General features: G+C 44.6%; 1 protein-coding gene and 1 long non-coding RNA gene across 2 annotated transcripts; one reads left to right on the top strand and one right to left on the bottom strand.

Annotated features, from left to right (window-relative positions):
- Positions 1-14,229: 14,229 nt before the first annotated feature.
- LOC122942521 lies at positions 14,230-18,817 on the bottom strand. Its single transcript, XR_006390570.1, has 4 exons — positions 18,759-18,817; positions 18,124-18,194; positions 15,863-15,907; positions 14,230-14,289 (listed from the first exon to the last, which is right to left on the bottom strand). It is a non-coding gene; the product is annotated as an uncharacterized LOC122942521 (long non-coding RNA).
- A 33,966-nt stretch (positions 18,818-52,783) lies between these two features.
- On the top strand, positions 52,784-132,765 carry LOC122941912 (zinc finger protein OZF-like). The gene is made up of 4 exons (XM_044299410.1): positions 52,784-52,846; positions 57,741-57,806; positions 110,562-110,700; positions 131,214-132,765. The coding sequence occupies exons 1-4, from the start codon at positions 52,784-52,786 to the stop codon at positions 132,623-132,625; spliced, it is 1,680 nt and encodes a 559-aa protein (XP_044155345.1). The 3' UTR covers positions 132,626-132,765.
- The last annotated feature ends 11,414 nt before the right edge of the window (positions 132,766-144,179 follow it).

Raw genomic sequence — 144,179 nt, 5'->3', positions numbered from 1 at the left:
TATAAACATATCACATGACCTAACCCCTCAGATTAACAGCGTAAAAAAAACTGTGCTAAATAAACCATTTTTTGTCACCTTACATCACAAAAAGTACAACAGCAAGCGATCAAAAAGGCTTTTGACCACCAAAATAGTACCAATCTAACCGTCACCTCATCCCGCAAAAAATGAGCCCCTAACTGAGACTATCGCCCAAAAAAAAAAAAAACTATGGCTCAGAATATGGAGACACTAAAACTTATTTTTTTTTGTTTTAAAAAAGCTGTTATTGTGTAAAACTTACATAAATAAAAAGTATACATATTTGGTATCGCCATGTTCGTATTGACCAGCTCTATAAAAATATCACATGATCTAACCCCTCAGATGAACACCGTAAAAAATAAAAACTGTGCTAAATAAACAATTTTTGTCACCTTACATAACAAAAAGTGTAATAGCAAGCGATTAAAAAGTCATATGCACCCCAATATAGTGCCAATCAAACCGTCATCTCATCCTGCAAAAAATGAGACCCTAACTAAGATAATCGCCAAAGAACTTAAAAAACTATGGCTCTCAGAATATGGCGACACTACAACATGATTTTTTTTTTTGTGTTTCAAAAATGATATTATTGTGTAAAACTTACATAAATAAAAAAAAGTATACGTATTAGGTAGCGCCGCGTCCGTATCGACCGGCTCTATAAAAATATCACATGACCTAACCCCTCAAATGAACATCGTAAAAATTTTAAAATAAAAACTGTTCTAAATAAACAATTTTTTGTCACTTTACATCACAAAAAGTGTAATAGCAAGCGTTTAAAAAGTCACACGCACCCCAAAATAGTGCCAATAAAACCGTCATCTCATCCCACAAAAATCACACCCTACCCAAGGTAATTCACCTGTTACGACCAGAGGATGTGGATCCTCTGTGTCAGCTGATAGAGGACTGGGAATTAGTCCAATATTGCTGACTGCTGACTCTCAGAGACAGGACCCTGGTGTCTGCACCTGTTACCTTGAATGCAGCTACCTGCAGTAGTGTGAACAGAGTCCAACAAAGGCAGAATAAAGGAACAGATGGTCTTTACTGGCAGACAGTATTCAAAAGTCACTTGACAGATACAGGCAACACAAAGTTCAGTGCAATATAGCATGCAGATATAAGCAGCCTCATAGGCAGCGCAGGGTCTGGATCCAGGCAGACTTACAGGAGGAGATGTATAGTCAGGCAGTGCAGATATAAGCGGTCTCGTTGTCAGGCAGTGCAGAGGTCTATAATCCAGGTGATCCAATAAACAGACAGCAGGCAGATGCGTAGTCAAATGAAGCTGAGGTCAGAATCCAGGAAATCCAATAAACAGACACAGTGGAATGCTTCAGCGGGAGTCAAGAGGTACAACAACCACGCTTGGGCACTTCATGATGAGTGAAGCTGCCTTAAATACAAAATAGTCCCGCCTCCGGGTGGGGATGGTAATCAGGAACCAGCTGCCTACTCCTATAAGAAAGGGAGAGGTGCGCGTGCGCGTGCTATAGCTCATCAGATGACACCTGGCAAAGAGGACGGATGCGGCAGTATGCTGGCGGGCACCTGCGTCTCCTACAAGGTAAGCCAGTACTGGGACCCATAGTGCTGCAATGTGTAGACAGCGATCTGCCACCCTGCCGTGGAGACGCAGATCCCATACTGACAGTACCCCCCTCTTACGCCCCCTCCTCCACACGGCTGACCTGGAGAGAAATTTCTTCAGCAACAGAGGGGCATGAATATTCTCTGCAGATTCCCATGACCTTTCTTCAGGCCTGTAGCCCTTCCAGTCCACCAAATAGAAGGTCTTACCTCTGATAATCCTCCTGTCTAGAATGTCCTTAACTTCAAACTCATCATCCATAGTGACAGGAGGAGGGTTCTGTGAAGTGCCTTTGCAAAACCTGTTAAAGACAGCTGGCTTAAGTAACGAAACATGAAATGAGTTGGGAATCCGCAAGGTAGCAGGTAGTTTGAGCTTGTAGGCAACAGGATTAATTTTCTTGATCACAGAAAAAGGACCCAAGAATCGCAGAGCCAGTTTGTAAGAGGGAAGTCTGAGGCAGATATTCTTAGAAGAAAGCCATACCTTGTCTCCAATGGCAAACTGAGGAGGAGGTCGACGCCTCTTATCTGCAGACCTTTTCATCTGGTCTGCTGTTCTCCGAAGCGATACTTTAGTGTCAGACCAGACCCGAGACAGCTGCTCCACACAGGAATCTGCCGCAGGAACTCCAGAAGAAGGCCGCACGGGAAGAGGAACACTTGGATGTCGTCCATAGACCACAAAAAATGGAGATTTACCTGTGGCTTGGTTTACTCTATTGTTATGCGCAAATTCCGCCCAGGGAAGATGCTTCACCCAGTCATCCTGATGGGCATTGGTGAAATGTCGCAGGAAGCTGACCAATATTTGGTTCATGCGTTCCACCTGGCCGTTAGACTGTGGATGATAGGCAGAAGAAAAGTCCAAAGAGACATTCAGAGACTTACATAAAGATCTCCAGAACCGGGAGGTGAATTGTACTCCTCTATCCGAGACGATATGGAGGGGAAATCCATGAAGGCGGAAGATATGTAAAATGAATAGCTCAGCAAGACGGGGAGCAGATGGCAGACCTGGAAGCGGAATAAAGTGCGACATCTTAGAAAAACGGTCAACGACAACCCAAATTACTGTACCGCCCTCTGAGACAGGTAAATCGGTTATGAAGTCCATACCAATATGCTGCCAGGGGACCTCAGGCACTGGAAGAGGCAATAATAAACCCGCAGGTTTCAGTCTGGGAGACTTATTCTGGGCACACAAGGTACAGGAAGCCACAAAGTCTACAATATCCGCGGTTATGGATGGCCACCAGTAATGTCTGGAGATGAGATTCAAGGTCCCCCGTTGACCTGGATGGCCAGCAATCTTAGATGCATGCCCCCATCGTAAAACCTTCCTTCGTTTAGATTCCGGAACAAAGATCTTACCTGGGGGGACCTTGGACGGGTTAACTGGAGCCACTGGGACTACTTTAGTTGGTTCAATGATAAACTGGGGTTCGTCTTCTGAATCTGTGGTTTCAAAGGACCTGGAGAGAACGTCCGCTTTGATATTTTTGTCAGAGGACCGAAAATGCAATTGAAAATTAAATCGGGCAAAGAAGAGAGACCAACGGGCCTGACGAGGATTAAGTCGTTGAGCTGTCTGCAAATAGGTGAGGTTCTTATGATCGGTGTAAATTATGACCGGTAGGCTAGAACCTTCCAGAAGATATCTCCATTCCTCTAGAGCCAACTTAATTGCTAGGAGTTCCCTGTCCCCAATAGAATAATTTTTTTCGGCAGTGGAAAATAACTTAGAAAAAAAACCACAAGGAGACATACGACCTGAGGCATTCTTCTGTGACAGGACCGCCCCGGCTCCCACGGAGGATGCGTCCACCTCCAAGAAGAACTGTTTGTTGGGTTCTGGGCGTCTAAGGACTGGAGCTGAAGAAAAGGCTTGCTTGAGGGAGGAAAATGCCGTCTCTGCTTCAGGGGACCATAGTTTGGGATTGGCACCCTTCTTGGTCAGAGCAGAAATAGGAGCTGTCAGGGTAGAAAAATTACGGATGAATTGACGATAATAATTGGCAAAACCCAGGAACCTTTGTATTGCCTTCAGGCCGGAGTGACGGGGCCAGTCGAGCACTGCTGCCACCTTTCCAGGATCCATTTTGAGACCATGATCCGAGATGATGTACCCCAGGAAGGGCAGGGACAACTTTTCAAAGACACACTTTTCCAATTTAGCGTACAGACGATTCTCTCGTAAGCGTTGTAAGACCATCTGCACATGCCTGCGATGAGTTCTGAGGTCTCTGGAAAAAATAAGAATATCATCCAAATAGACAACAACACAAGAATAGAGCAGATCTCGAAAAATGTCATTGACAAACTCCTGGAAGACAGCAGGGGCATTACTGAGCCCGAAGGGCATCACAAGGTATTCATAGTGACCATCCCTGGTATTAAAAGCTGTCTTCCATTCGTCACCCTCACGAATCCGTATTAAATTATATGCCCCCCACAAGTCCAGCTTAGAGAAGATCCGAGCCCCACGGAGTCTATCAAATAATTCAGAAATTAACGGTAAAGAGTATTTATTCTTGATGGTGATCTTATTCAGACCACGGTAGTCTATACAGGGGTGAAGAGACCCATCTTTCTTTTTCACAAAAAAGAATCCTGCCCCTGCAGGTGAGGAAGACTTCCTGATGAAACCCCTCTCAAGGTTCTCCTTAATGTAATCTGCTGTTGCCTGCGATTCAGCAGGAGACAGAGGATAAACACGACCCCGAGGAGGAGAAGTCCCAGGTAGTAAATCAATTGGGCAGTCATAGGGGCGATGGGGAGGTAGTGTCTCAGCCTCTTTTTTATCAAACACATCCGCAAAGGAATGATAGACCACCGGCAAGGCCTCCAGGTTTTTAGGGAGGGATATAGAGACCCTTCGTTGAATAGAACATAAGCACTTGCCTTGGCACAGCTGTCCCCATTGAAGAACCTCTCCAGAGCTCCACTCGATTACTGGATTGTGCATCCTAAGCCAGGGCAACCCCAGCAAAAGAGAATGGGACAGTTCAGGGAGCACATATAGAGAAATCTTTTCAACATGTAACCACCCTACCAGCAGTTCCAACGGCTCAGTGATGAACCGGACTGGATCCGTCAGTACTTGTCCACTGACGGCAGTCACCAGCAGGGGATTTTTAAGCAGGCGTACAGGAATGTGGTATTGACTCACCATAGCTTGGTGTATGAAGTTCCCCGCAGACCTGGAATCCAAGGAAGCAGATATGGAGACCTTGATGCCCCCAAGAACCAGAGTCACAGGAATTTGGAGAGTGGAACAGTTTTCGCCTAGGACCGCCTCTCCCAAAGACCCTAAGCATTGGAGTTTCCCAACTTCTGGGGACAGTTGCGGACATGGTGACCCGGACCACCACAGTAGAGGCAGAGTCCAGAAGACATGCGAAGACGACGTTCCTCATCCGAGAGCCGAGTGGAATTCACCTGCATGGGTTCAGGATCTGAAAAGGAGGTGCGTAATGGAGGTTGAGACATATTAGACTTAAACAGTTGTTGTGGAAGTCTTTTTTTCTCGACGGGCCTCCCGAGCTCGCTCCGAAAACCGTATGTTGATTTTAATAGCCAGAGAGATCAGAGCCTCAAGGGAGGTAGGCACATCACGACCTGCAAGTTCATCCTTAATACGTCCAGACAAACCTTCCCAAAAGGCCGCCACCAAAGCCTCCTCATTCCACGAAACTTCAGACGCTAAGGTGCGGAACTGAATTGCATATTGGCCCACCGAACAGCTTCCTTGACGGACGTGCAGCAGAGAGGAGGCCGCAGAAGAAGCTCGACCTGGCTCCTCAAACACCCTCTTAAAAGAGCCCATAAATAGTGCCACATTATTGGTGATAGGACCAGATCTCTCCCATATTGGATTCGCCCAGGCCAGAGCCTCACCCTCGAGATGAGAGATAATGAACGCCACTTTAGCGCGGTCTGATTGAAAGTGATGAGGAAGCAGTTCAAAGTGAATTGTACACTGGTTAAGAAACCCACGACTGGCTTTCGGGTTGCCGCTGTAACGGGGCGGAGCAGATAATCGTGGTCCGGAAACGCTTGGCAGTGCTGCAGCCGCAACAGGGACAGTAGGAGCAGTAGGAGCCTGTGCAGACTGTGCTGTAGAAAGGGAGTCTAGGCGAGCAGCTACATGCTGCAAGTAATTTATCACTTGTTTCTGGGTGGTACGCTGTTGTTCAAGTTCATGTAGTACTTCAGACATTCCTGGTTTAGAGCCAGCGGTATCCATGGCCCAAGCGTACTGTTACGACCAGAGGATGTGGATCCTCTGTGTCAGCTGATAGAGGACTGGGAATTAGTCCAATACTGCTGACTGCTGACTCTCAGAGACAGGACCCTGGTGTCTGCACCTGTTACCTTGAATGCAGCTACCTGCAGTAGTGTGAACAGAGTCCAACAAAGGCAGAATAAAGGAACAGATGGTCTTTACTGGCAGACAGTATTCAAAAGTCACTTGACAGATACAGGCAACACAAAGTTCAGTGCAATATAGCATGCAGATATAAGCAGTCTCATAGGCAGCGCAGGGTCTGGATCCAGGCAGACTTACAGGAGGAGATGTATAGTCAGGCAGTGCAGATATAAGCGGTCTCGTTGTCAGGCAGTGCAGAGGTCTATAATCCAGGTGATCCAATAAACAGACAGCAGGCAGATGCGTAGTCAAATGAAGCTGAGGTCAGAATCCAGGAAATCCAATAAACAGACACAGTGGAATGCTTCAGCGGGAGTCAAGAGGTACAACAACCACGCTTGGGCACTTCATGATGAGTGAAGCTGCCTTAAATACAAAATAGTCCCGCCTCCGGGTGGGGATGGTAATCAGGAACCAGCTGCCTACTCCTATAAGAAAGGGAGAGGTGCGCGTGCGCGTGCTATAGCTCATCAGATGACACCTGGCAAAGAGGACGGATGCGGCGGTATTCTGGCGGGCACCTGCGTCTCCTACAAGGTATGCCAGTACTGGGACCCATAGTGCTGCAATGTGTAGACAGCGATCTGCCACCCTGCCGTGGAGACGCAGATCCCATACTGACATCGCCCAAAAACTTAAAAAATTATGGCTCTCAGACTATGGAAACACTAAAACTTTTTGCTTCAAAAAAGAAATCATTGTGTAAAACTTACATAAATAAAAAAAAAAAGTATACATATTAGTTATCACCACATCCGTGACAACCTGGTCTATAAAAATATCACATGATCTAACCTGTCAGATGAATGTTGTAAATAACAAAAAATAACCTGGTTACATCAACCCATGCACCAGCACTTTGGTAGTAGGAGAGGGGTCCAGTATCAGGGGTCCTCTTCCTTTTCTACTGTTAGTCTGTCCACTCGAATCTACATCAGGATCGTGGACATACTTTATTTCTGTTTAGGGGACACGGCTGATATCTTTGTCAGTGTACCCGGTTCAGTTCAATAGTCCAAGCTCCCTTGTTTCCCCTTATGAGCTTTATACTCATCTTTATAGCGAAACATGTGTGTAGGGACTAGGCAGGAGAGGGCTTTATAGGGCGCACTAATTCCAGGGTTAGGTTCCTGACTGTGCCCGGTCACGGGGATCTGTGATCAGGTCACTTAGGCCAGTGTAGGTCCCTAGGGCATCACTAGGGCCAGTTAGCCTAGCATCCCTAACTCTGCGTTTGACAACTGCCTCCAGCAACGGTGTACGTACAGTATTCAACACCGGTGAGGCATTCATTGTACCAAGGAGCATCTCATCAGAACGGTAGGACCACCTGGTTACTTTTTCGGTGCCGCCGAGCACTTCTTGTTACTTGTGGGGTGACCTTCCGTATTGCTTCCTTCTTTTTTTGTATTTTCTATATTGTTATCTATTTATCTTCGGGCCAATTTTCTATGTTTAGATTATTAAATGTTAAGTTTTAAATAATTGATTTTTAAATACTTAATTTTCTGTATGACTCGGGTCGTCTAGAATTGTTATCTATACTGTTGTATACACATCTTAATGTCTCACAGCAGCCAGAGAAAAACATCCAATTGTATATGTGGAATCCACACTTCATTTCTATCAGGAGCTTTCTCCAGCAACACTCGCAAAGAGGAGAACTCTGAGACCACTTCTGGAGATCCTGAGGACCAAAAATATTCAGTATTCATGGCTCTTTCCTTTCGGGCTAGCAGTTTGGCATAAAGGCAGAAGATTGACGGTCAACTCTCCGCCTGACCTAGAAAAACTGTGGGCAGCTCTGGAAATACTGCCCGTACAGATACAATCATGGATGCTGGTACTTCTGGACCAAGACCTTCCCCCTCTCCCAACAGTGGTTGCTTGAAAAACTGCCTCCAGGTACATGGGTCCAAAAGAGAAAAGAAGATTCTCCAAGGCCATGTTACCAACTACCTGACTCTCACAACCACCCGAGTTGATTTTACCGCATCCATGAAGGGAGTACTACCCACATCTTCTACTAAACCTCAGGTTTGGGGTCGATGACCCGATTAGTTAAGCATATTTACCTTTTGCTTTAGCCCCACACTCTCGCAAGTGCAATAGTTTATTTTTATTTATATATATCACGACCGCAACCTGATGAGAGGACTATCCACATCTTCTACTAATCCGTAGGTTTGGGGTAAACAACCCTACAGTCATTAGCCTTTTGCTATAGACCCACACGCACACTAGTGCAATGGTTTAGTGTTATTTGCTTTTTCAGACGTTAGCTCTTTACAGTTGTTGAGTATTTCTTGTTGTGCAAGAAATACCCCTTTTTTTTCCCAGTACAATAAGCTGTAGAGGGAGACCTCTACTGTCCAGGCCATTTGTTGTTAAAGCGCAGGTCATGTTCTACACGACAAAGATAGTCCTGAATCGACCAAATCATTTTGGGTGGGGACTTAAACCTGGTACTAAACCCCCTGCTAGATTCCTCCTCACGACGTTCCAGTATCTTGCAAAAGGCAATTGGCAAACTTCATGCCAAACTAAGAGATGTAGGCTTAACTGATATATGGAGGCAATTCCAACCCCAGACAAAACACTACATCTTCAAATCTTCGGTACACAACTCTTTCCAGAGATTACTGTAGATCACCTTCTGGCCACCAAACCAATTTTGTTACAGACCAGCTCAGCCTCCATTGGTAGTATCACTATCTCGGACCACGCCCCGTGCTCTTTCATAATGACTATGAAGCAATTACCTAAAAAAGAATGGTCATGGAGATTAAATGAATCCCTTCTTAGTGACGAAATATCCCGTCAGGAAATAGACTACTCAGGGAGTACTTTGATTTAAATTCAGTGGAAAAGACAAAACTCCCGATGGTCTGGGAGGTGCACAAAGTTTACATAAGAAGTATGTCTATTGCTCTTAGTTCCAAACAAAAAAAAAAGATAAACAGAAAGAAATTGATAGCATTCTACAACAGATTGCGGCAGTGAAAAAAATCCCAAAACACTCTAAAGCATTTTCCAGGAGGATCTGGTGACCCTGAGAGTAAAACTCAAATCCTACCTTTTAGCGCGGGCATCTAAACGGTTCCTATACTTCAAACATCTCATATATGCACATGGGGATAAGGAGGGAAGGTTAATGAGCTCTCATTAAAAAGGCTAGAGCCAAAGCTTTTATCCACAAAATCAAGGATGGCTCGGGTAAAACAGTGACTTCCATGGAAGAGATTGCAAAAGCTTTCCATCACTTTTATTTTAAATTGTACAACTTAAACGGGAAAAATAAATGTTTTCTTTATTAGAAGTGTCTCCATTACAGCTCTTGCAACTACACCTACCAGACACAGACTTACTTCAATAGTGTTCACTGGGTATCCAATTTGTAAGCCAGCGAAATAAAAATAGCAGTATGTAGACCACATACCCCACATCCCCTGACGAAGCCACCGAGCGTGGCGAAACATGTCGGGAGGGGTGGTATGACGTCCTGTATTTTAAACAGTGCCTGAAATGTTAGGGACTAGTAATAAAAGAGTACGCTGCAGAGACAGCACCAGACATTGAGGAGTGGAATTGAGCATGCCACATGAGCGGTTTAGCGCGAACAGTGACTTCTATGGATGAAATAGAGCAGTCAGTAGCACAAAAGTGTAGAGTGTAGCCTAGAGACAAGTGAATTGAGCAGACTAGTGGCAGCTTCAAAAGTACACATAAACCTAGCAACATTGTTTCACTGTTGTCCAGCCTGAATTTAAAGGCCGAACGATAAAAGGATCTTAATAGGAGCGCCCAATCTGCCATCACATTGTATGAATGCACAAACAAAGTATTAGCAGAGGCTTGTAAGTGCAGCTATACCCCATATAAATGAATGGGAGGCACTGCACTCCATAGTGGCTACATGTGACAAAGGCAAATACATTCATACACTCCAATTGTACCCTCCATCAGACACTGATAATTTTAATAGTTTTCTATAGTTGTTTGGTTCATTTATTTTAAAATAATAACTAATAAAGAAATATTTTTATTTTCAGTTAGGGACCCCTACAGGGAATTTAGGGTCTGAATAGACCATAGATGTGTTATTGCCATCACTTTAATGCCATTAGCCATATTTTCTACTGGCATTACAGTGATTAGCTGTCCGGAACACGTCATCGGTGCTATATAGCACCCGGTCACGCAGGTTTGGCTCATTGCGAGTCAGGGAGAGGTGCTGTTAGGAAGGGACAGACAGTGTAGGGAGATTGTGATTGCAAATTACTCTTTCTAAAGACGTTTCAAAGACCCAAAGGTCCTTTTAAGGACTACTGTGTGTGTTGGCAGCAATTTAAAGTGCAAACTTTTTTTTTTTTTTACAAAAAAAAATCGCTTCATTGGTTATCTTAATAGAAGGTGTCTGCAGTGACTTCTGACATCTGTGCAATACCTTTTGTGTATCAGGGGCATAGATAGGAAGAATATCCGTGAAAAACATTTTTTTTTGTCCCAGGATCTGACCACATTTTTGCTGTCAGCTGTTTAACCCATTAATCTCAGTGCTCTGCATTAGAATACCGTCTGTGCACTTCAGGGCCATATATTGGGATATAGTGAAAATCAATATATATAAAAATTTCACTGAATCAGCAATTTTCTTGTCAGTGGCTGAAACCGTCTATCGCAGTGCATAGCATTTATATACCGTCTGTGCACTTCAGGGCCATATATTGGAATATAGTGAAAATCCATATGTATATACAAATTTCACTGAATCTGCACAAAGTTTTGTTGTCTGCGTTAGAAACCGTTTATTGCAGCGCAATGTACACTCATCTAAAGAATTATTAGGAACACCATACTAATACGGTGTTGGACCCCCTTTGCCTTCAGAACTGCCTTAATTCTACGTGGCATTGGTTCAACAAGGTGCTGATAGCATTCTTTAGAAATGTTGGCCCATATTGATAGGATAGCATCTTGCAGTTGATGGAGATTTGAGGGATGCACATCCAGGGCACGAAGCTCCCGTTCCACCACATCCCAAAGATGCTCTATTGGGTTGAGATCTGGTGACTGTGGGGGCCATTTTAGTACAGTGAACTCATTGTCATGTTCAAGAAACCAATTTGAAATGATTAGAGCTTTGTGACATGGTGCATTATCTTGCTGGAAGTAGCCATCAGAGGATGGGTACATGGTGGTCATGAAGGGATGGACATGGTCAGAAACAATGCTCAGGTAGCCCATGGCATTTAAACGATGGCCAATTGGCACTAAGGGGCCTAAAGTGTGCCCAGAAAACAGCCCCCACACCATTACACCACCACCACCAGCCTGCACAGTGGTAACAAGGCATGATGGATACATGTTCTCATTCTGTTTACGCCAAATTCGGACTCTACCATTTGAATGTCTCAACAGAAATCGAGACTCCTCAGACCAGGCAACATTTTTCCAGTCTTCAACAGTCCAATTTTGGGTGAGCTTGTGCAAATTGTAGCCTCTTTTTCCTATTTGCAGTGGAGATGAGTGGTACCGGGTGGGGTCTTCTGCTGTTGTAGCCCACCTTTCTTTCCCATTCTGACATTCAGTTTGGAGTTCAGGAGATTGTCTTGACCAGGACCACAACCCTACATGCATTGAAGCAACTGCCATGTGATTGGTTGACTAGATAATCGCATTAATGAGAAATAGAACAGGTGTTCCTAATAATTCTTTAGGTGAGTGTATTTCTATACCGTCTGAGTGCTGCAATCCCATATATTGGGAAAAAGTGAAAATCAAAATATATATATGTATGTATGTATATATATATACATTTCACTGAATTTGCACCCAGTTTTCTTGCCTGCGGCAGAAACCGTTTATCGCAGCGCATTGCATTTCTATACCATGTGAGTAGAGTTGAGCGAACACCTGGATGTTCGGGTTCGAGAAGTTCGGCCGAACATCCCGGAAATGTTCGGGTTCGGGATCCGAACCCGATCCGAACTTCGTCCCGAACCCGAACCCCATTGAAGTCAATGGGGACCCGAACTTTTCGGCACTAAAAAGGCTGTAAAACAGCCCAGGAAAGAGCTAGAGGGCTGCAAAAGGCAGCAACATGTAGGTAAATCCCCTGCAAACAAATGTGGATAGGGAAATTAATTAAAATAAAAATTAAATAAATAAAAATTAACCAAAATCAATTGGAGAGAGGTTCCATAGCAGAGAATCTGGCTTCCCGTCACCCACCACTGGAACAGTCCATTCTCAGATATTTAGGCCCCGGCACCCAGGCAGAGGAGAGAGGTCCCGTAACAGAGAATCTGTCTTCATGTCAGCAGAGAATTAGTCTGCATGTCATAGCAGAGAATGAGGCTTCACGTCAGCCACCACTGCAACAGTCCATTGGCATATATTTAGGCCCAGCACACACACAGGCAGAGGAGAGAGGTCCCGTAACAGACAATCTGGCTTCATGTCAGCAGAGAATTAGTCTGCATGTCATAGCAGAGAATCAGGCTTCACGTCACCCACCACTGCAACAGTCCATTGGCATATATTTAGGCCCAGCACCCAGGCAGAGGAGGGAGGTCCCGTAACAGAGAATCTGTCTTCATGTCAGCAGAGAATTAGTCTGCATGTCATAGCAGAGAATGAGGCTTCACGTCAGCCACCACTGCAACAGTCCATTGGCATATATTTAGGCCCAGCACACACACAGGCAGAGGAGAGAGGTCCCGTAACAGAGAATCTGGCTTCATGTCAGCAGAGAATCAGTCTGCATGTCATAGCAGAGAATCAGGCTTCACGTCAGCCACCACTGCAACAGTCCATTGTCATAAATTTAGGCCCAGCACCCAGGCAGAGGAGAGAGGTCCCGTAACAGAGAATCTGGCTTCATGTCAGCAGAGAATCAGTCTTCATATCATAGCAGAGAATCATGCTTCACGTCACCCACCACTGTAAGAGTCAATTTTCATAAATTTAGGCCCAGAACCCAGGCAGAGGAGAAAGGTCCCGTAACAGACAATCTGGCTTCATGTCAGCAGAGAATCAGTCTTCATATCATAGCAGAGAATCAGGCTTCACGTCACCCACCACTGTAAGAGTCAATTTTCATAAATTTAGGCCCAGAACCCAGGCAGAGGAGAAAGGTCCCGTAACAGACAATCTGGCTTCATGTCAGCAGAGAATCAGTCTTCATATCATAGCAGAGAATCAGGCTTCACGTCACCCACCACTGTAAGAGTCAATTTTCATAAATTTAGGCCCAGAACCCAGGCAGAGGAGAAAGGTCCCGTAACAGACAATCTGGCTTCATGTCAGCAGAGAATCAGTCTTCATATCATAGCAGAGAATCAGGCTTCACGTCACCCACCACTGTAAGAGTCAATTTTCATAAATTTAGGCCCAGAACCCAGGCAGAGGAGAAAGGTCCCGTAACAGACAATCTGGCTTCATGTCAGCAGAGAATCAGTCTTCATATCATAGCAGAGAATCAGGCTTCACGTCACCCACCACTGTAAGAGTCAATTTTCATAAATTTAGGCCCAGAACCCAGGCAGAGGAGAAAGGTCCCGTAACAGACAATCTGGCTTCATGTCAGCAGAGAATCAGTCTTCATATCATAGCAGAGAATCAGGCTTCACGTCACCCACCACTGTAAGAGTCAATTTTCATAAATTTAGGCCCAGAACCCAGGTAGAGGAGAAAGGTCCCGTAACAGACAATCTGGCTTCATGACAGCAGAGAATCAGTCTGCATGTCATAGCAGAGAATCAGGCTTCACGTCAGCCACCACTGCAACAGTCCATTGTCATAAATTTAGGCCCAGCACCCAGGCAGAGGAGAGAGGTCCCGTAAAAGAGGATCTGGCTTCATGTCAGCAGAGAATCAGTCTGCATGTCATAGCAGAGAATCAGGCTTCACGTCAGCCACCACTGCAACAGTCCATTGTCATAAATTTAGGCCCAGCACCCAGGCAGAGGAGAGAGGTCCCGTAACAGAGGATCTGGCTTCATGTCAGCAGAGAATCAGTCTGCATGTCATAGCAGAGAATGGAGCGAACCATACTGATAAATTCAGTGTGGTGAGCCATGATGACATGGCACCTAACATTACAGTTAATATGTTGATTATATTATTTACTTACCTATGTGAAGAATGGGTTAACCCAGATGCTGTGGGTGCTTGCGCTGATATCTTCAAATTTGATTGGAGATCACTTTAACTGCCAGTTTGAGAACCTATAAAAGAACAGAAAATAACGATTTTGGCTCATTCACGTAAGTATTTTTCAAGAGACAGACCTGCGTTCATCTGTGTCATGGAAGATCTGTTGAAACAACTTATTTTCAGAGCAGAAAGCAAAGGGGGAGAAGAATGGCTGAGGAAGTGCTTACAGCAAGGACCGGACCAGCAAGAAGAGCTTCTTTTATCTTCTAATCCCGTCTGCTGCGCAGTACCTGGCGCGAGCGCCGAACTGATCGATCCTCCCTGCGATAATTTTTTGCGCATGCGCGAAAAACCTGAGACCCGCTCGCCGATTAAAAAACGTCAGCGGAGAGACAAGAGGGCATATTCCCCTTCACAATATGCGCCTCCTTCTAAGACCAAGAAAACCAACTTATCTTCAAGCCGAGCCAGCAGGAAAATTCAACGGCGTCATTTTCAACAGCATTCAACTGTCACTCAGGAGCCATCACCTGCTTCAACAGTTGATCATCCTCCTACATCATCTGCTTCTGGTGAGCTGAATTATAACTTTTTAAGTGACTGCAAACCGCAGGGCACTATTAATCAAGAGATTAATTCACTTGACATTGATTCTTCTAAATTGAAGATTCAGTTGTTTGATGAATTTTTACTTTACCTATCTAAAAAGGATGAGTCACCAAAAAATGTTTGGTCTGGATTAGCAGATGTCAGTCAAGTTAATACCCTTAATAGTCTGACTGCTGCTAATTCAACCATTCAACCGTTCACTAATGTACCTAAAATGTCCAATATTAACCCTGAAATGGCAGTAATTCCTGAGCTTGAATTTAACTCAGGTATAAAAGAGACATCTGTTAAAGAAGTTCTGGCGTGTCAAATTTCTCCATTAGGGTTTCATTTACCCTTGAGCGTGAAAGAAAAAATTTGGAGAAAAGAATATGTTGAAATTTTTTCTCTTCTTCCTTCATCTAGTGAGAATTTAAAAAGTGAATTATTGAAAGACAAAAAATCAGATTCTGAAGAAAATAGAAAATTACACCAGAAATCCTTTTTTAACTGACTGCAAGCATTTAATATATACGCAGCAGTTTTGGGTGAAAAATTTCCTAGTCTTTGTACTGGTTTAATTTACCATGTAGATACTATTTTGGAGGCATATAGAAATTTTGGCGGAATGGGTTGGTGTCTGTATGACGAATCCTTTCGTCAGAAACTTGCAGTATATCCGAATCTAAATTGGGGTAGTAAAGATGTCGGGCTTTGGTTGAATTTAATGCTCCCTAACAAAAACAATCTTTTTCGTCAACCCAATTTCATTAACGTCAAAAAAGGTATCTGTTTCGCATTTAACGAGTCGCATTGCAGATGGCAACATAATTGCAAATACCGACACGAGTGTTCTTTCTGTGCCGGTTCTCATTCAGCCTCAAAATGTTTTAAAAAACAAGGTATTCACTTCCCAATTTCTAACAAGGAAATTCAATCGTTTAAACAAGGTGACTCCGCTGAATTTGCCAATAATAATTCAGTGGCTAGGTCATTACCCAAACATTCAGATGGCTAATTTATTAATTGACAGTTTTACCAATGGGTTTTTCATACCTGAATTTGTGGGTCCAGGTTGCATTCTAGTTGAAAATGCGTTATCTGTAAAACAAAATATTGACATTGTTAAAGAAAAAATTGAATCTGAAATTTTGGCAGGTAGGATTGCTGGTCCCTTTGATTCTCCCCCCTTCTTGAATTTTCGTATATCTCCTTTAGCTTTAGTTCCTAAAAAAGAACCAAATTCTTTTCGTCTTATTCACAATTTATCTTATCCTAAATTCAGTTCCTTAACGATGAGATGGAAAAAAATAAAGCCAGTGTGAAATACTCCTCATTTGATCAAGCTTTGTCTTTTTTACAAAAAGCAGGCCGCAATTCTCTTCTTGCCAAAGCTGACATTAAATCTGCTTTCAGACTACTACCTATAAACCCCATCGGTTATAATTCTTTGGGTTTTTATTTTCTCGATAAATTCTTTTATGATATGGCCCTTCCCATGGGATTCACCCTATCTTGCTTTTATTTTGAGGCGTTTTCAACTTTTCTACACTGGGTTATGGATATTCACTCAGGTAGTGGATTTTTACTACATTATCTCGATGACTTTTTATTTATAGGTCGTGTAGATTCGGATGATTGTATGAATCTTCTGAATAGATTCATTGGTATAGCTAAATATTTCTGCATTCCATTAGCTGTAGATAAAACTGTCTATCCTACTACGAATCTCAAGTTTTTGGGCATAGATATAAATACAGTAACAATGGAATTTAGCATACCAATGGAAAAAATCCAGAATACTGTTCAACAATTAACTCGCATATCCGGAAAAGAAAAAATTACGCTTAAACAACTTCAGTCTCTTTTAGGTTCTCTTAATTTTATTTCTCGTGTGATTCCCATGGGAAGGGTCTTTTCTAAAAGATTGTATGCTGCCACATCAGGTAAGTCCTCACCTCGATCCCATATTCGCATCACCAAACAACTAAAGGATGACATTTCAGTTTGGTTGCAATTTTATGTGAATTTAACGGTCACACCATTTGGCAGGAAGAGTTTGTTGGCTCAGACACCTTGTCTCTTTATACAGATGCGTCTGGTGCTATTGGATATGGTGCTTATTTTGACAACTTTTGGTCTGCCGAACGTTGGCCTTTAAATTGGATTACTAATAACAAGTACTCAAAAAATTTGGTTTTTCTAGAATTATTTCCAGTTCTAGTTTCTCTAACAATTTGGTCCTCAGTGTTTCAGAATAAGAGAATTCTGCTAAGGTCGGACAATATGGGAGTAGTTTTTTCCATAAACTGTTTAACTTCAAAGTCTCCGTTAGTTTCTTCATTATTGCGTAAGATAGTTTTTCAATGTCTAAAATTTAACATTTGGATAAAAGCTAGATTTATTTCTGGGAAAACTAATTATATTGCTGATTATTTGTCCCGACAGCGCTTCAAGGAATTCTTCTTAATGACACCTCGAGCTTCCCGAATGGGAATTCCTTGTCCAACTCATCTTTGGGAGATATCAGAGGATTAACTAATGAACTTAATTTTGGTTCATTAGCCAAGAATACATGGGCAGCATATTCTGCCGCATGGTTGGATTGGAAGCTTTTCTGCATATCTCAAAAAATTTCTTACATTGATTTTAATTTAGGGAATTTTATCAAATTTATTATATATCTTTACAACAACGGTTTACAAGCCGATTCTATTTCTAAAAAATTATCGGGCATTTCTTTTTTCTTTAAATTAAAAGGCGAAAGCTCTATTCTGAATAATTTTATCATTAAACTAATGATTAAAGGTATCAAAAGAAAGTCAGTCCACAATGTTAAGACCAGCCCTTTATCTATTGAATTGTTACAAAAGGTCATATGTAATTTAGTATTAGTTTGTTCTTCGGAATATGAAACCAATTTATTTTCTGCAGCATTTTCTATAGCTTTCTTTGCTGCTCTAAGATTAAGCGAGATTGCTGCAGACAATAAAATCTCAAATCCCCCATTATTGATATAGGACCTTCAAAAGTTGTATGGATTTTTGGTGATGAACTGATTCAATTGGCTGAGAGAAGATCTGCTTTTAGACATTCTACTGTTAATTTAGGTTATTCAGCAGAATTTTCCATAAACTGGTTTTCCTTTGCTGACCTTAAAATTTCTGATATCTTCAAGAATGTCAGCCTTATATATTCAAAAATGTCGAAACCTGACCTGTTTATTTTACATATTGGCTCGTTTGATTTGGGAAAAATCAAAACGCATTTGTTAATTTATGAATTAAAAGAATTGTTATGTAAAATATGCTACTTACTTGATGGTGTTGTACTCGTATTTTCTGACATCATCCCAAAATTTTCTTGGTTCAATTCTGAGTTATCCTTTCTGGAAACAATTAGGAAAAGAATTAATAAAAAAAATGGAGATTTATTTGAAGGAAATTGGTCATGGCAATTACAGACATGTTGAATTAGAAGGATTCGTTAGAGGACTTTACCAAGAAAAGGATGATCAGCTTTCTGATATTGGATGTGATATATTCATTTCAGATTTGCAGAACATAATTGATAATGGTTTTTATTAAAGGCTTGCAATGTTTATTGGGCCACTTGTTTTTATGTGGCGTTGTGGGGTTAAGTCACTCTCTGAGTGGACTGAGTGTTATATGGTTTATTGGTTTAAATATTTACTTATTTATATTTGAGAATAAATTGGATTAACCAGATTATAATTAATTGGTTAAGTAATAAGCATTGCGGCCTTTAATTACCCAACTAAATAAATAAAGATATTTGCTTAAATTCTATTTTGAGTGATGATTTATTCTATTTTGTGAATTGGAGCGTATGACATCATGGAGCGAACCATACTGATAAATTCAGTGTGGTGAGCCATGATGACATGGCACCTAACATTACAGTTAATATGTTGATTATATTATTTACTTACCTATGTGAAGAATGGGTTAACCCAGATGCTGTGGGTGCTTGCGCTGATATCTTCAAATTTGATTGGAGATCACTTTAACTGCCAGTTTGAGAACCTATAAAAGAACAGAAAATAACGATTTTGGCTCATTCACGTAAGTATTTTTCAAGTTCCCTCCCTCCCTTCCCTATTTATTTTGTCGCTTTGCTTATTGACGGGGGTTAAGTCACTCTCTGAGTGGACTGAGTGTTATATGGTTTATTGGTTTAAATATTTACTTATTTATATTTGAGAATAAATTGGATTAACCAGATTATAATTAATTGGTTAAGTAATAAGCATTGCGGCCTTTAATTACCCAACTAAATAAATAAAGATATTTGCTTAAATTCTATTTTGAGTGATGATTTATTCTATTTTGTGAATTGGAGCGTATGACATCATCAGGCTTCACGTCAGCCACCACTGCAACAGTCCATTGTCATAAATTTAGGCCCAGCACCCAGGCAGAGGAGAGAGGTCCCGTAACAGACAATCTGGCTTCATGTCAGCAGAGAATTAGTCTGCATGTCATAGCAGAGAATCAGGCTTCATGTCAGCCACCACTGCAACAGTCCATTGGCATATATTTAGGCCTAGCACACAGGCAGAGGAGAGGTTCATTCAACTTTGGGTAGCATCGCAATATAATGGTAAAATGAAAATAAAAATAGGATTGAATGAGGAAGTGCCCTGGAGTCCAATAATATATGGTTATGGGGAGGTAGTTAATGTCTAATCTGGACAAGGGATGGACAGGTCCTGTGGGATCCATGCCTGGTTCATTTTTATGAACGTCAGCTTGTCCACATTGGCTGTAGACAGGCGGCTGCGTTTGTCTGTAATGACGCCCCCTGCCGTGCTGAATACACGTTCAGACAAAACGCTGGCTGCCGGGCAGGCCAGCACCTCCAAGGCATAAAAGGCTAGCTCTGGCCACGTGGACAATTTAGAGACCCAGAAGTTGAATGGGGCCGAACCATCAGTCAGTACGTGGAGGGGTGTGCACACGTACTGTTCCACCATGTTAGTGAAATGTTGCCTCCTGCTAACACGTTGCGTATCAGGTGGTGGTGCAGTTAGCTGTGGCGTGTTGACAAAAGTTTTCCACATCTCTGCCATGCTAACCCTGCCCTCAGAGGAGCTGGCCGTGACACAGCTGCCTTGGCGACCTCTTGCTCCTCCTCTGCCTTGGCCTTGGGCTTCCACTTGTTCCCCTGTGACATTTGGGAATGCTCTCAGTAGCGCGTCTACCAACGTGCGCTTGTACTCGCGCATCTTCCTATCACGCTCCAGTGCAGGAAGTAAGGTGGGCACATTGTCTTTGTAGCGTGGATCCAGCAGGGTGGCAACCCAGTAGTCCGCACAGGTTAAAATGTGGGCAACTCTGCTGTCGTTGCGCAGGCACTGCAGCATGTAGTCGCTCATGTGTGCCAGGCTGCCCAGGGGTAAGGACAAGCTGTCCTCTGTGGGAGGCGTATCGTCATCGTCCTGCCTTTCCCCCCAGCCACGCACCAGTGATGGACCCGAGCTGCGTTGGGTGCCACCCCGCTGTGACCATGCTTCATCCTCATCCTCCTCCACCTCCTCCTCATCCTCGTCCTCCTCGTCCTCCAGTAGTGGGCCCTGGCTGGCCACATTTGTACCTGGCCTCTGCTGTTGCAAAAAACCTCCCTCTGAGTCACTTCGAAGAGACTGGCCTGAAAGTGCTAAAAATGACCCCTCTTCCTCATCCTCCTCCTCCTCCTCCTGGGCCACCTCCTGTTCCATCATCGCCCTAAGTGTTTTCTCAAGGAGACATAGAAGTGGTATTGTAACGCTGATAACGGTGTCATCGCCACTGGCCATGTTGGTGGAGTACTCGAAACAGCGCAACAGGGCACACAGGTCTCGCATGGAGGCCCAGTCATTGGTGGTGAAGTGGTGCTGTTCTGTAGTGCGACTGACCCGTGCGTGCTGCAGCTGAAACTCCACTATGGCCTGCTGCTGCTCGCACAGTCTGTCCAGCATGTGCAAGGTGGAGTTCCACCTGGTGGGCACGTCGCATATGAGGCGGTGAGCGGGAAGGCCGAAGTTACGCTGTAGCGCAGACAGGCGAGCAGCGGCAGGATGTGAACGCCGGAAGCGCGAACAGACGGCCCGCACTTTATGCAGCAGCTCTGACATGTCGGGGTAGTTGTGAATGAACTTCTGCACCACCAAATTCAGCACATGCGCCAAGCAAGGGATGTGCGTCAAATTGGCTAGTCCCAGAGCTGCAACGAGATTTCGCCCATTATCACACACCACCAGGCCGGGCTTGAGGCTCACCGGCAGCAACCACTCGTCGGTCTGTTGTTCAATACCCCGCCACAACTCCTGTGCGGTGTGGGGCCTGTCCCCCAAACATATGAGTTTCAGAATGGCCTGCTGACGTTTACCCCGGGCTGTGCTGAAGTTGGTGGTGAAGGTGTGTGGCTGACTGGATGAGCAGGTGGAAGAAGAGGAGGAGGAAGCCGAGAAGGAGGAGGTGGCAACAGGAGGCAAAGAATGTTGCCCTGCGATCCTTGGCGGCGGCAGGACGTGCGCCAAACAGCTCTCCGCCTGGGGCCCAGCTGCCACTACATTTACCCAGTGTGCAGTTAGGGAGATATAGCGTCCCTGGCCGTGCTTACTGGTCCACGTATCTGTGGTTAGGTGGACCTTGCTACAGATGGCGTTGCGCAGTGCACACTTGATTTTATCGGATACTTGGTTGTGCAGGGAAGGCACGGCTCTCTTGGAGAAGTAGTGCCGGCTGGGAACAACATACTGTGGGACAGCAAGCGACATGAGCTGTTTGAAGCTGTCTGTGTCCACCAGCCTAAATGACAGCATTTCATAGGCCAGTAGTTTAGAAATGCTGGCATTCAGGGCCAGGGATCGAGGGTGGCTAGGTGGGAATTTACGCTTTCTATCAAATGTTTGTGAGATGGAGAGCTGAACGCTGGCGTGTGACATGGTTGAGACGCTTGGTGACGGAGGTGGTGGTGGTGGTGTTGGTGGTACATCCCCTGTTTGCTGGGCGGCAGGTGCCAACGTTCCTCCAGAGGCGGAGGAAGAGGCCGAGGCGGCAGCAGCAGAATAGGCCGAGGCGGCAGCAGCAGAAGAGGTAGCAGGGGGAGCCTGAGTGACTTCCTTGGTTTTAAGGTGTTTACTCCACTGCAGTTCATGCTTTGCATGCAGGTGCCTGGTCATGCAGGTTGTGCTCAGGTTCAGAACGTTAATGCCTCGCTTCAGGCTCTGATGGCACAGCGTGCAAACCACTCGGGTCTTGTCGTCAGCACATTGTTTGAAGAAGTGCCATGCCAGGGAACTCCTTGAAGCTGCCTTTGGGGTGCTCGGTCCCAGATGGCGGCGGTCAGTAGCAGGCGGAGTCTCTTGGCGGCGGGTGTTCTGCTTTTGCCCACTGCTCCCTCTTTTGCTACGCTGTTGGCTCGGTCTCACCACTGCCTCTTCCTCCGAACTGTGAAAGTCAGTGGCACGACCTTCATTCCATGTGGGGTCTAGGACCTCATCGTCCCCTGCATCGTCTTCCACCCAGTCTTGATCCCTGACCTCCTGTTCAGTCTGCACACTGCAGAAAGACGCAGCAGTTGGCACCTGTGTTTCGTCATCATCAGAGACATGCTGAGGTGGTATTCCCATGTCCTCATCATCAGGAAACATAAGTGGTTGTGCGTCAGTGCATTCTATGTCTTTCACCGCTGGGGAAGGGCTAGGTGGATGCCCTTGGGAAACCCTGCCAGCGGAGTCTTCAAACAGCATAAGAGACTGCTGCATAACTTGAGGCTGAGACAGTTTCCCTGGTATGCATGGGGGTGATGTGACAGACTGATGGGGTTGGTTTTCAGGCGCCATCTGTGCGCTTTCTGCAGAAGACTGGGTGGGAGATAATGTGAACGTGCTGGATCCACTGTCGGCCACCCAATTGACTAATGCCTGTACCTGCTCAGGCCTTACCATCCTTAGAACGGCATTGGGCCCCACCATATATCGCTGTAAATTCTGGCGGCTACTGGGACCTGAGGTAGTTGGTACACTAGGACGTGTGGATGTGGCAGAACGGCCACGTCCTCTCCCAGCACCAGAGGGTCCACTAACACCACCACGACCATGTCCACGTCCGCGTCCCTTACTAGATGTTTTTCTCATTGTTATGGTTCACCACAACAACAAATATATTATTTGGCCCAATGTATTGTATTCAAATTCAGCGGGATATAAATTTGAGGCCTAGTATTTAGGCGCTGGGTGACCGGTATGGATTTAGTGACAGAATTAGACTTGGAAATGCACAGAAGCGTGTGTGTGAAGTTATTCTGAATGACCCAATGTGCACCTTGAATATTATATACCCTTTTTGGGATAGATTTCAAATAGCTCTGATATAGCAGGAACCACTAAATTATGAAATTGCTAAATTGGGAATTGTACTTCAACCCAGAACAAAAAATGTGCTTTGACGGGCACTAAATAACTTTCCCAGCTACAACAGTACAGCGGTAACGAGAGATTTAGAGGGATTTAAATTTGAGGCCTAGTATTTAGGCGCTGGGTGACAGGTATGGGTTTAGTGACAGAATTAGACTTGGAAATACACAGTAGCGGGTGTGTGTGAAGTTATTCTGAATGACCCAATGTGCACCTTCAATATTATATACCCTTTTAGGGATAGATTTCAAATAGCTCTGATATAGCAGGAACCACTAAATTATGAAATTGCTAAATTGGGAATTGTACTTCAACCCAGAACAAAAAATGTGCTTTGACGGACACTAAATATCTTGCCCAGCAACAACAGTACAGCGGTGGGTAACGAGAGATTTAGAGGGATTTAAATTTGAGGCCTAGTATTTAGGCGCTGGGTCACCGGTATGGATTTAGTGACAGAATTAGACTTGGAAATGCACAGAAGCGTGTGTGTGAAGTTATTCTGAATGACCCTATGTGCACCTTCAATATTATATACCCTTTTAGGGATAGATTTCAAATAGCTCTGATATAGCAGAAACCACTAAATTATGAAATTGCTAAATTGGGAATTGTACTTCAACCCAGAACAAAAAATGTGCTTTGACGGACACTAAATATCTTGCCCAGCAACAACAGTACAGCGGTGGGTAACGAGAGATTTAGAGGGATTTAAATTTGAGGCCTAGTATTTAGGCGCTGGGTCACCGGTATGGATTTAGTGACAGAATTAGACTTGGAAATGCACAGAAGCGTGTGTGTGAAGTTATTCTGAATGACCCTATGTGCACCTTCAATATTATATACCCTTTTAGGGATAGATTTCAAATAGCTCTGATATAGCAGAAACCACTAAATTATGAAATTGCTAAATTGGGAATTGTACTTCAACCCAGAACAAAAAATGTGCTTTGACGGACACTAAATATCTTGCCCAGCAACAACAGTACAGCGGTGGGTAACGAGAGATTTAGAGGGATTTAAATTTGAGGCCTAGTATTTAGGCGCTGGGTCACCGGTATGGATTTAGTGACAGAATTAGACTTGGAAATGCACAGAAGCGTGTGTGTGAAGTTATTCTGAATGACCCTATGTGCACCTTCAATATTATATACCCTTTTAGGGATAGATTTCAAATAGCTCTGATATAGCAGAAACCACTAAATTATGAAATTGCTAAATTGGGAATTGTACTTCAACCCAGAACAAAAAATGTGCTTTGACGGACACTAAATATCTTGCCCAGCAACAACAGTACAGCGGTGGGTAACGAGAGATTTAGAGGGATTTAAATTTGAGGCCTAGTATTTAGGCGCTGGGTGACAGGTATGGGTTTAGTGACAGAATTAGACTTGGAAATACACAGTAGCGGGTGTGTGTGAAGTTATTCTGAATGACCCAATGTGCACCTTCAATATTATATACCCTTTTAGGGATAGATTTCAAATAGCTCTGATATAGCAGGAACCACTAAATTATGAAATTGCTAAATTGGGAATTGTACTTCAACCCAGAACAAAAAATGTGCTTTGACGGACACTAAATATCTTGCCCAGCAACAACAGTACAGCGGTGGGTAACGAGAGATTTAGAGGGATTTAAATTTGAGGCCTAGTATTTAGGCGCTGGGTCACCGGTATGGATTTAGTGACAGAATTAGACTTGGAAATGCACAGAAGCGTGTGTGTGAAGTTATTCTGAATGACCCTATGTGCACCTTCAATATTATATACCCTTTTAGGGATAGATTTCAAATAGCTCTGATATAGCAGAAACCACTAAATTATGAAATTGCTAAATTGGGAATTGTACTTCAACCCAGAACAAAAATGTGCTTTGACGGACACTAAATATCTTGCCCAGCAACAACAGTACAGCGGTGGGTAACGAGAGATTTAGAGGGATTTAAATTTGAGGCCTAGTATTTAGGCGCTGGGTCACCGGTATGGATTTAGTGACAGAATTAGACTTGGAAATGCACAGAAGCGTGTGTGTGAAGTTATTCTGAATGACCCTATGTGCACCTTCAATATTATATACCCTTTTAGGGATAGATTTCAAATAGCTCTGATATAGCAGAAACCACTAAATTATGAAATTGCTAAATTGGGAATTGTACTTCAACCCAGAACAAAAAATGTGCTTTGACGGACACTAAATATCTTGCCCAGCAACAACAGTACAGCGGTGGGTAACGAGAGATTTAGAGGGATTTAAATTTGAGGCCTAGTATTTAGGCGCTGGGTCACCGGTATGGATTTAGTGACAGAATTAGACTTGGAAATGCACAGAAGCGTGTGTGTGAAGTTATTCTGAATGACCCTATGTGCACCTTCAATATTATATACCCTTTTAGGGATAGATTTCAAATAGCTCTGATATAGCAGAAACCACTAAATTATGAAATTGCTAAATTGGGAATTGTACTTCAACCCAGAACAAAAAATGTGCTTTGACGGACACTAAATATCTTGCCCAGCAACAACAGTACAGCGGTGGGTAACGAGAGATTTAGAGGGATTTAAATTTGAGGCCTAGTATTTAGGCGCTGGGTCACCGGTATGGATTTAGTGACAGAATTAGACTTGGAAATGCACAGAAGCGTGTGTGTGAAGTTATTCTGAATGACCCTATGTGCACCTTCAATATTATATACCCTTTTAGGGATAGATTTCAAATAGCTCTGATATAGCAGAAACCACTAAATTATGAAATTGCTAAATTGGGAATTGTACTTCAACCCAGAACAAAAAATGTGCTTTGACGGACACTAAATATCTTGCCCAGCAACAACAGTACAGCGGTGGGTAACGAGAGATTTAGAGGGATTTAAATTTGAGGCCTAGTATTTAGGCGCTGGGTCACCGGTATGGATTTAGTGACAGAATTAGACTTGGAAATGCACAGAAGCGTGTGTGTGAAGTTATTCTGAATGACCCTATGTGCACCTTCAATATTATATACCCTTTTAGGGATAGATTTCAAATAGCTCTGATATAGCAGAAACCACTAAATTATGAAATTGCTAAATTGGGAATTGTACTTCAACCCAGAACAAAAAATGTGCTTTGACGGACACTAAATATCTTGCCCAGCAACAACAGTACAGCGGTGGGTAACGAGAGATTTAGAGGGATTTAAATTTGAGGCCTAGTATTTAGGCGCTGGGTCACCGGTATGGATTTAGTGACAGAATTAGACTTGGAAATGCACAGAAGCGTGTGTGTGAAGTTATTCTGAATGACCCTATGTGCACCTTCAATATTATATACCCTTTTAGGGATAGATTTCAAATAGCTCTGATATAGCAGAAACCACTAAATTATGAAATTGCTAAATTGGGAATTGTACTTCAACCCAGAACAAAAAATGTGCTTTGACGGACACTAAATATCTTGCCCAGCAACAACAGTACAGCGGTGGGTAACGAGAGATTTAGAGGGATTTAAATTTGAGGCCTAGTATTTAGGCGCTGGGTCACCGGTATGGATTTAGTGACAGAATTAGACTTGGAAATGCACAGAAGCGTGTGTGTGAAGTTATTCTGAATGACCCTATGTGCACCTTCAATATTATATACCCTTTTAGGGATAGATTTCAAATAGCTCTGATATAGCAGAAACCACTAAATTATGAAATTGCTAAATTGGGAATTGTACTTCAACCCAGAACAAAAATGTGCTTTGACGGACACTAAATATCTTGCCCAGCAACAACAGTACAGCGGTAACGAGAGATTTAGAGGGATTTAAATTTGAGGCCTAGTATTTAGGCGCTGGGTGACAGGTATGGGTTTAGTGACAGAATTAGACTTGGAAATACACAGTAGCGGGTGTGTGTGAAGTTATTCTGAATGACCCTATGTGCACCTTCAATATTATATACCCTTTTTGGGATAGATTTCAAATAGCTCTGATATAGCAGGAACCACTAAATTATGAAATTGCTAAATTGGGAATTGTACTTCAACCCAGAACAAAAAATGTGCTTTGACGGACACTAAATATCTTGCCCAGCAACAACAGTACAGCGGTAACGAGAGATTTAGAGGGATTTAAATTTGAGGCCTAGTATTTAGGCGCTGGGTGACAGGTATGGGTTTAGTGACAGAATTAGACTTGGAAATACACAGTAGCGGGTGTGTGTGAAGTTATTCTGAATGACCCAATGTGCACCTTCAATATTATATACCCTTTTTGGGATAGATTTCAAATAGCTCTGATATAGCAGGAACCACTAAATTATGAAATTGCTAAATTGGGAATTGTATTTCAACCCAGAACAAGAAATGTGCTTGAACGGACACTAAATAACTCGCCCAGCTACAGCACTAGGGACAGATTTAGCTGGATATAAATTTGAGGCCTAGTATTTAGGCGCTGGGTGACCGGTATGGATTTAGTGACAGAATTAGACTGGGATATGGCCAAAAAATAAACAGACTATTGCTGGTTAAATGCACTTGGTGTGACAGCTTCACCCTGATGTAGGCTTTAGCCAAAAAACAACCACACCATTGAGGGTTAAATGCACTTGGTGACAGGCGCAGCTTGCCCCTGATTTTGTATATGGCCAAAAAATGAACAGACTATTGCTGGTTAAATGCACTTGGTGTGACAGCTTCACCCTGATGTAGGCTTTAGCCAAAAAACAACCACACCATTGAGGGTTAAATGCACTTGGTGACAGGCGCAGCTTGCCCCTGATTTTGTATATGGCCAAAAAATGAACAGACTATTGCTGGTTAAATGCACTTGGTGTCACAGCTTCACCCTGATGTAGGCTTTAGCCAAAAAACAACCACACCATTGAGGGTTAAATGCACTTGGTCGCAGCTTGTGCTGGCGCACCACAAGACACAAAATGGCCGCCGATCACCCCAGAAAAATGAGACTGACAAACGGTCTGTGCAGCCTAAAAACAGTGAGCAATTGAGGATCAGCAGCTCAATGATCCACAGCTGCAGATCGATCAGTTAATCAAGTCCTTTGGAGGAGTTAATCTGCCTAATCTCGCCCTACTGTCGCAGCCGCAACCTCTCCCTACGCTAATCAGAGCAGAGTGACGGGCGGCGCTATGTGACTCCAGCTTAAATAGAGGCTGGGTCACATGGTGCTCTGGCCAATCACAGCCATGCCAATAGTAGGCATGGCTGTGATGGCCTCTTGGGGCAAGTAGTATGACGCTTGTTGATTGGCTGCTTTGCAGCCTTTCAAAAAGCGCCAAGAAAGCGTCACAAAAGCGCCAAGAAAGCGACGAACACCGAACCCGAACCCGGACTTTTACGAAAATGTCCGGGTTCGGGTCCGTGTCACGGACACCCCAAAATTCGGTACGAACCCGAACTATACAGTTCGAGTTCGCTCATCCCTACATGTGAGTGCTTTAATCCCATATATTGGGAAAAAGTGAAAATAAGAATATATACAAATTTTACTGAATCTGAACACAGTTTTCTTGTCTGCGCTAGAAACCGTTTATTGCAGCGCATTGCATTTCTATACCATCTGAGTGCTTCAATCCCATATATTGGGAAAAAGTGAAAATCAATATTTATACAAATTTCACTTAATCTGCATAGTTTTCTTATCTGCGGCAGAAACCGTTTATCACAGCGCATTGTATTTCTATACCGTCTCAGTGCTTCAATCCCATATATTGGGAAAAAGTGAAAATCAATATATATACAAATTTCACAGAATCAGCACACAGTTTTCTTGTCTGCGGTTTAAAACGTTAATCGCAGTGCATTGCATTTCTGTACCGTCTGTGCGCTTCAGGCCAAAATATTGGGAATAATATAGTCATAAATATAAACAACATCATAAAACAGTGTCTGTACTGCAGATTACAATAATCTATGGCTAAAATACTGTCCAAAATCTGTGCTGTTCTGTGTCATATACTGCCTGTGTATCTGAAAACTGTCTTTTGTGGACAGTAAAAAAAAAAAAAAACAGCATCACAACCAGTAAAAAATCAATAAATATGAAGAAGGCCAGCACTAAGGGACGGGGAAGTGGGGTTTATGCTGATGGTTCAGGCAGAGGTCATGGCACTGGGCACAATAAAACTGTGCCTGCTGCCAGTTCAAAACCGTACCCAGCTTCATGTCGAACTTAGCCAGGCGGCGCACGACAACACTGTCCAAGTCAGACCAGTGCGAACAGTTGGTCGGTTGGCTTGCTGACGATAAGTCCAGTCTCTGTAGCCAAGAGTTTGGTCAGCCAACTCCTCGCTCAGATCATCCTTCCTGCCACCATGGAGAGGCCTGCCAAACGAGTGATCCCACACTCGGATATTCCCAGGAGCTCTTTTCAGCTCCACTATTAGATTTGGCCCTTGCGGCCAGCATGTTTGAAGAGGGACCTGAGATATTGTGCCCGGATTACCAACCTCTTGAGCCTTCACAGTCTCAAGAAGATAATGGTGATGAATGTCAATCATTAGTTCACAAGTTGGATGACGATGAGACACAGTTGTCAATCACTGAGGCTGTGGTTAGGTCAAGACAGGAGGATGATCAGAGTGAGGAAGTGGAAGAGGAGGTGTTGGACGATGAGGTCATTGACCCAACATGGGAAGGTGAAAAGCCGAGCAAGGACAGCAGTACAGAGGGGGAGGGATCCACAGCACCGGAACAGGCTGGATGAGGCAGTGGGGTTGCAAAAGGGAGAAGTCGGCCCACACCAAACAGGCCCGCAACCGTTACACCAATCGACCCCATGCGTAAATCAACCTTAGCAAGGGGTGGGTGTTCCGCAGTATGGTGCTTTTTTGAGGAAAGTACAGAGGACAAAAGAGTGGTAGTTTTCAACCTGTGCGGTACTAAAATGAGCCGAGGCATGAACACTAGCAACCTAACCACCACCAGCATGATCTGCCACATGGCATCCAAGCACCCTACTAAGTGGGCCGAACGCCTGGGTCCACAATCTGGGTCTGCGGGTCACATCACTGCCTCCTCTTCGCCTGTGTTATGTGCTGTCCAATCCCCTGTCCAAAACGCTGGCCCGGATGCCTCTCGCCCTGCACCTGGACCTTCGAATGAACCAGCAGCCACTTCCCTGTCCCAGTGCTGTGTCCAAATGTCCATACCACAATCATTTGAACGCAAGCGCAAATACCCACCCACAGGCCATAGCACTTAATTGCCAACTTTCAAAATTACTGGCCCTTGAAATGTTGCCATATAGGCTTGTGGACACTGAGGCCTTCAGCAGCCTGATGTCGGCTGCGGTCCCTCGGTACGCAGTCCCCAGCCGCCACTATTTTTCTTGGTGTGCCGTGCCCGCCTTACACCAGCATGTGTTGCAGAACATCACCCGTGCCCTGACCAATGCAGTTACTGGGAAGGTTCACTTAACGATCGACACATGGAAAAGTGCTGGTGGCCAGCGACGCACACTGGGTGAATGTGGTGGAGGCCGGGATTGAGTCGTACCCTGGGATGGCACAGGTGCTACCCACGCCCAGGATTGCGGGCCCTACGTCCATCAGGGTCTCCGCAAGCAGCTATGTTACTGGCTCCAACCCCCATTTCTCCTCCTCTTTTGCCTCATCCTCCTCCACTTCCACCTCCAGCAGCCATCAGTCACTAGCTGGAAGCAGTTTAACACTGCTGTGGGTAAGCGTCAACAGGCCGTACTGAAGCTGATCTGCTTAGGGGACAAACAGCACACTGTCGCAGAGCTTTGGCAGGGTATAAGGGACCAGACCGAGCTGTGGCTCTCTCCACTCAACCTACAACCAGGCATGGGTGTGTCTGACAATGGCCGTAACTTGGTGGCGGCTTTGGAGCTCAGCAACCTGACACACATCCTATGCCTAACCCACGTCTTAAACTTAGTGGTTCAGAGGTTTATCAAAACATACCCCAATTTGCCAGAGCTACTAGTGATGGCGCGCCGCAGTAGCACTTGCGGCTTCCAGCTCACCGACTGTTGTGCGACGTGTGCATGCGCTGGAACTCAACGTTCTATATGTTGGCCAGGCTTTGTGAGCAGCAGAGGGCAGTTATGGAATACCAGCTGCAACATGGTCGTCGCCTTTCAAGTCAACTGCCACTATTCACAAGCGAGGAGTGGGCATTGATGTCAGACCTCTGTGAGGTTTTAAAAAACTTTAAAGAATCCACACAGATGGTTAGTGGCGATAACGCTATTATCAGCGTAACCATCCCACTGCTGTGTCTACTCAAACGATCGCTGCTCACAATTAAGGACGACGGTCTGAATGTGCCAGACGAGGAACGGGGGGAGGACATCTCACAGGGTGATACCCAGACCACCCACAGTTCGTCTTTTCAGCGCGAATTGGACCGTGAAGAGGAGGAGGAGGAGGAGATGGAGACTGTTGCCTCTGCTACTGAGGCTAGTACCATGGAACTTTAATTCCATCTGTTCGGCATGGATGGGCCGAAGAAGAGGAGGAGGAGGAAGAGGAGATGGAGAGTCATCCTGATGTCTGGCACATACGGCTGAATTCATGTTAGGCTGCCTTACCCGTAACCCTCGCGTTATACGCATTTTAGATAACACGGATTACATCTCGACCCCCGCTACAAAGAAATCTTTTCATCTCTCATTCCTGTGGTGGAGAGGACGAGTAAAATGGTGCAATACCAGAAGGTACTTGTTGAGAGATTGCTCCGGAATTTTCCATCTGACAACACTGGTGGCAAAGTCCTTACTTCCTTAGGCAACCGGGGAAGGGAGGCAATGGGCACACACAGCAGTTCCAACAAAGGCAGGGCAACATTTTCCAAGGCATGGGACACTTTCATGACACCCCGCCAGCAACCTCACCCTGAAGCACGGCCTAGTGGTACAAGGAGGGAAAAGTTTAGGAAAATGGTGAAGGAATACATAGCAGACCGTGTCAGTGTCCAAAATGATCTCTCAGTGCCTTACAACTACTGGGGGTCCAAGCTGGACACGTGGCACTGACTTGCGCTCTACGCCTTGGAGGTGTTGGCCTGCCCTGCCGCCAGCGTTTTGTCTGAGCGTGTATTTAGTGCTGCTGGTGGCATCATAACAGTTAAGCGTATCCGCTTGTCCACTGGCAATGCTGACAGGTTGACTCAGATCAAAATGAACAAGGCCTGAATTGCCCTTGACTTCTCCATTTCACCAGAGGAATGCTGAGCTAACAAGGAACAAACACGCAATTTAAATGTATGCTTTACAGAGTACTCAATCAACAAGATTCAGATGCACCCTTTTCACCTCCAAAAAGGGTATAAGTTTGGATCTTGTTTACTCATCCTCCTCCTCCTGTTCCATACAGTATATATTCCCTCAGTACAATGTTTCATACGGTCTGCTCACCTGTAGGCCCTCACTCCAATGTTTCATACGGTCTGCTCACCTATAGGCCCTCACTCCATTGTTTCATACGGTCTGCTCACCTGTAGGCCCTCACCTCCAATGTTTCATACGGTCTGCTCACCTGTAGGCCATCACTACAATGTTTAATGGGGTTCGCTCACCTGTCGGCCTTCACCTCCAATGTTTCATACGGTCTGCTCAGCTGTAGGCCCTCACCTCCAATGCTTCATAAGGTCTGCTCACCTGTAGACCATCACTACAATGTTTTATGGGGTTCGTTCACCTTCAGGCCCTCATGTCCAATGTTTCATACGGTCTGCTCAGCTGTAGGCCCTCATGTCCAATGTTTCATACAGTCTGCTCAGCTGTAGGCCCTCACTACAATGTTTTATGGGGTTTGCTCACCTTCAGGCCTTCACCTTCAATGTTTCATACAGTCTGCTCACCTATAGGCCCTCACTCCAATGTTTCATACCGTCTGCTGACCTGTAGGCCCTCACCTCCAATGTTTCATATGGTCTGCTCTCCTGTAGGCCCTCACTACAATGTTTTATAGGGTTCGCTCACCTTCAGGTCCATATCTCCAATGTTTCATACGGTCTGCTCAGCTGTAGGCCCTCACTACAATGTTTTATGGGGTTTGCTAACCTTCAGGCCCTCACCTCCAATGTTTCATACGGTCTGCTCAGCTGTGGGCTCTCACTACAATGTTTTATGGGGTTTGCTCACCTGTCGGCCTTTACCTCCAATATTTCATACGGTCTGCTCAGCTGTAGACCCTCACCTTCCAATGTTTCATAAGGTCTGCTCACCTGTAGACCCTTACTACAATGTTTTATGGGGTTCGTTCACCTTCAGGCCCTCATGTCCAATGTTTCATACGGTCTGCTCAGCTGTAGGCCCTCATGTCCAATGTTTCATAAGGTCTGCTCAGCTGTAGGCCCTCACTACAATGTTTTATGGGGTTTGCTCACCTTCAGGCCTTCACCTTCAATGTTTCATACAGTCTGCTCACCTATAGGCCCTCACTCCAATGTTTCATACCGTCTTCTCACCTGTAGGCCCTCACCTCCAATGTTTCATATGGTCTGCTCTCCTGTAGGCCCTCACTACAATGTTTTATGGGGTTTGCTAACCTTCAGGCCCTCACCTCCAATGTTTCATATGGTCTGCTCAGCTGTGGGCTCTCACTACAATGTTTTATGGGGTTTGCTCACCTTCAGGCCCTTATCTCCAATGTTTCATATGGTCTGCTCAGCTGTAGTCCCTCACTACAATGTTTTATGGGGTTTGCTAACCTTCAGGCCCTCACCTCCAATGTTTCATATGGTCTGCTCAGCTGTGGGCTCTCACTACAATGTTTTATGGGGTTCGCTCACCTTCAGGCCCTCACCTCCAAAGTTTTCCAGGGTCAGCTCACAAGCAGGCCCTCAACCATAATATTTAAGAGGGTCAGCTGAGCAGCAGGCCCTCACCCATAATGTTTTAGGCTGAGTTCACACAGGCGTGACGGATTTGTTCAGGATGCGTCCCGGGTGTACTCCGGCAAACCCGTGCTAGTAGGTACCCAATTGCAGTCAGTTTTTATCGCGCGGGTGCAATGCGTTTTGCATACGCGTAATAAAAACCTGAATGTGGTACCCAGACCCGAACTTCTTCACTGAAGTTCAGGTATGGGTTTGGTGGTGTGTAGATGTAATTATTTTCCCTTATAACATGGTTATAAGGGAAAATAAGAGCATTCTTTAATACAGAATGCTCAGTAGAAGGTCAATTGAGGGTTAAAAAAAAAAATTAACTCACCTCCTCCTCTTGATCGCGTAGCTGCCGCTCTCCTGTTCTTTCTTCGGGACCTGTCAAAGGACCTGTGGTGACGTCACTGAGATCATCACATGGTCCAATCACATGGTCCATCACCACAGTGATGGACCATGTGATTGGACCATGTGATGTAAAGTCACCACAGGTCCTTTAGCCGGCAGCTCATGATTAAAGAATTAAGAAGAGATTGGCAACTACGTGATCAAGAGGAGGAGGCGAGTTAATTATTATTTTTTTAACCCTCAATTGACCTTCTACTAAGCATTCTGTATTAAAGAATGCTATTATTTTCCCTTATAACCATGTTATAAGGGAAAATAATACAGTGAATAATACATCTTAGCAACCATGCATGAAAATCGCTACGTATCCGCACTTGCTTGCGGATGCTTGCGATTTTCACTCAGCCCCATTCAAATCTATGGGGCCTGCGTTGCGTGATAAAACGCACCATATAGAGCATGCTGCGATTTTCACGCAACGCATAAGTGATGCGTCAAAATCACAGCTCATGTGCACAGCCCCATAGAAATGAATGGGTCAGGATTCAGTGCGGGTGCAATGCGTTCACCTCCCGCATTGCATCCACGCGAAAATCTCGCCCATGTGAACTCAGCCTTAGAGGGTAACCAGCAGGCCCTTGCTCCTAATGTTTTTTGAGGGTCAGCAGCAGGCTATTATTAATAATTTTTAAAGGGTGTGTATGATGCCCTCCTTTATGTGTAATAAAAGGTGCATTGGAGTGCCTGTTCCTTGTAATTTTTGGCAGGACTTTTACTTAGTGCATAGGCTGTATGAGTGTAGGAGTCCCACTACCTGAACAATTGTGAATGAGGCCCTCCTTTATGTGATATACAGGCTGTATCTCTTTTTCCTTGTAATTTTTGGCAGCACTTACACTGTATATACAATTGAATCTACAGGAAAGAATGTTTCCTAACAATTTTTCCTCTAAAAATGTATTTTTTTTTGTAGGGGCAGGGTTTTGGGTGTTTTTTTTGGTCAGTCTGTAAAAGTGGCGTACAACTCGGACAACATGGTTCCCAGCAGCGACATTGGTGTCCAAGATGCATCCAGACATGGTCCCCCTACTGTTCATGATAGATTTCAGAGGTGTTTCCATCACTTTCAGACCTTTTCCTATGAACCAGGCACCCTCCCCTCATCCGAGCAGGGGGTGCCTGGTCGCCTTCCATTATCCTCGGGTGCTCAGGCGAGCGCACGAATATCGCGATGTGTTGGGACTGAACACTTTGGTGCTCGCTCATCACTAAATCTGACACAATAGAAAACTGATCCGTCCTCCATTGACTTTCAATGGAGTTCATGACGGATTTGTCTTGGTAATGTTAAAGATAATACAACGGATGCAGATGGTTATATTATCAGTTACGGAAGCGTTTTTGCTGAACCCTGCCGAATCCAGCGAAAATGCTAGTGTGAAAGTAGCCTAATATAAAGGCTACTTTCACACTCGTGTTTTGTGCGGATCCGTCATGGACGGATCCGTTCAGATAGTACGACCATCTGCATCCATTCAGAATGGATCTGTTTGTATTATCTTTAACATAGCCAAGACGGATCTGTCTTGAACACCATTGAACGGAGGACGGATCCGTTTTCTATTGTGCCAGATTGTGTCAGTGAAAACGGATCCGTCCTAACACACAATGTAAGTCAATGGAGACAGATCCGTTTGGCTCAGTTTCATCAGACGGACACCAAAACGCTGCAAGCAGCATTTTGGTGTCCGTCTCCAAAGTGGAACAAAGGCAAACTGATGCATTCTGAGTGGATCCTTTTCCATTCAGAATGCATTAGGGCAAAACTAGGATTGGAGTATCAAATAATAGGTCGCACTACTGTGTGGGGTGACCGGGGTGGGTGCTCTCAGCCCACAGATTCACCCAATCTATAATGCAACAATATTTCAAAGAAAGGGCTGGGCACTCTCTATATCTGGTGTCTGTGGTACTTTATTCAATAAAATATTATATTACAAGTAACAATATACATAATTACATGCACAGGTCTGGCCAGACTAAAATAGTACCTACAAGCAATTGCTAAAAACCACAATGTAACTGAAACACAATGGTTATCAAAATGATCCAATATATAAATTTTGTATAAATATCGAATGATTTCGAATAAATAGTCGCAAGGAGAGAATAACTGATGATTTCCAAATATTCGATCCAATGTCCGGACTCTTATATATAATCGTAGCCTATCCAGTTATAGCTATAGGCTTAGTTAGTCTTTTTAAACAGCTCGATGTAACATCAATATCTTCCAATAGGACTAAATGTCGATTAGATTTTTCATCGCAAGTGCTTATTCCATCTACAATTGTTTTGTCTACTCACGTAGTGGGTGTACGTAGGCGGCTCCGATCAACAGTCCGCCGCATCCCGCGTGGTAATCAGAATATAATCCTCCGCTATTGCTTACAGACGAGAGAATCGACTTCAACGTGGAATAGTATGCAATATATCCAGAAGAATTTTTCAAAGAAATTTCGACAGAATGTCCTTTAGTTGAACACTTTAGGTTTTTCACTTACTGGCGTCAGTAGTTTCTTTATAGTCCACGACTCTGCAGATGCATACGATGTACCCTCAATATATTTTCTCCGAGAAGGATCGAAGCTGCAAAGGTTGGTGGTCCTTAAGTTGAATCGGGGTGTCCAGTACCAGACGCGTTTCGGGGCTCTTAGTGGCCCCTTCCTTCCACTGAGGAAGGGGCCACCAAGAGCCCCGAAACGCGTCTGGTACTGGACACCCCTGATTCAACTTAAGGACCACCAACCTTTGCAGCTTCGATCCTTCTCGGAGAGAATATATTGAGGGTACATTGTATGCATCTGCAGAGTACATTACAACAATTTTACATATTTAACCCTTTATAACCTGGCCGATTTTTGTGTTTCCATTTGCTACCCTCTTCAACTTTATCTGTTTTGCTGTCCGCAAAGTGCCGAACCATAAGATATGTATGTGAAACATGGACGGTATCCGTATTTTGCGGGCCTTCGATTTCCTAACCGCAAAATATATATGGTCATGAGCATGAGGCCTTAGAAGGAGGTTCTCCTTCTGGTGTCGTGAATATAGCCTGTTCAGTGTGGAGCAGGCTAGAATGGTGTTGGCAAAAGAAGATATGAATAATTTGCCCTGTGCAGTGGTTAGGCGATCCAGCAGTTATTAGTATGAAGTCCTCCTTCTGGATTCTACAATCTAGTCTGTATAGTGTAGAGCAGGCTGGAATGGAGTGGGCAAAAGGAGTTATGAGTAATCTACCTTGTTCAGTGGCTAGAATGAGGTCCTCTTTCTGGAGGCTTTAATATTTCCTGTGCAGTTGTTAGAATGAGGTCCTCCTTCTGTAGTCTGTAATATACCCTATGCAATTGTTAGACTGAGGTCCTCCTTCTGGAGTCCGTAATATACCCTGTGCAGTTGGTAGAATGAGGTCCTCCTTATGGAGTCCGTAATATACCCTGTGCAGTTGATAGAATGAGGTTCTTCTTCTGGAGTCTGTAATATACCCTGTGCAGTTGGTTTAATAAGGTCCTCCTTATGGAGTCCGTAATATACCCTGTGCAGTTGGTAGAATGAGGTCCTCCTTCTGGAGTCCGCAATATACCCTGTGCAGTTGGTAGAATGAGGTCCTCCTTCTGGACTCCGTAATATACACTGTGCAGTTGGTAGAATGAGGTCCTCCTTATGGAGTCTGTAATATACCCTGTGCAGTTGGTAGAATGAGGTCCTCCTTCTGGAGTCCGTAATATACCCTGTGCAGTTGGTAGAATGAGGTTCTTCTTCTGGAATCCATAATATAACCTGAGCTGGCTAGAATAGAATGTGTCCTATTTTTGAGGTGAAATCTTACACTCAAGACATTCTTAGGTAAACTATTAGGCCTCATGCACACAGCTGTTGTTTTGGTCCGCATCCGAGCTGCCGTGTTGGCTGCTCAGATGCGGACTTAATTACTTCAATGGGGCCGCAAAAGATGCGGACAGCACTCCGTTTGCTGTCTGCATCCGTTGCCCCGCTAAAAAATATAACATGTTCTATTCTTGTCCGCACTTTGCGGACAAGAATAGGCATTTATATTGAAGGCTGTCCGTGCCGTTCCGCAAATTGCAGAACGCGCACGGACGCCATCCGTGTTTTGCGGTCCGCAAAACACACCACAGTCGTGTGCATGCAGCTTTACATGTATAAATTAAAATTGAGTGCCAGTATTGAAGGCTTAAACCTGGCACAGTTAAATAGATTTTACAGTGAGACGGGTACAACACTGCAACTCTCGTTATGTTTTGTAAATGGCAAATGTATTCATAGAACTGTAACTCCCACTGCAGAGTTCTAAGGAGGATGTGGAATAGTGTAGGATATGCTTTAGGTTTATACACAGTTAAGTGCAGACACACCATAGGCCCTTTTGAAGATTCCTGGTGGGATGACTCCTTGGGGGCCACCCAAGCTCTTATCATGGCAGAGGGACAGGTACACAATGACCTAACCCTTCCAGCATTTAAAGGGTTGTCTCATCTCAGACAATGGGGGCATATTGCTAGGATTTGCCCCCATTGTCTTATAGGTGCGGGTGCCACCGCTAGGACCCGCACCTATATCGGGAACGGAGCCCCACAAGGTGGTGGCTGGAGGACTCCGGTCCAGCCACTACAAAGCCGACTCCTGATAGAAGTGAAGAGGGGCACACCGCGCATGACCGGCCACCGCTCCCATTCGCTTCTATGGGCTCGACGGAAATAGCCGGCCCCATAGAAAATGAATGGTGGGCGGCTGCGCATGCGCGGTGCACACTCCTTCACTTTCGGGGCTCCGGTCTCTATATAGGTGTGGGTCCCTATAAGACAATGGGGGCATATCCTAGCGATATGCCCCAATTGTCTATGATGAGACAACCCCTTTAACACTGGGAGCATCAGGTACTTATGTGCCCGGCCAGAGGCCACAGCTACCCCCCTGAATTCAACTGTATCACTGCCCTTAGGACGGAAATAGAGTTGGATAATGTTAATAAGACCACTATTCAGACCCCCAATATTTATAAGACCCTTCCTACTGCGCGGTGCTGTGACCCGACGTCACACAGCGTGCGATGGTGTTCTCACACTGTGCGCAGGTCAGGGAGTGATGAGTAGAGAGCTCACACAGGGAGCGCTGTATTCACCGCTCTCCAGTCCTCCTGTTCTAATGAGTGCTTAGACACACCGATATCCCCCACCTTGGTCTTATAAAGCGATAAGTACAGTATTTGAGGGCATTGGTCAGTGTAGAGGGCACATGATTGGAAAGAGGATTGAAAAGTGAGAACTCTAAGTTGTCTTTGTGGCAAACTCTGCAGAGCTGGGACATAGCTGAAAGAAGTTGTCAAGAGGGTCTTGACTGACCTGGAATAGAGGCGAAGAAGCAGAATGTTTACATCAGAGAAGACGTCACAGGATGCAATAGGTAAGTAGTGCTGTATTCTCCATTATATCTGATGGGGCTGAACAAGGTAGCACGATGAAGGCAGGACCGGCTCAGGGTTGTGGCTTGTTTCTCAGAGGCAGCTTCTGGAGGGGATTTTGTGCTGCAGCAGAACCAAAAATCCAGTGGTATCTGTTACTGCTTGCAGGTATTTTGCGCTGAATAATGGTATTGCTGACCCCGACGTGGGCCACTTATTATTTTTTTGTCCAGGGCCAGTAACATCCTAGTCCACCCCTGTATGTTTTGTGTATATACCTAGATTTTATTACATTGCAGCCTTACGGTGACAAATGCCCAGATTTCCCAAAATGCAATTTGTTACAGTCCTTATACTGACAAATCTCCCCCCTTCTTTACAATCTTTTCTGCGTGGAGTTATCAAAACTGGTGTAAAGTAGAACTAGGTTAGTTGCCAATAGCAACCAATCAGATTCCATCTTTCATTTTTCACAGCTCCTTTGGAAAATAAAGGTGGAATGGGCCACTAAGCCAGTTCTACTTTACACCAGTTTGATAAATCTCCCCTACTATTCCTATAGTGCATTGTATTTTAAGGTCAGTGCTATACAGAGAGGCGCAGCCTGCTATGGAACACTCAAGATTGGCTTGGGGGTGAGGGAGGCGGGATCACGATCTCCCGCCCGCCTCCTCTTGAATATTCATTGGCGTCCAGTGGGTATACCAGAGTGTCAGCACATTGCTGACATCTGTGCTGTGATGTCAGCCGTTTAACCCTTTCCATACCGCGGTCCGTACGGACCGCTGTATGGAAAAGTTTAACAGTCAGGGAGCTCCTTCCCTCTCCCATCGGGGGGCTGCTGTGCCTTTGCAGCCTCCAGACAGGATGGGGTCGCAGAAGAAGGGAGCCCCCCTCCTTCCCCGTCTGCTCAGTTGTGGCAGACGGGGAAGGTTCCCATGGCAACAGGACACCTTCTCAGGCATCCTGCTGTCCATGGTGCTGAACAGATCTGTGCTAAAGGCATAGATCTGTTCAGACAAAGTGTAAGTAAAATACAGTACAATACACTATATAGTGTACTGTACTGTATTATACAGACATCAAGAACCAAGTGGGTCTGGGTAAAAAAAAGTAAAGATAAAAAAAACATTTATCACTGAATAAAAAATAAATAAATAAAAAAACACATATTAGGTATCGCCACGTCCATAACGACCTGATCTATAAAACGGTCATGTTACTTTCCCCGCACGGTGAATGCCATAAAAATTAAAAACTATGAGGAAATTGAAATTTTGCCCACCTTGCTTCCCCAAAAAGGTAATAAAAGTGATAAAAAAAGTTGCATGTACGCCATAATAGTACCAATCAAACCGTCACCTCATCCCGCAAAAAATGAGCCCCTACATGAGACAATGGCCCAAAAAATAAAAAAAACTATGGGTCTCAGACTATGGAGACACTATAACATGATTATTTTTTTGTTTCAAAAATGATATTATTGTGTAAAACTTACATAAACAAAAAGTACACATATTAGGTATCGCCGCGTCTGTATCGACCAGCTCTCTAATAATATCACATGACCTAACCCCTCAGATGAACACCGTAAAAAATAAAAACTGTGCTAAATAAACAATTTTTTGTCACCTTAAATCACAAAAAGTGTAATAGCAAGCGATCAAAAAGTCATATGCACCCCAAAATAGCGCCAATCAAACCGTCATCTCATCCCACAAAAATCATACCCTACCCAAGATAATCGCCCAAAAACGGAAAAAACTATGGCTCTCAGACTATGGAGACACTAAAACATGATTTTTTTGCTTCAAAAATAAAATAATTGTTTAAAACTTACATAAATACAAAAATTGCATACATATTAGATATCGCCGTGTCTGTGACAACCTGCTCTATAAAAAAAATACCACATGATCTAACCTGTCAGATGAATTTTGTAAATAACAAAAAACGGTGCCAAAAAAGCGATTTCTTGTTACCTTGCCTCACAAAAAGTGTAATATAGAGCAACCAAAAATCATATGTACCCTAAACTAGTACAAACAAAACTTCCACCCTATCCCGTAGTTTCTAAAATGGGGTCACTTTGTTGGAGTTTCTACTCTAGGGGTGCATCAGGGGGGCTTCAAATGGGACATGGTGTCCAAAAAAACAGTCTAGCAAAATCTGCCTCCCAAAAACCGTATGGCATTTCTTTCTTTCTGCGCCCTACCGTGTGCCCGTACAGCAGTTTACGACCACATATGGGGTGTTTCTGTAAACGACAGAATCGGGGCCATAAATAATTCGATTTGTTTGGCTGTTAACCCTTGCTTTGTAACTGGAAGAAAAAATTAAAATAGAAAATCTGACAAAAAAGTGAAATTTTGAAATTCTAACTATTTTCCATTAATTCTTGTGGAACACCTAAAGGGTTAACAACATTTGTAAAATCAGTTTTGAATACCTTGAGGGGGTGTAGTTTCTAGAATGGGTCATTTTTGGGTGGTTTCTATCATGCAAGTTTCACAAAGTGACTTCAGACCTGAACTGGTCCTTAAAAAGTTGTTTTTGGAAAATTTCTGAGAAATTTCACGATTTACTTCTAAAACTTCTAAGCCTTGTAACATCCCCTAAAAATTAAATGTAATTCCCAAAATGATCCTAGCATGAAGAAGACATATGGGAAATGTAAAGTAATAACTATTTTTGTAGGTATTAATATGTATTATAGAAGTAGAGAAATTAAAACTTGGAAATTTGCCAATTTTTCCCAAATATTTGGCAAATTTTGTATTTTTTTTATAAATAAAAAAAAATATATTTTGACTCCATTTTACCAGTGTCATGAAGTACAATATGCAACGAAAAAACAATCTTAGAATGGCCTGGATAAGTCAAAGCGTTTGAAAGTTATCACCACATAAAGTGACACTGGTCAGATTTGCAAAAAATGGCCTGGTCCTGAAGGTGAAAATGAGCCCGGTCCTTAAGGGGTTAAACTGAACTCTCCCTCTTCCATACAAATAAAGACAATACACCAATGTTTTGGGTTAAGTGGGATTGGCCACAGCTTTATTAAATTAAACCATCCTTAAGTCCATTCCCTTTAATCTAAACACCGAATACCAATAATGTTCTGTATCCCATTCAGCAAGCAGGAGGACCTCCCTTTCTTTCTTCAGGCACAGACTACCACCACCAGCTGGGACGATTACCTATAGTAAATGGAGAACTCAGCCCTGGCGGATCTACCAGGCGACAATTGAAAGAAATCAATAGACTTAAAAATATATTAAATATTACCTAATGCCGCTTTCAGCGATGCGATGCAGGCCTCTTCAGGCCTGTGTCCCACTCTGTACGGCTCAGGCGGCACAATGACATCATTGCACCGCCTGCACAGGCCTCTATCAGAGGAACGGGGAAGTGAGACACCCCTTCCCCTGCCCTTCAGCACAGCCATCCATACAGATGAGTATAGAGATGAACGCTTCCACAATGGAAGAGCTCATCTCCCTGTGCCCTGCCGCCCCCCACTTCACCAGGGCCGCGCCACCTGAGGCGCCTCACCTCGTCTAATTGGCAGTGCGGCCCTGGACAAACCGATGCTCAAAATAAAATGGCTCTGTTTTTTCTGATTTAGAAGAGCTGAAAGCTCAATGAAAGTGTGAACCCAGCCTTACATTGTCTCTATTAGGCCTCATGCACACGACCGTTGTTGTGTTCCGTTCCGCAAAATGGGGTTCCGTGATCCGTGTGTCTTCCTTTATTTTTGGAGGATCACCAGACATTAAGGAAAGTAAAAAAAAGTCAAGTTTGGCATGCAAATGATAGAAAAAAAACGACAATCTTGTGTGCCTCCGCGTTTTTTCACGGTCCCGTTGACTTGAATTGGTCAGCGAACCGTTTTCCATGAAAAAAAATAGGACAGGTTATATTTTTTTGACAGACTGGAACCACGAATCATGGACGCGGATGACAAACTGTGCATTAGCCGACTTTTCAACGGACCCATTGAAAGTTAATGGGTCCGCAGAAAATCACGAAAAACTGAACAACGGACACGGAATGAAACAACAGTCGTGTGCATGAGGCCTAAACAAGACCCAATGGGGCGCGTTAACCAAGACCTGCATTTTACGCCATTCTTAGTGTCCCCCTTGCTCTGCTGTAATATTAGTCCAATTTATGACGAGGCGTGAGCCTCATCATAATCTAGGCGCATGTATGGCAATCCTCGTGCAATAGAACTAAGCCAGTCCTGGCCCTGTCCCTGACATACCTGCAATCCGCCCCAACTGGCGAACACAGCGTAAAACTGTAGAGCTGGTTAAAAAAGGGGACCTAAGACGATTTATAGACATAGCTTGCTGTGCTATGCTGTTTCTGCAGCTCCCACATGTCGCAATAGGAGCTACTGAAACAGCGAGCGCCAACGGGCTCCACTGTTTCCGGTTGACAGTTGGAACTGTGTCATTTGTAGCTATTGGGACACTGCAGTGGAAGGTACCCGGCCAAAGTTTCTTTGCACAAAAGGCAATCCCCAACCTGTACTCGATTGTGCAAAAGGAAGTCATGGCATGTCTGGCACACAGTGTTGGGGCAAGGGTCCATCTGACCACTGATACCTGGTCTGCAAAGCACGGTCAGGGCAGGTATATTACCTACACTGCGCATTAGGTAAACCTGCTCACGGCTGCCAAGCATGGAATGCGTGGTTCTGCACAGGAGTTGGTGACACCGCCACAACTTGCAAGCAGGCCTACTGCCACCTCCTCTACTCCTCCTACTCCATTCTCTTCCATAACCTCCTCGGCTGAGTCCTCTTCTGCTGCTGCGTCTTGCTCCACATCAACTGCACCCCCTCAGCTCCCCAGGGGCTATTCCACATCCCGTATACGACAGTGTCACGCCATCTTGGGGTTGACTTGCCTGAAAGCAGAGAGTCACACCGGACCAGCACTCCTGTCCGCCCTGAACGCACAGGTGGATCAGTGGCTGACTCTGCACCAACTGGAGATCGGCAAAGTGGTGTGTGACAACGGAAGCAATTTGTCAGTGGCATTGAATTTGGGCAAGTTGTCACATGTGCTGTGCATGGCACATGTGTGTAATCTGATCGTACAATGCTTTGTGCATAAGTACCCAGGCTTACAGGATATCCTCAAGCAGTCCAGGAAGGTGTGTGGCCATTTCAGGTGTTCCTACACGGCCATGGTGCACTTTTCAGACATTCAGCGCCGAAACAACATGCCAGTGAGGCGCTTGATTTGCGACAGCCCGACGCGTTGGAATTCAACACTCCTAATGTTCGACCGCCTGCTCCAACAAGAAAAAGTCGTCAACTAGTATTTCTATGACCGGGGTGCTAGGACAGCCTCAGCCGAGGGAATGCCTGTAGGCTCATGCGTCCTTTTGAAGAGGTGACAAACCTAGTCAGTCGCACTGAAGGCACCATCAGCGACATCATCCCATTTGTTTTCTTCCTGGAGTGTGCCCTGCGAAGAGTGCTGGATCAGGCCGTAGATGAGCGTGAAGAGGAAGAGTTGTGGAAGTGTCCTGTCAGAAAAGACCTTCAGTGCAGCAGGAGGTATTGTCACTGAGAAGAGAAGTCGCCTAGGTCAAAAAAGTCTAGATTACCTCACCTTTATTAAGATGAATGAGGGATGGATCCCGAAGGGACTGACAGTGGGCGATACATTCTACTAAAAAAGGCCTGACAAGATGAGCTGCCTTGGGCTAAAAATGGTCCACACACTGCTGTATTTTATCTCTGCATGCCGGATGACTTGCGTGACTTATCCACTACCAACTAGGGTTCAAGACGCAATGTTTTAGGGCACTTTCTGCCTGGAAAACATAAATTTTTCTGGCCGCTGCTACACTGTGGCTTCAAAAAAAAAGGCACATACATGTGTCAATTCCCCTTTGTGATCGTTACCTTGTTGTGGTGAAGGGGCTTGCGTATCACAATGAAGCAACCACCTCTATGAGTGTGTTGGCAATGGCAATCTTGGCACACCCCAGATGATAAGGTCGTTGCTTCATTGTTAACAGACCAAAAGCGATCGGCTGGATAATTTTGCATAGAAAAAAAAGGTGATCATTAAAGCCTACTAGGCCAACAATGGGCCCACACTGCAGAATCATTGTTTTCTGGGTCACTTAACTGTCACTGAACTACCTCAGCACGACCATAGGCTTTGAAAAAAAACCATTGCCTGCAATCTCCCAAACATGCGCACGAGCAGTCATTACTACACCAAGATTGACGCATAGAGGTATAAAATTTATGTCATGAGTGTGTCAACTATTGACAACTCTTTGTGGTTGTCTAAAATCTATTCCATACGCGTCCCCTGATAAGGGACGTAACAGGGATAAACTGATAGGAATAGTATACTTAACACACCACTCATATCTGGTGGCATATTGCATTGCACGCGCAGTGCCCCAAATTGGAAGTAGGAGGACCGACCAAGCATCTTTTTCCATCTCCTGGTTCCTAAAATCGATTCCATATACACGTCCCCTGATAGGGGACGTAACAGGGATTAAACTGATAGGAGTAGTACTACTTAACACACCTTATAATAACGCAGAGAAAGGCAACGCAGAGAGAGGAGTCTGAAGAAGAAGGTGGAAGACCAAATACAGCAGGCGTCCCAGGGGGCTTGTTGTCACCTTTCGGGGACCCTTGGTGTTAGCCAGAAAGAGTCCCTGTGGTTTTTAAATTCGCCTGCCTATTGAAGTCTATGGCGGTTCGCCCGTTCGCGAGCATTTGCAGAAACTTGCGTTCGCGAACGGAAAATTTTATGTTCGCGACATCTCTACTTATGGGGTGCAAAACCACAAACATGTTACCACAGCCACATAAGTAGAACATTTAAGATGAGGCATTAAACTCCAAACCACCACATGAAGCCCACACCCAGGAGCCACATTCCAGACCCACATGCCGTACAATTCCCTGTAACTGCCTTGAGCTAATTCACAGCAACACCCCCTACTCCAGACGGTGTAGTTCCTATACCCAATAAACATACTACAACTGACGGCCCTCTGACTTTAGAGACTACACCAAAAAGTCCTAGGACCACTCCTCATGCCACCCCACTCTAGCAGGCAGCAGGATAAGTACTTCTGCAAGGGTCACATATACCCACACATACCCCACTGACCCCCACATTGCCAGAGCCACTCGTCATGTCACCCCTCTCCCACAGACAGCAGCACGAGGACCCCTTGTTTGATCTGCATGGGTCCCACACATCACATGCTCCCTCCACAGATTTACACCCCATCAAGTCCCCCCCCCCCACAGATTTGCACCCTCAGAATACACCACATGCCCCCTCCTCACATATTTACACCCCATAAAGCTGCCCCTCACAGATTTACACTCCATAAAGCTCCCCCAGATCGGCACTCTTATGTCTCCAGAATACTCCACATTCCCCCCTCACAAATTTAGACCCCATAAAGACTCCCTTACACATATACAGCCCATAAAGCCCCCCTCACAGATCTGCACTCACACAAGTACACCCCATAAAGCACCCTACAGAGATCTGCACCCTCATGTCCCCAGAATACATCACATGCTCCCCCACCTCACAGATTTACATCCCATAAAGCCCCCCTCACAGATCTGCACCCTCCTGGCCCCCAGAATACTCCACATGCCCCACCCCCACAGATTTACACCCCATAAAGCCCCTAACTCACAGATTTACACGCCAAAAAGCCCCCAACTCACAGATTTACACGCCATAAAGCCCCCAACTCACAGATTTACATGCCGTAAAGCCCCCAACTCACAGATTTACACGCACACGCCCCCCTCACAAATGTACACCCCAGAAAGCACCCCCTCACAGATCTGCACCCTCATGTGCCACCGAATACACCACATAAAGCCGCCCTCACAGATTTACACCCCATAAAGCCCCCCTCACAAATGTACACCCCATAAAGCTCCCCCTCACAAATGTACACCCCATAAAGCTCCCCCTCACAAATGTACACCCCATAAAGCTCCCCCTCACAAATGTACACCCCATAAAGCTCCCCCTCACAAATGTACACCCCATAAAGCCCTCCCTCACAGATTTACACCCCATAAAGCTCCCCCAGATCGGCACCCTTATGTCTCCAGAATACACCACATGCCCCCCAAACAAATTTAGACCCCATAAAGACTCCCTTACACATATACAGCCCATAAAGCCCCCCTCACAGATCTGCACCCACACGCTCCCCCCACTCACAAAAGTACACCCCATAAAGCACCCTACAGAGATCTGCACCCTCATGTCCCCAGAATACATCACATGCTCCCCCCTCACAGATTTACGCCCTATAAAGCTCCCCCCTCACAGATTTACGCCCTAAAGCCCCCACTCACAGATTTACACCCCATAAAGCCCCCTCTCACAGATTTACACCCCATAAAGCCCCCCTCTCACAGATTTACACCCCATAAAGCCCCCCTCTCACAGATTTACACCCCATAAAGCCCCCCTCTCACAGATTTACACCCTATAAAGCCCCCCTCTCACAGATTTACACTCTATAAAGCCCCCCTCTCACAGATTTACACTCTATAAAGCCCCCCTCTCACAGATTTACACTCTATAAAGCCCCCCTCTCACAGATTTACACTCTATAAAGCCCCCCTCTCACAGATTTACACTCTATAAAGCCCCCCTCTCACAGATTTACACTCTATAAAGCCCCCCTCTCACAGATTTACACTCTATAAAGCCCCCCTCTCACAGATTTACACTCTATAAAGCCCCCCTCTCACAGATTTACACTCCATAAAGCCCCCCTCTCACAGATTTACACTCCATAAAGCCGCCCTCTCACAGATTTACACCCCATAAAGCCCCCTCTCACAGATTTACACCCCATAAAGCCCCCCCTCACAAATTTACACTCTATAAAGCCCCCCTCACAGATTTACACTCTATAAAGCCCCCCTCACAGATTTACACTCTATAAAGCCCCCCTCACAGATTTACACCCCATAAAGCCAGAATACACCACTTCCCCCCTCCCCGATACACCTGCACTAGAGATGAGCGAACTTCTGTTTTAAGTTCGGCGTCTAAAGTTCGGGGGCGGGTTAGCGGAGAATCCCGATCTGGAACCGGATATGGATTCCGACTTCCGTTGTGGTCCGTGGTAGCGGAATCAATAATCGGCCATTATTGATTCCGCTACCACGGACCACAACGGAAGTCGGAATCCATATCCGGTTCCAGATCGGGATTCTCCGCTAACCCGCCCCCGAACTTTAGACGCCGAACTTAAAACAGAAGTTCGCTCATCTCTAACCTGCACTCCATTAACCCTCCTGCCCCCTCATCCTCCCTCACACTGCTGCTCGCAGGCACACAGCCCCTCCTCCTTCCACAAGCTGCTGCAGTCCGGGTTTGCCAACACTTCCCACATTTGGTCATGTGACCATGAAGGCGCATGTGACCAATGACGTCACAGACTTCTTTCCAACAACTCCACTCTAGCATCTATCATGTGTCGGCAGATAAGAGCCATTTGGCCCATCTAGTCTGCCCAATATACTGAATACTATAAATAGTCCCTGGCCCTATCTTATATGAAGGATTATCCCATGCATGCTTAACCTCCTCCACTGTATTTGCAGCTGCCACTTCTGCAGGAAGGCTATTTACTTCTTCATACAGCACAGCCTGGAGCCTGACTCCTCCCACACATGATCACATGGTCGTGATATCACCACAGGTCCTTTACTTCCTCCTGTAGCACAGCCTGGAGCCTGACTCCTCCCACACATGATCACATGGTCGTGATATCACCACAGGTCCTTTACTTCCTCCTGTAGCACAGCCTGGAGTCTGACTCCTCCCACACATGATCACAAGGTCATTACATCACCACAGTTCCTTTACTTCCTCCTGTAGCACAGCCTGGAGCCTTACTCCTCCTACACATGATCACATGGTCGTGATATCACCACAGGTCCTTTACTTCCTCCTGTAGCACAGCCTGGAGCCTGACTCCTCCCACACATGATCACATGGTCATGACATCACCACAGGTCCTTTACTTCCTCCTGTAGCACAGCCTGGAGCCTGACTCCTCCCACACATGATCACATGGTCGTGACATCACCACAGGTCCTTTACTTCCTCCTACAGCACAGCCTGGACCCTGACTCCCCCTGTACATGATCACCTGGTCTTGGTACCCTCGGATCTTTGAGTCCTCTTACAGGGCAACCTGAAGCCTGACTCCTCCCACACACGATCACATGGTCATGACATCATCTCAGGTCCTTTACTTCCTCCTGCAGCACAGCCTAGAGCCTGACTCCTCCCACACATGATCACATGGTCATGACATCATCTCAGGTACTTTTCGTCCACCTGCCCCACAGCCGGGAGCCTGACTCCTGTAGATGCTGAAAGGAATAAAAATACAGGACCCTCCATGGTGCAGGATTGTCCAGGTAAGAGGAGCGCTCCCAGCGCCGCACCTGTAAGGCCTGTTCACACCTGCGTTATAGATGCAGCACGGAGCAGCCTTCAGGACCTTTACACCTTCCCATACCTCCCAACGGTGTAACCAACAAAGAGGGACAGGTTGTGTGCACCAGGCCACGCCTCTAACTCCGCCCAAAACATACCTGTACACCGAATCCCAACCAGTCCCCTTAATGCCCACATAGTAATTATTCCCCCTTCATGCCACCGCACAGTATTTATGCCCACATTGTGCCCCCAGTAATGTGCCCGCATTGTGTCCCCCCAGTAGTGTGCCCGCATTGTGTCCCCCCAGTAGTGTGCCCGCATTGTGCCCCCCAGTAGTGTGCCCGCATTGTGCCCCCCAGTAGTGTGCCCGCATTGTGCCCCCCAGTAGTGTGCCCGCATTGTGCCCCCCAGTAGTGTGCCCGCATTGTGCCCCCCAGTAGTGTGCCCGCATTGTGCCCCCCAGTAGTGTGCCCGCATTGTGCCCCCCAGTAGTGTGCCCGCATTGTGCCCCCCAGTAGTGTGCCCGCATTGTGCCCCCCAGTAGTGTGCCCGCATTGTGCCCCCCAGTAGTGTGCCCGCATTGTGCCCCCCAGTAGTGTGCCCGCATTGTGCCCCCCAGTAGTGTGCCCGCATTGTGCCCCCAGTAGTGTGCCCGCATTGTGCCCCCCAGTAGTGTGCCCGCATTGTGCCCCCCAGTAGTGTGCCCGCATTGTGCCCCCCAGTAGTGTGCCCGCATTGTGCCCCCCAGTAGTGTGCCCGCATTGTGCCCCCCAGTAGTGTGCCCGCATTGTGCCCCCCAGTAGTGTGCCCGCATTGTGCCCCCCAGTAGTGTGCCCGCATTGTGCCCCCCAGTAGTGTGCCCGCATTGTGCCCCCCAGTAGTGTGCCCGCATTGTGCCCCCCAGTAGTGTGCCCGCATTGTGCCCCCCCAGTAGTGTGCCCGCATTGTGCCCCCCAGTAGTGTGCCCGCATTGTGCCCCCCAGTAGTGTGCCCGCATTGTGCCCCCCCGTAGTGTGCCCGCATTGTGCCCCCCCGTAGTGTGCCCGCATTGTGCCCCCCCGTAGTGTGCCCGCATTGTGCCCCCCGTAGTGTTCCCGCATTGTGCCCCCCCGTAGTGTGCCCGCATTGTGCCCCCCCGTAGTGTGCCCGCATTGTGCCCCCCCGTAGTGTGCCCGCATTGTGCCCCCCAGTAGTGTGCCCGCATTGTGCCCCCCCAGTAGTGTGCCCGCATTGTGCCCCCAGTAGTGTGCCCGCATAGTGCCCCCCAGTAGTGTGCCCGCATAGTGCCCCCCCGTAGTGTGCCCGCATAGTGCCCCCCAGTAGTGTGCCCGCATAGTGCCCCCCAGTAGTGTGCCCGCATTGTGCCCCCCCCGTAGTGTGCCCGCATTGTGCCCCCCGTAGTGTGCCCGCATTGTGCCCCCCCGTAGTGTGCCCGCATTGTGCCCCCCCGTAGTGTGCCCGCATTGTGCCCCCCCGTAGTGTGCCCGCATTGTGCCCCCCCAGTAGTGTGCCCGCATTGTGCCCCCCAGTAGTGTGCCCGCATTGTGCCCCCCAGTAGTGTGCCCGCATTGTGCCCCCCAGTAGTGTGCCCGCATTGTGCCCCCCAGTAGTGTGCCCGCATTGTGCCCCCCCAGTAGTGTGCCCGCATTGTGCCCCCCCAGTAGTGTGCCCGCATTGTGCCCCCCCAGTAGTGTGCCCGCATTGTGCCCCCCAGTAGTGTGCCCGCATTGTGCCCCCCAGTAGTGTGCCCGCATTGTGCCCCCCAGTAGTGTGCCCGCATTGTGCCCCCCCAGTAGTGTGCCCGCATTGTGCCCCCCCAGTAGTGTGCCCGCATTGTGCCCCCCAGTAGTGTGCCCACATTGTGCCCCCCCAGTAGTGTGCCCACATTTTGCCCCCCAGTAATATGCCCACATTGTGCCCCTCACAGAATGTAAAAAAAAACACCACATACTTACCTTTTTCCTAGCAGCAGCAGGACATCGGCTGCTCTAGTCTGTGATGGAGGCGGAGCCAAGGCTAATGGCCAGACCCGCCACCGCACAGACCAGAGGTGTGGAGAGCCGGCAGGGGGGAGGGATGATGATGATTAAAGCAGGGAGCCGTTGCCGGCAATGGCTCTCTGCTTCATCATAATACACAGGCAACTGTCTCTGTTTCCTATGGAAGCAGATGCAGCTTCTAGAAAGTGGGACATAGCTCCCCGTAACAGGACAGCCACTGAAATCCGGGACTGTCCCGCCGGATCCGGGATGGATGGGAGTTATGCGGCATTGACGTTCAGCCCCATTCACTATAAATGGGACTTGCGGCGATCCTGCCGCAACCCAGCAAGTATGGGGAGAAGTAAATGCTAGTGTGAAACTAGCCTAAGGTTCCGCACATGGAAAGATCCGCTGCTTCACCCACCGGGAGTAAACAGATTCCCGAGAAGATGAACCAGGAAGTAAGCGCGCCGGCTTCTGGGGCAGGACACCAGCTTAAAGATATTATAATAAAAAACAATTGACAAAAGTTCACTTCTAACGTAAAACACGTTTTCGAGGACCGGTCTTCCCCTCCTTCAGGTACAACAAAAGCCTGGAGCAGGGGGCGTTATATAGAAGACATATCCAGAAGATCTCAGAGACGTGGACTGGAGCAGGGACGTTATATAGAAGACATATCCAGGAGATCTCAGAGATGTGGACTGGAGCAGGGGGCGTTATATAGAAGACATATCCAGGAGATCTCAGAGACGTGGACTGGAGGAGGGGGCGTTATATAGAAGACATATCCAGGAGATCTCAGAGACGTGGACTGGAGGAGGGGGCGTTATATAGAAGACATATCCAGGAGATCTCAGAGACGTGGACTGGAGCAGGGGGCATTATATAGAAGACATATCCAGGAGATCTCAGAGACGTGGACTGGAGGAGGGGGCGTTATATAGAAGATATATCCAGGAGATCTCAGAGATGTGGACTGGAGCAGGGGATGTTATATAGAAGACATATCCAGGAGATCTCATAGACGTGGACTGGAGGAGGAGGGGGTGTTATATAGATGACATATCCAGAAGATCTCGGAGACGTGGACTGGAGCAGGGACGTTATATGGAAGACATATCCAGGAGATCTAAGAGACATGGACTGGAGGAGGGGGCGTTATATAGAAGACATATCCAGGAGATCTCAGAGACGTGGACTGGAGGAGGGGGCGTTATATAGAAGACATATCCAGGAGATCTCAGAGATGTGGACTGGACCAGGGGACGTTATATAGAAGACAGATCCAGGAGATCTCAGAGATGTGGACTGGAGCAGGGGCCGTGATATAGAAGACATGTCCAGGAGATCTCAGAGATGTGGACTGGAACAGGGTAAAACATACAATAAAAACGTATTCAGGGGAAATGTCGCACCAAAATGAGAAGGGGATCCAAGCAGAGGTGCACCCACTAACAGACAGCACCCAGTCTGATAGAGATAAATAGATAAAAAATGGAAGTGGGGCACTCACTTAGAAGTATAGGGGTCTAATTTTTATTGAGGTGATTAAGATAGTGACAATGGATATCACTATAACACAGTAAAATAGCATATAATGTATTACATCAGATATCAAAATAATCATAAAAGTGGAGCAGGATAAAATTATGGCACTATCGACAATAAACAGTACATGTAGCTAAGTACAATAATAAAACCGTTAAAAATACTGAAAATGGTAAGATATATGGTTAAATATGGATCCCAATAAATACAATTATAAGTTCATGTATCGACCGTAGGGACATTCACTAACTGAATCCTGAGGGATAATTCCGTATGGGGCAATTCGTTCCGGTAACCAGTCTTTCAAAGGTGATCTCAAAGAAATATGACAAAGTCCCCAGCGTATGCAGCTAATGAGATATTACTGTAGATCAGTTTAGCTGCTACTACGCACAGCGGCGTCCCGCTGTAATTGCGATCGCTTATGAGTGGAATATAAGTCCTTACCCGAGGCTCCTGGATAGCGGTTCCTCGACACGGTGCGTTGATGTACTGCTCCGGTCTCAAGGATAAATGTCCTGTTTTGAAATTCGCGCCGATGGAAATGTTTGTTGCACGAGGTGTATGTGACCTGCGTGGTGTAGCACCGATAGTTGCGGTGATAACTTTGGCGCACAGGCAATAGTTTTCAGGTTTCTCGGGCTAGTGGACCCACTCGTCCTGGAGAGGGGGGGATACCAAACGCGTTTCGGGGATTTACAAGACAGACCCCTTCTTCAGTGGTTGACGACCCCCTGTTCCTGTTTCGTTTTTATAGGGCATGAGAGGAAGGAAAGATCTGGTTCGGGATCCGGATTTTTAAGGATTAGAGTCATTTGAAAATGGTTGTTTCCTTATGTTCGGCTTATCTATGTCCGGTTGTTATTTTATTTTCAACTTATCATCCGATATATCATTCCCATAATCGGGTAAGTAATGTTAGTATCTCATATAAGTAAGGATTATTAAAATAAAGTAACAATATAAATATAAATATAGATCCATATAGACATATATTCAATTGAGGGATTCTCATCTATAAAAACTTACATGTCTTATTAAAATGTCTGCTATGACAATTTATTTAAAACACAATGAATAAAATCAAATCAAAACAGTGTCAATCTTGCAAATAAGTCTATGCGGTTCTGTTGCGTTTTACTCTGCTACGGGTGTTCTATAGGGAAATAAAATAATCTTTTTAATGTGTATTGCTTATTTGGATACATTCAATATTGATTTAGTTGAAGGAGAAAGCTATACCTAAATAAGACAGTTTCAAATTGCAGAGGTTACATTATATGATAGTAAGATTCTAATCAGGGACACATGTGGTTATCCGGGGACCATGTGGGATGTATATAAAAGACAGCAGAATGATTATAAACATGTCTCCATAAATATGTAGAGCTGTCATGTATGATTCCAAAATAGATTTTACAAAGAGGCGCACCAGTCATTGCAGGTGTTTCTATGCGTCTATGGTGCGTTTTTTAATATGGCCTATTTTATTTTTATTTTTATTTTTATTTTGATTTATTGTGAGGAATTTTTATATATACAAAAAGGATTTTTTGTATATATAAAGTTTCTCAGAATCGGTCTCTTATTTCTCACTAATATGCCGACTGTGTTCAGGCTGTCTTCAAAGCAGTTTAAACTGCTTTGAAGACAGCCTGAACACAGTCGGCATATTAGTGAGAAATAAGAGACCGATTCTGAGAAACTTTATATATACAAAAAATCCTTTTTGTATATATAAAAATTCCTCACAATAAATCAAATAAAAATAAAAATAAAAATAAAATAGGCCATATTAAAAAACGCACCATAGACGCATAGAAACACCTGCAATGACTGGTGCGCCTCTTTGTAAAATCTATTTTGGAATCATACATGACAGCTCTACATATTTATGGAGACTGTTTATAATCATTCTGCTGTCTCTTTATATACATCCCACATGGTCCCCGGATAACCACATGTGTCCCTGATTAGAATCTTACTATCATATAATGTAACCTCTGCAATTTGAAACTGTCTTATTTAGGTATAGCTTTCTCCTTCAACTAAATCAATATTGAATGTATCCAAATAAGCAATACACATTAAAAAGATTATTTTATTTCCCTATAGAACACCCGTAGCAGAGTAAAACGCAACAGAACCGCATAGACTTATTTGCAAGATTGACACTGTTTTGATTTGATTTTATTCATTGTGTTTTAAATAAATTGTCATAGCAGACATTTTAATAAGACATGTAAGTTTTTATAGATGAGAATCCCTCAATTGAATATATGTCTATATGGATCTATATTTATATTTATATTGTTACTTTATTTTAATAATCCTTACTTATATGAGATACTAACATTACTTACCCGATTATGGGAATGATATATCGGATGATAAGTTGAAAATAAAATAACAACCGGACATAGATAAGCCGAACATAAGGAAACAACCATTTTCAAATGACTCTAATCCTTAAAAATCCGGATCCCGAACCAGATCTTTCCTTCCTCTCATGCCCTATAAAAACGAAACAGGAACAGGGGGTCGTCAACCACTGAAGAAGGGGTCTGTCTTGTAAATCCCCGAAACGCGTTTGGTATCCCCCCCTCTCCAGGACGAGTGGGTCCACTAGCCCGAGAAACCTGAAAACTATTGCCTGTGCGCCAAAGTTATCACCGCAACTATCGGTGCTACACCACGCAGGTCACATACACCTCGTGCAACAAACATTTCCATCGGCGCGAATTTCAAAACAGGACATTTATCCTTGAGACCGGAGCAGTACATCAACGCACCGTGTCGAGGAACCGCTATCCAGGAGCCTCGGGTAAGGACTTATATTCCACTCATAAGCGATCGCAATTACAGCGGGACGCCGCTGTGCGTAGTAGCAGCTAAACTGATCTACAGTAATATCTCATTAGCTGCATACGCTGGGGACTTTGTCATATTTCTTTGAGATCACCTTTGAAAGACTGGTTACCGGAACGAATTGCCCCATACGGAATTATCCCTCAGGATTCAGTTAGTGAATGTCCCTACGGTCGATACATGAACTTATAATTGTATTTATTGGGATCCATATTTAACCATATATCTTACCATTTTCAGTATTTTTAACGGTTTTATTATTGTACTTAGCTACATGTACTGTTTATTGTCGATAGTGCCATAATTTTATCCTGCTCCACTTTTATGATTATTTTGATATCTGATGTAATACATTATATGCTATTTTACTGTGTTATAGTGATATCCATTGTCACTATCTTAATCACCTCAATAAAAATTAGACCCCTATACTTCTAAGTGAGTGCCCCACTTCCATTTTTTATACAATAAAAACGGTTCATAAAAATTTACTATAAAGATGTATAATACTCGTCACCTATTTATGTGGCGCATGTATGTACAGGAAGGAAACATTGCTAACATTCAATCCTCCGGGGGGACCGCCCACTCGATCCTGTCGTTAGATGCCACGAAGGCCTTCGACAGAGTTGAGTGGAGTTTCCTCTGGAGGGTAATGGGAAGTATGGGATTTGGTCCAAGGTTTATAGCCATGGTCTGTCTGCTTTACCGATCCCCCCTGGCTAAACTTAGCATTAATGGTACCCTGACTAGGTCCTTGATGTTGAAGAGAGGCACCGTCAAGGATGTCCTCTATCGCCACTTCTATTTAACATTTATATTGAGCCTTTGGCCATAAAAATCAGACAGGACTCTGGGGTTCTTGGATTTTGGATTGCAGGAGACTATGATCGGATTTCTTTGTATGCAGATGATATTCTTTTTTTTATGCAACAGACCAATATTACCCTGCCAAAAGTTATGGAGATTGTAGAACTGTACTCCAGGCTCTCGGGCCTGCAGGTAAATTGGTCTAAAACTACAGGACTCCATGAAGTACTTGGGGATAAACGTCTCCGCTAAGGTTCAGGACTATGTTCCACTTAATTTACTCCCGGCCATTATGAAGATTAGATCTAAAATTAAAATACGGCATCGGTTCACCCTTTCGAGAGGAGATAGGGTCTCCCTGGTGAAAATGATAGTTCTTCCCCAACTGCTTTATGTTCTCCAAAATTCTCCAGTTTGGATAGATGACAAATTCCTTAAAGTGATAGAGAAGATGATCAATGATTTGCTATGGGGGAGGAAGCGGGTAAGGCTGAAACTGGATTATTTTTCAATGCCTCTGGAACAGAGGGGCTTGAACCTTCCGAGCTTCAGGGGATACTTTATTGCGTCTCAGCTATGTTTTTTTTTATGAGTGGGAGACCAGCCCCTTATGCAAAAAATTAGTGGACCAATTTGGTTTTCTTGACTTTTTTACCCTATTAGAGTCAGGATGCCTAATGAGTTGGAGGCAGGAGTTTGGAGGTTTCGTTAAGCTTGTCACCAGGGCCTGGAAACTGACCAGGAGCTGGCTTTCTATCACATCCTCACTGGTTTGCACTCCACTTTGGCAAAATCAAAGACTTCCAGCCCTGGGTGGGCTTGATTGCCAGCAGTACTGGAGGTCTAAGAATATTCACTACATAGCGCAAGTAGTTGGTGATGGTCGGATCCTCTCTCTTAAGGAGATCATGCAGAAGGAAAACACAGGAGAAATAGTTTGGTTTAGATATTTTCAGTTACGATTGGCACTTTGTAGTATCGTGGCTAGAACTTTACTAAGTATAAACACGTCAGGTTTTTTGCACAGCTTAAAGGGACACTGACAGGCCGAATAAGCATAATTAGCTGTATATATGTATGCACAGGTCTTCTACTGTGTATTCAAAACATATAAGTCTAACCCCTGTCCACCTTATGAAGACTGTAAAATGATGTTTTATAACCTGATAGAATTGCTCGTCTTTCTGCCCAAGGGGTGGCGTTTTAGCTTTACTTCTGCCCAGGCAGCCACCCCCCCCAAGCACCGTTTTGAAGCGCCGCCCAGCTCATCAATATTCACTTCACTGGGCGGCTTCTGCGCTGCTCAGAAAAGTGTCCGGCCCAGGCGCAGAACGCAGAGGCTGAAGCGGCCTCAAAGAAGCAGAGGGGACGCAGGCGCGATGTGATCCCGGCCAGTGAGGGTGCCGGGCACATGCGCTGAAGCTCAAATGGAGTCCGATGCCCATAGCTTTGTATTGAGCATGCGCCGGATCTCGGAACATCGGGGACAGCAGAAGCTGCCCAGCGAAGTGAATATTGATGAGCTGGGCGGCGCTTCAGAACGGCAGTTGGGGGGAGGCTACCTGGGCAGAAGTAAAGCTGAAACGCCGCCCCTTGGGCAGAAAGACAAGCAATTCTATCAGGTTATAAAACATCATTTTACAGTCTTCATAAGGTGGACAGGGGTTAGACTTATATGTTTTGAATACACAGTAGAAGACCTGTGCATACATACATACAGCTAATTATGCTTATTCGGCCTGTCAGTGTCCCTTTAAGGAAAAATAATTATGTTAAGGCTAAAATAGCTTATTGTTACAAACACTTATTTAGGGCTAGCTTTTTGGATTGTCTTTTGCCTGGACAAAAGTCGTGGAGACTAACTTATCTTGGGAAAGTGTATTGAAGAATATGGGTTTGGTTTATTTTAGTTCTTAACCACATAGTTGTTCAGTTTAATATTATGCGCAGGATATATGTAACCCCGCTGTGGCTCCAGAGGCGTGGATTACGAGATAACTCCAACTGCATGCGTTGTGGGAGCACGAATTCGGACTATCTTCATCTGTTTTGGAATTGCCCCCTTTTAGATGGTTATTGGGGAGCAATACAAGAATTTCTTGTGCGGCGACTGCAGGTGGAGCTCCCTCGCCACCCTCAGCTATGGATCCTTGGGGATCTTTCTGTTCTAAATTGCCAGAAGCGAGAGCAGTGCCTTTTGACCAGGGCGATGTTTGTGGCCTGTCTCCTGATCTCCAGGTCCTGGTTCGCAGCTACCCCGCCTCACGTTAACCAGTGGCTGAAATTAGTCAATAAAATCAGAGACTACGAAGCCATTTTGTATAGGCAGAGAGGTTCATATGATAAATGGCTCAGGGTTTGGGCAGCATGGAATGGGTGAAAGAAGAAGGGAAAAGCCTCATGTTCATTTATTTTTTATATATATTTTTTTTTTTTCTCCCCGGATATGATGGCACTCTGGGGGGAGGGAAGTGGGTGGTCGGGAATGTATGTATCCTGTTTTTCTTAATCTTGTAAGTGTTTTATGAGATTAATAAAGAAAAAGTATAAAAAATAAAATAAAAAAAAAGGAAACCCCATCATGCAGGAAAGTGGGACAGGAAGCGGTAGCCATGCTTGTACACTGTAGGAAAAAGCTCCGTCCAGTGCCTTATTTATTGCTAATATATTCCTCAGCGTTTTACAATTACCCAGATAACAACACCCCTTTAGTCTGTTTACATCACTGCAGCGACAATATTGGTCGGAGCTCTGATGGCGGTATGTATATCACCTGACTATTAACGCTTAGGATGGTCTATAGCGGTCGTGTGCTGTTCATACTGGCATCACTGATGACGTAGTTTATCATCTGTATGGTCATGTGAAGACGTGACATACCATGAAACTGCCTGGACTTACCAAATGAAGGAAAAGTTTTGACAAGCTATTCAACTTATTTCGTTCCCTATAATAGGAGAGAACACAACAGCTACACTTCATTGTCTCTTCCCATGTCTTCTCTTATCTCCAGTTATTGTATTTTACATTAGATTTTGTAGGAATTTCCACCGTCTCATCTTCTCTCCATTCAGGTTCCTACAATATAGGATCCGCTCAGTGGATATCTTCTATATAAGATTCTTCTCCTGATTGACCCATCAAGAATGGACAGGGACAAGATGGCGGAGAGTATAATAAATCTCACCCTAGAGATCCTCTTCCGGCTTACTGGAGAGGTGAGAGATGCTGATGATGTCACATTACATCATCTTATCTATGTTACTAACAGATGGACATGACTGGAGAGGTGAGGGACTCTGGAGATGTATAGAGTGATATTTATTACTGTGCCTCTCCATAACCAGGACTACACAGTAGTGAAGAAGACCTGTAGTGAGTGCTGTCAGGCCCCTGTGTCTGAAGATTGGGGAAGAACCCTGAGCCCAATCACGTGGCCTCTACCTCACCCCCTGATACATGAGGAAATCAATAGAGAGAAGATCCTAGAACTCATCAACAAGATGATTGAGCTGCTGACTGGAGAGGTAACACTGCTGGGAATGCTGGGACATTATACAGGAACGCTATGAAGGGATCGGGGTGATGACTGTGTCATTGTGTTGTCAGGTTCCTATAAGGTGTCAGGATGTCACCGTCTATTTCTCCATGGAAGAATGGGAGTATTTAGAAAGACACAAAGATCAGTACAAGGACATCATGATGGAGGATCACCAGCCCCTCACATTACCAGGTAATAGACATGGACTAAATACACACGTCCTCTCATTATCTGTATGTAAGGAATGAATTCAGTGATTGGATGTGTTTCCTACAGTTAAGGAAGAGATAAGAACACCAGAGAGATGTCTCAGTCCTCTTCTTCCACAGGATGGTTCAGAAGAACATCACAATGTCCCACAGGATGATCAGGTAGATGGAGATAAGATCTCATGAAATGTCCCCTATGGTCTGTAGTAGACTGTGAAGATCTTGTGTTCAGTCTTGTTTTATCCACCAGTTTTATATGTTTTATCCTTGTGTAATGAGAAAGATGGAGATGACAGGATTACAGCTGACCATAGACATTACATGTTGTCTGGAGCTTCTCACAATTTTCTGTCTATGGAGACTCTTATGATAGGTTCCTCTGTGAACTGCTGAAGACCTTTGGCGTTCACAGAAGAGTGACTCAACAATTCTTGGAGAAGTCCACAGCTGAGACCATACGATACTAGTACAGATGAGCGAATTTCTCAAGAAGATTTGATTCGATCCAAATTTATTTGTGGCGAATCAAATAAAAAAAAACTGCTATTTCCTGGCTGCAGAGAGCCTTTATAGTGGTGTAGAACACTGTGCCTTGCAGTAACATGCATAGGGAGTCTGCTGTGGTAGTGAAATAATACTGTGAGTCAGTATGACATGCAGATGACAGACGTCACTCTTAGAATCACTGCACACTTCAATTATTTGGTCAGTGACTGGGCCAAAACCGACTAAATAACTGAAGTGTGAACTCAACCTTACAGGTCTACTGTATGTTAGCACCAGGTATAAATAAGCAATATGGTCAGTAATCCATCAGTATTGCTATAGCCCCCAAAAAAGTGGATCCAAAACAGAGATGACACGTGAATGGAATATTTGCATGTCTTCTGTGTTTTTTACCCACTCCTGCTTTTGGCTTCCAAATCATAAGCAAATCATCATGCAAAATAGTGACCATGTCATACAGGCCTTACAGCTGCTACTTAGACAAAATTTGTTGTGCTTCTAATTTTTCCTTCCTTCTGAGAGATCAGAAGAAGGGTCAAATAAATGATGATGTCAACCAGGCCAAAAAGGCAAAATAGTGGCCCAGGCATTGAGTGGGAAGGGTGGGAACAGCATGGGAATTCCACAGAGTGGATCAGTGGCAAAGTGTTGAGGTGGCAGCAGCATGAGGAGACCATAGAGTAGCCTAGTGACATAGTGGTGAGTTGGCAGCAGAATCAGGAGACCACAGAGTGCCCATTGACACAGTGGTGAGGTGCAGCAGCATGAGGAGACCACAGAGTGGCCCAGTGACATAGGGGTGAGTTGGCAGCAGAATCAGGAGACCACAGAGTGGCCCATTGACATAGTGGTGAGGTGGCAGCAGCATGAGGAGACCACAGAGTGGCCCAGTGACAGAGTGGGGAGGTGGTGAGTGGCAGTAGGAACACCTGGCAGCAGGTGTGTGTGGCACCAGGTGGGTGGCAGCATCAGAATAGTAGCTCAAGCAGGTAGCCAGAAGAAACAGGTCTCTTTTGACAAATTTTAGGTGTGGCACCATGGATGATCTAGTCTGATGCATTACGCACTGGTGTGTGGAAATCCTGGCTGATCCAGGCCTGATTCATCTTCACAAAGGTCAGTTTCTCCACATTTTGGGTGGACAGGCAGGGGTAACTATGGCCCCCACTGCACTAAACACCCTCTCTGATTCTACACTGCTGGCCGGGCAGGAAAGCTTGTCCAGGGCAAACTCAGCCAGTTGCGGCCACAAATCAAGTTTGGCTGCCCAGTAGTCCAGGGGATCTTTGATATGGGGTGGCAGGGTGCACTCCAAGTATTCCACAACCTGCTGGTCCAGGTTCTGCTCCATGTCTAGCTGCTGCTGCTGCTGGTGAGTAGGCAGCGGCCAACTGACTACACGGGATGTCTCGATAGTAGTTCAGTTTGTCTTTCCTCTCAGTGAGTGTAAAAAAAAGGCCCCCATTTTCGACCGGTAACGAAGGTCTAACATGGTGGAAAGCCATCCCTCTGCCGAATGGTGACAATTCGGCTTTCACTACGCAAGCATGTATCTGGCCATTTGCACAAGTGACTCGGAGGGAATCCCTGCCTCCATCTTCACTGCATACTGTGTCTGTGTAATCTGACTTGTATTATCGCCCTGTAGCTCCTCCGGCTTCTCCTGCTCATCCTCTCCTGTCACCTGTGTAGAAAAACCTCCCATTTCTCTATGCATTGCTTTTGCTCGAATGTCCTCCTGCACTAGTTCAGCCCCCACAGGGCTCATGTGGCCATGAGATATAGTCATCACGTCTCCTGTCCAGCCAGATTTAGCAGCATCTTTTCCATGTCCCCTCGTCACAGTCACAGTTCTGGGGATAATAGATGATGGGAGAGATCTCTGTACTGACCCCTGATAGATTTATACATAGTATAGGAAGGTGCTAGGGATCGTCGTTGACGGAAGGTATGTGTCACTGAGGTTCCTGGCCTCGGTTGAGTAAAAGCCAGTTTTGATGTGTCAGCAGTAGTTGCTGTTTGACACCTTGTTATTTAGTATAGCTGTAATAGCTGATCCAGGACGGCTCTTACTGGGAGTAGTCAAAGTGCTGAGAGGTGTTCCAGGCCGGGTCTTGACTGGCCTATAAAAAAAAAAAAAAAAACAGGCAGCAGTGTTAGCTGGTGGTAATTACCTCTCTTTCTGACAGAGGAGCTCTGGCAATCGCTGGATTGGGATCTGAGCCGGTGCTAGGCTGGAGGCCTATCCAGATCCTACTGTAGCAGTATACTGTCCTCTTCCATGTCAATTTACACAGTTTAGTGTCATCTGCAAAACTTGATATTTTACTATGCAAGCCTTCTACAAGATCATTAATTAATATATTGAAGAAAATAGGGCCCAATTGTGACCCCTGTGGTACCCCACCAGTGACAGTGACCGTGACCCAATCTGAGTTTGTACCATTAATAACTACCGTATTTTTCGCCATATAAGACGCACCGGCGTATAAGACGCACCTAGGTTTTTGGGGAGGAAAATAAGAAAAAAAATATTTTTAACCAAAAGGTGTGCTGTGGGTTTGGTGGGTTTGGAACTAGGTGGTCTGTGGATGGCACTATTACTGGGGATCTGTGGATGACGGACACTGTTATGGGGAGATCTGTGGATGACGGACACTGTTATGGGGGGATCTGTGGATGACGGACACTGTTATGGGGGGATCTGTGGATGACGGACACTGTTATGGGGGGATCTGTAGATGACGGACACTGTTATGGGGGGATCTGTGGATGACTGACACTGTTATGGGGGGATCTGTGGATGACTGACACTGTTATGGGGGGATCTGTGGATGACGGACACTGTTATGGGGGGAACTGTGGATGACGGACACTGTTATGGGGGAACTGTGGATGACGGACACTGTTATGGGGGGATCTGTGGCTTTCACTGTTACAGGGGGATCTGTGGCTGGCACTGTTACAGGGGGGGGATCTGTGGATGGCACTGTTATACATGTGTCATCCACAGACCCTCCCAGCCCATAACTGTGCCATCCACAGATCCCCCGCCGCTCCAGTATACTAATATAATATGTCTTATTCAATTAATAGTTATTAAATATGCCTCTTTATTGCTAAAAGTACCTTAAATCCTAAGCGCTTCAGTACAATGCCGGCAGGCCGGGCAGCCGGCGCGTCACTCACTGACGCCACTTGCCTGCGCCGCCTGCTTCATTCATAAAGTAGGCGGCGCAGGCACGAGACATCAGGGAATTACGCTGCCGCCCGCCCGGCCTGCATTGTACGGATGCGCTTAGGATTTAAGGTACTATTAGGCATAAAGGGGAATATTTAATAACCATTAATTGAATATGACATATTTTATTAGTACACCGGCGGGGCGGGCCTTTAGTACAGTGACTGCACCGCCCCGCCGCTATTGCCGGCCCCAGCTCCTCCTCCCAGTCCCTCCCCGAGTCCTCGCTCGCTTTACATCGCTGCCAGCGATGTAAAACTGACTGCATTCGCCGTATAAGACGCAGGGGCATTTCTCCCCCATTTTGGGGGAAGAAAAAGTGCGTCTTATACGGCGAAAAATACGGTACCCTCTGTTTTCTATCACTGAGCCAGTTACTTACCCACATACAGACATTTTCTCCAAGTCCGAGCATTCTCATTTTATATACTACCCTTTTATGCGGTACAGTGTTAAATGCTTTGGAGAAGTCCAGATATACAACATTCATTGATTCACCGCTGTCAAGTCTAGAACTTACCTCCTCAAAGAAAGTGATTAAATTAGTTTGACATGACCAATCCCTCATAAAGCCATGCTGATACGGTGTTATTTGCTTATTTTTATTGAGGTACTCCAAGATAGCATCTCTTAGAAAACCTTCAAACAGTTTACCCACGATGAATGTTAACTTACCCGCCTATAGTTTCCGGGTTTTTGGACCCTTTTTTAATATTGGCACCACATTTGCATTGCTCCAATCCTGTGGAACACTTCCTGTCAGAATAGAGTCCATAAGTATTAGAAATAAGGGTCTGGCTATGACATTACTTAATTCTCTTAGGATACAGGGGTAGGGCTGAAACGATTATTCGAATAACTCGATTAAATCGAGTCAAAAAATTCATCGATGCAGTTTCCCTGCATCGAGGAATCGTTCAGATCACGTGATCACGGAGCGGGAGTGAAATTAAGCGTCTCACTCACCGCTTCCGTGTCCTCCGGAGCCAGAGAGGCAGGACTGAGCGGCCGGCACAGCGGAGGAAGGAGGAGGAGGGAGTCTCTCCCTCCCCACTGTGCGCGGCTGCCGCTGAAGACCAAGTAGGAGGAGGAGGGGAGGGGAGGGACTGTGGCCACTGCGCCACCAATGAATGTGTCGGCCATATCCCACAGGGTCCCCCTCCTCCCCCCCATCATTGGTGGCAGTGTCAGTTCCGATCGGAGCCCCAGCAGTGTAATGCTGGGGCTCCGATCGGTTACCATGGGAGCCAGGACGCTGCTTAAGTCCTGGCTGCCATGGTATGTTAGTAGTGAGCAGAGAGCAGCGCATTATACTCACGTGCGCTGTGGCCGCCGGTCGCTCCTTCTTCTGTCTGTGCGGCGGATTGCTAATGCTTACAGCATTAGCAATGCGCCGCACAGACCTATGAGAAGGAGCAACCGGCGGCCACAGCGCACGTGAGTATAATGCGCTGCTCTCTGCTCACTACTAACATACCATGGCAGCCAGGACTTAAGCAGCGTCCTGGCTCCCATGGTAACCGATCGGAGCCCCAGCATTACACTGCTGGGGCTCCGATCGGAACTGACACTGCCACCAATGATGGGGGGGAGGAGGGGGACCCTGTGGCCACTGCCACCAATGATTAATACTGGGGAGGGAGGGAGGGAGGGGGGGGGTTGCGTTACCAGAGGGGGCATATCAGAGGCTGGGGGAGGCAGATCAGAGGCTGGGGGGAGGGAGGGGAGGCAGATCAGAGGCTGGGGGGAGGGGGGGAGGCAGATCAGAAGCTGGGGGGAGGGGGGGAGGCAGATCAGAAGCTGGGGGGAGGGGGGGATGCAGATCAGAGGCTGGGGGGAGGGGGGGAGGGAGATCAGAGGCTGGGGGGAGGCAGATCAGAGGCTGGGGGGGAGGCAGATCAGAGGCTGGGGGGGGGAGGCAGATCAGAGGCTGGGGGGGGGAGCCAGATCAGAGGCTGGGGGGGGGGTCCAGATCAGAGGCTGGGGGGGGGGGCCAGATCAGAGGCTGGGGGGGGAGCCAGATCAGAGGCGGGGGCAAGCAGATCAGAGGCTGGGGGGAGGCAGATGGAGAGATAGTGGTTAATGGAGGCTGCAAGCACCACCTTGGCATGTATAAAGTTATTGGTTTAGAGAGGGGTTAATGAAGGCACCTCCAAGGTGCTTTCATTAACCTCTTCAGACCAATAACTTTATACATGCCTAATGCCAAGGTGCTTCCATTAACCCCTCCAAACCCAATGGGCATGTATAAAGTTATTGGTTTGGAGGGGTTAATGGAAGCACCTTGGCATTAGGCATGTATAAAGTTATTAACCCCTTCAAACCAATAACTTTATACATACCTAATTACGTACGTTATTTTAAGTAGCTTTTTCTTATTAGATTACTCGATGAATCGAGAAATATAATCGATAGAATACTCGATTACAAAAATATTAGTTTACTGCAGCCCTATACAGGGGTGTATGCCATCTGGTCCTGGCGATTTGTCTATTTTAATCTTTTTAAGATGCTGCTGTACTTCTTCCTGGGTCAGACAGGTCACTTTTAATGGGGGATTTACTGTTACATTCTGCATTTCATCTGACAGTTTATTTTCTTCAGTGAATACAGTGGAGAAGAAAATATTTAATAGCTTTGCTTTCTCCTCATCACTCTCTGCAACTCCCCCCTCATTACTCTGTAAAGGGCCGACACTTTCAGATTTATACTTTTTACCATTTATATAATTTAAGAACATTTTAGTGTTAGTATTAATCTCTTTGGCAATCACTGTATTTTTTGCCCCATAAGACGCAGTGGCAGTGAGTCTTATTGGGCGAATGCTGCCATTTTTACATCGCTAACACTGATACATCGCCGGCTGCGATGCTGCACAACGCGGTGATGTATCGGGGAGGGAGGAGGGGCTGGAGGCCGGCAACTGCTTGAATTGTGGCGATGCCCGGTACAGTCACTGTACTCTTACACCGAGCCCCGCTGCTTACAGCAGTATTCATATGTAAACTGTAATCCTTAACCTCTTCTTAACTTTAGTTACAGTAGCGCTATCCCATGTACTACTACTTACTATCAAGCTCCCGTACCGTAGCAGGCAGAGCGGCCGGCAGCTGTAACGTCACTCACTCACGTCACGTGCCTGCTCCACCTGCTTCATTAATGAAGCGGGCGGAGCAGGCGGGTGACGTGAGTGAGTGACGTTACGCTGCCGGTATTCTGCCATATTCCTATACCTTGGCAGAATGCTATACCCGGAAGTGACGCAGCCGCACCGTCTGCTGTGTGGTGAGGCTGAACTGCTCCAAATGATGTGTCCGCGTGTGCGCACTCAGGGGTAGGGATATCTGATGGAACATTTTGCACTGAAAAATCTACCTACTCCTGAGTGCGAACGCACGGTGTACGGTTTCATGCATGCAAATGAAGTAGGTGCTTCTCCCGCGGTGGTGCATTTATTTTTAAGAATCCAGTGGATCTACGCTTGCGCAGATCCACACACACATCCTCCTCCAGCTGATTCCGGTGCGGCCGCGTCACTTCCGGGTATAGCATTCTGCCAGGTATAGGAATCTGACAGAACAACGGCCGCTCTGCCTGCTACAGTACGGGAGCTTGATAATAAGTAGTAGTACACAGAATAGCGCTACTTTAACTAAAGTTCAGAAGAGGTTAAGGATTACAGTTTGCATATGAATACTGCTGTGAGAGGAAGGGACCGGTGTATTGGGGGACACTGTTATGGGGGGATCTGTGATGACACATATATAGCATAAGATGCTATATATGTGTCATCCACAGATCCCCCCCCCCCCCAATAACAGTGCCATCCACAGATTCGAACGTCGCTGTCACTATGCTGCTGATTTGAAATAAACCAATTTGTATTTTGCACAAATGGAAGAGTGCTGCGGATCTTTACGTATTTCTGGTACATGCCGGGACCCTCAGCTAGGATCTCCATCTGCGAGCACCACCTCACCTATCAAGGGTAGATATATTTTTTCCAATTGCTGGACTCTGTAGTGCTGCTTATCTTTTGTTATATTTCCCATAAGTGTGTCATCCACGGATCCCCCATAAGTGTGTCATCCACGGATCCCCCATAACAGGGTGTCATCCACGGATCCCCCATAACAGGGTGTCATCCACGGATCCCCCATAACAGGGTGTCATCCACGGATCCCCCATAACAGGGTGTCATCCACGGATCCCCCATAACAGGGTGTCATCCACGGATCCCCCATAACAGGGTGTCATCCACGGATCCCCCATAACAGGGTGTCATCCACGGATCCCCCATAACAGGGTGTCATCCACGGATCCCCCATAACAGGGTGTCATCCACAGACCAACATTAGTTAAAAACCCACCAAATGCACACCCTTTGGTTCAAATTTTTTTTTTCTTTCTTACCTCCTCAAAAACCTAGGTGCGTCTTATGGGGCGAAAAATACATTAATCTCTCGGTCTCTAGTCTGGCTGCTTTTATTTGCTTTTTACATATTCCGTTTTTTTTCCTTTTAGTTTTTCAGTGCTTCCTCGCTACCCCCCTGTTTTAGTGATTTAAATGCTTTCTTTTTGTCATTTATTGCTTTCTTTACATTTCTACAGGGTGGACCATTCATATGGGTACACCTTAATAAAATGGAAATGGTTGGTGAAATTAACTTCCTGTTTGTGGCACATTAGTATATGTGAGGGGGGAAACTTTTCAAGATGGGTGGTGACCATGGCGGCCATTTTGAAGTCGGCCATTTTTAATCCAACTTTTGTTTTTTCAATAGGAAGCGGGTCATGTGACACATCAAACTTATTTGGAATTTCACAAGAAAAACAATGCTGTGCTTGGTTTTAACGTAACTTTATTCTTTCATGAGTTATTTACAAGTTTCTGACCACTTATAAAATGTGTTCAATGTATCTTCACAGCATACGAGATGTGCAGCACCTGAAACTACGGATACTGGAAGCCTGTGCTAGCATTTCTCCTGCGGTGTTGCTATCAGTGTGGGAGAAGAGGGTTGCATTGACAATCCAACACAATGGGCAGCACATTAAACACATTTTATAAGTGTTCAGAAACTTGTAAATAACTCATGAAAGAATAAAGTTACCATAAAACCAAGCACACTATTGTTTTTCTTGTGAAATTCCCAATAAGTTTGATGTGTCACATGACCCTCTTCCTATTGAAAAAACAAAAGTTGGATTCAAAATGGCCGACTTCAAAATGGCCACCAAGGTCACCACCCATCTTGAAAAGTTTCCCCCCTCACATATACTAATGTGCCACAAAAAGTTAATATCACCAACCATTTCCATTTTTATTAAGGTGTATCCATATAAATGGCCCACCCTGTATTTATCCACATTGGTTTCTTTTTGTTCCTTAACCTTTTATTCCCATACGGTATGTACCTCTCACAATTATATTTTAGGATGCTTTTAAAAATATCCCATTTTGTGGCTGTATTTTTATTTTTGAGGACTTTGTCCCAGTTAGTTTGGCCTATGGCCTCTCTTAGTTGGCTAAATTTAGCTTTTTTGAAGTTTGGTATTTTTGTTCCTCCCTGTAGAAACGCTCTTTTGAATGATAATTGGAAGGTTATTACTTTGTGGTCACTATTTCCCAGGTGTCCCCCGACCTGCACGTCTGTTGTTCTGTCAGGCCTATTGGTTAATACTAGGTCCAGTATGGCCGTCCCTCTAGTCGGGTCCTGAACCAGTTGGGAGAGGTAATTGTCTTTGGTTATTGCCAAGAACCTGTTTCCCTTATGAGATATACAAGTTTCAGTTTCCCAGTCTATATCTGGGTAGATTTTCTGTGGACTCAGGTGTATTAGGTGGTTTATAGTAAACTCCTATTAGTAATTTATTATAGTTTATTTTTATTTTTTATTTTTATTTTTTTTCTCATGTATTTCTACCCATAGTGACTCACATGTTCATGTCCCTTACTTATATCTTCACGGACTGTGGGCTTCAGACAGGACTTTACATAAAGGCAGACCCCTCCCCCTCTCCAGTTTTGACGATCCTTTCTAAACAGACTGTAACCCTGTACATTAACTGCCCAGTCATAGCTATCATCCAGCCATGTCTCAGTTATTCCCACTGTCATAGCTATCATCCAGCCATGTCTCAGTTATTCCCACTGTCATAGCTATCATCCAGCCATGTCTCAGTTATTCCCACTGTCATAGCTATCATCCAGCCATGTCTCAGTTATTCCCACTATGTCTTAGTCCTCCTCACACATCACTAATTCCAGTTCACCAGTTTTATTAGTCAGGCTTCTGGCATTAGTATACATACATTTGAGAGGTTTATGTATATTTTTTACCCTACACCTTTCCTTGTGAACTGTTCTAGTCCCTCCTTCCATTCCTCCCCCAGTCCCACTACCTTGCCCCCGGTCTCTATCTGCACTATCTTTCCCTTCTACAATGTAATTTCCCTCCCCCCAGTCCCTAGTTTAAACACTCCTCCAACCTTTTTTTTTTTTTTTTTTAAATCAAAATCGTTTTTATGAACATGAAAGCATCATAGTACAGAATAGAAAGACAGATACATGTCATTATAAGGATACAGGACATTGCAGAATTAATGTTAGATTATTGTAAAACATTTAACCAACCCCTCCCCCCCTCCCCCTTTACTTGATCCAACAGAGAGACAGTTGCAGTACCTTTATTTCTCTATTAATTACGTCTCAGGAACGCCATTTCAATGAGAGCTGAGATTAAAGCTATCTAACGACGTCCCCCATTCAACAGCATGTGCTAAGATATTTGACCCAATAGGGAAAACTGCCCTCGTATGCAATCTCTTGATAGGGCCGCAGAAACCAAACTCCCGTTCTCCACCCAGCCCCTCCATATCGGCAGGAATTTGTTGTGACATTTTCTCTTGACATAGACTCCCCTTTCAAGGTGTAAAACTGTATTCAGCCTATGTATATATTCCTGTTTGTTGGGCGGATTACTTATCCAGTGTTTAGCAAGTAAAACCCTCGCCTGGAACAGCATTCTATGAATGCACAATGACAGTTTATCGTCTATTTCTGAAGATTCTAGAATACCCAATACACAGACCCTTGGATAATTAGGCAATCGTATCTGGGTCGTAACGGTTGTGATTTCACGTATATCTTCCTAAAATCTCTTCAATTTTTGGCAGTTACAAACCATATGAAGCAATGTTGCTTCTGTTTCTCCACAGCGAGGGCATTAGGAGTCCGGTCGAGTGCCTATTTTGAATATAAATTTTGGGGTTCTATACACTCTGTGTATTATATATAGCCGGGACAGCCTCTGGGATTCATTCAATGTAAGACTAGTTGTTAAAGCCAGAACGTCAGTCCATTGTTCTTGAGATATTGTTCCTACATCCTCTTCCCATTTTCCTTTTACCACCAAGGAAGTTGAGGAGGCATTGGCATCAAGTATAAATTTATATAGTCGTGATATCAGACCTTTTGTGGACCTGCCCTCCAGTAGCTGTTTCACCACAGGAGGGAGGGTGGCAACCACCATCCCCTTCGGAAATTGTGTATGACAAGCATGTCTCAATTGTAGAAATTGAAAAAATGCCATCTTGGGTAGGCCAAATTCTTCCTGAAGCTGAGTAAAAGATTTGAACAGTCCTTGAGATTGAATTTGTTTCACAGCTTTTGGTGTGCGCTGTGACACTTATGCTACGCTTGCTGTTGCCTGTGGCAACGTGTTGCTGTTTCAGCATGCAGGGGCAGTGTCATGGCCTTTGTGGTGTGTACCGTGACATGGTTGCCTTGCATGTTGCCTGCGGCAACGTGTAGCTTTTTATTCTGGTGTGTGCACTTCCCCTTTCAGTTGTTTCCTCCTCTGTCTGGTGATGGAGGGGTTAACCACCTTGTTGGGCGTGGTCACTAGGTGCTTCATCTTACCTGTGGCTAGAGGCCAGGAGTCAGTGGTTCTCCAGCCATGGTGTGTGTTGGAGTTATGCTCCTGGTCCTCATGTTTCATCTCTCAGAGTGAGGTCCTCCTAGTGGGACATCGAGGTCTCCAGCGATGTCTTCTCTCCCTTACATGTGTTGTATGTTTAGTGTGGGGTTATGATTTGATGTGTTGTCATGTCTAGCCTGGTGTTCCTTGTCTGGTATGTTTGGTGATATCTTCCAGCATGGTTGCTAGACTTCCTAGTCTGTATGCAGTGCCACCTGGGGCTGCCATGCACCTTGAGGCATGGAGGTCCTGGCGGAGTCTGGTGTGCTGGATACCTGTGTGAGTTGCTGGTACGGTGTCCTGTTTGGTGTTAGGGCTCCGGTACATATTCACGGGTTCCAGTCGTGGTGGCAGCGGCAGGTAAGCGTGTCGTCTTGTTTTCTTACCTGCCGATTCTCTTGCTGCATATTGTCTTTTCCTTTCCCTGCTTCTAGGGCTTTTGCGACTCCTGTTCTTCCGTGTCCAGGAAAAACAGGGCGCCTACCCTCCTTTGTGAGGGATTCTCATGGCGACTCAGGGCCTTAGGTATTCAGGGTATGAGCCGTCCTACCATCCAGGTCCGCTCATACGGTGAGGAGTTAGGGCTAGGTATAGGGATGTATTAGGAGGTGACCTGCTCCCTTATCCTTGTGTTCAGGCCTAGTTGCTTTCCTTATCCCCCAGTCATCGTACGGTGGGGGGTTTTCCCCACTCTCCGCCGTGACAATTTGGCCCAGAAATAATATGCCCCTCTCCTCCCATGAGGAAAAGCCTTCTAGTCTGAATAACTCTGGCAATTCTCGCTAAGACTTGTTAAGTTTGCCAGTTCCTTGAATTTTGACCATACTTTGGTTATAAGGGAAATTGTGGGAAGTTTCCTGCCTAGAGGGTGCTGCCCGTTCACTTCAATCAAAGCAATAGGTGCTTTCTGCTTCATACTATGAGCAACTATCTCAGCCGAGGAGTCTTGTTCTAATCCAACCTCTAACCTGTTGCAATTGTGCAGCCATAAAGTAGGTCCACGGGTTCAGGAAGGACAAACCGCCTTCTTCCTTAAATTTTGTTGAGTCTCTCTATGCGGATTCTCGGTTGCTTTTTTCCCCCCAAATCAGTGATCTAAAAATCCCCTGAATTTTGTAGAATATTCTCTGTGGGACCCATACGGGGAGTTATGTAATATATATAATAATTGTGGCATGAATATCATTATAATTAGATTACATCAGCCAAATACCGTAAGGGGCAGCTTACACCAAACATTAGTTTTGACTACAAATTTAGCGATAAGTGGCTCTAAATTCAGTTTTATGTATTCGGCTGGTACTGGTGATATCATTACGCCTAAATATTTGAAGTTGTGGTCAGTTGCAGGGGTATACGGGCGAGATCCAGTTGTGTTGGGGTGGGATCTAAGGGGAGAATTGTGGACTTGTCCCAGTTTATTTTAAGCCCAGAAAATGTCCCAAAATCACCAATCTTCTTCATTATTGGATCAATGGACTTCTGCAGGTCTTCCACATATAATAATAGATAATCTGCGTATAACGAGACTCTTTCTTCCCGGGGCCGATTGGAAATCTCTTCCAATGTGGAGAATTTCGTAGGAGGCAGGCCAGGGGCTCGATTGCTATCGCAAATAGGAGGGGGGACAAGGGGCAACCCTGCAGTGTGCCTCTATGTAAAGGAAAATGTTTGGAGAGTAGCCCGTTCGCTCTAATCCTTGCTAATGGGGAGTTATACAGTAATTTGACCCAGGAGATAAAACCCTGCCCAAATCCCATAGACACCAAGACTTCCCACAGGTATTCCCATTCCACGCTAAAGCCTTGGCTGCGTCTAAGGATATTATTGCGCGGCATCCCCCCGTATTTAACGGTCTCTGTAGATTCAAAAACAGTCGACGGAGATTATTGGCCGTGCTTCTTTTTGGCATAAATCCAGCCTGATCCTTGTGTATTAAAGGAGTAATTACCTTATTAAGCCGGTTGGCCAGTAATTTAGCTAGAAATTTTACATCAGTAGGTAGAGAGAAATAGGTCTGTACGAGTCAGGTTTAACTGGGTCCTTATTGGGCTTTGGAATAACCACCACTATCGCCTCTCTTATAGAAGCAGGAAGCTTTCCGATTCGTAGCACATCATTAAAGGTCTCCAGGAGGTGTGGAAGGAGACAGTCCCTGTATTGTTTAAAGAATTCCCCTGGTAATCCGTCCGACCCCGGGGCCTTTTTATTAGGAAGAGAGCTTAAAGCTATTTCAAGTTCCTCCAGTGTAATGGGCTCATCCAGATATGTGGCCGATTCTAGGGATAATTTAGGGATAGATATTTGAATAAGATAATCTTTAATATCATCTCTTTCCATAAGCAATTTGGAGGAGTATAAATCCTTATAAAAGTTGTGAAATGTATCCAGGATTACTGAACTTTCCACAGAAAGTTCTCCATCTGCGGTTCTGATTGCTGCTACTCTGGATGAACCCTCCTGTGGCCGGACCACCCTAGCCAGCAGACTACCTGTACTCTCTCCTGCCTCAAAGTATTTTTGTTTGGTGAAGAACAGTTATTGTCCGATATATGTAACAAATGGTCAGTAAGTTTGGATTGTGCTCCTTTCCATACTGCCTCAGACTGCTGGGAGGGTATACTATATATACTTGTTCACTCCTTACCACTTCCTGCTGTAGCTTTAGTGAGTTCCCTAGTTTTAATTTTACGCCTGTAATTTTATGTAAATAGAGACATCTCACATATGCTTCATGGCGTCCCATACTGTCCCTATGGGTGCTGACCCTATGTTAAAATTGAAGAATTCCCTTATGTAGTCTATAAGGGGGTCTTTCTCACCTAACAAACATCCAAAATGATTAAGTTTCCAGAGCGCTGAACCACAACGCCCCCTGTCTTTTTCAAACCTCAATTCTATGTGTAGGGTGAGTGATCCGAGAGGCACCGTGGTAATATTCAATAACAGAGGTATATGGCAATGCTCTAGAGATCCAATGGGTAAATCTATTTCTGGACAAGGAATTATGGGACGCAGAGAAGCAGGAGTATTGCGTTCCTGAGGGAATCTAATTCTCCACAGGTCGTGTAGGTCCAGTTCTCCGAGTAACTTTGCCAATGAGGTCTCCCCAGCATATGTTAAGTTCCCGCCACCTCATAACCCATCCAAAGAAGGGTCCAGATATTTGTTAAAGTCACCCATCATCAGTACCGGCGATTGTGGACCCTGTGCTATCCATGTAATAACCTCTTTTATTGCACCGGTGGAGTATGGCGGTGGAATGTATATGGCAATTAGAAGAAATTGTACCCCAAAAATACAACGGGGCAGACAGACATATCGGCCCTCAGAATCAATTTAGCTAGAGTGACACTCAAAGGGAATAGCTTATGAACTAGGACACTAACCACCCTAGCGCGTGTAGAGAAGGTGGAATGAAAGGCCTGTGAGATCCATGGTTTATGAAGAAGCCTATGGGATTGTTTAGACAAGTGAGTCTCAGTGAGGCACATTATGGCTGGCTGATACTTCTAAACAGTCATAAAAACCGCCTGACATTAAGTATGATCTCCCAGGCCTCTAACATTCCATACCAAATTGTGAGTTTTATCCGCCATCACTCCGTAGAAAGGATAAGAGAAAGGGCAGTCCAGGCACCCATATAAAGCAGTCACCGTATGGCATAAGAGTAATAACATATATTATCTCTCTGTGGATCATAACCCCCAATAAACCGTTACCATAATAATTCCTATAAAGGAACAAACTTTTGATGGTCCCCAAACAGGACCTGAGGCAGAAGAAAGGTTCCTTTAACCTGTAACATAGGAAGCGGTAACACATCTGCATTTACGAACCAGATCTCAATAGTAGAGACCCAGGCAGCAATAAAAGAGGGCTGCAAGTAGCATAGTGACCTAGTTAACTCTTGGCCTGTCAACAAAACAATTAACAATAGTACAGGTTATGAACATTAAAGTCAGTATTATTCGATAGCACCAAATTACTACTCCGGGGCACGGTATTAAGAACAGGCTCATAAAAAGCATTAAACATTATACTTATCCGCCCGTCCCCAGAGTCTTCCATGAGGTCTCTGGAATAGTCCCATGCATGGCATTTCCCACTCTATCAGTCGTTCTCATATCTTTCAGAAGACAAGGATTCCATTTGTTTAACCCAGTGGCTGGCTTCCTCCGGGGGATTCGAAAAAATGTGTCTTTCCTTTAAACATTATCCACAGCTTTGAGGGGTATAGCATGGAATATTGTATATTTTGTGAGCGTTGATGCTTTTTAACATCCAGGAATCGTGCTCGCCGTTTCTGCACCTCCGCTGAGAAGTCAGGGAATATGGAGACTCTTTGTCCATCTATAAATAGATTCTGGTGTTCCCTTGCTTTGCGGAGAATGTCATCTCTATCTTGAAAGTGTAGAATCCTCATTAGCATTGGTCTAGGAGGACCTCCCGGTGGTGGTGGGCGAGACGGCACTCTGTGTGCCCTCTCTATAGCAAAGAGCAGGAAAGAGAGTCCTTTCCAAATATCTTACTGAACCAGTCCTCAAAGAAATGGACAGAATTGTATCCTTCAGATTTTTCCGGGACTCCCACTATGCGAAGGTTGTTTCGGCGTGATCTATTTTTCCAAGTCCTCCGTTTTATTTATTAGAGGGGTGATATTATGGATTACTTTAGCGAAATCACGATTCATAGGGGGGACCTGGTCTTCCAGGCGGGATACGCATCCCTCTGCTTCCGCAATTCTCTCATTAACTTTCCTGATGTCCTGTCTAATAAGGGACACATTCTCTTGGAGGGACCCAATGGATGTATTAAGGGTCATCAAGGCTGCACTACATTGGTGCACGGCTGTATAAATGTCCTTGGTGGTAGGATCAGACAGCAGTGGAAGCATGGGGGCAGGGGGCTGGATTTGGGCCCTACATAGTGAATTATATTCGGTAGGGGGCCCCCGTCACTTGCCTTCAGCTCCTCCACATGGGATCCGCCATCTTGGGAGCAGGAGTCTCCCTCTGCATCATGAGCGGCCGAAGTCGCCGCTTGTGCCGCCAGGACTCCGGGCAAACTGTCCTCCGGTATGGTGGGACATGAGCATACTGTTCCAGGCGCGCCGCCACCTTAAGCGAAGCGGTCGCGCCATGTTGCTTCGCTGGGGTCGGTCCCGCCGCCTCCTTATCCTTCCTGCCCAAATGAGTCATGCTGGCCATGGATAGTGGGGAGATCTTCCTCGGTATTGTGGTGGTGCTCAGCTGTTTAAATCACTGCAGCCACAGGATTAGGTCGGATTTAAGCTGGCGCTGCCCGGGAGCTCAAGTGCGCACGTCTTACTACATGGCCGGCCAGGCCACGCCCCCTCCTTCTCCAACCTTCTAGCCATCTTCTCCTCCAACACAGCTGCCCCTTCCCCATTGAGGGGCAGCCCATCCCTACGATAGAGCCTGTAGCCGACAGAGAAGTCGGCCCAGTACTCTAGGAACCCAAACCCCTCCTTCCTACACCAGTTCTGGAGCCACTTGTTAATCTCCCTAATCTCCTGCTGCCTTTCTTGTGTGGCTCGTGATACATGCAGTATTTTGGAAAACACTACTTGCCAACCTTGCAAACTTGTTGGGGTGTGTCAGATCAGGGCTAGCCTCCCTGGCACTCTTCCCTCTACCCCGCTTTGTAACTGTTATCCAGCTAGCTACGTCACATTCCTCAGCATCCTCGCTAGCACCCTCCCTTTCAACTACCCCATAGAGTACTTGCTCAGTGAGCAGCAAACACTTTTCCAAATTGTTAACGCCTCTCAGTGTTGAAACTCACCTGGTTAGATACACGATGTGTGATTCCAAATGGGCAATTTGCTCACATTTTGAACTAAGATATGCACCTCAAATGGTTGTTCCAGGACTGCATACATCAGGCAAGATGTGCACTGGACTGCGTTGTCAATAATGGAACTCATACTAAATGGGGATTGCACAAAAAAAGAGAAAAAGTACAATATGGTGCAGTGATAAGAATCTAACTTACTGTAGTCCCCTCCTAAAGTCCCTGAATCTGAAGTCACGTAATCTAAAGTCAAACACTTAATACAAACACACACTGGAAATCAAACACGCGAACGCTCACAAACTCGCGTTTTTTGTCTTCTTGTAAAGGTGCAGCTCTCAAACCAGACAGCTTTTTTTTTTTTTCCTCTGTAAACCCTATCCAGGTATATGAGTCACAATCTTTGTTATGAATAAAGATTGTACTTTTTAGTGTCTCTTTCTTCTGCAACTAATTAATCACTGAGGCGTATACTCGCCTAGACTTTTTTGATCAGTGATATAAGTACAATGTAACTTCACCGCAGAACGGCAATTAAGACGTATTCTTTTTCCTATTAATACACCCCCAAAAAAGAAATATATAACAATCACAATTCACGACAGAACGGCTAAAAGTGGGGGGAAAATGGCAGTGCGTCTTATGGGGCGAATGCTGCCATTTAAAACTGATACATCACCGGCCGCAATGCTGCACAGCGCGGCCGGCGATGTATCAGTGACGAGGGGGAGGGGCTGGAGGGTCGGCAACTAATATTAGAATGGCAGCGGGGCCCGGTGCAGTCACTGTATTCTATTACACCGGGCCCCACTCACTGTAGTATTCTTATGTAACGTGTGGGCATGGGAGCTTTGTTAAACTATAGAAATCCTCTGCAGCAGTAGCTAAATCCACGTAGTACTCACTTGAAACTCCCGTAGCAGGCAGGCGGGGTGGCAGAATAACATCACTCACTACATCACGCGCTTGCTCCGCCTGCTTCATTCATAAAGTGGGAGGAGCAGGCGCGTGACGTAGTAAGTGATGTTATGCTGCCACCCGGCCTGTCTGCTAAGGGAGTTTCAAATGAGTACTATGTGGATTTCGCTACTGCTGCAGAGGAATTCTATAGTTTAACAAAGCTCCCATGCCCACACGTTACATATAAATACTACAGTGAGCTGGGCCTGGTGTAATAGAATACAGTGACTGCACCGGGCCCGCTGCCATTCCAACACCCGTTGTCGGCCCCCACCCCCTGTATTGGGGGGTCATTCACTATTTACATGGACACTGTTATAGGGCGGGATTTGTCCATGACCCCCATATAGCATAAGATGCTATATATGTGTCATCCACAGATTCCCCCCCATAGCAGTGTCATCCACAGATTCCCCCCCATGGCGGTGTCATCCACAGATTCCCCCCCATGGCGGTGTCATCCACAGATTCCCCCCCCATAGCAATGTCATCCACAGATTCCCCCCCATAGCAGTGTCATCCACAGATTCCCCCCCATGGCGGTGTCATCCACAGATTCCCCCCCATGGCGGTGTCATCCACAGATTCCCCCCCCATGGCGGTGTCATCCACAGATTCCCCCCCCATGGCGGTGTCATCCACAGATTCCCCCCCCATGGCGGTGTCATCCACAGATTCCCCCCCCATGGCGGTGTCATCCACAGATTCCCCCCCCATGGCGGTGTCATCCACAGATTCCCCCCCCCCCCCATAGCAGTGTCATCCACAGATTTCCCCCCCCATAGCAGTGTCATCCACAGATTTCCCCCCATGGCAGTGTCATCCACAGATTTCCCCCCCCATAGCAGTGTCATCCACAGATTCCCCCCCCCCATAGCAGTGTCATCCACAGATTCCCCCCCCCCCATAGCAGTGTCATCCACAGATTCCCCCCCCCCATAGCAGTGTCATCCACAGATTCCCCCCCCCATAGCAGTGTCATCCACAGATTCCCCCCCCCATAGCAATGTCATCCACAGATTCCCCCCCCCATGGCAATGTCATCCACAGATTCCCCCCCCCATGGCAATGTCATCCACAGATTTCCCCCCCCCATAGCAGTGTCATCCACAGATTCCCCCCCCCCCATAGCAGTGTCATCCACAGATTCCCCCCCCATAGCAATGTCATCCACAGATTTCCCCCCCATAGCAATGTCATCCACAGATTTCCCCCCCCCATAGCAGTGTCATCCACAGATTTCCCCCCCCCCATAGCAGTGTCATCCACAGATTCCCCCCCCCCCATAGCAGTGTCATCCACAGATTCCCCCCCCCCATAGCAGTGTCATCCACAGATTTCCCCCCCCCCATAGCAGTGTCATCCACAGATTCCCCCCCCCATAGCAGTGTCATCCACAGATTCCCCCCCCCATAGGCAGTGTCATCCACAGATTCCCCCCCCCCATAGCAGTGTCATCCACAGATTCCCCCCCCCCATAGCAAGTGTCATCCACAGAGTTCCCCCCCATAGCAGTGTCATCCACAGAGTTCCCCCCCCTAGCAGTGTCACCACGATTCCCCCCCCCATAGCAGTGTCATCCACAGATTCCCCCCCCCCATAGCAGTGTCATCCACAGATTTCCCCCCCCATAGCAGTGTCATCCACAGATTTCCCCCCCCATAGCAGTGTCATCCCACAGATTCCCCCCCCATAGCAGTGTCATCCACAGATTCCCCCCCATAGCAGTGTCATCCACAGATTCCCCCCCCCATAGCAGTGTCATCCACAGATTCCCCCCCCATAGCAGTGTCATCCACAGATTCCCCCCCCATAGCAGTGTCATCCACAGATTCCCCCCCCCATAGCAGTGTCATCCACAGATTTCCCCCCCCATAGCAGTGTCATCCACAGATTTCCCCCCCATGGCAGTGTCATCCACAGATTCCCCCCCATAGCAGTGTCATCCACAGATTCCCCCCCCCCATAGCAGTGTCATCCACAGATTCCCCCCCCATAGCAGTGTCATCACAGATTCCCCCCCCCCCATAGCAGTGTCATCCACAGATTCCCCCCCCCATAGCAGTGTCATCCACAGATTCCCCCCCCCATAGCAGTGTCATCCACAGATTCCCCCCCCCATAGCAGTGTCATCCACAGATTCCCCCCCCCATAGCAGTGTCATCCACAGATTCCCCCCCCATAGCAGTGTCATCCACAGATTCCCAAGCAGTGTCCCAGCTCCCCCCCCATAGCAGTGTCATCCACAGATTCCCCCCCCATAGCAGTGTCATCCACAGATTTCCCCCCCATAGCAGTGTCATCCACAGATTCCCCCCCCCCATAGCAGTGTCATCCACAGATTCCCCCCCCCATAGCAGTGTCATCCACAGATTCCCCCCCCCATAGCAGTGTCATCCACAGATTCCCCCCCCCCATAGCAGTGTCATCCACAGATTCCCCCCCCCATAGCAGTGTCATCCACAGATTCCCCCCCCCATAGCAGTGTCATCCACAGATTCCCCCCCATAGCAGTGTCATCCACAGATTCCCCCCCCCATAGCAGTGTCATCCACAGATTCCCCCCCCCATAGCAGTGTCATCCACAGATTCCCCCCCCATAGCAGTGTCATCCACAGATTCCCCCCCCATAGCAGTGTCATCCACAGATTCCCCCCCCCCATAGCAGTGTCATCCACAGATTCCCCCCCCATAGCAGTGTCATCCACAGATTCCCCCCCCATAGCAGTGTCATCCACAGATTCCCCCCCCATAGCAGTGTCATCCACAGATTCCCCCCCCATAGCAGTGTCATCCACAGATTCCCCCCCCCATAGCAGTGTCATCCACAGATTCCCCCCCCATAGCAGTGTCATCCACAGATTCCCCCCCCATAGCAGTGTCATCCACAGATTCCCCCCCCCATAGCAGTGTCATCCACAGATTCCCCCCCCCATAGCAGTGTCATCCACAGATTCCCCCCCCCATAGCAGTGTCATCCACAGATTCCCCCCCCCATAGCAGTGTCATCCACAGATTCCCCCCCATAGCAGTGTCATCCACAGATTCCCCCCCCATAGCAGTGTCATCCACAGATTCCCCCCCCATAGCAGTGTCATCCACAGATTCCCCCCCCCCCATAGCAGTGTCATCCACAGATTCCCCCCCCATAGCAGTGTCATCCACAGATTCCCCCCCCATAGCAGTGTCATCCACAGATTCCCCCCCCATAGCAGTGTCATCCACAGATTCCCCCCCCATAGCAGTGTCATCCACAGATTCCCCCCCATAGCAGTGTCATCCACAGATTCCCCCCCCATAGCAGTGTCATCCACAGATTCCCACCCCATAGCAGTGTCATCCACAGATTCCCCCCCCCATAGCAGTGTCATCCACAGATTCCCCCCCATAGCAGTGTCACCACAGATTCCCCCCATAGCAGTGTCATCCACAGATTCCCCCCCCCCATAGCAGTGGTCATCCACAGATTCCCCCCCCCATAGCAGTGTCATCCACAGATTTTTCCCACCCCCCATAGCAGTGTCATCCACAGATTCCACCCCCCCCCATAGCAGTGTCATCCACCGAGTTCCCCCCACATAGCAGCTGTCATCCACAGATTCCCCCCCCCCATAGCAGTGTCATCCCACAGATTCCCCCCCTCCCATAGCCCCCCCGTGCATCATCCACAGATTCCCCCCCCTCCATTAGCAGCTGTCATCCACAGCGTTCCCCCCCATAGACCAGGCTACATCCACAGATTTCACCCACCACCCATAGCAGTGTCATCCACCAGATCTCCCCCCCATAGCAGTGTCATCCACAGATTCCCCCCCATAGCAGTGTCATCCACAGATTCCCCCCCCCCAATACGCAGTGTCATCCACAGCTTCCCCCCCATAGCAGTGTCATCCACAGGATTCCCCCCCCCCATTCAGCAGTGTCATCCACAGATTCCCCCCCCCCATAGCAAGTGTCATCACAGATTCCCCCCCCCCATAGCGTGTCATCCACAGATTCCCCCCCCCAATAGCAGTGTCATCCACAGATTCCCCCCCCATTAGCAGTGTCATCCACAGATTCCCCCCCCCATAGCAGTGTCATCCACAGATTCCCCCCCCCATAGCAGTGTCATCCACAGATTCCCCCCCCATAGCAGTGTCATCCACAGATTCCCCCCCCATAGCAGTGTCATCCACAGATTCCCCCCCATAGCAGTGTCATCCACAGATTCCCCCCCCATAGCAGTGTCATCCACAGATTCCCCCCCCATAGCAGTGTCATCCACAGATTCCCCCCCCCATAGCAGTGTCATCCACAGATTCCCCCCCCCATAGCAGTGTCATCCACAGATTCCCCCCCCATAGCAGTGTCATCCACAGATTCCCCCCCATAGCATGTCATCCAATCCCCCCCCATAGCAGTGTCATCCACAGATTCCCCCCCATAGCAGTGTCATCCACAGATTCCCCCCCATAGCAGTGTCATCCACAGATTCCCCCCCCATAGCAGTGTCATCCACAGATTCCCCCCCCATAGCAGTGTCATCCACAGATTCCCCCCCCATAGCAGTGTCATCCCACAGATTCCCCCCCCATAGCAGTGTCATCCACAGATTCCCCCCCCATTAGCAGTGTCATCCACAGATTCCCCCCCCCATAGCAGTGTCATCCACAGATTCCCCCCCCATAGCAGTGTCATCCACAGATTCCCCCCCCCATAGCAGTGTCATCCACAGATTCCCCCCCCCATAGCAGTGTCATCCACAGATTCCCCCCCCCATAGCAGTGCATCCACAGATTCCCCCCCATAGCAGTGTCATCCACAGATTCCCCCCCATAGCAGTGTCATCCACAGATTCCCCCCCCCCATAGCAGTGTCATCCACAGATTCCCCCCCCCTAGCAGTGTCATCCACAGATTTCCCCCCCCCCATAGCAGTGTCATCCACAGATTCCCCCCCCATAGCAGTGTCATCCACAGATTCCCCCCCCATAGCAGTGTCATCCACAGATTCCCCCCCCCATAGCAGTGTCATCCACAGATTCCCCCCCCATAGCAGTGTCATCCACAGATTCCCCCCCCCCCATAGCAGTGTCATCCACAGATTCCCCCCCCCATAGCAGTGTCATCCACAGATTCCCCCCCCCCATAGCAGTGTCATCCACAGATTCCCCCCCCATAGCAGTGGTCATCCACAGATTCCCCCCCATAGCAGTGTCCATCCACAGATTCCCCCCCCCATAGCAGTGTCATCCACAGATTCCCCCCCCCCATAGCCAGTGTCATCCACAGATTCCCACCCCCCCCCATAGCAGTGTCATCCACAGATTCCCCCCCCCCCATACGCAGTGTCCATCCACAGATTCCCTCCCAAAACCAGTGCCATCCACAGATTCCCCCCCAACCAGTGCCATCCACAGATTCCCCCCCAAACCAGTGCCATCCACAGATTCCCCCCCAAACCAGTGCCATCCACAGATTCCCCCCCAACCCAGTGCCATCCACAGATTCCCCCCCAAACCAGTGCCATCCACAGATTCCCCCCCAAACCAGTGCCATCCACAGATTCCCCCCCAAACCAGTGCCATCCACAGATTCCCCCCCAAACCAGTGCCATCCACAGATTCCCCCCCAAACCAGTGCCATCCACAGATTCCCCCCCAAACCAGTGCCATCCACAGATCCCCCAAACCAGTGCCATCCACGGACCACCATTAGTTCAAAACCCACCAAAAGCACACCTTTTGTTTCAAAATATTTATTTCTTATTTTCCTCCTCAAAAAGCTAGGTTCGTCTTATGGGCCGGTGCGTCTTATAGGGCAAAAATACGGTAACTTCACCTCTGAACAGCAATTATGACATCTTTCCTTTTTTTTTTTTCTATGAATACTGCACCCCCTCCCTCTCCCCCCAAAAAGTAAAACAATGTAAAATCACCACAGGATGGCTAATAGGACGTACGTATATTTCCTATTAATACACCCGATAAATGGTTGTAGTACAATATAACTTCACTGCAAAACCGCAATTAAGACATATTTTTTCCTATTAATAAACCCCCCAAAAATAATAGAACAATCACAATTCACCGCAGAACGGCTAATAATACGTACGTATATTTCCTATTTCTACACCCCATAAATGATTGTATCACACAACACTTGCACCCTAATACATCAGTAATTCCAGCAAGGTTCGCTGGAATTATTGAGCTATCATATAGTGCAAACCTAAAAGCAGTAGTATAACGGTAAGGTGTAATAGCATCGCTCCTATTACCCAGGCTGTACCCTGTTCTCCTTTTATAGTGTAGATGATGCCTCCTTATACTTTCCCTACACCTTGAATAATCTTTACCTGAACGTCTAAATCGTTTTTTCAGCACAATAAAGTCTTCCTTAGCACTGTGCCTTGCACCTGTCACATCTCTCCCTGTACTAAGTACTAGGGATCCACCGATATTGATTTTTTTAGAGCCAATATCGATAATCTGTGAAATTTCAGGCGGATAGCCGATAATTTTATACCGATATTTTATATCTCATAATATATATTATATTAGTTGGTAGTCACTGAAGTGGTGGAAATTGGCATTTGGCACTAGTATATTATAAATGTAAATTATGAATTAATAGTTGGTAGTCAATTTATAATTTACATTTATAATATACTAGCAGAAGGACCTGGCTTCACATGGGTATATTTCATCTATTTAATTTTATGTTTTCGTGTGTAAAAAGATATTGACAGTTTTCCCCATAACAGTGACCTCTACAGTACCCACCCCTTTAACAATGACCTCCACAGTGGCCGCCCCTTTAACATTGACCTCCACAGTGCCGCCCCTTTAACAATGACCTTCACAGTGACCGCCCCTTTAGCTTTGACCACCCCTTTAACAGTGAGTTTCACAGTGACCGCCCATTTAACAGTGAGTTTCACAGTGACCGCCCCTTTAACTGTGACTTTGACAGTGAGTGCCCCTTTGACAGTGACTTTGACAGTGACCGCCCCTTTGACAGTGACTTTCACAGTGATCGACCCTTTAACAGGGACCTTCATAGCATCTGCGCCTTTAATAACAGTGACCTCCACAGTGCCCATTTAATAACAGTGACCTCCACAGTGCCCGCCCCTTTAAGCAGTAAAGACAAATGGCTGGGTTGTTATGGAAACCTGGAGTAAAACTGTGTTTATGGCAGTTGGGATTTGAAGAGAAAGACTTGAAGGCTTGAATTGGCTAATGTGGGTTATTTTTGGGGAATATCTCAGGAACGGTACGTCCTAGAGAGCTGAAAACCTTTCCGGACACCTGATGTACCTGTGTGCCAAATTTGGTGAAGTCGTTTGGTCGCGCATAAAGTACAGACAGACAGACAGAAACTAATTTATATACAGTCAGGTCCATAAATATTGGGAAATGGACACAATTCTAACATTTTTGGCTCTATACACCACCACAATGGATTTGAAATGAAACGAACAAGATGTGCTTTAACTGCAGACTGACAGCTTTAATCTGAGGGTATTTACATAAAAATCAGGTGAACGGTGTAGGAATTACAACAGTTTGCATATGTGCCTCCCACTTGTTAAGGGACCAAAAGTAATGGGACAGAATAATCATCATAAATCAAACTTTCACTTTTTAATACTTGGATGCAAATCCTTTGCAGTCAATTACAGCCTGAAGTCTGGAACGCATAGACATCACCAGATGCTGGGTTTCATCCCTGGTGATTCTCTGCCAGGCCTTTACTGCAGCTGTCTTCAGTTCCTGCTTGTTCTTGGGGCATTTTCCCTTCAGTTTTGTCTTCAGCAAGTGAAATGCATGCTCAATCGGATTCAGGTCAGGTGAGTGACTTGGCCATTGCATAACATTCCACTTCTTTCCCTTAAAAAAACCTCTTTGGTTGCTTTTGCAGTATGCTTTGGGTAATTGTCCATCTGCACTGTGAAGCGCCGTCCAATGAGTTCTGCAGCATTTGGCTGAATATGAGCAGATAATGATGCCCGAAACACTTCAGAATTTATCACATCATCAATAAATACAAGAGAACCAGTTCCATTGGCAGCCATACATGCCCACACCATGACACTACCACCACCATGCTTCACTGATGAGGTGGTATGCTTAGGATCATGAGCAATTCCTTTCCTTCTCCATACTCTTCTCTTCCCATCACTCTGGTACAAGTTGATCTTGGTCTCATCTGTCCATAGGATGTTGTTCCAGAACTGTGAAGGCTTTTTTAGATGTCGTTTGGCAAACTCTAATCTGGCCTTTCTGTTTTTGAGGCTCACCAATGGTTTACATCTTGTGGTGAACCCCGTGTATTCACTCTGGTGAAGTTTTCTCTTGATTGTTGATTTTGACACACATACACTTACCTCCTGGAGAGTGTTCTTGATCTGGCCAACTGTTGTGAAGGGTGTTTTCTTCACCAGGGAAAGAATTCTTCGGTCATCTACCACAGTTGTTTTCCATGGTCTTCCGGGTATTTTAGTGTTGCTGAGCTCACCGGTGTGTTCCTTCTTTTTAAGAATGTTTCAAACAGTTGTTTTGGCCACGCCTGATGTTTTTGCTATCTCTCTGATGGGTTTGTTTTGTTTTTTAAGCCTAATGATGGCTTGCTTCACTGATAGTGACAGCTCTTTGGATCTCATCCTGAGAGTTGGCAGCAACAGATTCTAAATGCAAATAGCACACTTAAAATGAACTCTAGACCTTTTATCTGCTCATTGTAATTGGAATAATGAGGGAATAACACACACCTGGCCATGGAACAGCTGAGAAGCCGATTTGTCCCATTACTTTTGGTTCCTTAACAAGTGGGAGGCACATATGCAAACTGTTGTAATTCCTACACCATACACCTGATTTGGATGTAAATACCCTCAAATTAAAGCTGACAGTCTGCAGTCTTGTTTGTTTCATTTCAAATCCATTGTGGTGGTGTATAGAGCCAAAATTGTTAGAATTGTGTAGATGTCCCAATATTTATGGACCTGACTGTATAAGGCTTATGTCGTCTAGGGTGCAGTCTCTGTCTCCAACCATCTCAGCTGCCTAATATGAATGAGGCTTCATCCTGGTGCCTCCTTATGTCAGAATGGCAATACCAAGGTCATACTACCGATTCCATTATAGCACATCTACATACAGTACATTACTCGAAAAAAGTTAGGGCTATTTAGCTTGTGGGTGAAATTTCTGGATGAACCTAAAATGCACTCTAACCTTTACAGGTAACCTTAGTGTGACCTTCTGTAAACTTTTGAATGCACATGTCCAACTGTTCAAAGTTTCAGTACTTTTTGCACAACTTGCTGTTCTCTAACAAGTAACTTAATGGCAAAGTTCACAACAGGTGTTTGATCCATGAATTGTATTTAAAAAGTCCTCCTCATCATGCTGTTCACATTTTGACTTCAAGAGTCACAGAAATACATAGAAGTGGACGTACTTTGGTCACATCCCACAACTCCAGGCACATTTAAGGGAGGTGAGAGGCAATCAAGTGTCATGTCAAACCATTCAAAACCATTTACATCAGCGTAGTCTGCGTGCTAGACGACCTGCAAGGCTACCTGCATGGGCCAGGGAGCATCTACGCCGGATGAGGTACTAGTGGGCCTCAGTGCTGTTCACTGATGAAAGTCGATTCAAGCTGAGCAGAAATGATGACCACCAACGACGTTGGAGATGTCAAGGAGAACGCTATGCATCATCCACTGTTGGATCCAGACGAGCCTTTGGTGGTGGTGGTGGAGTTACAGTGAGGGCAGGTGTGTCTAGTGAATAAAGAACTGCCCTACAGCTTGTGAATGGTACAGTGACAAGCCCATACTACTTAAATAACATCAATCCAGTCATTGTGCTTCTGCATGAAAAACACAGACCTAATTTCATTTTCATGGATGACAATGTGCCAGCTCATCAAGGTTGCATCATTAGGGAATGACTGGAGACTGGGGTACCTCAAATGGAGTGGCCTGCACTTTCTCCTGACCTGAATCCTATTAAAAACCTATGGGGGCAGCTGAGTCACAGTGTAGATGCTATTAACTTCCAGAACCTCAATGACCTGAGGGCCACCCTTCAAGAAAAGTGAGATGCCATGCCTCAGCAGACAATAAGTCAACTTGTGAACAGCATGAAACATTGTTATTAAGCTGTAATTGCTGCTGAAGGCCACATGACACGTTTCTGAGACATTGACATTTTTTGTGGGGGTGTACCCACCACACTTGGCTTTTGTTTCAATAAATAGTTTGAGATGAAGAAATCACCATTGCTGCTTCTACTGAAATGCCGTGCTCTTATGATATAATATCACTGTAGTTGGAAATTTTTACATTTTCCATAAATTTCACCCGAACACCATAGATCCCTAACTTTTTGTGAGTTGTGTATAAGGACCCTTCTTACTTACATACAGTTAATATAATATTGGCAGATGATTACCAGCAACTCGCCAGCAATTTTCTAGATGTTGGGATGCAGCCATACATTTCAAACCTTTTGAGTATGGATACTGTCACAGTACGGTGTGGGGGAAATCAACACCGAAAACAGGGATTACAACTAGGCCTAGACGCCCAAGATAAGGAGCAAGGCACCTCCTAGAGCATGCCTAATCCTCACCCTGACTCCTAACCGTATGAGCAAACCCAGATGGTACGAGGGCTCATACACAGGAACCTTGGACTCTCAGTCGCCCTAGTAATCCCTGGAGTAGAGACAGGGGTAAGATGACCAGTTCTTCTAAGACACGGATGAACAAGATATACAAATTTTTATGGCTTTGATTCGTAACAAATTCATTCAGGTCCGCACCAAACTTTTTGCTGAATCAGATACAAAGTGAATTTTAAGAAGTTTGCTCATCTCTGCTTCAGAGTTATGAAACTTTCCTGATTCACGCTAACTGTCCATACTATCTGAGTGTACTGAATCTCCAGTGTAGTTTTATAAGATGCAGCTTCACACTGCTCTCCCACCAGACTGTAAGAGCTTTCAGAAAGAAACACCTCACAAGCAGGAGACAGGAAACACAGGCTGAAGCTGCATCACATAGGAATATACTAAGACTCTGCAGTTTGAGTTAGGAGACATAAATTCTAACACTTTCTGCTCTTAGGTAAGTGTAGTGTGATGTCATTCTGTTCACTTCATCTTTGCAGAGGCATCATGGAAAATTTAGGCTGCATTAGAAGAACCATATCAGAACCATGCCATAAATCATGTGCTAACTGAAACATATATGTACAAATGTAACGTGAATTCAAAAGATTTGAGAAGGAATAAGCTTACGCAGACTAAGTGAATAAATATATTTACTAAGTGTGATTTAAAAATAAGATAACAGAGGAAAATCACATACTGAATAAAAAGTAAATGCATACATAAACTAGCCTAAATGGAGTGAGACTCCATTGTTCATGCTATAACACATGGCTATCTAGCACATTATAACACATGACCAACACCCAAGGGTGTACAAGACGTAGGGCAAATCAATACTTACATCCTACCTAGGATGAACTTTCAGGTGGAGTCCCCCGAATGTATGTGTGTCAAATAGTTTAAACCTTTTAGCCCCTCCTCCAGTGTACAGCACGCATGTCTCTCAGATCACACAGGAATGTGGTCTTATCAATACAATGGGGGATGGGTGCTAGATTTACAAGTTATATCATTACACAGAATGGTAATAAAAAAAAGGAACGGAATTAAAGTAACAGAACCAATTAGTACTTAAAAATAGCCTTACATTACAGCAAGGCATACACAGTGGTCTCGACACTTTAATAATGATCTACACTGCACTGTACTGTCAAAACATATTGCTGGAGTGCTTCTTTAACTTGTAACATCTGGAATAACAACCGCATCTTTACATTGCCGTACACAGACAACATGTGAACCTTTATTTTATGCAAGGGGACTGACATCTATCAGTGGGCTTACCACTGTCTTTGCTAAGCAAAGCAGCCAACTCACTCTGCAGGACTTGGATGAACACTTCTTTCACTAGGCCTTAGGGCAGCAGTCTCCTACAACCCGCTGGTCACTAATTTTTGGCTCAGGGCTGGCACTTCCACAGCCCAATCTGACCCAGCAATTGCTCCTGAAATGTAACAGGTTCAGTCTTGCCATTCTCTTCTTTCTTTCTCTCTGCCATCTTTCCCACTCAGGCCTGTTTGTGAGACCCCCCTCAAGATGTTTGGAACCTCTGGTCTTGGTCCTCTGGCCAACCGGCAGTCTCATTGAGCTTTACTGGAGCACACTGCACCCACTACTCCAGGCTTCCAATGTATTGTCTTTGTTTACAGCCTACTGGCGCACTATGTATTGGCTTTGTTCAGGTCTGCTACACTCGCACACTCTGAGATTGCACCTCAGGTGGTCTAACCTCACACACTACCATTTTCACTTCACCTGGCTTGTCCTATACAATATTGTGGCACAACCCTCTGTGCCATAATGCTCATTACCACATCATCGCCAGGTTCTACATCCTCTTGAGCTGTCTTCCGGCACTCCCTGTAGTATTGCCATGGTCTGCCACTCCCTCTGTGGATATACAGTGGCCAGCAAGAGCAACAGGTACACAAACTATGTACTGTTAAATGCACCCAATGTAATAATATGGATGGAACATAAGGGCTACTTTCCCTGCATTACAAACTTCTAGTTAGAATAAAGAAGCTTGGATTCAGATTGGATTTATACAGGAGACCTGCAGCTATTTGGGTCAGATAACTCCTGCTGTCCGGTCATTTTTTGGTCTTCATTCTAATTACTGATCTTTTTCAGTCATATGACACATTTCCCATGACTTCTCCATCACTCTGATGACTTCTACAATATTTGTTTCACAGTTCGTGAATCCAGGTGAAGATCTGAACAATATTAATCCTACAGAGACATATGCGAGGGGTGATGAGCAGAGTACAGAGGACATTCCTACAGATAACCGCCCGGGTGAGTAGTGACCACTAAGTAAAGCAGAGAAGACTCACAGATTCTACTCCTTCGCTGGATACTATTTTATGTTGAATTTTTGCATACTATCTTCTGTCCGTTTTTTTTCCAGCATTATATTTACTGATTCAGCTAAAATTCCAATTAAATATGGAAATGTAATGGCGTTATTGGTGATATATATTTTATGTATATGATATGTGTAGCCTATGCTCAGAAGAGGTCATTAATATCATATCAGCGAGGGATTTGACTCCCATCACCCTCGCCGGTCAACTGAAGAGACCACAGTGCTTAAGCCTCTTCCTGGCCGTGCAATGTGACGTTCATCGGTCATATGGCCTAGGCACAATTTAGCCCCATTTGAGTGAATGGGCCTGAGCTGCAATGCCAAGCACAGCTACTATCCATTAGACGGCGCTGTGCTTGGTGGTAAGCTGTAAGGAAGACTTGTGTTAACTGGAGCTGCAGGGCAGCTGATTGGCAGGGTTGCAGGGAGTCGGACCCACACTGATTTCATGTTGATGACCTATGCTGAGGAAAATCTTGGAGAATGATTTGCAAATGATAAAACAATGGAAACAAAATATTCAAAACATCTTGCTTTATTCAGTATCGAGTATGAGAACCACGTGCATAAAAATTCCCACATCTTGGCAGGCTATTATTGAGATTGTTAATGATTGTCTGAGGAATGTTTAGCCATGTTGAATAGATTTGGGTAGAGATGAGCTAAGTTTTCAAAAATTTCTCCCAAAAAATTGCTTCATTATGAATTAATTTGCAAATGCAATAAATCAGGTCTATCTCAGCCTGCAGATAAACTTTAGGGAGAATGTATCTCGGTGTACATCACCTTTCTGGTAACAAAACCGGCAGGTCATATATGGACGTATGCATCATCGTGCAGGCCAGCAACAGTCCTAGCTAGCCCCTAGCTAAACTAAAAGAAAAGCATACAGCATCCTACATGGATTTCTTTTAAGCCATGTTGTGGAAGTGCAAACATGCATTTGATTCCCTTCTGTTAGCTGTAGAATGACTGTGCAGCACTATTAGGCTTAGTTCACATTTCACTTATTTGATCAGTTAATCTCATTAGTTATTGTCAGCCAAAAGCAGGTGCGGGTCAAAACCACAGAACAGGTGCACATATTTCATGATAACTAATCCAAATGTAAGCTTGGCTCTTGAATTTGGATGACAAAAACTGATGGAAATAACTTACCAAATAACTTAAGGTCAATGTTGGCCTCAGGTCTAATTTAACCAAAGCTCTTTTTATTGAGAGTGCAAAAGGTCTGATCAAAAATACGTGTCATTATATAGCCAATTGAATAGGTACATATAATCTTACAGACCTTATCATATCCACTAACATAGTGAGTATGAACATATTTAGCAACAAATAAAGAAAGAAAAAGACAAAGACAAGGGTGGAAAATAAGGGGGAAGGAATGGGGTGGGGAGAGGGGAGGAGGGAGTTCTTTCAATTCACTCGGGGTTGCAGTACTTCTCCCAAGGGCGCCACAATTTGAGAAATTTGGAGCGCGTACGAGTTTCCCAGTGGGCTAATTCCTCAAATCTAAACAGTTGGTCAGTTTTCTCGGTCCACATTAACATAGAAGGCGGTGAGTCATTCTTCCAGAGGATGGGTATCAACAAACGAGCTGCGGTAAGAAGCATAGTCGGGTGGTCAGTCTTGGCGGTTGGCGGGGGTAAGGGAGTCATTGGCCAATTTTTCATCCAGACGCACCTTAGAGGCGCAAATCTGGTTAATTGTGGTCTCTATTTGAGACCAAAAAGGGCGAATTTTACTGCAGAACCACCAAAGGTGTGACAAGGAGCCAACTTCGGTTCCACACCTCCAGCACTGCTCCGGCAAGTCCGAATTTGAGCCTGTGCAGGAATTCTGACGTTTTGTACCAGTGAGTCAGTGATTTGTACGAATTCTCTTGGATTTTGATGCATCGGTTGAAACCATGCGAGTGAGATAAGATAAGATATCCCTATCTTCACCCCTCTAGCCCTCTAGCTCTGACATGAGCATCAGAGCATTTCATGCTCCTATGCTCTCCCTTGCCCTGTGCTGTATTGTGCAGGGCAAGGTTTTTTTGGCACACTGCTAGGTGGAGGCTTCTGCCCAGCAGTGCTCCCGGGGACGTCACCAGCTCTGATGGGCCGGCTTTAGCGCTGTTCTAGCCATTTTACAGGCTAGGGCAGCGCTAAAGCCCGCCCATTAATGCTGTTGACATCACCGGGCTCACTGCTGGGCTGAAGACTGGCTAGGAGTTGTTATGGAGAGCCCGGTATGTCACTGGATATACTTAAAATGCCTTTGTCCTGCTCGATTCAGCGCAGTGCAAAGGAGAGCATCAGAGCATGAAATGCTCCGATGCTCATATGAGGGAGCCGGAGGAGTGAAGATGGGGATATGTCCTGGTTCAGGTCTGAACCCGGACAACCCCTTTAAGTTGCTTGTACTGCTCCTGCCCCCACCCACCAGCAGTGATGGCAGTGAGACCTACAAAGTGATGGCAGTGAGACCCAACTACAAAGGATGGCTCAATAGTAGTTGAGTTTTCCATCCCTTTCAGAAGGTGTAAAAAAGGCCATGACACGCTCCCGGTTTGAGGCCATCCGGAAATGTCTGCATTATTCCGATAATGCAGCATGTCCCCCCTGAGGTGATCCTGCCTATGACCGTCTGTATAAGATACGGCCGGTCATCAATCACTTTGGGGCCAAATTCATGGAGGCCTATGTACCTGGAAGGGAGGTCGCAGTTGATGAGTCTCTCATTGCGTTCAAGGGGATGTGCCGCCAGTATGTGCCCTCCAAGCAGTCGAGGTATGGCGTGAAGCTATACAAAATTTGTGAGAGTACCTCAGGGTACACTTACAAATTTTGTGTATACGAGGGGTGAGATTCCCGGATTCAACCCCCAGAATGTCCCCCCACTCTGGGTGTTACCAGGAAACTTGTGTGGGACCTTATGTACCAACTGCTGGATAAGGGTTACCACCTTTACGTGGATAACTTTTATACAAGTATCCCCTTGTTCCAGTCCCTTGCCGCCAGATCCACGTCCGCTTGTGAGACCGTGCGGAAAAATCAACACGGCCTCCCTGCCCACCCCCTCCAGGTACCTATCCCCAGGGGTGAGACCCGTGCCCTTACCACTGGAAACCTGTTGCTGGTAAGGTATAAGGACTAGAAGGATGTCCGTAGGCTGGCCACAATTCATGGTAACGGCATCACCCCTGTCCCTGTGCGAGGTACCGCGGCAACGGTCCTCAAGCCCGATTGTATCGTCGACTACAATCGGTATATGGGAGGAGTTGATCTCTCGGATCAAGTCCTCAAGCCATATAACGCCATGCGCAAAACCCGGGCATGGTACAAAAAAGTTGCGGTCTACTTGGTACATGTTGCCATGTACAACTCTTTTGTACTATCCCGAAGTGCTGGCAGCACAGGGACATTCCTCCAGGTCTATGAGGCAGTCCTCAAGGCCCTGATCTTTTCGGACCGGGAAAGAGCAGGCCGGAGTACCTCGGGAACTGTAAGCGCCCGGATCGTCCCTGGCCAACACTTTCCAGGTGTGGTCCCCCATACCGGAAAGAAGGGACGAACCTCAAAAAAGTGCAGAGTGTGTCGCAGGAGGGGGATACGGAAGGACACCACTACTCAGTGCGACACGTGCCCCGATCATTCGGGCCTCTGCATTGACGGTTGCTTCAGGGAGTATCACACTTCCATGGAGACTTGAGACACCCAAAAAAAACTAAAATAATTTATTAAAAGTAGACTTATTAGGTATCGCTGCGTCGGTAATAATCTCCTCTATAAAACTACCCCATGACCTAACCCCCCAGATTAACACGGTCCAGGAAAAAAAAAAAAAAGGTGCACCTAAGGTGTCACCTTACATGATAAAAGGTTTAATAGCAAGCGATCAAAAAGTCATGTAGCCCCCAAAATGGTGCCAATAAAACCATCGTCTCATCCCGCAAAAAATGAGCCCCCACATAAGATAATCGGATAAAAATAAAAAATAAATGACACTTAGACTTTAGCGATACAAAATTATTATTTTTTTATCAAAAAGGATAGTATAGTCAAAAAACTAAATAATTGTAAAAAAGTTGACTTATTAGGTATCGCCACGTCCGTAAGAATCTCCTCTATAAAAATACCCCATGACCCAACCCCCCAGATTAACACGGTCCAAAAAAATAAAAAAACGGTGCCAAAACCGCTATTTTTGGCACTTTTCCATTTCAATCCATTTTTTCCGGTAACAAAACAAGGGTTAACAACCAAACAAAAGTTTAAATTTATTACCCTGATACTGCAGTTTACAGAAACGCCACATTTGTGGTCTTAAACGGCTGTATCAGTAAAAGGGGGGCCGCAAAAGGAAAGGACCGTCATGGTTTCTGGAAGGCCGATTTTGATAGCCTTTTTTATTGACACCATGTCCCTTTTGAAGCCCCCCTGATGCCCCCCTAGAGTAAAAACTCCCTAAAAGTGATCCCATCTAAGAAACTACACCCCTCAAGGTATTCAAAACTGATTATACAAACTTCATTAACCCTTTAGGTGTTCCTCAACAGTTAATGGCAAATGGAGATGTAATTTCAGAATTTCAATTTTTGGTAACCTTGCCTCACAAAAATGGAATATGGAGCAACCAAAAATCATATTTACCCTAAAAATAGTCCCCCCAAAAATGCCACCTTATCCCGTAGTTTCCAAAATGGGGTCACTTTTAGGGAGTTTCTACTCCAGGGGTGCATCAGGGGGGTTGAAACAGAACACGGAGTAAATAAACCGGTCCATAAAAATCAGCCCTCCAAAAACCAAACGGCGCATCTTTCACTCTACGCCCTGCTGTGTGGTCGTACAGTAGTTTATGGCCACATATTGGGTGTTTCTGTAAACGGCAGAGTCAGGGCAATAAAGATACAGTCTTGTTTGGCTGTTAACCCTTACTTTGTTTGGTTAAAATGAAAAATTAGACAAAAAAATGATTCTCAAATTTCATCCCCATTTGCCAATAACTCTTGTGCAACACCTAAAGGGTTAACAACGTATGTAAAATCAGTTTTGAATACCTTGAGGGGTGTAGTTTCTTAGATGGGGTCATTTTTGGGTGGTTTCTATTATGTAAGCCTCGCAAAGTGACTTCAGACCTGAACTGGTCCCTAAAAATTGAGTTTTTGTAAATTTCTGAAAAATTTCAAGATTTGCTATCTAAACTTCTAAGCCTTGTAACATCCCCAAAAAATAAAATATCATTCCCAAAATAATTCAAACATGAAGTAGACATATGGGGAATGTAAAGTCAGCACAATTTTTGGGGGTATTACTATGTATTACAGAAGTAGAGAAACTGAAACTTTGAAATTTGAAAATTCTTCTAAATATTTGGTAAATTAGGTAATTTTTTGTGCAAAAAAATTATTTTTTTTAACTTCATTTTACCAGTGTCATGAAGTACAATATGTTACGAAAAAACAATCTCAGAATGGCCTGGATAAGTCAAAGCGTTTTAAAGTTATCAGCACTTAAAGTGACACTGGTCAGATTTGCAAAAAATGGCCTGGTCCTTAAGGTGAAATAAGGCTGTGTCCCTAAGGGATTAAAGGGTCCAAACTTGTTTGATCGTTGATATTATCAACTGTAAATGGACGACTGTTAATAATAGACATTACTTCATAGAATAGAGTCCTAAGTGAAGCATCATCTATTCTTCCGGCGTTCTTTTTCAACACTGAACTTAACACATTTCTCACAGTTCTGATTTGTCTTTCCCAAACTCCTCCTGTATGGCTTGCATGTGGAGCATTCATGTGAAAATCACACTGTTTCTCTAACAAATACTCAGTTACTTTTTCTTTATCGATCTCTTTTAGAGCTTTCTTCAATTCATTCTTTGCGCCGACAAAATTAGATCCTTGGTCAGATCTAAATTCTCTGACGGTACCTCTAATGGCTATGAAACATCCCAAGGCGTTGATGAATGCGTCAGTTGACATATCCTCTAACATTTCCAAGTGAATTGCTCTAGAACTCAGACATGTAAATATTAGTCCATATCTCTTGTACTCCTTGCGGTTCTGTTTGGTGATGAACTGGCCAAAACAGTCCATTCCGCTATAAAGAAATGGTGGTGATGGGTTTACACAATCTGACGGTAAATCTGCCATTCTTTGTTCTTCTGTAGGTCTACATGCCTTTCTGCAGACTACACATTTACTTATATAGTTTGCTATAGCTTTGCTTCCTTTCACAATCCAGTAACCACCTTCTCTCAAACAGCTTTGGGTAAAGCTTCTTCCTTGATGCAAGGATATGTTGTGGTAGTGATCAATAATTCATCTTGTGAAGGTAGAGATTTTAGGTAGAATTGCTAGATGCTTAATTCTGCTATGTAACGATGCATTTTCCAGTCTCGCTCCCATCTTCAGTATACCATCCTGCAGAACAAGATTAAGCTTGTACAATGGGTGGTTGTTTGGAAGCCTTTTAGGTTCTTGACTAAGTCTCTTTAAAAAACTTAAATAGGCGGCTCACCTCCAATCCGAATGGGATCAGGTGCTCATGTAAATGTTTACCCCAATAAACGAACAGGAAGTAAAAATGTATGTAGGAAACGGCACTCAAGTCATAGGGTGTTGCAAAAAGGTTTATATAAACATATCATCATAACATTAAAATTAACATTTAAAACATATAACTTAAAAGCAATATTCTATCATTTTCGATTAATTTTCTATTATAAATCGATATTATAGTCGACTCTGATGATATAAATCGATATTATAATCGACTCTTTAGACTGATAATAGAACAGTCAGTTGGAATGTTCAAAAGAATCGATCTCAAAAAGGCATCGACTATTTGTAAGAAGCCACAAGAAATGCTGGAGAAAAAAGGGAAGAAAAAGCTCTAAATGATTGTAAGGAGATCTTCCAAGTATTGTTCCCAGTATTGTCATATAAAACCACCTATGCTTTCTTTGTTAGCAAATTAATGAACATATGGAGAAAGGTAAGCAGTCTTTGTTGTGTCTTCACCACTTCCAGTGGTTTTTGTTCGACAAAATAGACCTGCACGCTTAATCATTGATAGTTTCTTTTTCCACTAGTTCGACATGGGTATAGGCTTCAGTAGTATGTTAAGATTCAAACAAAACTTTCGAGGTAGTGATCGAGAATTTTTCAAATGGTGATCACGTACCTGGTGGCGTCCCACGTGGTTTCTGTACGTCACCTCTTTACAGATTGCAGCGCGCTGTTTCTTTCAGGTTATCTGTAATTACTGTAGTCGAATTGTCAGAATTGCCATACGCGTTTCGAGGTTCACACACCTCTTCTTCAGTGGCTGTTGTCAGTCTGTGTGTGTAACAGTCCATATTTTATATGGTTTTAGTAGGGTGTCTTTCAAACATCCATTGGTCCTGATTTACCTCGGAGGAGTGGTTTCCAACAGTCTCAACTGCTCTATAATGTGGCTTTTCCCATCTCATTAGTCGACATTTTAAAACATAGATGTTAAAAATACATTGGTTTAAAAATAATGGTGATGATAATAGTTCAAAATATCCAAAGATTATTAAGGAGATAGATATAATCATAAAATTAGCAAAAAAATATAATTTATATATGTAAATGTATTGTGCAAAATAGCAAATAAATCGCACAAAAGATATGTCTGGTATCTGTGCGATTAGTATATCACTTAATTTTAAGGCCAATACAATCTAATAGTTCACAACACATGTGGAAAACCTCTTCTCAGATCTTTTCTCACAAGTTTTTTCCTAAAGTTGTTTTAAGGTGTTACAGGGTATTCCACCAGATCCTCCACGTCTTCAGTATGTTATTAGAGGGTGTAGTGGAACATCCAGCAGAGGTTTCCATCTCAATTAGGATTGAAAATGGCGTAAATCGCATGAAAAACGCACTAAAACCGCAATTGTGATATTCAAATAATTTGTATAGATTGTTTTAAAAAAAACTCGTATAGATTATTTCAAAAAAAAAATTGTATAGAATATTTCTAAAAAAAAGGGACAGTGTGATCGATTCTCCACAGGAAATCTTGTTGGAGCAATAGCTATTTGGAGAATTCCTTCGAAAGAACACCCCCGAAAGAATAAATTCGAGAAAAAAATCCTCTCAAAGGAATCTGCTTTTAAAGTATCTATTTCTAAAAATCCTCTTGAAAGTTTCTCCAGGCTCTCAAAATTTTATAAAAATTTCCTGAAGCAAACTTTGAATTTTCTATCGGACAATCCATACTCCACAGATTTTGGAATTCAGTGAGATGCGGAATATATTTCCAACAGAAACAATCATGGGTTAACTGTGTACAAAGGGGCCTGGGACCCGAGGGGGCATGGAGGTGCTGATAAACAGCCAGACACTCCATGCCACATCGGGAGGAGGGAACCAAGCCCATACTCACAGGAAACCAAAGATTTCAAGTTCCGCGTTCAGACCCTTCGGAACAAGCGAGTCAAATTCATAAATTATTTTGGACTCGAGTCTAGACATAGCGGAGATATGGTCTCCTCCGCGCCATGTTTTTTTCACCTTTTCAATGGCTGTAAAGATTAAACCTGATGGGTCTTGGTTATGTTTATCTTTAAAGTGTCGAGAAAGGCAATGTTGTTCATACCCCTTCCTGATATTGTTAATATGTTAAGACACTCTTTTTTTTCAAAGTACGTTTCGTTCGCCCTATATCTAACTTAGTCTCTTTAACTCTTCAGTGTTGAATCTCTGTTAAATAAGCCTTATGACTGTTTGTTTCTTCAGCTTTTATTCTTTCTTCTTCATTCAACAATTCCTTATTTCTTATTCCCTTTGCCACATGTTGAATTCGAGCTACTACGTTTATGACTGTATTTCATTTTGAACATCTGGCTAGTCTTTCAAGTATGTTATCTTGACACTTGGCAGCAGTGCTAAATGTTTGTTCAACTCTTACTTCTGGATGACCCATAGACAATTCTGTGTAACCTTTACCAGTCGTGATTTCCTTTTCCCAAAGGAACTCTGGACCGGTGAACCAATTAGAATTTTTCAATTCTGTTACATTCAGGCCTCTTGAAGCATGATCTGCTGGGTTATGTTTTGTGTCAATGTGATGCCAATGTTCCGGATTTGTTATTTCTTGAATTTTCTCAACTCTGTTGGTGACAAAGATATGGAATCTTTGAGCTTCGTAGTTTATGTATCATAGGACAACTTGTGAGTCTGTCCAAAAATATTCTTCATCTATTTTCAATTCCAATTCTTCTCTCAGAAACTTGCTTACTGATGCTGAAACTATGGCTGCTGTCAGTTCAAGTCTTGGTATTGTCTGAATACCGGTAGGTGCAACTCTGGCCTTCCCCATAACCAGGGCATAGTGTATCTTTTCTTCTCCTATCACTCTGATGTAGGAGCACTGACCATAACCATAACTACTGGCATCTGAAAAGTGATGAAGTTCTATTTTCTTATACTTTCCAAAATCTTTAGGTACAAAACATCTGGGTATTCGAACTTCTCTCAAGTTTTGCAAGTCTCTTATCCAACTCTCCCACCTTGGCCTCAAATTTTCAGGTATGGGCTCGTCCCATCCCAACTTCTGTCTGCATAATTCTTGCAGTATTTCCTTTGCTCTGAGGATTACTGGGGCCAGGAATCTCAACGGATCAAATATAGAAGCCACTGCGGAAAGAATGGTTTGTCTACTTGTAACTTTGTCTTCAATAGATCCTTCAAAGAAGAACTTGTCATTCTCTACATTCCATCCCAATCCAAGTACGTTCTGAACTGGAAGATGATCATAATTGAGATCTACATTCTTCATTGTTGCTGCACATTCAGAGTCACTGATGGATTCCAGTACCTCTTTGTTGTTTGAGATGAATTTGTGAAGGTGCAGGTTTCCTCTTGCACATAACTCTAGGCTTTATCTCACTAGTTTGATTGCAGATTCTGTGGACATTAGACTTATGAGACCACCATCTACATAAATGTTTTTCTTCAGAAAATTTGCTGCTGATGAACAATCCTTTTCATTCTAATTGGCCAGGTACTTCATACCATAATTGGCGCAACATGGAGACGATGCTGCTCCAAACTAGTGTACTTTCATTCTGCTGGCTCTGTATCTGTATCTCCATCCTCCCACCATAGAAACCTCAGGAAGTCTCTTATCTTCATTTTTCACATGAAACTAGTGAAACATCTTTTCAACATCACACATGACTTCTACTGGATACTTTCTGAATCTACAAGTACTCCAGGCAGAGTGTTTGTAAGATCTGTTCCTTTTAGTAAATGGTCATTCAATGCAACACCATTGTACTTGGCTGAACAATCAAATACTATAATCTTATCTGTTTTCTTTGAGTCGTAGAAATCCTGATGTGGGATGTACCACACTTCTCCTTCTTTAGGTTTGTTATTAACTTTCTCTGCATGTCCTTCTTCAAGGATGCCTTCCATGAATTTCAAATAATCCTGCTTGAATTTCGGATCTCTTCCCATCTTTTTCTTCAAACATTTCAATCTTGCTAGGGCAAGATTTCTGTTATTTGGCAGATGAGGTTGCTCTCTAAAAGGTAAGGGCATTTCAAGATGACCTTGTTGATTTCTGCTGAATACTTTCTTCTAGACTGTGTATGAACTTTGTCTTCTTGAGATAGACTTTTTTCTTTAGAACTTATTTATGCAAAGTCGGATTCAAGGATCTTGATTACTTTCGCTGGACTTACAGTTGGTAACTCTTCGACAGATATTCGATGACACAATCCTGTCACCTGTCTTGAGTTTGGGATTTGCTGTTTTCCTCCAACAATACCCCATCCTAGATCAGTTTGAACAGCATAGGGTTCACCCTTTCCTCCTGTGATTACCTTTCGTGGTACCAAGGCTTCGGGACAATCGTAGCTTATCGATAGTCCAACACCAAACTCCTTCAGCGGGGACATTTCAGGAGATATGACAGATAGGTGCTCCCATTCTTTGGCTGTTTCACAGGTAGGTATGTGATCTTGATCTAGAGGTATGTCGTCTTTTGTATAAGCTGGAGGTAGATCTAATGTGCAGTTTGAATGAAGTCCTCTCTCAGTCCTTTGACTGTTCACTAATGTGTCTCTTCCCGTCATTGTGGTGAGTTTGAGCTTCACTGGTTCTGTAGCCACTAGTAATTTCTTGCAGATTTCTTGATCAATGAAGGTGACATCACTCTGGGCATCCAGTAGCGCATAGGTGTATACCTTCTTGTTCCTCCTTTTAGGATTTAATATGCACACTGGTACAACCATTGATGTGCCATTGCTTTCTCCTTCCCTCACTCTGCAAGAGAATACCAATACTTTCTTTCCTAGTATCTTTAGGTATTGAGGATTTATGTTTCTTTGGACTTTCTTCATGTAGTAGTGTAGGATGGCATCCTTTGCAAACGCTGCATGTGGCCTTTTTCTTACACTCCTTAGTAGCATGGCCTTTTTTTAGGCATCCGAAACACAGTTGGTTATCCATCCCCAAAAAAATATTTTCTTCTTGGGACTTCTCCTTCAATTGTTGGCACTTATGTATGGAGTAGTTCTCTCCACAGAATATACACTTGAAGGTAGTCTGAAGATTTGTCGGTTCTGTCTCTCTACTGATCCCAGTAGTGATTTTGGACTTGCTCTCGTAGGTATCTGGACATTTAGCTGCTGTGTTGCTTGCAAAGCTACTTGCTCTTGTGCGTCTTATATCTCTCAGGCCTTTCTTCTAAGGATTTTAATATGTAAAATGCTGTTACTGGATTACATGCTAGCCATGCTTCCTTATTGATGAACTCGGAGAACTCTTTAAAACTTGGGAAGTCCTTACCTAGATCTAACTGTTCAGTCACATAGCGATTCCATCTAGAAGCCACTTCTTCAGGTAGCTTAGCATCCTGGGGTTGTCTAGATAGTCGTTCAGTACTTGCAGTCCTTGAACATATGTAATGGCATTGCTGCATGCTTGCAGGAAGTCACCATACTTTTAGAGTTTGAAGTGTTCATTAGGATCTATCTTAGGCCAGTTATTCAGTTTCTCTCTAAAGGCTCTTTGTACTAAGAAAGGATGACCATATTGTCCTTTAAATTTTTCCCAAGATTGTTTGTAGGCTTCTTCGTATTTCCTATAGAAGTTACTTTTAAGAACTTCCTTGGCTTCTCCACCAACATAGCTCTGAAGGTAGAATAACTTGTCAACTGGACTGAAGCAATGATGCTCTATGATCATTTCAAAACTTGCCTTCCACTCTATGAACTTCAGTATGTCCCCTGAAAATACAGTAGGTTCCGGAATGGTTAGTCTAGATAGGACTGTTCTCTGTTGTCTTGCTGGGACAAAGGTTGTAACACTCTCCTGAGCATTGCCGTGGCATCTAGGAATAGAATCATCCGGTTCTATTTTCTCACTTAGTTTTGAATTAGGTGAGTCCTTTTCTTCATCTTTTCTGGTAGAGATAGAGGGTAAATTCACACACCTTTTTCCCAACACTGGACTAGGCCTCTTTGTTATTAGGGATGGAAGGATAATAACTTATTTCTTCACTACATGCTGGAGATTTCCTTCCATTCTCCTGGGCATATGAAGGAAAGTAGGAGTCTTTTTCTTCACTTAGTACAGATTTGAACCTATGACTACTCTGACTCATATCCTCCTCATGTACTCTGAGTCTGGCTTCTATGATCTTAACTTCTTTTTGCCGTTCCAGACTTTTCAATTCAGCTTCCATTTGATGGTGCTTTGCCTCCATTTCAGCTTCCATTTGATGGTGCTGTGCCTCCATCTCAGCTTCCTTTTCAGCCATCAGTTGGCGCTGCTCCTCAATGGCAGCCTCCATCTCAATTTCGGCTCTCATGACACCAAGTTGTTCAGCTAATTCCTTTCTTTTGGCTGAAGTATTCGAGGAATCTAATATGTGGATGGCACTTCTGATAGCAAAGGAAGTCACACATGAGATTGTGGTACCACCTAAGGACCTAGCATAGTCTCTCGTAAAAAGCTAATTCATTCTACTTCTTGCTTTAACTTCATCATAGTTTGCTGCAGATGATAGTTCTCTCATGAGCTTTACTAAATCTTTAGTGACCACAGTACATGTGTCCATGTTCCTTACAATATCCTGGGAAGGTGTCATAAGTGACCGCAGGTTGACATATGCTGCCATGAGCTCTGATTCAGAATCTTCTACCGTCTCTACCATATCGCTCAAAGAGGGTCGAGGGAGGTGGAAGGAAGTAGTGAAGAGATGGGGAGTAGGTAGAGGGAGGTAAGGGGAATGGTAGGCATGGAAAAGGGGGGGTGTTCATTACTCAATTACCTCAAAATACTCTAAAGGAATAACTCAGCTTGACATAGTTCATCAGCTTCGTGCTTCAATAGTCAGAGCCTTGTGTGGGTAACTCCTTTGCAGGATGAATTGTTAAACAGTAAAAAAGTGATTTCAACATTATCTAGGTCTGCAATGAAGGGCTTCTATCAGTGGGAGATCCCATATTCTTCTTCTTCTTCCAAGGTTCCCAAATCATAGTGAATTCATGATGACTTCTAAGTTCCCAATGTGAGTTCCTCCAGTCTGGCTATATCATTAACTTTATTAACCCACTGGGACTTAGAGGGTAAATCCTCTGACTTCCAGAATGCGGCGATCAGCAGTCTGGCTGCTGCCAATAAAATTTGAATCAGGTTCTTCTCCTTCTGGGTTAGAACGGATGGTAGAAGGTAAAGAAGAGCCACCTCTGGATGCTGAGGGAATTTAATTTCACTCAGATTTAAAACTAGTCTAATCTGGCGGAATATGTCATTCCAGAAGTCTACTAATTTAGAACAAGACCACCAACTATGCAGGAAACTCCCAACCTGGTTGTGACACCTGCAGCATTTATCAGATGATTGACTGTAGATTTTGCTAAGTCTATGGGGTGTTAAGTACCATCTGGTAAGGATCTTATAAGCATTTTCTTAGATAGTGCAACATCTGGATGTCAATTTAGGGGACAGTAGTAAATATTGAATGTCAGTGTCTGAAAATTTCAGGTTTAGATAATTTTCCCATTCCCATATAAAATATACAGAACTGGGCATTTCCAGTTGGCACAGGTGTTGTGTGTTTTTAGCGATAGACTTTGTGGAATGCTTTACCTGGGTAAGAAGCTTTTCGAACCACGAAAGTTCAGTTGAGGATCTTTGACAAGAGTAGATATTCCTTTATACAAGATTTAATGTATTCATATTGTAACCGGTTCAGGTAAGGAAGGGCAAATTTAGATTTAGGGTTCCGTTAGACTTAAAAACGAACCGTTTGTGTCTATTAAGTCTCCTGATTTTATGTTGATCTCTTTTATTAGATCCGGTAAGTTTAATGGGCAGGGTCTGAAGAAGATATGTGATTTTTGGGATCACTAAGGAGTTGAAAATGTTCCTCCTACCCCACTAAGAATTAAAAGAGGGGACCACGAGTTTAAGATTTCTGGGATACTTCTCAATAATCGAAAATAACAAACAAAGAAGTCCCACAGAGGAGTTGCTACGCAACTATTTACCATAAATTAAAAATTTTAACGGACACTCTGGCAAGGCGTATTTTTGCAGCTCCTCCGACTAGTAGTGTTAAAACTCAATTTTATTACAATTCTTTTAAAACCAACATATTACTACAAGTAATATGTTGGTTTTAAAAGAATTGTAATAAAATTGAGTTTTAACACTACTAGTCGGAGGAGCTGCAAAAATACGCCTGGTCCGAGTGACCATCAAAAATTTAAACTTCTCAATAATGGCAGATAGTTTACTTCGTATAAGTGGTCTAAGTTAGGGGTGACATTAAGTCCCAAAAATTCAATGGATCCCATGGCCCACTTAAATGGCGCATTGGACCGCAAGGTCGAGATGACCGAGTTGTGTATATTAATGCCCAGTGCGAATTAGTTGCGTTTACCTTATAGTTGGAGATGTAACTAAAGGAGTCAAAGATTCACAGCAAAGCTGGGAAGGCTTCTAAGGGATTAGAAATTATCAGAAGGAGATCGTCAGCATATGCTGCCTGTTTGATTTCAGTATTTTTGCAATGCAAACCTTGAACTTCTGGTGTTTGCCGTATATGTTGCAATAGCGGTTCTAGCGACAAAATTTATAGAATGGGCAACCCTGTCTGGTGCCATTATTTATATGTACCGTTGGAGACATCACATCATTAAACTTTATCTGGGTACTAGGTAAGACATACATGGAGAGTATGGCATCTATAAATTATTTTTGAAAGCCAAACTTCAACTGGGTGGGCCAGCACACCCTGTCGAAGGCCTTTTCTGCGTCTGTGCTCAATAGTACAAGAGGCTTTTTCTTCTCCTTAGCACAATTTTATGGCATTTATTATTTCAAATGTATTGTCTTTGCCTTCTCTATCGGGGAGAAACCCGCTCTGTAATGGGAGTGCATAAGTTCCTTGCTTGGTCCGCCGAAAGCAAGGGAGGTTGAGTTTATTAAGGAATGAGTTAGCTAGATCCTCTTTTTGAGCTTTTGTACCCTCTGAGTCTGATGCATCGATATTATACAGTTCGGAATAGAAAGCATGGAATGCCTTCGCAATATTGGAATCCTCTAATGACAAGGTATTGTCATGTTGTTTAATGACCATGATCCTAGCTTTCCTTTTCCTTTGTCTCAATAAGCCTAACATGAATTTAGTCGGTCTGTTCCCATGCGCGAAGAATTTCTGTCTCATGAGAGATAGAATTTTTGGCAGATGGAGCGTTCAATAGGTCTCCCAATTCCTCTCTTAGCTTGGTCAGATCTTCTAAATCTTGCGTGGAGAGTGATTGTTTATGTGCGGATTCTAAGAGGCTTATTTTATGATATAGAGGTTATCTTCTCTTTCCTTACTTTATTTAAATCAGAGGCTATAGATATGAAAACCCCTCTGATGACAGATTTGTGAGAATCCCACAGTATATGTGGTGATATCCTCTCCGTATCATTAAGTGTAAAATATTATTTTAAACTTGTTACAATACGATACCTTATAGTTATATCGTCCAGAAGTGTTTCATTCAGCCTCCACTAAAAAACCTCTGGGACGGCTTTACGGTACCGTGAATATCATAAATACCGGGAAGTGGTCCGAGTGTATCATGGTACCCACGGTGCTCTCTGTACATAAGTGGATATAAGTAGCGGGAAAGAGAATATAATCAATTCTATGATAAGAATTGTGAGGTGCTGAATAAAAGGTATAGTTCCTATCAGTTGGATGGTAGGATTGCCACACATCCACCAAGGAATGTCTGTGTAGTAACTTTTTTATGGCCGCTAGTGACTTATATGGGACTGACGATCTTCCAGTAGAGACGTCTAGAGGAGGGTTTAGAGATATATTGAAGTCCCCTGTCACAATAATCAAACCTTCTCTAAACACTTCTAACTCCTTCATGACTTTGTCATATCATGGTTTATGTGAAGAATTAGGAGCGTAGAGGTTTGCTAACGTGTATAGCTGCGAATCTAAGTACCCCTTGATGAATACGTATCTGCTTTCCTCATCAACCTTAGTTCCCACCAGGGTAAAGTTGGTGTGTTTATGTATTCTAACGCTAGCACCTAGTTTGTTTGCAAAATTGGACGTGCTATGGAACCATAGGTTATATGGGGAGTGTGTAAGGTCGGGTGCTTTATTGTGCTTAAAAAGTGTTTCTTGAAGAAAAATAATTTGTACCTTCTCCTTGTGGAAGTGTCTTAAAATCTGGCTTCTTTTTATCGGGGACTTCAGTCCCCTGACATTATAGGTCACTACACGTATACCAGCCATGTTGATAGGAGCAGTACGGAGATATGGGATTGCGCCTTACCCTGCATTCTGTGGAGTTCTTCAGATGAGTGAACCATACACCCGCACGGAGCTCATTGAGTGTCAAGCTGGTAATGATGTCTAAGAGGGAATAATGAATAAAAACTTTGTAAAAACGGAGGGTTTGAACAAAGAGATCAAAACAGTTAACAACCGTCATCCTCAAATGGGGTAAAACAAGTGGGAGATCTATCGTCTCCTGGGACGACCATACTATGTCGTTACACCAAAATGTACTATTCTGGTATAAGTAGAGGAACTGAGAAATAAACATGAGAAACAGGGTTCATAGAGATATGTAGACACGTGAGGAGAAATTATAGGAAGAGACATTGCAGAAAATCAGAGCACAAAGTAGATTACAGTATAAGGAAAAAGTGGGAAGATAAAGGAAGAGACAAGTCGTGCCATCATCCCCACTGCGTAGGTCCTCCCCGCCCATGTCATAAGAGGTGTCGTCGAGAAGTAACATAGCCTCGACAAAGCACAGTTTGTTAAAGCATTACTTGGGCGGTGAGGGATCCCCGCAGACAGAAGGGGGCACAATCGGCAATAAGGCTTCGTAAAACAGTACTAAGACTAGAGACCTAATCCAACGGAGATGCTATGTAGAACTCATCCGTCTCCCTCTAAGATAATACGACAAGGGGTCAGCTTGCCCTGCTTCTTCTTCTATCTTTGCGGTTTCCCTGGCCCAACTTGTTCCCAAGGAGTAGGGGGGGTGATTCCTGACGGGATGCAGATATCTGTGGTCAGTGACCAATCAGGGATGTCTAGATCCTCAATGTCCAGTGTTTTTTTAAGACTTCTTGGTCTAGATCCTCAATGTCCTGGGTTTTAAAGACTTCTTGAAGATCTCCATGGGATTTGATGACCAGTCTTTTGTCCCTCTAGTGGACCAGGATTCCGAAGGGAAAAATCCAACGGAAAGCAATGCGTTTGTGCCTGAGATAATCAGTAGGCGCTTCAATAAGTGTCTCTTTTGTAGTGTTGCGGGGGCCAGGTCTTGAAAGAGCAGTATTTTGGCGCCTTGATATTCACTCTTATCACTCTCTCTGGATTTATTTATGACCAACTCTTTTTGGTTATAGTTCAATAACTTACAAATAATATCTCTGGGTGGGTCAGAAGGCTTTGGTCTTTGTCTAAGGGCCTGGTGCGCTCTTTCAAGTACAATTGGGACAGCATACTCTTGTAGTAGTGAGGAGCAAATTTCTGTAACTACATTGGCGACGGATTCAGGGGCAACCGAAACACTGATATGTCCACCAGGCGGGACTCACCAGTCTCCAGGGTGCACCATAGTGCTAATCCAGCCCGAGGTTTCAACCATTTAGCTTGGCCCTACTAGGCCGTGGACTCCCCACTCGTCTCACGGCGGCTAGAGTGCCCGAAAAAGTACTGCTGGGTGCCTCGTGCACTCAGGGGCATGGGTGTATTGAGTTCCAATGGGCACAGCTGTTTAAAATCCAGTGGATGTCACCAGATAAGGGTAGAGTGCGGGAGCTCCAAGAAATTGCTGCCTCCTCGGTTGACTGCAGGACACGCCCCCCTGGTTCAGAATACAGTTCTAATCACAATACTAACAATATGAACATTATATAACTGTTTTAACTACCTCTTGTTCCCATCAAACTAATCTCTCAGTGGAGTGAATGTCTCTTCAGCTCCTGTCTCTGGTGAATAATGATTCTAGCAGCAGGAGCTGGGGAATTCCCAGACAGGCTGTGTGTGAGGCTGGCAGTGATTGGTGAAAACTCTTGCTGTGTGAGAAGCTGGCTGTGATTGGTCTAGACTTCTGCCCAGTAACAACAGATTAACACTATGCTTTCTGTTGTTTTTGCTGTGTCACTGAGCTTACCCTACATTACAAAATGAATCTTAAAGGCATATTATCTTTTTCTGCTTCTGTGAACACAAAATATAACAGTAATATGTCCTAGCTGGCCAGCTACAGCCTCCTCAAAGGGACTGAGCAAACGGTAGGTTACACGCATGAGCTGCCACTGTCTAACGTCAAAGTTACATTGGGGAGTAGCACTGTCCGTCTGCATCATCAAGAAATCGTTCACAGGTTCTTCTCATACAGTTGGTCCAATATGTGGAGCATGAAATTCCAACATGTTGTAAAAATTGCATATGAGGAGATGTAGGGGAAAACCAGTCTGCCTTTGCAGGTCAAGGAGGGCTTGTATTTCACATTAAGAATGGCTTAAATTCATGCACAGTTTCCTTGACATTTTCAACATGTCTTGCTGGAGGGCCACTCAGAACTGTGCCTACAGTGGCGGCTGAGGACAAGGTGGAGAATGAGGAGGACATTTGTTCAGAAATCCCCAATTACAATACAGAGGCGGCATTGCTATCACCTGGCCAATTTGCTGGTGTGCCTGGGCCAGAACCACATTTACCTAGAGGGCTGTAAAGGACATATATGTTCTCAGAACTGCCTGCTCCCAGTGACCGCATGTGTTTCAGAGCGGATCGCGGCACAGGCACAGGTAAGGACTTACCTCTGCATCGCCGGACTTGTGAGTGAAGATGGCAGATCGCATGTGTTCGTCGGCGAACACTGCAAACTGGCCATCACTGGTGACAGCTCCAAACGTCAGTGCTGGCATGAACTGTACCAGACACTGGCAGGTTCAAGACTGGCCCACCTTCTGCTCAACATACGTGTGCAGAGCTGGAACAGATTTTGTTTGAGAAGTAATGGCGGCTTGGGACTCTCCTTCTTGGGTGGGCACAAGCCATCACTTCTCTGAAATGTTCAGAGTCCACAATATGGAAAGGGAAGAACTGTGGTACCATAAACAAAGGGAAGGAACAACAGCTTCCTTCTGCAAACATTAAGAAGCCCTGACTACTGGAGAAGGTGTGTGGGCCACTGGGAGATGCAGCAGTTGCTGCGTCAGGCTGTACCACTACATTAGTGCAACGGTTTTCCCAGGCCACTATATGGTGATGCAGGGCCATGGTGCCAACATTAGCACCCTGGCCGAGCTTAACCTTCTTCTGCCCACATATCCTGCATACCGCCACACTGATATACTCCAGCGACTTGATGCTGAGTATGGGGGTATGTCATTTTACTCCCAACACTCCATGCTGATCGCCTGCCGCTGCCTGAACCAATTCACCGCTAGTTGTGTCCACACAGGTAGGCTCTTGAAAAGCAGACATATTTGGCTCCCACTGCTTCCACCATGCTGGCTCATTGGCATGCTGCCACCCTGCTGCTGTCTCACAGGCCTGCTGCCACCCTCACCTTTTGATGATGATCATGCCCTCTCTTCAACTGGCTCCCACCTGCGATTGGCTACATCATCATCCATTAATGTCTATTCGTCACTTATGTCACCCTCACCAGTCTCATGGCCACGTCCCTGACTGCCATCATCCCTAGTTGCATGGCTAAAGGGGGATGCAGTGGACCTCGTCTCCAAGTCTGTCCTGACCTATAGCTGCTGACTAAGCTTGTCCTCGCTGAAAAGCAGAGCAGAGTTGGCAGCATGATTTACTTCCCAAGCAGAAGGAGCAGCAAAATAAAGAGGCAGTTGCAGCAGGTGCCGGCACAGAGGTTGTTCCTGGGCCATGTCAACTAAGAGTGGTGTCAGAGGAACCCACGACTCCTGCCTGTCAACCATTCCAGTACAGCTGGATTGATGGTTAAGCACGACCACTACATGACAGTGGCAACTCTGGCCTGTTGCTGCGGCTGCGGCTGCCACCACTCTTTCTGTTGCTACTTGTGCTGACTACAGCAACATTTTCTACATTTTTGCCACTGTATGTTAATTTTGAGGTTCAAGTCAACTGTCTGTTGGCCACAGTGTACAGTAACTGAATCAGTAGTGTAACATGAAGTATGAATGGCACAGATTACCCAGAGCCTGCTGTCACGGCCATGGTTATGGTCGTGACTCCTTAACCGCATGCTGTTGCCTGCGGTTTGTTTTTGGTTGTTCAACCACAGGTGAGGGCTGCTTGTGTGTTGCCTCACTTGTGGTTGCTGCGGGCAACAAGTGGTTGGAGATTGTCGCAGATAGCAGCCTGAGCTGGTGCTAGGCAGCTTGCGGCATTTTCATGCGGTTACACCTAGCTATCTCTTTGTTAGGTGTGTGTGTATGTGTGCACTAGGTTTTATGTTATTGTGTGCACTTCCCCTTTTAGTGGTGTTTTCCCTTCCCTGGTGATGGAAGGGTTAACTCCCTTTCTGTGTGTGTGAGACACTGGGTGTGTCTGTGTGGGTGTGGCCACTTAGGCCTATATAGCCTCTGTGTTTGGTATGGTTTAGTGGGTTGCTTCAGCCATGCTTAGCTGGAGCAGCCTCCTGTGAATACCATCTTCCAGTAAGGGCCACCCTTCCGGTCATAAAATCCAAACCCCTGATGTTTAGTTTATGTCCGTTACCTTTGGTTTTTATTGCAGCTATGGATGTCCTGGTTCCTGTGTGTTTTTATGTGTGTGCTGTTTGTCTATGTTTGTGCGGACAGCGTTTTCTGAGCACGGGTTCCAGTCAGCAAGGCTGTGGCAGGTTTGTGTGGAACTGTTTGGGTTCACCAGTCATGTTCATAGTTCTGTTCTTGTTCCCCTTCTTTCATGCTGCTTGGCCAGTGAGACTCCTGCTCCTCCGTGCCTAGGAGGAGTAGGTTGTCTTACCCTGCTCCTTAGTTCAGGGCCATCCTGAGGGCTTGTAGGGACTATTAGGTTCCAGAGTATGAGCCCTACTACCACCAGGGTCGGCTCATACGGACAGGAGACAGGGTCAGTGTTAGGGACGCAATAGGAGGTGACCTGCTCCCTAATTCTGTTGCCCTGACCGAGTAGCGCACGGCTGAGGGTTTTCCCCATCCTCAGCCGTGACACCTGCATTGTCCCTATGCTCTCCCTACAGTGTCTAAAAACTGTCCACAGAGCATGTACTGTCCCTATCCAATATTCTACAATTAAAGCGTTGTTAAACATTGTCCCTAGCGCTTGGCACATCTGCCCCTATGTTCAGTTCACTGTAAATAGGTGGAGACCAGGCTGAAAAAGGCTTTTTATAGGGCTGTGATATCACAGGGAATGTCAATCTGCTGATTGGCTGGCTGCACGGTATATTGCGTTCCTGGGCTTTTTACTTTCCCCTTATAACACGTGTAGCCGCCATTTTGGGAAAATAATGATTAGTTACCATAAAGCATGTGGAAATTTGTATTCATGGCAAATCATTTCACTTCGATTCGCTCATCACCAGTTTTATTGATAGGCATTTACATATCTGTTTTTTCCCTATGCCCACTTTAATTTTGGGTCCATTCTGTGTATAGGCATTTCTGTTAAAGAGTTATGTAAGAACAGTTAGTGTTTCCACTGTCTTGAGTGGCATGATTGTACCCATGATCATGAGTGTACTTTCAAAAGTACCTGGGAGCTGAATTGGTTTGTTGAGGAGGAGGTGTCATCAGAAGAGAGGGGTGGTGGCAGCAATAAAGAGCAGATGCAATGTATAGTCAAAACATCCCAAAAAAACTGCTAGTGCCAGATATGCTTCTACTGTGGTCAGCTCAGGAACAATGATGCCGCTGATGCCATTAGTCCAAGCTCAAAACATGTCAGACCAAGCTTGGCACAGTGGCAGAGCACTTCCAGTGTGATGACGTCACTATGCGTTTCCAGCATGAACGCATGTCCTTCAGCATCAAAATAAGAGCGATTGCCTCTGCACTTGCAAGTGGATAAGCTCATTTCATTTATTTTTTTGCCATAAAAACCAAACCCTGAAGATTATTAATGCTGGGCCCACTCTGGGGGACATTATTACTGACAAGAGCCATTAGGGGGGCACAATATGACAGGGTTGTATTTAATAAAAAATACAAATAAAATGAAAAGTATCCATTTTTAATGTCCAGCTTTTCCACTGTAGTAAAACTTCAGCTGTGTTTTGGTGGATACTCAGACACTGTGCTTCAAAACAGGTAAGGAATTTGTTAGACAGGTTCTTGCTATTGTCTGATTGCAAATGAGCATAGGTGATTAAGGTGTTAAATTTGTTGTTGGGGGAGGAGCTTTTGTGGGAGTGTGTGTGTATATATAGCAACATAGTATTTAAAATGGCAGACCTGGTTCTGTGCAGGAATTGTTGTGCTTTTATTTCAGGTTCAACTCTTCAGAGGTTTGGATGCTGTCTGATCTGTAGACAGCTCTCTGTAATGCAGCAGGAAATTGCATTTTTGAAATCTGAGATTTGTAAATTAACTGTTAAACTCAGGCTGGGAATGTTTCAATGCCACTGCCACAGAGCCCCCCCTAGAAATGGAAGATGGGTACTGCAAGTTCTGGTAGACTGAGAGTTGTTGATAGAAGACATGTCCCACAGTCTGTGGCTCTCCATAATTCATTTGCAGCACTTTCAGAGCGCAAGAACAACATGGAGGATGGCTCAGGCATAGTGGGTGAGGAACAATCATCTCCCATGCCTAAAGTATGCAAGACTGTAGCCCAAGACAAAAAGGATAAGGTGAGGACTGATCGTAAGGAGCTTTTGGTGGGCGATTCTATCATAAGAGGTGTGAAGTTTGAGGAAAATGGTTTTGTGAGATGTCTCCCTGGTGCTACCGCTAGCAGGGAGAGACGACGTATCCTTAATATTGTTAGGCAAGCAAAGCAGGAAAGGGAGGTGGATGTTATTGTCCATCTTTGGACAAATGGCCTGGCTTGCAATGAGGTTTCAAAGGTGAAGGAAGCTTTTTACACACTTGGAAATGAAATACAGGAGGTTGCATCAACTGTTTTATTCTCTGCAGTTTTGCCTGTGCATAGCCTTCAGCATGACAGGAAGATGCGCATTAAGGAATTCAATGTATGGCTTGGTGAATAGTGTCTGAACCAAGGGTTTGTGTCACAAATGATATTGCAGATAGCTGGAAGTTATGGATAAACATCCGACTGGCTTGATCCCAAACTAAGGAGCATAAAGGTGACCCCTGTAAAACCCTAAGAGCTCACCCTGACTGCTAAGCACATACAAGGGTCTCAGAGGTAGACAATTGCATGCCCTCGTACCTAGACTGTGTGACACCTGAAAACCCTATAATAGTGAGGGGACACGACCACCAGCTCCCTGCACTTAATACAGACGGAGTCAGGGTCACCTAGAATCAAGCCAGCAAAGAAACACAATACAAGAAAGGAGTTATCTGAACAAGCAGTAACAGAAGTCTCCAGCAGTGATCACTTCAATCCAGAAAGTAGTATAAACCACAAAGTGAGGCAGTATGGGAGGGAATATAAAGGGAGGCAATTAGTGTGAATAGGTGACAGCTGGGAGAAGGAAAGGAGATAACAAAGTGAAACCAAAACAAAGAACATCATGCAAGAGGTACAGAAGAACGTCTGCCAGACCTTCTCAGAGAGCTGGTGGTGACCGTTTGGCTTTGTGTCTCATGTTAGCTCTCGTTGGAATGGAAAAGAACTGTTCAAGAAAGATGGTTTGCATCTTTCTCTCAAGGGAACAAATGTCCTCAGTAAACAGTTCAAAGTATTTGCAAAGGAGCATTGAAACTAGGAAAGGGGGGCAAAAGAGTGATAATCCAGCAGTCCGACTGCTTCCCGGAACAATGCCAAAAGATGCCAGTAGCACATAGGTTAAGAAATGACAAGCTCAGATCCTTGTCTACAAATGCTCGCAGTTTAGGGAATAAGATCAATTAACTTGAGTCTATAATGGCATCTGAGAATATAGATTTAGTGGCTGTTACTGAGACATGGTTCAATGGGAGTAATGACTGGGATCTAACAATACCAGGGTTCTCTCTATATAGAAAATACAGAGAAGGCAAGAAAGGGGAGGGGTGGCCCTGTATGTGAAAGATAGCATACAATCTAATTTAATACAAGTTAGCAAGACCAATTTAGAGTCAGTTTGGGTTACCTTGCAGCTTGATAATCATAAGGTAACTCGTGTAGGTTTCATATATAGACCACCTGGCCAAGTCAAAGAATTAGATGATCTACTAGTTGAGGAAATAGCTAAAATGAAATTGAAAGGGGAAGTTATCATTATGGGAGATTTTAATCTTCCTGATGTAAACTGGAAAACCAAAATAGCTAGTTTTGCCAGGAGTACAGATATTCTAAATTCCCTACTAGGATTATCTCTACAGCAAGTAGTTGAGGAGCCAACCCGGAAGGAGGCCATTTTAGTTTTAGTATTCACAATTGGGAATTTGGTAACTGATATTACTTTAGGGGAAATCTTGGGCTCTATTGATCACCAGTCAGTGTGGTGTACTATAAGTACAGTGACTGAGTCACACCACACAAAAACAAAAGTTTTAGATTTTAGGAAAACAGACTTTTCTAAAATTAGATTAGTGGTATTTAAGTCCCTATCAGATTGGAACAGTTTCAATGGAGTCCAGGAGAAATTAGGACTACTTAAAAGTGGCACTATTGAAGGCAACAGATAATTGAATTAGGCTTGTCAATAAAAGCAAAAAAAGGAAGAGGCCACTGTGGTACTCAGCAGAAGTTGCCAAAATCATTAAAAACAAAAAGATAGCTTTTAGGCTACTTTCACACTAGCGTTGTTTAAACCCGGCATTCAATTCCGACACCGGAACTGCCCGCCGGATCCGGAAAAACGTGTGAAAACAGATTACATTTGAATCCTGATCAGGATTTTGATCACAATGAAAAAATGCATTGGAAAAAACTGATCCGCCATTTATGGACTTTTTTTTTCACATTTTTCGGGTTTAACATTCAAAAGCTGGATCCGGTTTGAATGAACACCGGCGTTAATGCAAGTCAATGGGAAAAAGACCGGATCCAGCGTTCAGTCAAAATGTTCAGGATTTTTGGCCGGAGGTAAAAATACAACATGCTACGGTTTTCTGAAAAGCCTGATCAGTCAAAAATACTGAACTGAAGACATCCTGATGCATCCTGAACGGATTACTCTCTATTCAAAATGCATTAGGATAAAACTGATCAGTTATTTTCCGGATTTGAGCCCCTAGAACGGAAATTGTTTTTAAAAAACGAGGATGACAGGCAAATTTATAAGATTAGACAGAGAGAGGCCAAACAAGTTATAAGAGCTTCTAAAGCAAAGGCAGAAGAGAAATTAGCTCAGTCAGTGAAAAAAAGCGATAAGACATTCTTCAGATACATAAATGAAAAAAGGAAACTAAAGCAAGGAATTAACAAATTTTAAAACAAAAGGAAGGTATATGGAAGAAGATAAAGAACTAGCTGACTGCCTCAATGAACACTTCTGTTCAGTTTTTACAAAGGAAAATGAAGGAAAAGGATCACAGTTAGGAAGGAAGACTAATGCATCCTTTGATGTATGTGTCTTTACAGAGGAAGAGGTTCTAAGTCAGCTGTCTAAAATTTATACAAATAAGTCACAGGGGCCTGATGGGATACACCCAAAGCTATTAAAAGAGCTCAGCGGTGAACTAGCAAAACCATGAGATTATGAGATTTATTTAACCAATCACTGGTAACAGGAGTCGTCCCAGAAGATTGGAAATTAGTAAATGTTGTGCCCATTCACAAAAAAGGAAGTAGGGAGGAATCGGGGAACTATAGGCCAGTAAGCCTGACATCAGTAGTGGGGAAATGAATGGAAACCATACTTAAGAAGAGGATTGTGGAACATCTAAAATCCCATGGATTGAAAGATGAAAAACAGCATGGGTTTACTTCAGGGACATTATGTCAAAGTAATCTTTATAGATTGTTTTGATTGGGTGATTTAAATAATAGATGGTGCAGGTGCAGTAGACATCGCTTATCTAGACTTTAGTAAGGCTTTTGATATTGTCCCACATAGAAGGCTTATCAGTAAATTGCAGTTTTTGAGCTTTGACTCCCATATTGTTGAATGGATTAGGCAGTGGCTGAGGGACAGACAACAGAGGGTTGTAGTCAATGGAGTATATTCAGACCATGGTCTTGTTACCAGTGGGGTACCTCAGGGATCTGTCCTGGGACCCATATTGTTTAATATCTTTATCAGCGAAATTGCAGAAGGCCTGGATGGTAAGGTGTGTTTTTTTGCTGATGACACAAATATTTGTAACAGGGTTGATGTTCCTGGAGGGATACACCGAATGGAAAATGATTTAGGAAAACTAGAGGACTGGTCAAAAATCTGGCAACTAAAATTTCATGTTGATAAGTGCAAGATAATGCACCTGGGGCGTAAAAACCCAAGAGCAGAATATAAAATCAGTGATACAGTCCTAACCTCAGTATCTGAGGAAAGGGATTTATAGGTCATTATTTCAGAGGACTTAAAGGTAGGCAGACAATGTCATAGAGCAGCAGGAAATGCTAGCAGAATGCTTGGGTGTATAGGGAGAGGCATTACCAGTATAAAGAGGGAGGTGCTCATGCCGCTCTACAGAGCACTAGTGAGACCTCATTTGGAGTACTGTGCGCAGTACTGGAGACCATATCTCCAGAAGGATATTGATACTTTGGAGAGAGTTCAGAGAAGAGCTACTAAACTAGTACATGGATTGCAGGATAAAACTTACCAGGAAAGATTAAAGGACCTTAACATGTATAGCTTGGAAGAAAGACGAAACTTAGGGGATATGATAGAAACTTTTAAATACATAAAGGAAATCAACAAGGTAAAAGAGGAGAAAGTATTTAAAAGAAGAAAAACAAGAGGACATAGTTTTAAATTAGAGGGGCAAAGGTTTAAAAGGAATATCAGCAAGTATTACTTTACTGAGAGAGTAGTGGATGCATGGAAATTGGAATAGCCTTCCCACAGAAGTGGTAGCTGCAAATACATTGACAGAGTTTAAGCATGCATGGGATAGGCATAAGGCCATCCTTCATATAAGATGGCCCAAGGGCTATTTATAGTATTCAGTATATTGGGCAGACTAGATGGGCCAAATGGTTTTTAACTGCCGACACATTCTATGTTTCTAAAAATGGTCGATAAATGGCCATGAATGTAGCCTTAACTAAAAAAAAGTCTCACCCCTGAACACCAGATTTTTCCTAACTGCCTTTCAACGAAAGACATCAAGATATCCTGGGCTTGCTACACTAAGGCCTATTGCACACGACCGTATGGCTTTTTCAGTGTTTTGCGGTCCATAAAAAACGGATCCGCCAAAAATCCGGATGACGTTCGTGTGCATTCTGTTTTTGCAGAACGGAACAGCTGGCCCCGATAGAACAGTACAATCCTTGTCTGTTATGCAGACAATAATAGGACATGTTCTATCTTTGAGTACATGACGTTTTTTTATTTTTTTTGTGGACCCATTGAAATGAATGGCTCCGTATACGGAAGCAAAATACAGAACATAAACGGAAAAAAAAACATTTGAGTGCAAGAGGCCTAAGTGGCTTGTGAATAAGTGGAATTAAAGGGGTTTTCCAGGTTTTTTATATTGATGACCTGTCTTTATGACAACTCCACTACAGACATTGACCATGTCACGCAGATAATACGCTGCAGCGGCCCGTTTATGCCATCTGACTGTAACTAGACTGGCTGGTTATCTTCCCCAGCATCGTTGGTCAAATATGTGCGGCACGCAAGTATCTTGTGTTAACTGTTTGCCTCTGTAGTAATTGATCTAGCACTACCTATTTTGTATCTAATGTGAGGGGTTGTACTATTTGTACTAAGTGTGAGGGGGCCATCAGGCCCACTGGCCCAATCTTAGTATTATCGTTTTACCTGTTTAACCAGCAATTGATTAACCAGTATATCTGACCAGTGATTACTGGTGCTGTAATAATCTGCTAGATGCTGGGTCGGATTGCCTATGTTAACAACTATATGGATATTAACTTGAATACTGTATTTGTGTCCCCTGATGAGCCCACTGTATATATTGGGGGCGAAACGCGTTGGAACTAAGGGACCTATACTTTTAATCTAATGACTTTGTGAACTTTTGTCACCAATTTGCAATTAAGTTGAAGGTGTCTTTCCAAGGGTATAATCCGACACTGCAGAAATTGAGTATACTATTTATTTTCATGTATTCATTATTTATTATATTCTGTATTTACAATAGGTCATTGAATAGACCCGTTTCAGGCCACCTTACCAAGGTTTGCCTCTATAACCCCCTTTCAGGGCCATTCGAGGGCTTTTAGGAGGTTCCTGAATATGGGATCGCCCCTATCGGGCGGCTATTCCGTACTGTAGGCAGGGCTAAAAGTAAAGGTTGATAATTTGTTCCCATCTGATCACCTACACCTGTGCCTACAGCACTGCCCTAGCCTGTAATTTGGAGTACTAATTATTATATTTATTTACTTATTCAAAAAAGTTGTTTATTTTTCATTTGGGTATTTTTAGCATTTATAGTAAAGGCTAGATTTTAAATTAGGGTGGTAGTCTGTGAATTGTCTATTTTGATTCATACTACCTTTAGCATATTGACCCTTTGACGGGTTAGTGTCTCAGCTGTGACACACTATCTTTAGGATAGGTCATCAATATCAGATTGGCAGGGTTCTGACACCTGGCACCCCCACCGATTAGCTGTCCGTGCGTGTCGTCTCAGCTCTCTCTTTCTGCTTGCTGTCTACAAAGCATCGGCGAGCGGGCTGACAGACAGGAGATAGCACACTTGCATGGGGTGTGCCTTCTCTTTATACAGCTGATCGGCGGGGGTACTGGGTGTTGGAACCCCACCGATCTGATATTGAAGACGTATCTTGAGGATAAGTCATAAATATTAAAAGCCTGGAAAACCCCTTTTAAGAACCAGAGCGTTTGGTGCTGAGTGTAATTCTGTGGGTTGTTTGAGAAATTGCAAATAGTTGCATATAATTTATTGCAAAGGTCTTTCTGTGCTAAGTGTTTGTATTTAGGTACTGAGTCACTGACATCATTTAAAACCCTTGTGTTTTCTGAGTACCCTGTTAAACGGAACCTGTCATCAACTTTATGCTGACCTCACTGAGGGCAGCATAAATTTGTGACAGAAATGCTGATTTCAGCGGTGTGTCACTCATGAGCTAAAAGTAAGTGGTTGCCGAGAACCAGCATCATAATCATTGCAGCACAGGGCTTGGAAAGAGTCACGTCTACCTCAGAAGAGTCCTGGTTATTCATAATCTCCTGTTCTCCCCACCCATCTGCTGATGATTGGAAAACTTGGTAGAAGACTGTCAATCAACAATAGATGGGCATGGAGAGCAGAAATTTATGAAAAACCATGACTCTTCTCAGGTGTCCGTGACTCTTTTCCAGGCCCAATCGGTAATGATTGTGATGTTGGTTCTCGGCAACCACTCACATTTAACTTTAAAATGACAGACCGCTGAAATCAACTCACCTGTGTCTACTTTATTCTGCTGTTAGTATGGGCAACATAAAGGTGATCACAGGTTCCCTTTAAAGGGAGTGATTTGTGCTCTCAGGTGCCATTAATTGCACTACAGGCCTCATTCTGAGCTTGCTCGCTTTGGGCTTGCTACAATGCTACAGTATAGTAGGTGGCTTGTGAATAAATGTAGTAAAAAAAAAAAAATTTTTAAAAACAAGGAGCAAAGAACCTGTAAGCAATCTAATTTTTGTTTATCTTCATTGTTTTTTATAACTGGGATAATGGCTCGCAACATTGGATCTGCCACAAGTATGCACAAATGGAACAGGCGTTCCAGGGTAAATACCACTCTGAAACATGCGAGAATGAGATCTGGAAGAGAAACATGCAACACTGAGGTCAATTGAAAATCTTGAGGAGCATGCTGCTCACTGAGCAAGCAGTTCATGGGGTAGATATGGAAGTTGGAGATCAGATTGGGGATCAGCAGGAACAGGCAAGGAGCGTGATTAATGTAGTTAGAGGGAGTAGAAAGGGATCCTAGAAGAAGGCCAATCCTGTTTCTGTGCTTCCAAGCATAATTAAGTTGGGCAATGATGCAAGGGTGTCAGTTTTAGAAATGGCAGCCCTAGCAGATACTGTTGTCCATAACAGCTGGGAGAACAGCCCAACTAGTAGTCAAGGGGATGGTTATAGGCGATTCTATAATCAGGAAGATGGATAGAATAATTTGCCGCCAAGACTACCTCAACCGAACTATTTGCTGCCTCCTTGGTGCCAGGGTTTGGCATGTGGTGGAACAGGTGGATAAATTATGGGGTGGGGGGGAGCATGGGTTTGGGGATGACCCAGTCTTCGTGGTCTATGTTGGTACCAATGACAGAATCAATGGTAGGTGGAAGGCCCTTAAAAATTATTTTAAAGACCTAGGCTCCAAGGTGAAGGGAAGGACCTCCAAGGTAGTCTTCTCTGTATTACTGCCTGTGCCATGCGCTACACAAGGCCGTCGGGAGGAGTTTAGGGAGTTAAATGTATGGCTTAAGTATTCAATATGCGAGAGAGAATCTAAATCGCACATCCTCATTACTATGCTTTTGATATAACAACTGTTTTAAATTTCAGCATGATAAAACATGGCTATACAGCACTATTATCAATCTATTGCTATGCACTATTAGGAGGCATTAGTATACAGTTTGATCAAAGAGCATAGGCCCACTTACCACAACAAGGTTGCCTCTTCAAGTGGAGACCTACTCTAACTTTGGCGCGGCACTGTGCGGCGACTATCGTGCCCCCACACCGCTCCAGCAGGCAATGGGACCCAGCAGCCACACAGCGCCCTCACTGTGTGGCAAAGCCACCTAGGCCCTGGGCCCCATCACTCCACCAGCACAGCACAAAATCAGCGATGGCCACCCTCCAGCCCCGCATAATGTGAACAGGTGCAAAGAGCCATGTTTTATCATGCTGTAATTTAAAAGAGTTGTTATATTAAAAGCATAGTAATGAGGATGTGAGATTTAGATTCTCTCTCACATATTGAATATATTCGCATAGACTTTCCCTTCCCCCCCCCCCCCCCCCTCTAGATCAGCACTCCTCCCCATTCGGCTCAGGTGCTTTTAATTAGCAGAAGTCTGCAAATGGTTTATAAATAGAGATGTCGTGAACATCAAATTTCAGTTCACGAACGCAAATTTCCTCAAATGTTCGCGAACTGGCAAACCGGGCGAACCGCCATAGACTTCAATAGGCAGGCGAATTTTAAAACCCACAGGGACTCTTTCTAGCCACAGTAGTGATGGAAGGGGGGGACTAACACCTGGACTGTGGCATGCCGGATGGGGATCCATGGCAAAACTCCCATGGAAAATTACATAGTTGACGCAGAGTTGGGTTTTAATCCATAAAGGGCATAAATCACCTAACAATCCAATTTTTTTTGAACAACGTGGTTTAAAACATCCAGTGTGTGTATACGATCAGGTATGATGTTGTATCGATCAGGTAGTGTAAGGGTTACGCCCGCTTCACAGACATTGACAGACCAAACTCCCCTTTTAATGCACCGCAAACAACCGCCAATGGCCACAGTACAGTCTGTGTGGGCCTGACACACACTGGCTTGCAACTGCTATTATATTTATTACAGAGAAATAATAAATTGACTTTAGTTTTATCTGCAAGGTATTGTGACACCCTGTATGAATGGTGTGCACACAGTACAATCTGTGAGCCTGCAGCCTCTCACTGGCTTGCAACTGCGATTGTGGGCCAGGCACTCACTGCAACTGTGGGCCAGGCACTCACTGCAACTGTGGGCCAGGCACTCACTGGCCCACAGACTTTTTTTATCTGCAAGGTATTGTGACACCCTGTAACGGTATGTCACGGTATGTGACACCCTGTAACGGTATGAGTGGTGGCCTGGCCAGTGGCCACAGTACAGTCTGTGGGCCAGACACTCACTGGCTTGCAACTGCGATTATATCACAGAGAAAAAATAAATTGACTTTAGTTTTATCTGCAAGGTATTGTGACACCCTGTATGAATGGTGTGCACACAGTACAGTCTGTGAGCCTGCAGCCTCTCACTGTCTGGCAACTTCGATTATATTTAAAAAAATAATAAAAAGTTTGACTTTTTTTTTATCGGCAGGGTACTGTGACACCCGATATGAGTGGTGTGCACACAGTACAGTCTGTGGGCCTGCAGCCTCTCACACACGGGCAGGCAACTGCTATATATATATATATATATATATAAAAAAGCAGACTGATGTACCAGCCCTAAAAAGGGCTTTTTGGGGTGCTGTCAGGACGCTGTCCTTACAGCAGATGAGTCCGTGGACACAGAACACTGCCCTAGCTATCGATTTCCCTATTAAATCAGCAGCAGCTACACTGTCCCTCCTCTCACTAAGAATGCAGCTTCCGAATGAATCTAAAATGGATGCTTTCCAGGAGGTGGGAGTGTCTGGGAGGGAGGGTCTGCTGCTGATTGGCTGGAATGTGTCTGCTGACTGTGAGGTACAGGGTCAAAGTTTGCTCAATGATGATGTATAGGCGAATAGTTCGGCGAATAGTTCGGTACATCACTATTTATAAATTCTTCAGTTGGTGTTCCTGAGAGGCTGTGAACAGGTGAGCTCTTTGCACCTGTTCACATGCGGTGCTGGATGGTGGCCGTCGCTGCTTTTGTGCTGTGCTGGTGGAGTGATGGGGCCCAGGGCCTAGGTGGCTTTGCCGCACAGTGAGGGCGCTGTGTGGCTGCTGGGTCCCATTGCCTGCTGGAGAGGTGTGGGGGCACGATAGTCGCCACACAGTGCCGCGCCAAAGTTAGAGTATGTCTACACTTGAAGAGGCAACCTTGTCGTGGTAAGTGGGCCTATGCTCTTTGATCAAACTGTATACTAATGCCTCCTAATAGTGCATAGCAATAGATTGATAATAGTGCTGTATAGCTATGTTTTATCATGCTGAAATTTAAAACAGTTGTTATATCAAAAGCATAGTAATGAGGATGTGCGATTTAGATTCTCTCTCACATATTGAATGTATGGCTTAAGTCTTGCTATACAGCAGGAGGGTTTTTGTTCTTAGACCACTGGGCTGACTTTCTATGGGGAACAGTTAAATGGGAGCTGCTGCACTGGGGGAGAGAATTTTGGCTGGGGTGGCAGTGCATTTAAACTAGGAATGACGGGCAGGATATTATGGCTATAAATATGGAGGTAGACAGTTTAGAAAGGGGTCAAAATACATTGGTGGGGGGAGAATTAGAAAAGTGGATAAGGAGATCCATCAGTTACAACCCAACTCATAAGGAGGAAAAAAATTATCATAAAAAATGAATTTCCTAAAAATTTGATGCCAACTTAAAATGTATGTTCACCAATGCCAGAAGTCTAGCAAGCAAAATGGGAGAGCAGGAGGCATTGGTACTGGAGAAACATATTGATGTAGTTGGTGTTGCTAAGACATGGCTGGACTCATGATTGGACTGTAAATCTTCAAGGTTTTTCACTGTTTAAAAATGACAGGGCTAACTGCAAAGGTGGTGGTGTATGTCCGCAGAGGTGGTGGTGTATGTCCGCAGAGGTGGTGGTGTATGTCCGCAGAGGTGGTGGTGTATGTCCGTAGAGATGGTGGTGTATGTCTGCGCAGGGCCGTAGATAATTCTTTTTCCTGGGGGGGGGGGGGGGGGGGGTTCAGCTTTCTCAAATTATAGGACTTTATCTAGCAGACACACCAGGGTTTGAAAAAAATATACCAGCCATAGCATTCATAAACCAATCATTTACCTTGAGCAATACCGATTTAGTTGTTTGACACCATATGGAAAAAACATGTTTTAAAAAGACTCGTAATTGGTACCTACCCAGTCCAGTCTGGAGTGACAGTCTATGGCACACATGACATGCTAGCTTACTCTTGTAATTTCCATAAGAAATTGCGTTTCTTTATTGTTGAGGAGACTAGAGTGTGAGAGACTAGAAAAAATACATCAAACCATGCAGCCTGCACAATAAGTGATGTGGACCAGCATGGTGGTGGCCAGTTCCCTCAATTCATAAGAGTCTGGGGGCTGTACTAAATATATGAATTGACACTGTAGCCTGGTGTAGGGGGTGGGGGTGGTGTCCTCACGCTGTGTGCAGCCCTGCACAGCCGACAGCCAAGGACCAGGAAGTGGTGAGTACAGAGCGTTCACCACTTCCTGGTCCTTCGGTACTAATGAGCGCTTCCATAATGGAAGTGCTCATTAGTATTCACCTGGGGGAATCAGCGGGGGGGCACCCGGGGGGGGGGGGCAAAGAACAACATAGGGGGGGATTGCCCCCCTCTAGCGACGCCACTAGTTAGGAGGACAGACACTCTGGGGGGGGGGGGTTGAACCCCCCTATCCCCCCCTTATCTACGCCCCTGTGTCTGCGTGCTAGGAGTGATATGAAAGTAAGGATGAGAGAAATATCTGTGGATGACAGTTGCGAAGATGTTGAAACCTTGTGGCTGGAATTACAGAGGGAAGAAAATAAAGGAAAAAATAATTTTTTGTGTGATCTGTAGACCTCCCAGTGTCACTGAGGAGATAGAAGATCAACTGTATGCGTCAGTGTCACCAAACATCTGCCAGTTAAAATCAGATAGTAGCACATATCCTTTTTTCAATTTTTTTTATTCTGATTGTGCATTTTTTTTATTCTATTTCTGGAACATGATTATGGGGGCGGCCATCTTGCCTGAGCTGTTAACAGAATTTAGTAAGCATTAAGAAAATAGCTTTATGGCAGCCTCATGCTCCATAGACACAATGGTCAGGAGAAATTTCTAGGCATGCTCTGTGACCTGTGCAGAGGTCATTGTACAGGGAAATAATAGATAAGCTCTAACAATCACCTCTTGTGAATAGAGAATCCTGTCTTCTCTATACACAGAGGGGATATCATTACAGGCAGGATTAGAATGAGTTAACTGCAGTAAAGCGTACAGACCAAGAAGTGACGCCAATTATTAGACATAGTGGACTGTGCAAAAACTGCAGGATTTTTGGTTTTAACTAAAGAACTAAATGAATTATCTAAAGGGGGTAATAAAATCAGCTAAACTACACATTGAAATACAGGTGTCTAAAGAAAGTAAGACCAACCCCAAAACATTCTTCAAATACATAAATGCTTAAAAAAAAAAAAAGGTCACAACATGTAGGGCCCCTAAATGATTGTAATGGAATCAAGAGAAGGCAGAGCTCCTAAATGTTTTTATAAAATTTTTTGCCCGATATATACAAGAGAAAAGAGGTCATTTCATGAGGGTGGTGCCACTGGTGTAAATATCTCAAATAACACACTTAAAGGGGTTGTATCACCCAAGACATTAGGGTCATATTGGTAGGATATGCCCCCAATGTCCTACAGGTGCAGGTGCCACCTCTGGGACCCTCACCTATCTTTAGAATGGTGCCCGCAAAGTGAAGGAGGGCACATGCGCTCTCCAGTCATTCAGCAGTTTCATTGAAATGAATAGGAAGCAGACTGTGCAAGCGCCGCCACCACTCCATTCTCTTCTGTGGGACTGACGGAAATAGCAGAGCAAGCGCACGGATATTTTTGGTGCTCCCATAGGAATGAAAGGAGTGTGGCTGAGCATGTGCAGTGCCCCCTCTTTCACTCACTGGGGGCATAGCCTGACAATATGCCCCCAATGTCTGAGGTGAGACAATTGCTTTAACTGGCTGAGTGTAGATAAGGTCCTTAATATGCTAAAAGAGGTAAAAGTGAACAAGGCCCTGGGTCCAGATGGATAACACCCCTGAGTTCTAAAGGAACTCCGTTCAGTTATTGCTGTTATTGCTATTTACTGATTCTTTAACCCTTTGGCGTCTTTCACACGGGCGAGATTTCCACGCAGGTGCAATGCATGAGGTGAAAGCATTGCACCCGCACTGAATCCAGACCCATTCATGTCTATGGGGCTGTGCACATGAGCAGTGATTTTCACGCATCACTTGTACGTTGCGTGAAAATCGCAGCATGCTCTATATTGTGTGTTTTTCACGCAACACAGGCCCCATAGAAGTGAATGGGGCTGCTTGAAAATCGCAAGCCTCCGCAAGCAAGTGCGGATGCGGTGCAATTTTCACGCATGGTGCTAGGAGATGATCGGGATGGGGACCTGATCATTATTATTTTCCCTTATAACATGGTTATAAGGGATAATAATAGCATTCTTAATTAACCGAATGCTTAGTGAAATAGGGCTTAAAAAATATATATATTTAACTCACCTCATCCACTTATTCTTCTTCTTTGCTGTCCAGGAGGAAAAGGACCTGTGGTGACGTCACTGCGCTCATCACATGGTCCGTCACATGATCCATCGTGGATCATGTGATGGACCATGTGATGAGCGCAGTGACGTCACCACAGGTCCTTTTCCTCAAAGAAGAAGAAAGAAGAGAAGCCGGGCTGCGCAAACAAGTGGATTTTAACCCCTCCATCACTATTTTACTAAGCATTCTGTATGAAGAATGCTATTATTTTCCCTTATAACCATGTTATAAGGGAAATTAATAAAATCTACAGAACACCTAACCCAAACCCGAACTTCTGTGAACAAGTCCGGGTTCGGGTCTGGGTACCAAACATGCCAATTTTTCTCAAAACGCATTAAAACGCTTTGCACTCGCGGGGAAAAATCGTGCATGTTTCCGCAACACATCCGCATCTTTTTCCGCAACGCCCGTGTGAACCGTTTTTATCTTCCTTGAGCCTTTTAATTTTTCCGTTCACATAGCTGTATGAGGGCTTATTTAGTTGTACTTTCTAATGCTTCCATTTAATATGGCATGCAATGTAGTAGAAAGTGGAAAAAAATTATCCAAATCGGGTTAAAAAAAAACGCAATTCCGCAATACCTGTACCCTTTATTCTCTGGGTCAGTACGATTACAACTATACCACATATGTATAGGTTTTTAAGTCTAAATAGTGTAAAAAATAAAATTTTCACGGTCATTAGCCGCGGGTCTCTGATGTTTGAAACAGCGGAGACCCACCGGCCATGGCGCCCACTGCACGCGCGAGTGCGCGCCATGTTTGCCCATAGCTCAAGCTCTGTACATGTAGGGTGTTAGTAGTGAAGGGGTTAATGACAGGCATTGTACCAAGGAACTGGCGCACCAGTGGTGTGTGCCCATGAATGTGGTACCCATTTTAAAAAAAGGGGCTAGGTCTTCACCAGGTAATTATAGACCAGTAAGCTTAACATCCATTGTTTGAGGGGCTTACACGGGACTACATACAGGATTATGTAACTAATATAATAAGTGATAGCCAACATGGTGTTTACTAAGGACAGAAGCTGTCAAACTACCCGAGCTGAGTAGAAGCCTGGACAGAGGAGTGGCGGTGGATATTGTGTACTGAGGGGAAATAACTATTGTTATAGGGGGCAAATTGGGTGGGGGTTGCAGGGATATTGCTAGATTGTGATCCGTTTGACCACCACTGTTTTAGTCAATTGATACTTCAATTTAGCACCATGCCTTTTGTTTTGTATGGAGTTTTTTTTTATACAGAAATGTAATAACATTTTAATAGAATTTTATGGTATATTATTAATTAATAATGTGTTTTATTCTTGGCAGATGACTGGAATATAGAGAAACATCGGGTATCTTCAGATTTTGAAGCAGATGATTGTGATATTATACAAGATATATATGAAGAACATGCCAACATCCAAGATATACCCTCATCCATTCACAGCAAAAATGTATCACTTGATCTTTTTAAATATGTCCAAGCTTCTGATTCATCACAGACTGTAACAGAAAATAAAGGTCTCAGAAGACGTGTTAAACATCAAACAGCTAATGTAAGAAAGAAGACATTTTCATGTTTAGAATGTGGTAAATGTTTTAGCTATAAATCAGGATTTGTTAGACATGAGCGAATTCACACAGGGGAGAAGCCCTTTTCATGTTCAGAATGTGGGAAATGTTTTAATCATAAATCACATCTTGTAAGACATGAGAGAATTCACACAGGAGAGAAGCGATTTTCATGTTCAGAATGTGGCAAATGTCTTAGCCGTAAATCAGATCTTGTTACACATCAGAGAATTCACACAGGAGAGAAGCCGTTTTCATGTTCAGAATGTGGGAAATGTTTTCATCGTAATTCATCTCTTCTTAAACATCAGAGGATTCACAAAGGGGAGAAGCCATTTTCATGTTCAGAATGTGGGAGATGCTTTCGCTACAAATCAGCTCTTGTCACACATCAGAGAATTCATATAAGTAAGAAGCCATTATCATGTTCAGAGTGTGGTGAAAGTTTTCAGAAAAAATCAGCTTTTCTTATTCATCAGAAAATTCACACAGGAGATAAGCTATATTCATGTTCAGAATGTGGTAAATTTTTTAACCATAAATCACATCTTGTTATCCACCAGAGAACTCATACAGGGGATAAGCCATTTTCATGTTCAGAATGTGATAAATGTTTTAACAGTAAATCTGCTCTTGTTATCCATCAGACAATTCACACAGGAGAGAAGTTATTTTCATGTTCAGAATGTGGGAAATGTTTTAACCAGATATCACATCTTGTTATCCATCAGACAATTCACACAGGAGAGAAGGTATTTTCATGTTCAGAATGTGGTAAATGTTTTAACCATAAATCACATCTTGTTGTACATCAGAGAACTCACACAGGGGAGAAGCCATTTTCATGTTCAGAATGTGGGAAATGTTTTAGCAGTAAATCTGCTCTCGTTATCCATCAGACAATTCACACAGGAGAGAAGCTATTTTCATGTTCAGAATGTGGGAAAGGTTTTAACCGTAAATCACATCTTGGTATACATCAGAGAATTCACACAGGAGAGAGGCCATTTTCATGTTCAGAATGTGGTAAATGTTTTCAACAAAAATCAGTTCTTGTTAAACATCAGAGAATTCACACAGGAGAGAGGCCGTTTTCGTGTTCAGAGTGTGGGAAATGTTTTAGGCATAAATCAGTTCTTATTACACATCAAAAAACTCACACATAAAATAAGGTATCTTCATGCTTAGCCAGTTAGTGACCGCCTTTGCATGTTTTTATGGTGGTCACTAACTGACTTTATTCCATCAGATACTTTTTTTATTTTTATATACAGTGAGCCCCATTGACTCTGCTCTTACTAGATGGTTTTTGACATTGGCCCTTAAAGGGGCTGTCTCATCAAGGAAAATGGAGGCATATCACTAGGATATGCTCCCATTGTCTTATAGGTGTAAGTCCCACTGGGACCCGCACCTATATCGAGAACGGAGCCCCGCACGTGAAGGAGGGCACACTGCGCATGCGCAGCCACCCTCTATTCATTTTCTGTGGGGCCAGCGAAAATAGGCGAGCGCTGGCTTAGCTATTTTCGCTCGCCCCATTGAAATTAAATGTAGCGGGGGCCGTGCATGCGCGGTACAGTCCCATTCACTTCTATGGGGAGTCGGCTTGGTGGTGGCTGGACCACAGTCCTCCAGCCACCACCTTGCCGGGCTCCGTTCTCGATATAGGTGTGGGATTTTAGTGAGCATCATTGGATGTTGATTGACCCTTGACCTCTGTAGGGGCAGGAACAGAGAAAGGTTTAAATCCCCCAACACCAGGGTTTCCTATCCCTACAGAGGACAGGGCGGGGAAAAATCTCTCTGTTCAAGGAGATGAAGATGCTTACCACTACACCATATTTGGAGGATCGGGAGGGCTTGCTCTGGTTAATCAGGAGCCTGCTCCCTTGCCCCTGGTGGGTTAAGCCGGGGTTGCGCGCCCAGCGCGTTGGGCACTTTGAAATCTCGTCACTTCCAGCAAAGCAGGAAGTGACGGGAACGGTGTGTGGCATCCTGATCGGCATAAGCGGCAGAGCACATGGAGATGCAGAAGTCAGTCGCAGTGGTTAATTGTGGCAGCATGTTGGGTCCAGAGCCGCGATCACCAGGAGATATTCCAGCGCCACTCTCCGTAAGTTCCCCTGTAGGGAGAAATGATTCATGTCCACACTGTGTCGAGTGCGCTATGTCTGGTCAGGGAGTCATTTTGATCCCCCTCTCCTCTTGTCAATACACTTGTGTGTGTTTTTGGGGCTTAAATATATATTTATATTGTGTAGCCCCCTCCTGATTTGGTCTGTTCTCACCTATTAGGTTTCAAAGGAGGCACAGAAGAAACCTAAAAAGCCATCAAAGTGTATATCATGTTTCAAGCAGCTTCCAGATAATCATCCTAAAGAATTATGCAAGGACTGTATTGCAAGTATTATTCACGAGGAACAACCCTCACTAATGGATGATTTCAGTGTTATGATACAGGAAGAAGTTAAATCCTCCTGGTCTCTCTTATCTACAACTCCTAAGGGTCCTCTTTCTCCCAAACGACAAAAATTAATTTCACCCTCATCCTCGGACTCTGAGGACATGGGGGAGGATGCCTCATCTTCCAGGCATTGGGAGGAGGAGGACATTAATTCAGAGACGGAATTCTATGAGGGCGATAGAAGGTTCTATTTCGCTGTGGATGAAATGACAAAATTATTAAAGGCAGTGAGGGCCACTATGGGGGTGGAAGAGGTGCAAAAAACCCATTCCATCCAGGAAGAAATGTTTGGGGGACTAAGGGTTAAAAAGACAAGTGTATTTGCCATTAATGACAGCATAAGGGACATGATTTTTGAGGAATGGTCGGACCCCGAAAAAAACGTCTGGATGTGTCCAAGGCTTTCAAAAACCGTCTGCTCTTTGATCCAACAGAATCTAAGATATTAGATGAGATACCTAAGATAGACGTGCCAGTGGAAAAGGTCAATAGGAAGACAGCATTACCTTTTGAAGACGCATCCCAGTTATGGCTTCCCTTGGACAGGAAAGCGGACAGTCTGTTACGCAAATCATGGGAAGCAGTGATGTTTAACCTTAAATCAAATATCGCTGCAACATCTGTCGCTAGATCCACGTGCCTTTGGATAAACGAGCTTGAAAATCCTATTAGGGATAAAACCCCTAAAGAGGAGATATTGAATTGTATTCCCTTGCTAAAATTGGCCACTGCTGTCTTGGTGGATGCCTCCGCCGAGTGTTTAAGATTTTCAGCCAAAGATGCGGGCCTCTTCAATGTGGCTCGCCGAGCTCTTTGGATGAAGTGTTGATCAGGGGACAAGACTTCTAAAATGAAGCTGTGCTCCATTCCATTTTCAGGGGAGTATGTTTTCGGGCTCGTACTGGATAAAATCTTGGAAAAAGCCTCAGATAAGAAAAAAGTTTTTCCCGAGGACAGACCATACAGAAGGAAATATCCCTTTTGTTCTTCCTCGGGTCAGGATAAATCATATAGAGGAAAGGGAAAATCAGTACGCTAGAGCTACCCCAAGGGGGGCAGAGGTAGGGGTTTTTACCCTATTTCCCAGAGCAAGCCCAGCGATAAACAATGACGCCAGTGTAGGGGGAGACTGAAGAATTTCCTGTCATCTTGGGAATTGATTTCCCCGAACCCCTGGGCTCAGGAGAGTATAAAGTCTGGTTACCAAATAGAATTATCTTCAGTCCCCCCAAACAGGTTCATTGTGTCCAGCCTCAGGTCTCTGACCGATCAGGAAAGAATCTGGCAGGGTGTACAAAACCTTTTAAAAATGGAAACATAGAAACATAGAATGTGTCGGCAGATAAGAACCATTTGGCCCATCTAGTCTGCCCAATATATCTGAATCCAATGAATAGCCCCGGCCCTATCTTATATGAAGGATGGCCTTATGCCTATCCCATGCATGCTTAAACTCCTTCACTGTATTTGCAGCTACCACTTCTGCAGGAAGGCTATTCCATGCATCCACTACCCTCTCAGTAAAGTAATACTTCCTTATATTACTTTTAAACCTTTGCCCCTCTAATTTAAAACTGTGTCCTCTTGTGATAGTTTTTCTTCTTTTAAATATGCTCTCCTCCTTTACCGAGTTGATTCCCTTTATGTATTTAAAAGTTTCTATCATATCCCCTCGGTCTCTTCTTTCTTCCAAGCTATACATATTAAGGTCTTTTAACCTTTCCTGGTAAGTTTTATCCTGCAATCCATGGACCAGTTTAGTAGCTCTTCTCTGAACTCTCTCTAGAGTATCTATATCCTTCTGGAGATATGGCCTCCAGTACTGCGCACAATACTCCAAGTGAGGTCTCACCAGTGTTCTGTACAGCGGCATAAGCACTTCACTCTTTCTACTGCTTATACCTCTCCCTATACATCCAAGCATTCTGCTTGCATTTCGTGCTGCTTTATTACATTGTCTTCCCACCTTTAAGTCTTCTGAAATAATTACTCCTAAATCCCTTTCCTCAGATACTGAGGTCAGGACTGTGTCGAATATTCTATATTCTGCCCTTGGGTTTTTACGCCCCAGGTGCATTATCTTGCACTTATCCACATTAAATTTCAGTTGCCAGAGTTCTGACCATTCTTCTAGTTTTCCTAAGTCCTTTTCCATTTGGCGTTTCCCTCCAGGAACATCAACCCTGTTACATATCTTTGTGTCATCAGCAAAAAGACAAACCTTACCATCGAGGCCTTTTGCAATATCACTTATGAAGATATTAAACAAAATTGGTCCCAGTACAGATCCCTGTGGAATCCCACTGGTAACATGACCTTGTTTTGAATGTTCTCCATTGACTACAACCCTCTGTTGTCTGTCCCTCAGCCACTGCCTAATCCACTCAACAATATTGGAGTTCATGCTCAATGACTGCAGTTTATTGATAAGTCTTCTATGTGGGACAGTGTCAAAAGCCTTACTAAAATCCAGATAAGCGATGTCTACTGCACCTCCACCGTCTATTATTTTAGTCACCCAGTCAAAAAAATCTATAAGATTTGTTTGACATGATCTCCCTGAAGTAAACCCATGCTGTTTTTCATCTTGCAATCCATGGGATTTTAGATGTTCCGCAATCCTATCCTTTAATAGGGTTTCCATTAATTTGCCTACTATTGATGTCAGACTCACTGGTCTATAGTTGCTCGATTCCTCCCTACTACCTTTCTTGTGAATGGGCACGACATTTGCCAATTTCCAATCTTCCGGGACGACTCCTGTTACTAATGATTGGTTAAATAAATCTGTTAACGGTTTTGCCAGCTCACCACTAAGCTCTTTTAATAATTTTGGGTGTATCTCATCAGGCCCCTGTGATTTATTTGTCTTCACTTTAGACAGCAAACTTAGAACATCTTCCTCTGGAAGTATTAATCAGGATTCCAATTTCAGAGCAAGGACGAGGTTTTTACTCAAATCTATTCCTAGTGGAAAAGAAAGGGGGCTCTTTTCTTGCCATTATAAATCTAAGATCCCTGAACAAATTCATTTCTTACCGAAAATTCAGGATGGAGTCTCTAGGGTCCATAATTCCCCTAATATTTAAAAGATGCCTTAATGTGCACGGTGGACCTGAGGGACACCTACTACCATGTTCCAATTTATACCAACTCCCAGAAGTTCCTGAGATTCGCCATCAGAGACCACAGAGGGTTGATACATCATGATCAATTCACGGATGGCCCTTCCATTTGGAATTTCCTCCACATCCAGGATTTTCACAAAACTTGTAATCAAAATAGTGACTAATCTTAGTCCCATACTTGGATGACTTTCTCCTAATCGGCGACACCGAAGACCACCTTTTGGCAGGCTTAGTCACTTTCCTGTCAACACTGAGAAAACTGGTCTGGATAGTGAACACCGAAAAATCAAACCTACAAACGTCAACACAAAAATATGTTTCCTGTTTTTTTTTTCAAGACTCTCATATCCAATCCACTCTTCTTCCCCAAGACAAGGTAAAAAATCTGTGAGACAAAATCTGAATATTTCAAAAGAAGAAAATATGCTCCATAAGGGAAGCAATGAGTCTCCTGGGCCCACTCACATCATGCATACCTGCAGTACCTTGGAGTCAACTGCATTTTCGATCTTTACAAGCCTGGATTCTTAGAGTTTGGAACCGACAACAGATTACTCTGGATTACAGAGTGTCCGTTCTTCACATGGTAAAGATTTCCCTAAACTGGTGGGCAGTCTCAAAAAATCTCTCAAGGTGAGTCGTGTGGAAAAAAGTCTTATGTACAAATCATGATGGATGCAAGTCAGTTAGGATGGGGGGCGAAAATGGGGGACCATTATTATCAGGACTCCTGGCTCCAATCGATCAGCTCTCAATCCTCAAATTTCAGAGAACTAAGGGCAGTATGGGAATCCCTGAAGGCTGCAGAAGGAAATCTTCAGGGTCTCCACCTAAAAATTATTTTGGACAACACTACTACCGTTGCCTATCTCTCCCATCAAGGAGGAACAAGATCAAAAAATCTCCTGTCCTTATCCAACAAGATCTTCAACTAGGCAGAACAAAATGTGAAATCCATTTCCGCTATCCACCTCAAGGGCTCACTGAATCTAGAGGCGGATTACCTCAGTCGGAGGAAATTAGACCAGACAGAATGGCCCCTGAACGCAGAAGGTTTTCAAATGTTAGTGGACAGATGGGGCATTCCAGAAGTGGACCTGTTTGCTACAAAGGAAAATACGAAGGTGGGAACATTTTGTTCCCTAAACCCCCGGGACAATCCCTGTGCATTGGATGCATTTACCCTGCAATGGGACTGGAGTCTCAGCTACACCTTTCCTCCGCTTCTGCTCATTCCCAAAGTGATTCAAAAGATCTACCAAGACAATACAATGTTAATCGGAATGACCCAATTTTGGCCAAAGAAAAGCTGGTTTGCCTCCCTCAACAAGCTCTCCATCTCGGATCCTTGGCCTCTTCCGGCCATTAAGGATCTTTTTCATCAGGGTATGATTCTGCACCCCATTTCAGAGTTCCTGAAACTAGCAGCCTGGATCCTGAGATACAGATATTGAAGCATCAAGGTCTTTCGGACAGAGTAATATCCACACTTAGGGCATGCAGGAAGAAATTAACTTCCGCAATATACCTCAAGATATGAAAAAGATTCTGTTCCTGGTCGGTAAACCCGTCTCCAAACCTGGAAGGACCAAACCTCCAGATGATCTTGAAATTCTTACAGCAGGGACTCTAGCTGGGGCTTTGACCATCCACCCTCAAAGTACAGGTGTCGGCTCTCTGCTGTTTTTACTATTCAATCTTGCCAACCACAGATGGATAAAAAGATTCAGGGCATCCTCCAGGCTTCGACCAACTCTAAAGTCTTGTATTCCCCCCTGGGACCTTAATAATGTTCTCACTGGTCTAACACTACACCCCTTTTGAGCCACTAGATGGTTGTTCTATCAAACTTATATCTTTCAAAAACGTGTTTCTAATCGCAATCACTTCAGCCAGGAGACTGGGTGAGATACAGGCCATTTCCATTAGGGAACCTTACCTGCGAGTCATGGAGGATAAAATAGTTCTTAAGCTAGACCCGGGGTTCCTCCTAAAGGTAGTGTCAAATTTTCATTGTGACCAGGAGATCATCTTGCCATCCTTTTGCAATCATCCTTTTAACAGCAAAGAATCAGTTTTCCATACCCTGGATGTCAGGCGTGCAGTCTTGAATTATATTGAGGCTACCAAAGATTTCAGGAAGATAGCCTACTAACTCAATTTTCAGGCAGAAACCAGGGCAATTTTCTTTTTTAAATCTTTCTTAGCCAGGTGGATTAGGGACACCATTTGCCTCTGCTATGAGACTCAGGGCCTTCCCTGTCCACAAAATATTCGATTGAATATTCGTCGAAATCTAATATTCGTCATTTTTCTATTTATCGCAAATAATATACGATTTAATTATTCGCGTATTGCGATTTTTCTTTTGACAGTATAAGGCAAGGTTCCTATGACATTGACTATGGCTAGGCTAATATGTGTATTTTACAAATATTCATAATATTGCTCTAACTTCGTCTTTTAGAATATATTACGAATATTCTAAAAGACGAAGTTAGAGCAATATTACGAATATTCGTAAAATACACATATAGACTGTAATTTAGCTAATATAGTGCTATAATCTTTTTTTTTTTTGTCAATTTTTTTTTGCCTCTTCTGAACTTCAGTTTTGGAAAATATATACACTATTAAAAAAATTACTATTGCACTATATTAGCTAAATTGCAGTCTATATGTGTATTTTACGAATTTTCGTAATATTGCTCTGACTTCGTCTTTTAGAATATTACGAATATTCTAAAAGACGAAGTTAGAGCAATATTATTAATATTCGTAAAAACACATATAGGCTGTAATTTATGTGTACTGTTATTCCACTTTGGCATACTGCTCCCCGACAAGCGTCCCCGTAACCACGGGAACGCCTGTGTGTTAGAATATACCATCGGATCTGAGCTTTCACAATCTCGGGGAAAACTCAGATCCGATGGTATTTTCTAACCCACAGGCATTCTCATGGTGACGGGGACGCTTGTCTGGGAGGAGTATGCGAACAACTGTACAAATAATGCCAAAATTCTAAATAACGAATATATTCACTATTCTGCTATGTATTTGTTTTTTAGAATATTGGTAATTTTATTTTCCATATGAAAACATGATTCCCCCCTGCTTAAGTTGCTTGTGGGCCAATGGCCTATTGACCCACAAGCAAGAAGCAGGGAGAAATCATATTTTCAGATGAAAAAAAACAAACGAATATTCGATTTCGTGAATATATAGAACTATATTCTAAATATTTGCGAAATCTCGAAGTTACGATATTCGAGAAAAAAAATTCCCAATTCGAATATTCGCGCTCAACACTACTAGGGATATGTCTTCTTCCCCGGACAGAGAAAGCAGGAGCATCTTTAGAAAACATTTGCAGGGCCGCTACATGGTCTAGTGTTCCTACATTCATGAAGCTCTATAGATTAGATCTTTTCAGAAATTGTGACTTGTCTTTTGGACATAAAGTCCTTGAGGCAGTCGCCTGATTTATTATTTTGTATATCTCCCCGTGTGCCGTCGTGGGGATGATATGGAAAGCCGGAATTAGTCTTACCGGTAATTCGGTTTCCATGAGATCACCACGACGGCACATTATTCCCTTCCAATTATTTGTTTTTTAAGTTGACCTTCTGCTGGGTATGAACTAATACCTTTCCTTAGGTTTTATTACTCTTTTTTTCTGTCTCTTTTGTGTTAACCACCTTTTGCTCTTCGTAATTTTGGAAACACTGGTGTTGGTGGTGGGAGAGGGGATTTAAACCTTTCTCTGTTCCTGCCCCTAGAGAGGTCAGGAGTCAATCTCCTCGTGTGCCATTGTGGTGATCTCATGGAAGCCATTGGTTGCTATATATATATGATATTCTGTTAATTTGTAATAGGCTAAAAATGCTAATGCTAGATTGTAGATGTTTGACGTATTTCATATATTTAATGAAGGCCTTGAATGACAATATTTGTAATATTTATGATTTACATTCTTTCACACTTTAAAGTTTTCGTTTTCGCTTACTGTGTCCCCACTGAGGTGCTGTGACTGTAGTTGGGGGATCACCTGGAGAAGAATTATTGGTTGGACTGCCCGCTGCTGTGATGCACAGGCTTATGTGCTCCTTGCAGGCTCTTGGTGTACCTCTGTCTATACCGCGCATGTGTCTCTTCACGGCTTATGAGATACGGGATGGCAGTCAACTATAGTGCAATTTGCAGAATGACCGAAACTCTTCCGATGTCTGCTGCACCTGATCTTATTAGTTTCTAATCTGTTATTTAAATTTATTTGGCTTTTTTAGTTTCTCAGCTTACTGGTAATGGCTGGATCTATTACTAGACATGTTTCGGGAACCTTGCCAACCTGCATTTTAAGAAGCCATGGTGCTCTCAGGAGTTCTGGTGAGTTGCACAGCCTCCTCACAGCTTACCAACTACAGCCTCATATGTACATTGTAAGCGCAGTCCTATTCACTCGAACGAGGCTTAGCTGTGCCTAGGCCTTGTGACCAATGCATGTGCCATCATATGGCCTAGGAAGAGACCCTTGCGCTCATGTAGTGCTGCAACCTTTTCATACAGCTGATAATGGGGGTGCAGGAGTCGGAACCCCACCGAACTGATACTCACGACCTACCTTGAGGATAGGCCATCAGTATCAAAATCCCAAAGAAAAATGGGATATCATTTCTAGAGGGTTTCTACTCTGATTATTCTGAAAAATAAGCCTTTGTGAACTTGGCTTGCTACAGGAAAAAAATGATGTGTGGTACTTCAAAATGAATGCTAAAATGTGAAGTCTAAATTGCTAAAAAAAAATGTTAAAAAAAATTATAAAGTGTGGTTAAAATTGTATTTTTAATAAAAATAAGCGATTTGTATCGGTATAATAAAGTACAATATGTGACAAAATACATTGTCAGAATTACTTGAATGAATTACAGTTTAGTTGTTCTCTGCTAAAGTGACACATGGCAGATTTCCAAAAAGTGGCTTCATCATGAAGGCTCAAGCAGGCTTGGTCATGAAGGGTTTAGAATGTAGGAAATGTTTTCACCAGAAATCAGATGTTAGATGTCACAAGACTCACACAGGGGAGAAGTTATTTTAATTTTTTCAACTTTTGCTATTGAGAAATAGTACAAAAAAAATTGAACAGTACATGTACAGTAAAGCCTCCAGTCATACAAGAGAAAGGAATAGTAATTTACAGCATTGAATGATGGCTGTGCCCGTTATCCAAAAAGCAAATGGAATTCAGAACACCCTGCAGACAACACACATGTAAATGTTATGGTAGCTCTTTAAAGGGGTATTCTCATCTTTGTAATCATGTTTTATCCCCTCTTCCCCCCCCCCCCCCCCCCGAGCCTTTTCCTAAATATAATGCATTTTCTAAATCTTCTAGTTTTTTTTATAAAATTGAAAAATCAAATTGAATTGTTTATAGTCTCATCTATGGGCCACGCCTGCCCACCACTTACCCTGGTGATCTAGTGGCCCGGCCTGTATTACATGCTGTGAGCGCGCACGTCGGGTGGCCGCGCATGCGCAGATCAAGTTTACTTCGTGCCGCGGCTCCAAACAAAGGAATATACTTCTGCACATGCGCGGGTGCCCGAACACTTCGGTGGAGGAAGAGAAGAGTCGAACAGCCAGCGGAGGGCATGGGTAAGTATTATTTGTAAATGCCCCACCAATTCCACCAACGATTTATTAATAATATTATCAATCCAGAGCATCATCAATGGGGGCATTTTTCTTCTTAGGGGCACTAATGGGGGCTTTATTTTTCCTGGGGGCACAACTGGAGGCATTATTCTTACTGGGGGGGCACTAATGGGGCATTATTTTTCCTGGGGGCACTAATGGGGCAGTATTCTTCTTAGGGGCACTAATGGGGGCATTCTTCTTGGGGGCATTATTTACCTGGGGGCAATAATGGGACAGTATTCTTCTTGGGGGCACTAATAGGGGCATTATTCTTACTGGGGGCACAACTGGAGGCATTATTCTTACTGGGGGGGCACTAATGGGGGCATTATTTTTCCTGGGGGCAATAATGGGGCAGTATTCTTCTTGGAGGCACTAATGGGGGCATTATTCTTCCTGGGGGCACAACCAGAGGCATTATTCTAACTGGGGGGGCACTAATGGGGGCATTATTCTTCTTAGGGGTTCTAATGGGGGCATTATTCTTCTTGGGGGCACTAATGGGGGCATTTTTTTTCCTGGGGGAAATAATGGGGCAGTATTCTTCTTGGGGGCACTAATGGGGGCATTATTCTTCCTGGGGGCACAACTGGAGGCATTATTCTTACTGGGGGGGCACTAATGGGGGCATTATTTTTCCTGGGGGCACTAATGGGGCACTATTCTTCTTAGGGGCACTAATGGGGGAATTATTGTTCCTGGGGGCACTATTCTTAGGGGAACTAATGGGGGCATTATTCTTCTTGGGGGAACTAATGGGGGCATTATTCTTCTTGGGGGCACTAATCGGGGCATTATTCTTCCTGGGGGAACAACTGGAGGCATTATTCTTCTTAGGGGCACTAATCGGGGCATTATTCTTCCTGGGGACACTAATGGGGGCATTATTCTTTTTAGAGGGACTAATGGGGGCATTATTTTTTTTCCTATTTTATTATTATTATTATTTTTCTTATTTTATGCTTGTTGATTTGAAGTTTATTTTTCACAATAAAGCTACATTTCTTTACTAAATTTGTTTTTTCTGTATTATTTTTTTTTTTTATGTCATGTGGGTATGCCAACATGTGTGAAATCCATCGCATGCGCAGCTCCATTTTGGACGTAGCACAAAGAAATAAAGATCAGCGCCGGGCGGCCGCGCTATTTCTTTTGTGCCTTCATCTGCAGGAGCAGAGAGGGGTAGGAGCAGAGGACATGAGGCAGGATGGGGTCAGACTCTGGACTACAGCAATGGAGCTGTGGGGGATTTATGGCTGCTCAGTTCTGGTTGTGTTCATAGTGGCTGCTGCATTATTGAATGGAGGGACACAGAGGGTTGACATTGAATGGAGGGACATTGAATGGAGGGACATAGAGGGGGTGACATTGAATGGAGGAACATAGAGGGGGTGACATTGAATGGAGGAACATAGAAGGGGGTGA

The sequence above is a fragment of the Bufo gargarizans genome, chromosome 6 (assembly GCF_014858855.1).
Source record: "Bufo gargarizans isolate SCDJY-AF-19 chromosome 6, ASM1485885v1, whole genome shotgun sequence".
NCBI lineage: Eukaryota > Metazoa > Chordata > Amphibia > Anura > Bufonidae > Bufo > Bufo gargarizans.
This window is presented reverse-complemented; position numbering and strand designations above follow the sequence as displayed.

Excerpts from the sequence above, each read along its gene's own strand:
- LOC122941912 (XM_044299410.1), top strand. The coding sequence starts at position 52,784 with ATGGAAAGATCCGCTGCTTCACCCACCGGGAGTAAACAGATTCCCGAG. Across the intron at positions 52,847-57,740 it reads CCGAGAAGATGAACCAGGAA|ACCAATATTACCCTGCCAAA; the intron begins GTAAGCGCGCCG and ends TTTATGCAACAG. Across the intron at positions 110,701-131,213 it reads GTTTGTGCCTGAGATAATCA|ATGACTGGAATATAGAGAAA; the intron begins GTAGGCGCTTCA and ends TATTCTTGGCAG.